The sequence below is a fragment of the Felis catus genome, chromosome D3, assembly GCF_018350175.1.
Source record: "Felis catus isolate Fca126 chromosome D3, F.catus_Fca126_mat1.0, whole genome shotgun sequence".
Lineage (NCBI taxonomy): Eukaryota > Metazoa > Chordata > Mammalia > Carnivora > Felidae > Felis > Felis catus.
Genome location: NC_058379.1, coordinates 34045686 through 34189864, shown reverse-complemented (window position 1 = coordinate 34189864; position 144179 = coordinate 34045686). Strand labels below are relative to the sequence as shown.

The window sequence follows — 144179 nt, the reverse complement described above, 5'->3', positions numbered from 1 at the left end:
CAGATTCTGTCTCTCCCTCTCTCTGACCTTCCCCCGTTCATGCTCTGTCTCTCTCTGTCTCAAAAATAAATAAACGTTAAAAAAAAAAAAAAAGAAATGCATTCTCAATAATGTTAAATTGGAACATAACTTGGCTAGGAAAGGAAGATGGTGATTAGAAATTTGGGGGGACAGAGATATCTAGAACTTTCATCTTAAGTTTCTTTCTTGGCCTTATGCATCAGCCACCACCCATCATAGCCTTAGAGAATCTCAGAGTGAACAAGAACACAGAGATAATTTATTCTCAAGTGAAACTAAAGTCACAAAGCTTCAGTTGTCTTCTGGATGGCAAATTCCAACAGACACGTTTTGGTCCTTACTTTTTAACAATCTTCTACAGTATTTGACACTCCTGGGCATCCTTAATTTGACAGTCCGATTTCCCTGGACGCCCAGGGAACTGCTCTTGCTTGAGTCCTGTCCGTCCCTGCTTGCAGCTCCCCAGCCCCCTTCCTATGTCCACATCATAAATGTTAGAATTCATTATGGCTTCCTCTGCCGCCTTATTTTCACATGCCACCCAATCCCCCTAGGTGATTCCGTTCAACTCCATGGCTTCCGCAACCACCTGAGAGCTGGTACTCTGTCTGACGTGCATTATCCAGTGTTTACTGGGTGCCTGTTCCTGGATGTCTCCAGAGCTCTTCAAACCAACATGTCAAAAATTGAACACACCCTCTTCCTCCACAAATGGCTTCCCATTCATTTTCCCTCCTATGGATACCATCACTGCAGTCCCCCATTTACCTAATCTTGACCTGGGAGTTTTCTCTCTCGTTTGCCCTCTTCATCGAACTGATCTGTAAGTGCCATCAACTGGTTTTCCCTAAGTGATCATAAAATCAACTCCCCCTTCTCCAGTTCCACTGTCTTGGTTTAAACAGTCATCTTTCTTCTGCTGGATTATTTAAGTAACTTTCTAACCGATCTTCCTGACTTGATCATTCCCCTCAAACCATCACTAGTCCACTGCCTGATTAATCTTTCTAAGATGCAAAGAAATTAACAACCCCGGGCATTAAGCCTACCAACAACCCATCATGACTTATTTTTTTTTTTAATGTTTATTTATTTTCTTAGAGAGAGAGAGACAGAGTGCAAGCAGGGGAGGGGCAGAGAGGGAGGGAGACACAGAATCCGAAGGAGGCTCCAGGCTCTGAGCTGTCAGCACACAGCCCGACGTGGGGCTCGAACCCACAAACCGTGAGATCACGACCTGAGCCAAAGTCTGGCGCTTTAACCAACTGAGCCACCCAGGCGCCCCAACCCTCCATGACTTTTAAGATCATTTCTGAGGGTAAGATTTTTCAGTATCTGATCACATCCCATTGGACCAGTCTTGACACCTTGACCAGCACGTTGAGAAGATTCCGTCGGTAATGCTTCTGTTTTGTATGGCTAGCACTGTGCTACAGGTGCTGTGTAGCATGCATAAACGTCATAGGGCAATAGTGTGGCTGCCAGAACCTAGAGAGAAAAAAAGATCCAATAGGAAAGATAAACATGGGGGTGCCTGGGTGGCTCAATCGGTTACGCGCCTAACCCTTGATCTCGGCTCAGGTCGTGATCTCGTGGTTTGCGGGCTCCAGCCCCGCATCGGACCTGGCTGCTGACAGCGCAGAGACTGCTTGGGGTTTCTGGTCTCTCTGCCCCTCCCCCGCTTGCCCTCTCTCTGTCTCTCTCAAAAATAAATAAGTAAACTTAAAAAAAAAGAGAAAAGGTAGACCCGCATGTCGTTGTTGCTTTATTGGTTGAGATGAAATCATACCTGTTTTATGATAAGGAAACATTTTTGAAAGACACGGAGCAAACGTGCATGGTTTCTTGCATCTCGTTTGTTGATTGCATTTTAAAACTCTCGTATTTTAAATCGTATTTTAAAACTCGTATTTTAAAACTCTCCCTGCTTTTTGCTTTCAGTAGGTTAGGAAGAGTCAGTAACGTAGAATCCGATTGTGAAGAGGTGGTGGCTGCAGATTTTAAAATGTCCGTGTATCAGCGTTGAAAGATTTGGATAACAAAATGATTGAGAGCAGCGGCGTGTCTGCAGGGGATGCTGGGACCCTAGCAGGGATGCTGCTGGGCTGGTGGACGTTCCTACCCCGGAACTGGAGAGCCAGCCCAGCGAGCTTTGTAACTTTCCTGCGATCAGATGCAGTAAATGCCTCCCTGACTGATGAGTGCTGTTGTAATCTGAGCTACTGACCCTCTGTGGGCAAAATGTAATTTTTGCTTATCTACCAGTGGGCCTTCAGAGTTTTTAAAATGTTCTCACAATAGTGATTACTAATACTCATGCTACGGAGAAGGGGGTCAAGTCTCAGAAATTGAAATGTCTTGTCCAAATTCACAAGGCCAACAAACCGATGCATGGGGAAATGGAGACCAGGGTTTGCAAATCCTACTTTATATAACACGTGCAGGGGTCCACTGTCACTGTGTAACATGGGAGAGAAGAATCTAGAAAATGAACAGTGCTTTATGCCTTGTTCATGGGAAGTCAAGGGCCAAGGGGAGGACAGTCACTGAGACTACCAGTCCAGGACTGGTGACGCGGGGATGGGCAGGACGGAGTGGCCCAGAGGAGAGGAGCACTCTCTCCAGGTGAAGCACCCCTGTGAACAAGCCAGGTGGGAGACACCAGGGCTTTTATTCTGAAGGGAAGGCAGCAGGTATGTCATCCAGAGTCAGGAAGGGCAGCTGGCTAGCCCCATGGGTGAAACTCTGGCGATGGGATGTGCCGGCACATGAAATAACAGCTCTCGACCTGCTTCTTTTACATCATCACTGATCGGGAATGACGTGAGACCCCACCATGCATCAGAACTTCACAAACCCGGCCCAGAGGCCCGCGGAAGGGACAGTCTTCTAACAGCGCTTTCCACTCGTGATTGTAAACAGTCCACGCGGGTCCTTTTAATCTTGTGACTATTTATTTTCCTGTTTGTTGTGGTGGGGGAGCCTAAGGCCGAGTGTGATCCAGAGGGAGCTGGTGGCAGGCAAGGGCTTCACGGGACAGCCAGGGCCAGAGGGGACTGTCTCTTCCCGGGAGAGTGAGGGGCTCAAGTCGGTGGCTAAGGCACTGATTCTGGAGCCGAGCCACATGGTGTTTGAATTTTGGCTCCCCTTATGGAATAAATTAGAACAAGTGGCTTATCCTCTCTGAGCCTCAGTTTCCCCATCTACAATGCAGAGGCAATAATAGTACCATGTACCTATGTTATATGTATATTACCTTTCATTGTGTGCCATTACTTCACTAAAAGTCTGTCTTTAGCACATATTCACATGCCAACGCACATGCACACGCACACAGGAATGCACACACATGAACTGCACACTCATGTGCACGAGAACATGCATACACATGCACACGCACATCCCGAGTCAATCTACTTGATCCTAAGACATACTGCGAATAAAGGGTCAGAAGTTTGGCATGCTTGTCTCATATATTCCAAAGTGAGTTGGCCATTTTCCTGATCTCTGTTTCAATATGAAATTTATTGTCACATTGGCTTCCATACAACACCCAGTGCTCATCCCAACAGGTGCCCTCCTCGATGCCCATCACCCGCTTTTCCCTCCCTCCCGCCCCCCATCAACCCTCAGTTTATTCTCAGTTTTTAAGAGTCTCCTACGGTTTGCCTCCTTCCCTCTCTGTAACCTTTTTTCCCCCTTCCCCTCCCCCATGGTCTTCTGTTAAGTGTCTCAGGATCCACATAAGAGTGAAAACATATGGTATCTGTCTTTCTCTGCCTGATTTATTTCACTTAGCATCACACTCCCCAGTTCCATCCACGTTGCTGCAAATGGCCAGATTTTATTCTTTCTCATCGCCAAGTAGTATTCCGCTGTATATATAAACCACATCTTCTTTATCCACCCATCAGTTGATGGACATGTAGGCTCTTTCCATAATTTGGTGATTGTTGAAAGCGCTGCTATAAACATTGGGGAACAAGTGCCCCTCTGCATCAGCACTCCTGTATCCCTTGGGTAAATTCCTAGCAGTGCGATTGCTGGGTCATAGGGTAGGTCTCTTTTTAATTTTTTGAGGAGCCTCCACACTGTTTGATACAGGAGGGTATTAAGTAATGGAGGCCACACGACCTAAGAAACATCCACATTCCTCCACAAAGACTTTCTGGCTTCCCAACCAGTTGCCGAATTTTATAGCTTTGCATCTCAACCCTGACATTTCCACCAGGGGTTGGTGAGCTCTGGCCCTATTTGGTGGCTGCCTATTTTTGTATAGCTCGTGAGCTAAGAAGAATATCGTTTGTGACGTGGGAAAATTGCATGGGCTTCAGTTTCACGTTCATAACCCCATGTATGCTGGTGCCCACTCATTCTTCTGTGGGTCGTCTTCCGACCGCTTTCACGCTGCGACCGCAGAGCTGAGTTGTGACAGAGGGTACCCTCGGCCCGCAAAATCTGGACTGTTCGCTGCCTGCCGACAGGTTACTTGAACTCTCTATGTCTCAGTCTTCTCATCTGTGGGGTGGGGAAGATGATTCCCAACTCACAGGACCGTGGAAGGATTGGATGCGGTAATGCGTAAGGTGCGGCACAGTCACTGACTCACGGTAGCCACGAAATGAACCTTGGTCCCTCCTTCCACCCCCTCTAATGAAGACAGGGCATCACAGACCCATATTTGGGGGAGAACATACCAGTCTTCCCCCACCGTGAAGGGCAGGCTGACTGTGGCGTTACGATCACGTTTATGTGTTCTGCTGTCTTCTGGTGGCCCAAAGGCAGAGGCAGGCCCCTGTGTTTGTAATTGTGAGAGATACAAACTTGGCTTTGGTACTTCTCAGTCTTCTCTATCCTGGGCCCTTTCTTCTCCAGCGTATCAGCTACCCATCATCACAACAACACCACACAACAAAAGACCCCAGCATGTGGATGGCACACAATATACATTTATTTAGTCTCTGAGCCTAAGGCCTTCCACTGATCTGGGTTGTTCCCTCACACAGGCCCCTTGGGACTTGACTGGCTTTTGGCTGCCCTAGGGTGACCTTGGCTGGTGCCCTGCGGCTTTGATGCCAGTGTCTTTGAACTTCCCCCAGGCTAACTCAGGCAGTTCTCAGGACAACACAAATGTTCAGGAGCCATCAAGCCCAATCACCCAAGCGCCTTCCAAGCCTTTCATCTATCCCATTGGCCAAGACGAGACCTGAGGCCAAGCTCAGAGTCCACTTTTACAAATACACTCTCCCTCGCTATGGGAGAAGCTCCAGAATCACATGGGAAGGAGCCGGCACGTGAAAAAGGCTGTTGCGTGACCATCACCCTTGAGAGCTCCTTAACCAGGGCATTTCTGCTCTCCTCCCTTTCCCCAGCCCGTCCCTGTTTTGAAAACAGGTGCTAAAGCCCATTCAGAAGCAGAAATCAATTTGAAAGGAGTAACAAAAGTGTAAGATCCCGCCTTTGTTGGTAGTATTTGTATTTTAACTGGCTGCAAACTGTGCGTTAGGGCGTGTCACTAGGCGGAATTTCAGGGAGCAAGAGACAGCGGTTGGTAGGCAACCTATGGAAGAGAACCTGCTTCCCCATTTCTTTGGGGGGCATGCAACCTAGGTGGTCCCCCACTTGGCCAGCTGGCAGCCAGAGTGGAAATGGGAGGTATTGACTCAGGGAACTCTGACCACACGACTATTAAAATCCCTTGGAAACCCTGACAGCGCTCCACTCGCTACCATTAAAATGGCTCGGGCTCCCTTGCCAGCTGGTGGGCCGGGGAGTGAACCTCTTTTCCTACCTCTTCCCACTGCAGAATTCTGCCAAAAAATACATTTGTTCTCCAATTGTCATAGACCTCACTGAACTTAGAAGACTCTCCAGACATTCAATTCACCCACTCTTTCAGAGCCAATCTCTTTGTGTGGCTGAACCGGCATGCAAGCTAAAACTTGTTTATCCGTAACGTCTCTTCCTCTGTGTATGTTCCGCATCCATTTGGGTAATAGTGCCACTTTTTTGCACATTCACGTCCAGTAGTGGGAATGGCAATCATTGGTTATAGGAACTCTGTGCATATGACCGGGAAATCATGTGCACATTGTTAAATAATTTTTCTTACTCGCGTGGCAGAGAATAGTTCCCCTGGAACTATTCGTGTGCGTTTTCGATCCCACCCTGAGCATTCACTCATTTGCTTTTTTGTTCATTAAAATTAAACACACTTGATTGTGCAACTAGCATGGCTGGCCTGTTCTGCGCTGTTGATCCAGGGGCAGAGCAAGGCACGGATTTGTTTTCTAGAACATTTAGCCCACTGAGCACAGCCAACAGAAGAGAAGTTTTTAGACCACCTTTTTCCCTACGTGGCCCATAGCTCTCCACCTTTCTGGTGTTGGGAGACGCTTACTCAAGCGAAACCATAGCCTTGGCTCAGTTAAGACCATAAGAAAACCAGCAAGGTGGTCCATTTCTTTTCCTCTCTTCCTGGGGAAAATGGAGGCTTTTGACTGTCACAGACCGCTCCCCCCTCCCCCTCCCCCACAAATCTCTCTCTCCTTGTCCATCTAGTTCTCTTCGCGGCTTCTTTGACAGCATTAAAAACCACTCCTGTGTCCAAACTCAGCCAGAGTGCAGCCTCCATCCGGCAAGTGAATGCTCACTGCACGAGGTGCTGGGTCCAGATGCACAAGACACGGCCTCCATTGTCACAAAGATCAGAATCCATGGGGGAGACCTGGTGTCCTTCAGTAAGTTCCGTGCTACATGTGTGCATAAAGTCCCGTGTAAGAACATAGATGCGGCAGGGATCGGCGCAGGTGAATTAAGAACTTTGCAAAGTTGCACAAAGCCTTTGGAGCCAGCTCTGATTGTTTCCTTTAGTGAAATGCCCTCAAACATGCAAGCATTTATATAAACATCAGTGTTTCTCTCTGCGATTCTGTGGGATTTCTGAAATGTGCATCTATTTAGTCTAAGATGAAATGCTCGTTATAAGATGAAAAAAATTAAACATGCATTCCTCAGTGCTTGGACCTCAACCGCAAACTGAACTCCCAAAAAGAGTCATTAAATCACAATGTGTGCTTAAAATAACAAATTTGAAAGAAAAATGTTCCAAGACATTAAACTTCAAAATGATCTCTGACTGCAATTCCTTCTGCTTGTGAGTCTGGACATTATTTAGGCCCGCTTAAAACATCAAGGGAGAGATGTTTTAAGGCAGGGGGTCCTGGGAGGGAACGCAGGATGGCCGTGCTGAGTGGGAGCATAAGTAGTTGGGTGCCTGGTGTTCCCATGGGGCGCAGCATTCCTAACAGTTTGTGAGTGGACATCGGGGTCCGGAATCAGCTTCAAAATCCACAGAAAACTTTTTTTTTCCCTGAAAATTCTGAGAAAGTGGTTCAGTGGATATAAGTGGGTTATTTAAGTGGGTCACTCGGCCAGTGAGAAGGATTCCTCCGTGGAACCCCCGAGGGACAAATCAGGTGCCTTTCTTCCAAGGGCGGAATAGTCCTTGGGTCAGGAGTCCTCAAAGCCGGAAAGGGACATGTGCATATTGAGGTCACTCGGCAGCCTCCTGTGAACGTCTTCTCGCCTCCATATCCCCCTGAAGAAATGGGCTTTCTGGCTTTCCTTCACCTCACGTCACTTCACCTCAGCCCTAGGTGAATGCCAGCTGAGCCCATCCACACTACCTTTGCAGGAGAAGGAGAAGCGATAGCAACTAAATCATGTAGGATTTCAGAACATACATCTCTACCAACTATTGATTGATCAGAGCCAGAAGATCAGATCAGATACATTTTCATAACCTGCTAGTGATAATATTAGGTTCAAAAGCAATTATTTCCTGACTCTAATCAGTGGCTAGGTACTTGCAACCTAGAAGGAATTCAAGGTGAAGGGGTGCCCTTGACTCTGGACCGGGCCAACCCCAAGGGCTTCCCCCGGATTGTGCAAGAACTAGGAAGCATGTCTTAGAAAAAAATACGTAAAGAACTAAATGTTTACTGGAGACAAAACACAAAGGGTCGATGGCAGAGCTTCCTTCGAATGTTTGAAGTACTATTGTCTGGAGGAGGAAAAAACTTTGTTTTGGTTGTGGCTCCAGATGATGGAATTGGAACAGATAGGAAGAGGTTATAAGGATCCAGGCTTTGCATCAATGTGAAAAGAACATTCTAGAAGAATTGTTTACAAAAGCAACGCTCTTCTCTGAGGAGGAAGGGATTCCGTCTTTGAACTTGTTCAGGAAGAGCTAGAGAAGCACCTGTCAAGGATGCTGGAAGAGACACCTCCGATTTGGGATGGCCAGGGCTCCTGGTAAGAGGCAAATTCAACGTTTACAAATTTCCCCCACAGAGCCACTTTCCATGCTAATACACAGGGGGAGGGTAAGAGAAGTTTGATTCATCTGTTTGTCTGCAGGGTAAGTCCTTTCTGAGTTGGCAAATGGGGATGCTGTAAACATTTTCCTATTCTGTTCCATGTTTGTACAAACAAATGTGTTTTTACTGAAACTAATGTAAGTATGTGCTTACTAATGAAGGCACTCGCCCCAAGCACTGACTAACCAAACAGACCTCTTTGTTCAACCCAAATATCTAGGCCCAGTTGTTTTAAACATTAACCAATTACAAAAACAGAGTCCAGATTTGTCTTAATTCTTTAGCTATGGAAATTGCTGTTAACAAATGCAAAGCCATAGAACCTTCCAGGTGCGCCGGAAGGTGGATATCGTCGGAAGAGTAAAGATGTCTCGTGAACATACAATAAAAACGAAGTCCAGCTTTAATGGAGAACTCCCACTGGCACAGTCCCACAGCATAAACTTGGATGGCTCAGCCCTCAAAGAAGCACAGAAATGCTCAAAGGTCTAGGTCATTGTTAATCCTCTAGGTACACCGGTCACCAGGGAGCCCAAAGTGTCATAAGGGTCATTTTTACCAAATGACACCTCCGTCCCCCGAAGAAAACAGAGACCATTTACTCAATAGCGTAAACACCAGAAACATCCACACGCCAGAACCATTCTATGAGAATTAAAAAAATGGACAGCTGTTAAAAATTTGCACTACCATTGGGGCACCTGGGTGGCTCAGTCAGCTGAGCGTTCAACTTAGGCTCGGGTTTTGATCTCACGGTTCATGGGTTCAAGCCCCACATCAGCCTTTGAGCGGACAGCACAGCTTTGGATTCTCTGTCTCCCTCTCTCTCTGCCCCTTTTCCATTCGTGCTCTCTCTCTCTCAAAAATAAATATGCATTTATAAAAAAAAAAAGATTTGCACTACCACAGTGATGGTAGTGTGCCAAGGTTTGTGACCCATGGTGACGGCATAATCCATATGTTGCAAATGACTGGTCACTGATGCCTGGATAAATCTGTCTAAGCACGGTAAGAGAGACCTGGTAAGGTGCCTCACAACGGACCAAAAGTGACCCCGTCAAAGACAGCTTCACGTGCTGAGAATTTCATGCACTGCACCCAGCAATGATCATTTCCTACGGAGCAGACAAGACTCTGAATTCATATAGCGAAATAGAAATTTGAAATGGGAAGTTGTAGCAAAGCAAGCAGATGAATCGGCAGGTCTTTTCTAAAAAGAACTTTGACCATTTCCCACAACCATTTCATAACAGCTCCCGCTGTTAAGTGATTTGCCAAATCCTTCCCTGCTCCTCACAAAGATAGCCCAGTAAATGATATTTCCGTGCCTCTTTTGTTATTGCGTGATGTTTTAGGGCCCCTTTTCAGGAAATAAGCGAGGGTTGCGAATTTTGATTTGCAGCATAGAAAGCCACAAATTAACCTTGTTTGTTGACTTGGCATGAGAGAGAAAGTGTGGACGCCAGTCCAGAAAGTACTCTGGACTGGAAGGTCATCAACGCGGGTTCAAGTTTAGGTTCCCCAATGTCGCCTCGTCAAATTCCTCACCCGTTAAGAGGAGAGTAACATCTCACCTGCCTACATCTGCAGAGTTGCATGAAACAGTACTGCGTGTTAACATGAAAGCACACATGAGAAATAGGGAGTATGAAATCAAAGTGCTGAGCAAAATGGAACCACAATGACCCAGGCTGGAATCCTGCCGCTCACCACTTACTCACTCCTGGTACTCTTTAATGAGCTCTGGGATTGCAGTTTGAAACACGAAGATTATAATCTCTAACTCTTTGGGTGGTTACGAGTGCATTAAATAAGGTAATTTTTAGCTGCTCCCAGCAGGGTGACTTGAAGATGGAGGGTCCGGAACACCAACGGTACGTTAGCTAACGTTGACTAAGTGCTTAATATATTCCAAGTACTATGCTAAGTGCTTTTCACATTCGGTCATTTAAGCTTCAACCTTGTGAGTAGGTAATATTAGTAACTCCACCTCATATACGAAGACATTGGGTATGAGAATAGCTTTACAGCTCATTAAATGTTATTTCCCATTTTAAGGAAACACACCGGGAGTTCTCCAGCTGAGGATAGCTACCTTAGGAGTCGGTGAAGGTATTTTAATAGGTTACCTCGGTTCTTCTTTGGGGAATATCATTAATGCTGGGATATTAACAACACGCCCACAGATCTGTCTTACAACTTTATACTTATTTCTTTTTTATTTTGTTTTTGTTTTTTGCCAAAAAATGTTATCACTCAGATATTCCCCTTACCTTTATCACCTAGACCCTGCTCAAAAGGATTTTATTTTGGGGGCGCCTGGGTGCCTCAGTTGGTTAAGTGTCTGACTCTTGATTTTGGCTCAGGCCATGATCCCAGGGTCATGGAATCGAGCCCCACCACAAGCTCTGTGCTGAGCGTGGAGCCTGCTTAAGATTCTCTCTCTCTCTCTCTCTCTCTCTCTCTCTCTCTCCCTTTGCCTCTCTCCCTCACTTTTGCACTCTCTCTCTCTAAAAAAAAGAAAAAAAAGATTTTATTTTATACCACAAATCTAGACACCAGAAAGAAAGGTTTGTCATCACTTTAGGTTTTCGGCAGAACCTACATCAGGGTCTAAAGATTTCTCGACAAAAGTTTTGAGCAATGGAAACATGACTAGAGTAAGGATTAGGGTGATTTTGGTTCCAAAAATCTGATTTACTTTCTTAATATCACACATTAAAATTTTCAGCATTAGGGCCTCCTGTTTTCTCTGCACGATGCTCTCAGTGACTCCTCCTTCCTCTGGGGACTGGGTGTCTTGTCTCCCCTTCCATTTGTGGCTCTTGGCAGGAATCATTTCAAACCCTGACGTGAAGCTTTCAACCCGAGCAGGATGGGCGTTCTTGAGTTAACTAGTGCACTTTCCCTAGTCTGTTCCACTGCTTGGTCACTTTCTCTTAGATTCCTATTGGATGGTGTTCATATTTCCCTTCGGGGTGTCTGTTCTCAGCCATCCTAAATTTCAGTATTGCTTCCACGTGCTTATACCCCCTTAGACACTCGCTCATTATTTTATTCACCTATTTCCACTGTCAATCTCTTATCATTTCAATTTTGAGTCACACAGGCCACCTCATCATAATTCCAAGGGAGAGCAAATATTTAGCTTCAAGGAAACTCACTCCTGAAGTTAGCTATAACTATCTTCATTTGTCCAGCTGGAGGCTTGAGTCTCAGACAGGTTAAGTGATCACCCCGGGGTCACACAGCTTCCAATTGCAGAATCAGAGTAAACCGCTTCCAAGGCCTGAGGAAGAGCCCTAGAAATCTGGTAGTCATCATTTTGTATTCTTCTCCGTTCGCAAGTCTCCCAGACTTGGAATGCGCCTTCAGCAGATGCTCGTCTGTTTTCCTTTATTTCTACCCGGAGCTGAGTACTTCCAGCCGCCCAGGACGTGTGCAAATTCATCACATGCTGGAGAGCTAGGATGCGTCCATACACCACAGTTGCACCTCCTCTTTGCACGGGGGTTTTGGTTCGCAAAACTCTTTTGGTAGCATTGCCTCATTTCGTCCTCTCACCAATTCTGCAAAGTAGATGTAACAGACATCAGAATCACAGGAGAGTTTTAGGGGAGATCAAGCGGTTCACTGTTGAAGAGCCAGGCTTGGAATTATTGAGACAACTGTGGGTGCCTCATCTTGCTTGACCTCCCTTCCATCTCTGAGCTTTACTATTTTTGTGAAGAAAATAGAGATGTCAGTGGCACTGAGTGCAGGGTTTGCGTGGATTCATCGAGATAGCCGTCCAGAGAGGCAGAGAGGCAGAGTAAATTTTGGGGGGCATCCAGCTGATGACTGGCAATTCTTTTTTTTTTCTTAATGTTTATTTATTTTGAGAGAGAGAGAGAGAGAGAGAGCAAGCAGGGGAGGGGCAGAGAGAGAGAGAGAAAGAGAAAGAGAATCTCAAGCAGGGTCCACGCCATCAGGGCAGATCCTGACATGGGGCTCGAACCCATGAACTGTGAGATCATGACCTGAGCCCAAATCAAGAGTTGGACACCTGACCAACTGAGCCACCCGGGCACCCCGACTGGCAATTCTTTTGGCTAAGAGCTGGTGCCCTGCCACAGCGTCCTGTTCTCTCTTCTGGCACGCCTACTTCTTTTAGGGATGAGGAAGTGAAGGAAGATACAGGCGGAGGAAGTAACTTGCACAGGTCAGAAGCAGGCATGGAGACATATGCCCCAACACCCACACACGAGAGGTGGCATTAAGTGGTGATGTCCTGCACAGCTTCCTCATATGGGTACAATAAAAAGACTCACCCCACAGGATTATTAGGAGCATTAAGTGAGTTATGGCTCGTTTAGGACAACTTTGAGAGGACAATTACAACAGTATCTGGCATAGAGCACCCGGTCCATGTTAGCTATTAGTGCTGATCACGGTTTCACCTACGCCTGGGGCCACTGTCTACTGACTCTATGGGATGGCTCTTACTACCCAAGGACCCAAGTTCTGCCCACAAGGAGCTTTTATCTGAATCTGCCTCCATGCCACCCCCCCTTTTTCTTTTAATGGCAACCACTTTAGGATCCTCCAGAATCTCGGGGACAGAAAGTCAGGAGACCCAACACCCAGTGTCTTTGGAAGAAAAGACTGATACACAGACCCACCTTCCCTGACTTGCCTGTCACGTTCTTGGACACTCTTTTCTAATAACTATATCTTTTTAGATTTGTTCCCCCTTTTCTCTCCAAGGAACCCTCCATCTATAATCATCACTTTCTGAAGTATCCAAATAATTAGCCTCCTGTGCAATTTCTTTGGTCTCTCTCCATTTCATCTGTGTTGTCTGAAGTACAACAATCTGAAACCCATATTGTAATCAGGCCATTCCTAGGAACTGTTCTACTCCTGAGTTACTCATCAGGGGTCAGGACCCTTGTCCTTTTTAAAACGTTTTCATTTAAATTCTGGTTAGTTAACATACAGTGCAATATTGGTTTCAGTAGAATGCAGTAATTCATCACTTACATACAACACCTAGTGCTCATCGTAACAACTGCCCTGCTTAATACCCATCACGCATCTAGCCCATCCCCCACCCACCTCCCTCTATCAGCCCTCAGTTCATTCTCCATTGTTAAGTGTCACTCTCTCTCTTTCTTCCCTCTTCCCATATGTCCATCTGTTTTGTTTCTTAAATTCCATATATGAGTGAAGTCATATGGTTTTGGGGGGCGTCTAGGTGGCCCCGTTGGTTGAGCATCCAACAGTTGATTTTGGCTCAGATCATGATCTCACGGTTTGTGAGTTTGAGCCCCGTCTTGGGCTCTGTGCTGACAGTGCAGAGCCTGCTTAGGATTCTCTCTCTCCCTCTCTCTCTGCCCCTCCCCTGCTCTCTCTCTCTCTCTTTTAAAAAGCTCTCTTTTGAAAGCTTAATAAATAAGCTTTCAAAATTATGTGGTATTTGTCTTTCTCTGATTTATTTCACTTAACATAATACACTCCAGCTCTATCCATGTTGTTACAAATGGCAAAATTTCATTCTTTCTGTCGGCTGAGTAATATTCCATCACACACACACACACACACACACACACACCACATCTTATCCATTCATTAGTTGATGGACATCTAGGCTCTTTCTATAGTTTGCCTATTGTTGATAATGTTGCTATAAACATCAGGGTGCACGTACCCCTTCAAATCTGTATTTTTTTATCCTTTGGGTAAATACTCAGTAGTATAACTGCTGGATCATAGGGTAGTTAGTTCTATTTTTAATTTCTTGGGGAACCTACATACTGTTTTCCACAGTGGCTGTACCAGTTTGCATTCCCATCAGCAGCGCAAGAGGGTTCCCCTTTCTCCACATCTTCGCCAACCCTTGTTGTTTCTTGTGTTGTTAATTTTAGCCATCCGACAGGTGTGAGGTGATAGCTCATTGCCGTTTTGATCTGTATTTCCCTGATGATGTGATGTTGAGCATCTTTTCATGTGTCTGTTAGCCATCTGAATGTTTTCTTTAGAAAAGTGTCTATTCACGTCTTCTGTCCATGTCTTCACTGGATTATTTGTTTCTGGGGGGTTGAGTTTGATATGTTCTTTATGGATTTTGGATACTAACCCTTTATCAGATATGTGATTTGCAAATATCTTCTCCCATTCTGTAGGCTGCCTTTTAGTTTTGTTGATTATTTCCTTTGCCGTGCAGAAGCCTTTTATCTTGATGAAGTCCCAATTTTTGCTTTTGTTTCCCTTGCCTCCAGCAACACGTCTAGTAAGAAGTTGCTCAGGCTGAGGTTAAAGAGGTTGCTGCCTATGTTCTCCTTTAGGATGTTGATGGTTTCCTATCTCTTCACCAAACTGTGTTGGGAAAACCGGACAGCTACATGCAGAAGAATGAAACTGGACCACTTTCTTATACCATACACAAAAATAAGTTGAAAATGGATGGAAGAGCTAAATGTGAGACAGAACCACTGTCTTTTGTAATGGCATGACCAAAAATTTCCAGCCAGCGGGTTTCAACCAATGAGCTCTTCCAAAGCAAATCATAATTGGCTCCTTGCTAAACATTCAAAGTCACACTATAATCCTTAACACCTGAATCATGGCATAAATACCCACCATGTAATATCCAATATCTGTAACTGTGGCTCTCCCCAGGTAATCTCCTATAAGGTGTAGCTGAGGTCCCTTCTGAAGCTGAGCCTGATGAGCTTTATACCAGGTGACCAGAGCTGATTGTCAAATATGAAGAAATTTTGCAAGTTGGTTGTTAATTGTTGGTAGTTTGAAATTGGCTGTGGTGGGAGTATTGATAGCTTGGGAGCCAGCAAATGCTATAAAAGTGGGCCTTTTTTCCCCTTTGTTTTGCCAGTATAGCACTGGAGTCATCTACTTAATCACTCTTTCTCCTGTGATCCATACTGCTACCTTATCATATAGTCCGTTCCCAGGTATAGAGGGATCTGAGTGCTCTATGCCATTTTATCAGCCTTTTATTTTTTCTTGACCAGAGCCACACTGATTTTAGTACTGTGTCTTTGAAGCATATGTTCATAGCTTGTAGAGCGAGATCCCACTTCTGTGCTCCTCTTTTTCGAAGTTGACTTAAGTCTTCATACACCATTAAATATTAGAATATTATGCCACGTATATTTTAGAATAAGTTTACCATATGCCTTAAATATATATATCTGGCATTTGACCGAGGTAGTTTTGATATTACAGAACACTGTTGGGAGAATTAATATCCTCAAAAAATTAGTCATTCCAAGAACATGATTAATTGTCCATATATTCAGATTATATTTCTTTCACAAAATTTAATTAAATTGTAACATTTTTCTAAACAGCTTTTTTTCATGATTTGTTATTTTCTGATGCTTTACCAATATTGTCACATGGTTGAATTTCTTTTTTTCTATTATTTTCTAGTTGATTGTCGATCAGCTTGAAAAATGGTTTTGATTTCTGAAATGTAACCTTACTGAACTCTCTTATTGTTTTTATTGGGTTCATTGCATTTTTTATGATCATAATGTCTGAAATAATGACAGGTTTATTTCTTCCTTTTCAATTATCAGGCTGTTTTTTCCCCTTTCCTTTCTTTTTAATTTTTTTTTTTTAACATTTATTTATTTTTGAGACAGAGAGAGACAGAGCATGAACAGGGGAGGGACAGAGAGAGAGGGAGACACAGAATCTGAAACAGGCTCCAGGCTCTGAGCGGTCAGCACAGAGCCCGACGCGGGACTCGAACTCACGGACTGCGAGATCGTGACCTGAGCCGAAGTCGGACGTTTAACCGACCGAGCCACCCAGGCGCCCCTCCCCTTTCCTTTCTTGATAATGATAACCAGCACCTACAGTACCAGATTAAGCAATAGCAAGGATAATAAGCAGTCAACAGAACTAGACCCAAAAATGTCTGAGATATGGGAATTATAGGGCAGATGTTAAATATTTAAATAAATATTTAGGGGCGCCTGGGTGGCTTAGTCGTTTGAGCACCGACTTCAGCTCAGGTCATGATCTCACAGTTTGTGAGTTCAAGTCCCGCAAGGGGTTCTGTGCTGACAACTCAGAGCCTGGATCCTGCTTCAGATTCTGTGTGTCTCTCTCTGTCCTTTCCCCTGCTCACATTCTGTCTCTCTTGCTCTCTCAAAAATACATAAACATTTAAAAATTGTAAATAAATAAATATTTAATTAAATAAATATTTAAATAAGGATTTTAAATATGTTGCTAAATCTAGTACAGTAGGTGAACAACATGCATGAACAGATGGGGATTTGGGCACAGAGATATAAACCAAAAACAGAGTCAAATGGAAATGTTAGTAATAAGACACATGATACCAGAGATGAAGAAATCCTTCAATGGGCTTATCAGAAAACTGGACATAGCAGGATTAAAAAAAGAAAAACCTTGAAAACATATAGGTAAATAGAAATTAAAGCAAAAACACACATACACACACACACACACAAACAAAAAATAAAAAGAATAAAACATATAAATTGTGTAGGACAATATCAAATACATAGCAGACAGAGAGTGAATGGGCAGAAGAAATATTTGAAGAGACGAAGGCTGAGAACTATTTAAATTTGTAAGTCAGTATATAAAAATCTCAGGAAACTGAAGCAAGATTTAAAAAAGAAAACAAAAACAGAACAGGAATGCCTGGGTGGCTCAGTCATGAACTTCTGACTCTTGATGTCAGCTCAGATCATGATCTCATAGTTTGTGGGTTGGAGCCCCGCATGGGGCTCTGCATTGACAGCATGGAGACTGCTTGGGATTCTCTCTCCTTCTCTCTCTGCCCCTCCCCTGGTTTTTTTTTTTTTAAACAAAAAACCTAAGTGCATCACAATCAAACTGTACAAATATAGATAAAAGAGAAAATCTTGAAGGCAGCCTGAGAATAAAGAAAACTTACACGGGGCGGGGGGGGGGGGGAGGACTAAAAGTTAGAGTGAATTTCTCATCAGAAATTTATCAAGCCTAAAGAAGATTGAGAGACATTTTAAAGTATTGAAAGAAAAATCAATCAACCCAGCGTTCTGTGTCCAGAGAAAATATCTTACAGAAATAAAGCAGAACAAACACTTTTTAGACAAACAAAAGCTGAAATAATTCACTGCCAACCAATACTGAAGAAAGTTTTTCAGGAAGAAAAAGTAGGATAGTAGATGAAAATTTGGATGTACACAAAGAAAAGAAGGGTGATGGATATAATAAAAATGATATTAAATGTAACAGACACATTTCTTTTAATATCTTTAAAAATAACTGAATATCTAATGCAAAAATATTAACAATGTGGGACTTACATGTATAAATAAACTGAATGACAACAATAACATCACACACAGACACGTGCACGCACACACACACACACACACACACACACACATGTTTGCTATAACAGAAGGCTTAAATAAGATCCAGAATCTTACAATACCCAAAATATCCAGGATATGGTTGAAAAGCACTCATCATACCATGAACACAGAAAATCTCAGTTTGTATAAGAAAAGATAATTAACAGAGGCCAACACTGAGGTGACACAGATGTTGAAATTATTTAAGGATTTTATAGCAGCCATCATAAAAATGCTTCATTGGGCAATTATGAACATATCTGAAACAAATAAAAAACACAGTTTCAGCAAAGAAATAGAAGAAATACCAAGAAGTAAAAAGGAAACAAACGGAAATTTTAGAACTTAAGTATATAATAACTGAAATTAAAAAGTCTATGGATAGGTTCAGCAGAAGAATAGAGAGGACAAATAAGGCAATCAATGACCTTAAAGATAGAACAATGCAAATTATCCTATTCTAACAAAAGACAAAAACCTTTTGTTTTGAAAAAACAAAATAAACAGGGCTTCAGGGATTTGTGGTACAGTGACAAAAAACCAAATACTTGTGTCATGAAAGTCTCAGAAGAAGAGAATAAAGAGAGGAGGACTGAAAGGCACTCAAAGAAATAATTGCTAGAATTTTCCAAATTTGGCAAAAGACACGAACCTAAAGATTCGAGAAGCAGAGTGAACTCCAAACAATAAAAATACAAAGAAATGCATGCAAGACACAATATAATCAAATTTCTAAAACACTAAAAACCAAGAGAATATTTTGAAATCAGTAAAAGAGAAATAACACGTTAGTTATAAGGAAAACAAATTGAATGACAATGGATTTCTTATCAGAAGCTGTGGAGGCCAGAAGGAAGGGTCACAAGATTTCTGAAGTGCTAAAAGAAAAGACTATCAACCCAGAATCCCATATTCAACAAAAATATCCTTTAGGAATGAAGGGGAAACCACCACATTTTCAAATAAAGGAAAACTAAGAGAATTTGTCACCATTAGACCTATCTGAAGTAATGGCTAATGAAAGTTCTTGAAACTGAGAGGAAATGATAAAAAAAAGGAATCTGAGGAATATTAGGAAAGATGAAAGATGAAAAGCAAATAAATTTAGATAATAGACTTTCCTTTTCCTTGAGTTTTCTAAATTATGTTTGATTTTGAAGCAGAAATTGTAACATTTTCTGTCATGGTTCTCAACATATGTAGAAGAAATATTTAAGTCAATTCTATTATAATAGAAGATGGTAAAAGAAGTTCAAGGGAGTAAGGTTTCTACATGTCACTCAAATTGATAAAATGTCAACATCAATAGACTGCAGTTAAGTTATACATGTATAATACTTAGAAGAACCACTAAAAATCTATACAAAGAGATACACTTAAAAACACTATAGACAAGTCAAAATGGAATTTTTTAAAAGTTCAAGTAACTGGGGCGCCTGGGTGGCGCAGTCGGTTAAGCATCCGACTTCAGCCAGGTCACGATCTCGCGGTCCGTGAGTTCGAGCCCCGCGTCAGGCTCTGGGCTGATGGCTCGGAGCCTGGAGCCTGTTTCCGATTCTGTGTCTCCCTCTCTCTCTGCCCCTACCCCGTTCATGCTCTGTCTCTCTCTGTCCCAAAAATAAAAAATTAAAAAAAAAAAAATTCAAGTAACAAACAGGTAGACAAGAAAAAGAAAAAAGGGGAAAAAAAACACCACAGGAAACAATGAAAAAACAAAATAGAAAATAGCAGACCTAAACCTTAACAAATCAATAATTACACTAAATTTAAATGGTTTAGACATGCCAATTACCATACAGAGATTGGCAAAGTAGATTAAAAAAAAAAAAAAAGAACCATGTCCCAACTATACATATATAAACACACACACACACACACACACACACACACACACATTATCTAAAAGAATTCTCTTCAAATACAGTAGAGGTAGGTTAAAAATAAAAGCATGGAACACCTATCTCAACAACTGCTAGAACACCTAGACAGAAAAATCAGAAAAGATATAGAATACTCAGCAATGCCATTAATCAACAGGATATAATCAACATTTATAGAATACTTCACCCAAAGACAGCAGAAGACATATTCTTTTCAAGTGTTCACAAAGCATTTACCAAGACAAATCGTATCCTGGCTTATAAAACAAACCTCAACAAATATTAAAGAGCTGAAACCACAGACAGTGTGTTCTCTGACCACAAAGGGATCAAGGTAGAAACCAATAATAGAAAAACAGGAAAATCTTGAAACACTTGGGAACTAGACCACATACTTCTAAATAACCCATGGGTCAAGAAAGAAGACTCAAGGAAAATACTTTTAAAAATACATTGAGCTGAATAAAAATAAAAATAAAACATACCAAAAGCGTGGGACACAGCTAAAGCAGTGCTGAGAGGGAAACTAACAGCACTAAATGTTTATATCAGAAAATAACAATCAATAAATAGTTCTAGAAAAATCTTCCAAAAATGAGCACATGTTGATATTTCAAGCTTGTGCAATTCTCATTCTTCCAAGCCCCACACACTCAAGATATATTATTGTATCAAATGATCCTGCTCAATAATTTCTTTGTTTAGAGAGTTTTTTCTCTTGGGATTTATCAAAGTTGACCAAGCAATAGGTTGGCCTTACCAGAATGATCTGGATCATAAGCAAACAAAGATAGAATGATTTGCTATGATTTGGTTTCTACTTGATGATTTGTTTAGACATTTAACGAGTAATCAGCTCAGAGTATCATCTCCACTATTGCACTGTGCCATTGATAAGAATGTGAAGTGATTAATTCAAGAAGAATTTATCACAGTAACAGGATGAGCATGAACTGAGAGTGAGACATCTTTATCATGGTGTCTCTATTCTCCGAGGGATGACAGTTTTAAGGGCATTCACAGTCTCATAGGCCAGAGATTCTCATTGTGGTCGTATATTTGTTTTTATTTTCCATCAAAACTGAGAAGGAAGAAATGAGAAATCTCACTTGAGATGACACACTCTTAGCCCAGCTGAGAAGGTTGACTGTCAGCCTGAGAATCTCTGACTTTTGCTCTATTTTGCAGTTGTTTCAGAAGCTGGTGTTTACCAAGGTACAGCAGTCTCAGAGCATCTGGGTGGCTCAGTCACTTGAGTGTCCAACTTTGGCTCAGGTCATGATCTCACAGTTCGTGGGTTCTAGCCCCTCGTTGGGCTCTGTGCTGACAGCTCAGAGACTGGAGCCTGCTAATGAAAGTTTCCTTCGTTACATCTCCTTCTCTCTCGGCCTTTCCCCCGCGCATGCTCTGTCTCTGTCTCTCAAAAATAAACATTAAAAAAAATTTTTTAGGGGCACCTGGGTGGCTCAGTTGGTTGAGCGTCTGACTCTCAGTTTTAGCTCAGGTCATGATCTTACGTTTTGTGAGTTCAAGCCCCACATCAGGGCTCTGAGCTGACACCACAGAGTCTGCTTGGATTTCTCTCTCCTTCTCTCTCTGCCCCTCCCCCACTTGGGCTGTCTCTGTCTCTCTCAAAATAAGTAAGTAAATTTTTTAAAATTTTGTAAAAATGTTTTAATATAGGAGTCTCTCAACAAATAACAGCTATTTTAATAATACTGCTATGATTAATGGTGTTATCAAAGATGATTGGGATGTGGGAAAAACGTCTGGCCATATAACTGCCAACTGGATGAGGAAAATAAGGGAGGGAGGGAGAAACTTGCCCAGGATCACACATGAGTTGGGGTTTCAAGATGATGGTAAAAATATGCCTAGAATAGTTGCTGCAAGGATGAAATGAAAATATGCATAGGGACGTGCTTTAAAAAATTTTTAAATTCCAGCATAGTTAACGTACCTGTGTTATATTAGTTTCAGTATAGTGACTCAACAATTCTACACATTACTTAGTGATCATCATAAGTGCGTTCTTAATCCCCATAACCTATTTCACCCAACCCCATCCAACTCCCCTCCAGTAACCATCAGTTTGTTCTCTATAATTAAGAGTCTGTTTTTTTGGTTTGTCTCTTTTTTCCTTTGTTCATTTGGTTTTTTTTTTCTTCTTAAGTTCCACAAATGAGTGAAATCATATGGTATTTGTCTTTCTCTGACTGACCTATTTCATTTAACATTATACCCTCTAGATCCATCCATGTTTGTTTCAAATGTCAAGATTTATTCTTGTTTATGGTTGAGTAACATTCCATTATATATTCTTTATCCATTCACTGTCTATGGCCCCTTGGGCTGCTTCCATAATTTAGCTATTGTCAATAATGTTGCTATAAACATAGGGGTACATATATCTTTTGAATTAGTGTTTTCATACTCTTTGGGTAAATGCTGAGTAGTGGAAATCCTGGGTCATATGGTAGTTCGATTAGCAATGTTGAGCATCTTTTCATGGGGTGCACTTTTAATTAATTTATGGCTTTAAACAAGTGTAATGAATAAAAGTTAGAACATATCTCAGCAAAAGCACGGTGAATGGAAAACATACATACAATTGCAGAAATAAGTACAAATGTACCCAGTAATCACAGAAACTATAACTTAATTTAACTCACATGTTAAAATACAGAGGATTGAATTTTAAAATTCAGCAACATGCTGATTACGTAAATGAAAATAGAGTTCAAAAACGTGATGTTGAGTTTAAATAATTAAATTGTTTTCTAAGATGATACCGCTTATGTATAATTTTAAAACACAGAGAAGAGTACTACATATTGTTTATGAGGCTATATGTAATTAAGATATAGACGATAGAGAGGCACACGGGTGGCTCAGTTAAACATCCTATGCTTGATCTCAGCTCAGGTCTTGATCTCAGGGTCATGAGTCCAAGCCCTGCATTGGACTCCATGCTGGGCGTGAAGCCTATTTAAGAAAAATCTAAGAGATAGAAACTAGGGGAACACTCACTCAGGTTCTCTGAGGAAGAGGTAAGCAGGTTTGTACCTGGGTGTCAAAGCCAGATGCAACTTTATCACTTTCTACACATTCCATTTTAATAAAATCCAGAGCAAAAAAAAAAAAAAAAAAAAAAAATGACTGTTAACATTTGTTGTCTTTTAAAGTGAGTAGTCGGCAAGTATGGATCCCTCTATTTCTCTGCCATGTTGGCCCCTCCAATAGCACTGCTAGGAATTTACCCCAGGGATACAGGTGTGTGGATGCAGAGGGGCACGTGTACCCCAACGTTTACAGCAGCACTTTCAACAATCACCAAATTATGGAAAAAGCCTAAATGTCCATCAACTGACGAATGGATAAAGAAGATGTGGTTTATATATACAATGGAATACTACTTGGCAATGAGAAAGAATGAAATCTGGCCCTTTGCAGCAACGTGGTTGGAACTGGAGGGTATTACGCTAAGTGAAATAAGTCAGTCAAAGAAAGACAGATACCGTATGTTTCCACTCATATGTGGATCTTGAGAAACTTAACAGAAGACCGTGGGGGAAGGGAAGGGGGAAAAAATTTACAGACAGGGAGGGATGCAAACCATAAGAGACTCTTAAATACAGAGAACAAACTGAGGGGTGATGGGGGGTGGGGGAGAGGGGAAAATGGGCGATGGGCACTGAGGAGGGCACTCGTTGGGATGAGCACTGGGTGTTGTACAGAAACCAATTTGACAATAAATTATATTTAAAAAAAAAACAAACACGACCAACAAAAATAAAAACAATTTTGTTGCAGAGAACAAATAAATGAATAAAGTGAGTATTTGGGTGTTTGCGTATTCTGCTTTAAAAAAAAATCAACAAGGGAGGAAGAAGACCTCAAGCAGGCAGGTCCTTGTGTACTGCCGGCAGACATGTGTCCCCTCCAATGGGACAGTGATCGCAGTAATGCTGAGAATTGGGAAGATGGCCTTCTAGAATCTCACCTACAAAGTGGGCATAAGTTTGGCCTTGTAGTGCTCCAGACATTGATACAACTGTGTACCGTGTACAAAAGAGCACTGTGCTCCCTAGGAATAAAATTTATGCCAGAGAAATGGACAGTCAGGGTCCTGTGTAGTTTAAAATTTCATATCAAGGTGTAACCCACACATTACAGTAAAGATCCTGTGATTCAGACAAAAGGCCCTCACCACTGTGGAACCTTGGGAAACTCAGGAACCATTCCAAGATAGTTTCACCATCTGAAAAACAGTCACCTCAATAGTTTGTAGGGTTACATGAGGATCGGGCGACATATCTGCGGGGTTTTCTTCATTTTATAAATTAACTTCTGTGTCAGTTGGCAGTCAGACGCTGATTACTAAGGGTTAAGGAGAACACGGTGATGGAATAGCCAATTCCCTGATTTCACTGATTTTACTCTGGGCTGATAATTTGAGATTATGACCTTGAAGAAAGTTATAAAGCGTAGGAAGACTGGTATTCGTTTGGTTGGTAAGGAGTGTCATTTATTAATAAGGGAATCGTTTTTAATTCAATTACTGAGCAGAGCAAGCCACTGGTATTTCTGTGTCCCTGAGAAAATTAGTTGGAAAACCATATGTAAATGAGAACTCAGGGAAAACTGCTTCTCACATCGGAGCCAACTTTTCCTGGTTGAACGACTTTTTAGAATCACATTAAAGCCTATTCATTATTTTGATATTGAAGGCCAACCTCTCACAGACTTCGTCCACCCTGGGAGTCCTCCCCATCAGCTGCGAGAGCTGGAAGGACCGGGAGGTATGAGAATTGCTGAGAGTTGGTATAATTATCTCTGGCAAAGCATGAGGGTGGACGCCATCTGTCTCTTTAGGGCACGAAATGTAACGAGGAATGCCAAGTGAGGATGTGTCCTGAGATGACAGAGCAACTGAGCGGCCAGCTTCTGCTCTGTGGCTCTCCAGACACACATGCGCGCACTCACACACACTCACGCCCACACCTGCTCACGCACTTCAGAATGTCCCAGTGTGAGGCAGAATCGTCCAGATTGTCTTGTGTGTCTGTGCTTGCACATTTGTTGTAATAATTGGGCTAAATAGCAGCAGCTTCTATGACCCTAGACTCTTAATAAATGCAACCCATTCATTTTCACAAACAGGTTTGAATGTCACAAAGCCTGTATTTTACACGAAAAAGTCAAGCTCCTAAGATATCTTCACACGCATCCTCGGAAACAGGGACCAGAGGTCTCTTCCCCTCTGTTGGAGGCACAATGAATGAATGTGTGGGCTTCAGAAGGGATTAAAGGACCTCCTCCCATCCCCCCTGCCCTGTGCAGGGGAGGAAGTCAGTGTGCCTTTCTCACCTCGGGCTGGTCATGCTAGTAAGGAACACACAACATAGAAATCACTCAGAGAAGGAGCCAAGTCAAAAACAATTTGCATTTAGGTATGACATAAAAGGATATTCATCCCATTTCTTAGTGACATGCTCTGTGTATCTATGGAAACAGGATATATCAATGGCTGCTCGACTTCAACTTTGTAAGAATGTTCAGGAAATGAAAATCTTGAGATCTGCAAAGGCCTCGCTTTTCTCGGCTTCACTTGACCTAATTTCTCTTTCTCCTCTCCTTATCCACTAACCTGGTGAATCTGTTCCAGGAAGAATGTGCCTTAGGGTCAACCTCTCCACCCTCTGACTGCTTCCACAGTGGGGTGGGGGCGGTTTCCATCTCCCCTTTCCAGTCTCAATTCCCAAAAGCGTTATCTCTGAGACTGTATTGGGAGTGGAGGTAGGATCTCTGACACAGGATCAAAGCCAATGCCTCGGAGGGCTGCTAAGATAACCAGCTACTGGACGACAACACTCTGAGCTACCGTAAATCGCCCACAATCTGTGACTCTCCAGGATTTTCTGCGACTTATGTTATTTTTAGTGACTGACTTTTTAATATGTTCTGCTTGATAATATAAATTCGTATGTTATATCCAGGACAAAGCAGTGAACACCGCATTAGCGGTTAGGGGCAACCAAGATACTGATTTTTGTTCAGTAACTTGCTGTTGTTACGCAAGCACCAAAACTCCTTGCCCTGGCATTCAAGGCCCTCCATAATCTGGCTCCATCCTGGCTGACTAGTACCATGTGACGCTTCACGGGACCTGTGGTCCTATCCTATGGACAGGACAGGCCATGGACCAGCAACGTTTTGTGTCTTTGCTTGGCCGTTCCTTCAGCTGAAAATGCCATTCCCTCCCTCTGTCTATGGGACTCATGCTCACTCGTGACCCACACTACTAAGTACTCCAGTCTTGGGAACAACAGGAGAGATGCATGTACCCCTCATGTCAATTTGGGACCCCCCAAAAATCCTACTTCTCTTGAGCAGTACATTACCCATCATTCTAATGAGTTAAAAAGGCAGCGGTAGGGCATAGCAAGGAATTAAAAATGCATCTTAAACATAGGAAGAAACACTCAATCTCACTCATAGAAAGAGAAATGTTAAACAAAACCCTATTAAGATGCCATTTCTAACCTCGCAGTTGGCAAAAATGAAGTTTGATAGAACAACTATGTTAAGGCTGTGGCATAAAGGGCATTTTCACGTAGAGTTGCGGGTATAAAAATATGCACGATGACCAGGAATGGCTATTTGAAAATATCTGGTAAATGACACATGCATCCATTCTCGACCCAGAAATTTCACTTCCAGGAATGTATCCTACATATATGCTGTTGGTACACGTGTGTGTGTGTGTGTGTGTGTGTGTGTATACATGCATATATTGTGTGTGTGTGTGTGTGTATAGTCTGTATACACACACACACACACACACACACACACACATGAAGTTATGTGATACATCATTGTAACTGCAAAAGAAACCAAATGTCCATTAGTAGGGGGTGGGTGCATTCACCAATTATATCAAATATATTACGGTACATACGTTCAATGCAAAGAATAAGGGAGCTCTATATGTGTTGGTAGGGAAAAGCCTGTGAGATATATTGTTATATTAGGTACAGATAATAGGGCACATTTCAAAAGGGGTGAAGAAAATCTCTAAGAGGATATACAAGAAGCCAATAATTATGGTTACTTGGTGCTTTGTTCTGATTTGGTAAAGGAGAAAACTGGGTAGATGCGGAATGTGCTGGGAAGAAGGTGTTGGCCATACTTTTTAATATTTTCTGATTGTAAAACATGTGAATGTGTTACCTAATCAAAAATTTAAAAAACAAATTTTCAATTATGAAAGTGGATTTGCCACTTTAGAGGCTAACTCCAAACACTGGAAAGAGCTGTCTGAAGGGAGGGGAGGAGAGGGCAGGGGAGGGAAGAGAGGGGAAAGTAGGGGAGGTGAAAGAAGGTAGGAGAGGCGAGGAAACAGGATGGGAGGGGAGGAGGGGAGGAGGGGAGGAGGGGAGGAGACATAGCATTTGCTTTCCTGATAAAGGCTTCTTATAGGCTGAAATGGCTCTTGGAATAATAAATTAGATAAATTTATTACCATCGGTTTTTCCTTTTATCTCAACAAAACTGACCCATTTCTTAGGATACAATGCTATTACTTAATCATACTGTTCTGTCATTTGAGAAACGAATACCCATCAATCGGTTTAATTCACAGTTGTAATAACAAAACCAATAAACCGAAGGAAGAATGCTGGATTCGAATTCTGGCACAGCTCGGGCAAGCGTCTGTCGTGTTGGAAGTCACTTAAACCATCTGAGTCTTCAGTCTTTTATGAAAAATGAAGTCAAGCCATGTCGATCTCATTCTTCCTCCCAGGATGTTGTCAGATTCCAGTGTAGAGCAGCCGGTCAAGAACACCGTAACCTTGGTCCCCCCCACCCCCCCGCAAACCAGAAATGCCTTCCATGCCCTGGCATGGACCTGCCCTCCTCCTTTCCTCGGGACCCCTCTGGTGTGGTACCCAGACCTGTGCGTGCCGCAGACAGACGCAGTCCTCCCAAGGGGCGCTGTTCCCAGCTTCATGTTCTTCCCGACCGTGGTCAGCTTTCAGTCTGTCTTCCTTAGGACAGCAGAACAATGGGCCGATGACTTTCAGAAGCACATCTACAGTCATTTGTAAGGCCAGGAGCTCAGAGCTTAGAAGGAAACTATTCCCCAAAGTCATCCCTGTAGACTTTGCACACAAAGACACATTGGCCCTGTCCTCTGGGTTTTAGGGGTGGCCCTTAGATCAGCCTTGGTCTTTCCAGCAGACATATGCTCATAAGTAGGAGCGGCCATTACACAGCCTTTAAAACCAAACTTCTAAACACCCATGATCTGACACATGAGTTTTGTACACCCTTGTTGTGTTACTTCACGGGGATGGTGGTCTTCGGGACTTCACGGGTGACAAAGCACAAACAAGAGGTGCGTCCTTGTATCCCGATCACTAAGAGGCATAGACATTAAAGCAAGGGATATCTCCCAAGAAGTTCAAGGCTCTCTGAACGCCTCCCTGTAGTAAACGCCATCGGTAGATTTAACATCTTCCTGACATTCAAAGCTGTGTTCTTATCTATATGAACAAAAGGGAGTAGTAGCAATCAAATCCTAGCCAACAAGTTAGCAAAAAAAATTTACACTTGGCTTTGTGTGTGTCTCATAGACACATTACATGTATTTTATTATTCCTCCTAGTTGTACTTTGACATGTTGGCCTTCCCAGAGGATAAGCCCTTGAGTTAAAAAAAAAAAAAAAAAACTGGCCAGGAGTGAACCGGTGAATAAAGTGAACCCCTTGCACATTCTTCAAAGGAACCAATGCATCTGGAGAGAATGGCCAGTCCCACCTGGCGCACCAGGCATCCTTTGTTCCTCTAAGACCAACAAACTCCCCCTTCCCTGTGGCATCCCCGGCGGAGGGCAGCAGTCCATGACTCCTCTCGTTGAGATCCAACGATCTGGCAGGATCCTGAGGGATGTCATCTTGCAGCCTGAGTTCTGAAGGGGCCAGTGCAATGTCAGAAGCTCTCCAGTGATATTTCCGTACTGAGAAAGTTGTGCCATCAAGAGAAAGGAAACGTCCCTTCGTTCCAGCATCACGCCCTCCTCTGGTGGTGAGGTCACTGGGTGCACAATTCGGATTTTCAGATTGAAAGGTCCTGATGCTTTTGTGACCGGCTGGATAATCCTTTGCCACACAGATGCATTGTCCCACTTGAACTCGCCACAAATGGAGAGTAAGCTGCTTCCATGAGCTCCTTAATTTCCGCAGAGGCTGAAAAAAACTCCCTGGCAACTCCCGGGCGCGAGCTTTGCATCCATGCAGGGGGATTTGCGCGGCCGGCCCCACCCCCACCCCATCCCCTGCGCACAAAAAGGCTTCTATTTTTTTCAGGGATTACATGGAGGGCAGAGAAAAGAGCAGCCGAAACACGTGACAAGGGGTGTAGTGTGAATAGCTGGGCCGAAGCTGGCACTTTGAGTCTGTGGCTAATTTACTGCATGGGTTTCCTTTCCTGAGGCTTTGAAGGGCTTGGATGCACTCCACCCATCAAAATCATAATAACGCTACGTATCCTTGAATGCTCAGAGTGCCTTTCACGCAAGGAACTCAAAAGCACTTTGACTTATTCGGAATAAAATGAAAGGGATCCTCAGAGGAACCCTTATCCCTAAAGCCCACTGTGTCAAGCTAAAGTTTCAGACACGTCCTTTAAAAATACCATCTTATTCTCGAGGTGCCTGGGCGGCTCAGTCAGTCAAGTGTCCGAGTTTGGTTCGGGGCATGATCTCACGGTTTGTGGGTTCGAGCCCCTGCTTCGGATTCTGTGTCTCCCTCCTCCTCTGCCCCTCCCCTGCTCATGCTCTGTCTCTCTCTCAAAAGTGAATAAACATAAAAAGATGTTTTTCAATTAAAAAATCATCTTATTCTAGCCCTTGGAGTGGCTTGCACACTCATGCTTTGGCCCTGCACTCAGCTACCCCGGGCTGGTCTGGCTCATCCATTGGAGGGACCGGCCTGATTCACTCATGCGGGGGGTGGGAAGTTGCAACCTGAATCTGTCTGCCCCCAGCATGTGCCCCAAAGTCCACTGGCACCACTCCATGCCTTTTTGCTGAGCATGGAGTCCCGAGCGGGATGATGGGTCCAATCTGGTCTTCCCAGCAGTTGATGCGATCAGAGCCAAATCCTTCCTATTCTCAGAGGTTCAGGGCAACTCAAGAGAATGGGAGCCTAAGAGGATTAAATGCCCACTGAGGAGAGACGCCGAAAACAAACGGCAGGAGGATGGAGAGAGGGCAACAGCTCGGGGGACTCACACATTTTAAAGGCTGTAAGTTCTTGTGATATGGTCTCACCTCCAATTCTAGTGGCAAATATGGAGGATAGAGGTGATGAGTTGTTAAGTAGTGCTGACGTCGTGCATGGGGACCGGAGTCCCTAACCCCTCCTTCTGCTCACAAACGTAATAACTAGGAAAAATGGCTCAAAAACGTGCCAGGCTTCCAGAGTACTTTGGGATATATTTCTTTGCAGGTGTCACCGATTTTCGTATTGACACATTTATGACATGAAGCAAAGTCAAACGAAATACTATTGCGTCAAGAGTTCCAATCAAGATTAGTTAGGACCAGTCAAACAAAGACGCCTGTACCTGAGATCTGTGGTCACTCCACGCTGTCCTCCAGCTCGGAAATGAGTTTCAAGTATTACACGATTTATCATTTATTAAAGAAATGTGAATTCGGAAGCTGAAGGTGACTGAATCTGATATTAACGGCCACGTAGTGATCATTGTGTGCTATTTCGTTCCATTCTTCACAGCTGCGAACAATCCAGCATCCGTCAGTTCCGGGATTATAATTCTGGTGAAAATGAAGCTTCCAGCAGCGTGATAGGAATGGGGCATGGTGTCTGTTCGTTTGTTTGTTTTTAACCAGGAGATAAAATCTGACAGCATGGTGGTAGAACTTCACCAACACTGGTGATCATTCACCTCATTTCTGCCTCATCCCAGGCTTCGACTGTGGATTCTGGAAAAGAAAGAGTGGCCTCAGAGTCCTGGTTATGTGAGTAATCGGGTTCCAGGGCCTCCAGCCTCACTCAGTTCTCCTGACAACTGCCTGCATCTGGAAAACATTAAATAGCCTCATCCTTTGCGCGGATCCATTATGTTCTATCAAATTCATCATCAATTATCAAACGGTGGTGAAGAATGTTTGAAATCAGAACGAAGAGGAAATACTTAAGGATGAAGAAAGGGATCTAAAATGAAAGCTGAGTTCTCCCAGTGGTAGGACAAGGAGATCAGTGCTGTATGTTCCCTTAAATGCAATGGCTTTTGATATACTTTTTAAACCAGAAGGTAAGAAAGTTGGCTTTACTTACGTGAGAAGAAGCAAAGCCAGGGTCTAAGTTGATATATACCTTAATGCTCAGAAGGCTTATGTCATGGCCACAAAGCCAGGTTTTGGGTATATTGGCATCTGCCATGGGAAAAGTTGAAATAAGAACCACCCCTCCCAAAACAGTGGGGGCTCTCAAGGAAAATCGTTCCCACAGCCACCGCCCATGGTACCCAACCTAGCCTTAGAGACTGAGTAATCTAAGGACTGAGAGTCCGTCAACCTGGGGTGGATACAGACCTTCACAAGATGGCTGTTCTTGTGCGAATCCACATCTGACTTCTGAAAACCTTAGCAATCGGCATTCAGGATGTGTAGTCCTACATTGGGCAGGGAGACCGGTTTCTGGGCTAGGGGGACTGCCACTCCCCCAACACTAGCCCAGCAACAAAACCGGAAGACCCATGCATTGAAAGGTGCTAGCCTGGAGATTTCAGACCCTCTACCCATGTTAACAGGTATGCATGTGATCAGATGTGGGCACCGGGGGTGGGCAAGGGGGACCAGCACGTTCCCCTTTTGAGCTGGTCAGGAAGGCAAAACTAAAGTGCTTGCCCCTTTCATAGCCCAGAATGCAAATTCTCAGAGAGAGAGAGAGAGAGAGAGATTTCAGAGAGAGAGAAAGAGGGGGAGGGAGACACTGCAGGGTGGGAGAGAGAGAGAGAGAGCGCGCTGAGCTCATTATCAAGTGGTCTTTCTTTTTCAGCCAGCTTCAGAGAACCATCTGTTGATGTGGCCAGGAAATGCTGGCTGGGAGCTCCACGAAGGAGCCGAGAGGTGCTGGCAGCCTGGCACCTGTGTAAATGTCTGTCGCAGCAAGAGTGACCCCATAATCACCTCGAGCTTCTTTGAGCAGAAGTTCCCCATCACCCTGAGCCTGATTTTAGCGCAGTCCTCCAGGCCCCCTCCCTGGGAGGAAGCCGGCCCCACAGCCCCTCCATGGAAGTTTCAGCTCCTCCCCGAGGTGGGGGAGGACACTCCACTCAGGCCTGACATCAAGGACATGACTGGAAATACCCCAGCTGGGGGCTTTCTTCTGATCCATCAGCACTTTCAGCCAGGATGCTCAAGAGATCCACTGTTTGTAAATTCAGAATCCAAGTTTACACAGCAGAGCGAAGCACCTCTGGACTCCAGGCGGTTCTCAAAACCTCCCATTTCAATACTCCCACCTGCCCTGCCTCCCCTTTCCTGTTTCGTCAATCCTCGGTGACATGATGTGTCATTTTCAACTTATATGAGAAAGAGTTGTTGTGCACCGAACTTAGGCTAGAAGCCACTTTCATTAAGTCAGTCGAGTATCAGGCATATATAAGTGTTCACAAACATCACATAATGCCAGGGTTACCTCTTGGGTTTTAGCTTTCCTGTAGCCCAAAGCCCAAAACTCTGTTTAGGCATAACATAACCTATACAGAGATAAGGGGCATACTGCCATACAGGGTCACATTTCTAGTTGAAAGTTCTGTAATGTTATTTACATAGGCACACAAAGAAAGGATTTCAAAAAGTAAAATCATCCCTCTACAAGTGCACACTAACCATATCACTAACCATCTAGGAAATGCCACCTTCAGCAACTCTAGGGTATCATTACCATCATTATAGACCTAACAAAAAAATCTGAGAAACGTAAAACCTAGCGTTGATAGGAGAGTGAGGAAACCATTCAGTGTTTTGTGACAATGCGAATTGCTCCAATATTTCGGCGTCGTATGTATGAAGTCCGCTCACTGTTCAGACTTAGCCCTTTTTATTCCAACTATCAGCACCCCCCACTTCCAGCAATCATCTAAGACAAAGCTTCCTCCACTTGCGAAAAAGTGGAGGAAAATGAAAATCAACCTAAATGCATTCCAGACCATTTTTGTACGAAATAGTTTGCATTCTCCAAACTGTTTGAACGAAGGTGGTGTCTTGGAGCTTTCAAAGTAACGAGCGTGGGCAGATTCAAGCTTGAGGACGTGGTTGAACAGTGGTGTGTCCGGATGACATAATGAGCCGAAGTGAGAAGCATCTCTTTGCAAAAGGAGCTGGGCCTTCCCCAGCCAGGCCCCTCAAGCTGTTGGAAGTAACGCCTAACCTGCCGTGCCCTGACGTGTGAGGGACTCATCCGCCGGCGAGAATCGACAAGACAGTAAGGGCAGGGGTTCAGGGCACACACTTGAATCTGGGCTGCACTTGCTGGCTGTGTGATTGCGGGCAGGGACCTACCTTCTTTGTGCCTCAGTGTTTCTCACCTGTAAAACAGATACTAATAGATTGCTAATAGATTATTAGCAATGATAATCCTGCCTACCTCGTAATATCTTGTGTGGATTAAATGAGTTAATAGCCGTGAAGCCCCTCAAAAATTTCCCAGCTTCTATTGTAAGCTTGTTAAAAAAAAGTTCACATAATAAATATGCACTATTTTTAGAGTTTTTTAATGTTTATTCATTTTTTTTAGAGAAAGAGAGAGACAGAGCAAGCGTGGGGAAGAGGCAGAGAGAGAGTGAGTGAGAGAGAGAGAGAGAGAGAGAGAGAGAGAGAGAGAGAAAGAGTGGCAGAGGAAGAGGGAGACAGAATCTGAAGCAGGCTTCAGGCTCTGAGCTGTCCGCAGAGAGCCTGTCGCGGGGCTTGAACCTACAAATGGCGAGATCATGACCTGAGCCAAAGTCAGGCGCTTAACTGACTGAGCCACCCTGGCGCCCCAAGAAATCAGCACTATTAAGAGACAAGCTGGACTTTTCCAAGTCTCCTGCAAAAGGCCAGGAACTGTGGGCAGCAGTTAGGAGCTGGGAGTAGTCTCCAATCAATAGCTAGTCACAAAATAGGCACCTCAGTCCTACAACAGTAGGAACTGGATTCCGCCATCAGTCTGCATGAGCTTGGACGATGACCCCTGAGCTCCAGACGAGAACTGTGTGGTTTCCTGGCACCCTGACTGCAGCCTTGTGAGATCCTGAGCAAAGCATCCAATCAAGGCAGGCCCTGACTACTGTGTATAGAAATGCAAGACAATAAATGGGATTTGCTTTAAGCAACCAAGTTAGTGGTAATTTGCTACACAGTTGTAGATGACTAATACGAAGAAGAAAAGAAGTCTCCATAAACAGATAGGATCTTTTGAGTTCCCTCAAGGGGTATTGATTTTTCTTTTCCGTACAGGGTAAAAGTAGGCAGCTTTAGTGACTGAATACGCTCCATGATAAGACACACACTTAACTATTTTCTTTCTTGGAAATGCAATTTACCAGTATGAAGATATAAGGACTTTGGCTGATTCGAGTTCCCCAATAATAGATGGATTTTGCAAATGGCACATCAATTCCTATTTCTTCTTCCCACAGAATATGAGGAAAAGAGAAAAACAAGAAAATCCAGGGAAGCTAATCAGTAAAGCAGAACCATTTTGTCAGCCAGGTCTGTAAGATAAAAGTTTCCATACAAACATTTATTTAAGATGGACGTACATCAACTCTAACAGGAACTAAGGGCTAATCATCATTGAATTCTATTTTCATCAATTCCATTTGCCTCTTAATTTTATCAATGCCCAATCATGTGTTATAGCTGACTGCAAATTGGCCACATACTGTATGTAAAGTTTGCCTCTCTGATTAATGTTAGTTCACATGCATACGCTATTCCATATCTCATTACAATCCATCGAGGTTTGACAAAAGAACATGGATTCTGGGTCATAAAACTTGGCTTCACGGATGCTTCTTAATGGTCGTGATCTTTTTAAGCGGATAACTTAACAGCTCCAAACTCCCTTTTCCTGAGAAATAAATGGGAGCCTCCGTAATACCCACTCAGAGGCGAGAACGCCAAGCCAAAAGTGGCCATAACGTATCTCCTGCTTTGTGAACTGGTAACAGGTCTTCAAAGTTCAATTCCAACTCCCCTTTCTCTCGCAGGCTTGCAAGTACACTCAAACAGGACCAGGATAAGCTCAGCCAACTACTGTGGCCTCCAGACAGCTTTGTATACGTTCTGCACAGTTTGAAGAGTGAAGAGAGTGACTGGCCCACCCCACTGAGAGCTGGGGACACTGAATTCCTGGGACAGGGCCATGGGGCTGTAGGGGGCATCCAGTGCTGAGGGCCAACTGGGTACAGCTGGTATGGCAGCCTCTGGAGATAGGGCAGGGAGCCCATGCTCTTCAGCAATGTAGGGACTGCCTTCCAATTCAGGACCAAGTCAACTCCACCATTCTGGCCAACAAAAAAGCTCCCAGTCCCTAGAGGAATTCCCCTTCTCCTCCCCAGAGGGTCCATAAGGTGAAGGAGAGAACGCCGATTCTGGTGAAGGAAATAGGCAGGGCTGCAAGTCTCAATCCTGCCCCTCTGTGACCGTGCCCTGACCTGCTCTGGTCCCTAACACCCATCAAATACTTTCCATGTGCCATGCACCCACTGGCTCCTGCCCCGCCCCTCCCCCTCAACCGAGTAAGGGAGGATACAGGGTCTAGGGGGTAACCATGACATCACTCTAACTGATTTTCAGAAATACATAACTTGTAAAGTTTCATGAAATCCAGCTTTGAGATCAGATTCCGAAGGTTCAGTTGCCAGCTTCCCGCCCCTGGTCACCTGTGTTGGGTAAATTGCTTACCCTTTTTACCGTCTCCATTTCCTCCACAGTAAGCAGGGAAAATGATGGTACTGGCCTCATAGCGTCCTTGTGAATGTTCATCAGAACATAGATATAAAGCGTTCACAGGTCTGGAGTAAAGTGAGTGCTTTGTAAGTATCACCCACCATTAGTAGCAAGAATAGTGTGAACAAGGGAGTTTCGACCCACTGCGTGTCTCTGAGCTCTGGTTCAGATGCTGTTCTGAAAAGCATCAGTGGAAGAGAACCTCTTTCCCAGTGGAATAGTCTAGTCTACCCTCATCCTACAGCGCTTGGACAATATCCTGTCTCAGCCACCCCTCTTCCTCAGATCCACGTGTAGGTCCAAGAACTGCACAGTCTCAGAGCTGAGGGATGGCTTAATGGCCGTGCCAGTCCTCAGGCCTCAAGATGCATATGACAAAGCCCAGGACAGAGGACAGGACTACCCCTTGTCTCAGCTCTCTGTCTGCTACTGAAGCTTACATTAAACAAGCAGCTGAAGGAGGCTGAGAAGGTTTCAGATGATGGTTTGCACCAGGAAAAAAGAGAAACCCGAACTCCTAGTCAGTGCACCCCTCCTAGCTAAGGGAAGCACCCCCCCCCCGCCCCGTGACTTAACAACAAATCTCTCCCATGACATTGATAATGGGCTAACCTTGACAGCATCACTAGCAAGGCTGAACGTCTGTCATCATCTTAGCTCTCGGATGGCTTGAAGGTCCACGCCCAGGCCATCGGTAGGATCAGCCCTTTGCCAGAGGAAGGCCATGCTACTGCTCAGGACTTTCTTTAGGGTGGCAGAGTAATGTTTTGTAGTGAGCCTCCTCTTGGCTGGTTGTGCCTTCTTATTCTTCCTGAGCATTTACTCTGCATTTCCAGTGCTCCACGACGGGGCAGCTGGTCGATGGAGCTAGTGAATGGACTGTTTGCTGGACATGGCCCCAAGCATCCCACACACCGGCTCATTTACCCCTAATATAACATTTTCAAAAAGAGTGAAGTAACTTGCCCATGGTCACACAGCAAGAGGCCGATCTATGGACCATCAAAGGGCCAGGGCATCGCTGGGCATCGCCAGCCTTTCCATCATTGGATAGGACAGGAAAGAGTCTAGTTTTTATTGTTTCTTATGTGTTGAGGACTTTAGATGCATGTATTTTCATTCAATCTTAAAACCACAGGAAGTAGAGTTTTTTTTTAAATTTAAATCCAAGTTAGTTAATATCTAATGTAGTAATGATTTCAGAAGTAGAACCCAGTGATTCATCACTTACACATAACACCCAGTGCTCATCCCAGTAAGTACCCTCCTTAATGCCCATCACCCATGTAGCCCATCCCCCCACCCAACTGTCCTCCAGCAACCCTCAGTTTGTTCTCTGTATTTAAGAGGTCTTTCATGGTTTGTCTGCCTCTCTGTTTGCATCTTATTTTTCCTTCCCTTCCCTTACGTTTATCTGTTTTGTTTCGTAAATTCCACATATGAGTGAAGTCATATGAAATTTGTCTTTTTCTGAATGATGTATTTCACTTAGCATAATACACTCTAGTTCCATCCATGTTCTCGTAAATGGCAAGATTTCATTCTTTGTGATCACCGAGTCATATTCCATTATATATATAGGAATTCCATTTTCCTCTTACTTTTATCAATGCCCAGTCATGTATTCTAGCTGACTGCAAATTGGCCACATACTGTATGTAAATTTTGGTGTATATATATATATACATATATATATATAGCACATCTTCTTTACCCATTCATCAGTCAATGGACATTTGGGTTCTCTTCTTAGTTTAGCTATTGTCAACAGTGTGGCTACAAACATTGGGGTACATGTGCCCCTTTGAATCAGCATTTTTTATCCTTTGGAAAATACCTAGTAGTGCAATTGCTACATTGTAGGGTACTTCTATTTGTAATTTTTTGAGAAACCTCCAAGCTCTTTTCCAGAGTGGCTGCACCAGTTTGCATTCCTATCAACAGTGCAAAAGTGTTCCCCTTTCTCCGCATCCTCACCAACATCCGTTGTTTCCTGAGATGTTCATCCTAAATTTTTTTTTTAACGTTTACTTATTTTTGAGACAGAGAGAGACAGAGCACGAACGGGGGAGGGTCAGAGAGAGGGAGACACAGAATCCGAAACAGGCTCCAGGCTCCGAGCTGTCAGCACAGAGCCCGACACGGGGGTCGGACTCACGGATCGCGAGATTATGACCTGAGCCGAAGTTCGGCCGCTTAACCGACTGAGCCACCCAGGCTCTCCTCCTGAGATGTTCATTTTAGCCACTCTGACCGGCGTGAGGTGGTATCTCAGTGTGATTTTGATTTGTATTTCCCTGATGGTGAGTGATATTGAGCATCTTTTCATGTGTCTGTTAGCCATCTGGATGTCTTCTTTGGGAAAGTGTCTGCTTAAGTCTTCTGTCCATTTCTCCACTGGATTATTTTGGGGGGGGGTGTTGAATTTGATAAGTTCTTTATAGATTTTGGACCCTAACCTTTTATCGATAGCAACCTCTTTGACCTTGGCTGTAGCCACTTGTTACTAGACATGTCTCCGGAGGCAAGGGAAACAGAAGCAAAAATGAACTATTGGGGCCTTGCATCAAGAGATTTTTACTGTGAACATACACATCCATATCCCCACCCGCTCTTTATGTTCAGTCTCTGATTTTGCGGTCGTTATACTTTTTGCTATGCAGCACATATTTCGCTTAGCTCCTTGCTTTTTCTTCCTAGGATGCAAACCACGGGGCTTTGTCACTTTATTTCCCACTCCTGGGTTTCCCATACCTACAACATGGCATAGAAGTGGTGTTCAAAAGAAACAGGGGAACAAATAACCCATTTCACCGATGAGAAAACAAACTCAAGGTTGTTGTCTAACTAACCCAGGGTGGCCGAGCTGGCTAATCACCGGCCTGGGGTTTGAACTCTGGGCGTTCTCACCTGGAACCCACACTCTTCGCGGTTCTCATCATCAGAAAGCGCATCTCTGGAGAGACACCTTTTCTCTGGTATTGCCACTTACCATCCCAGTTACTATTTCTGGATCAAAAAGTGAGTCTCATCTCCGTTCTCCCCAACAGTCCTCCATATTTGCGAACAGTTCTTGTCGCCGCTCATCCACACCCTGGGTCTTCATATAAAGTAGCTTTTCCACCTCTCTCCCCACTGGATATGTTTTCATCTGTCCTTCTAAAAGCGTGATGCAGATCTCGCCTCGGGATGCAGGGAAGTAGAAGAACAAGCCAGATGGAAGACCCAGACACTTGCACAAGGGTATTTGCTACCGCTCCCCTCACTACCCCCTGCCACCTGGGCCCCAACAAGTGGCCAAGCCAACTCTTCCTCATCTTGCCAACTGACATGGCGGATGCAAAGTCTCAAGCGTGTGTCCCTGTCCTCCGCAAAGGCACTACTACGTGGGCAGACAGAAGAGCCACCGGCAGCCAGGCAATCCCATCCGTGAGGCCGGGGAAGGCGGCCAACCTCCTCCAGCTCCTCTGTAGGCTGAGATCAAGACTGAGCAGGCCTGCGCCAACGTCCCATCCTGTGTGTTCAGACTTGGTGCTGTCACATTCCTCGCATAATTTCCCGTCCTTAGGCCTGCAAGGCACCACCGTGTGGGAAGGGCACCCTCGCCTAATGAGCTCGGCTAAATCCAGCATCTCATGGCCATGTGGGTGCCCCATTGCCCCGGGGCTCCCGTAAAGGGTGGCGGTTGAAACGGAGCAAACGCAAGTAGGAGGTGGGGAGCCTCTTGGTCAAGTCCCTACTCCAGGAAATCCCACGTCACGTTTTTCTGACTTATAAAAATTGCAGGCTGAGAAATCTTTCCTTCACCTCTGTCTCAGGATGGTACTGTCGATTCTGCTGGTGACAGGAGCTCTGCCTAAGTTCCCTGTGAAACCTGGAAGGCAAGGCTGCTTGTACACAGCTCATGAAAGCCCATGTATCCCTGAGTTCAGACCCTCCTATCAACCCTCTTATCACTACCGTTCTGGACAGAATCATGCCCATATGCTTACAGTGCTCTGCTGTCCTTCACCAAATCAAGAATTGATTAGTTTCTCCCGGGTCACCAGCGAGGAGTCTAGTTGGAGCAGAGCTCGGTGATGCTGCTGTTTATCTTTGAGGCTTGCCTCTCTCAGAGGTGGCCTATATGACTTCAGTAAGTTCCGGCCCTCAGAGATCTTTCATCTGGAAGCCTCCGGAACATTCTGTGCACCCTCATGCCTCATGGAATGGTGGGCTTACCGATATTAAAATATCCATTTTTCAAATGGAGGAAGTAGGATCTTCGAAGTTCACAGCATTCAGAAGCATCTCGGAAATGGCACCAAAGCAATTATTTTAAGCACAAATGGCTGTTTTGATCTGTGCAGGCCCTGAAGGCAGCTCCACTGACTGCCTGGCAGCTGGGCACAGACGAGTATTGACTGCAGGCCTGTCTGCCACAGGCTCGCCCGTGGCCACGGCAGCTATGTGCCCCAACCCAGATGGCCGCTGGTGTGGGAACGTAGCCTGTCTCTTTGCTCAGCAGCTGGTGCACTGGACATTCTCACTTTCCTTCAGAGGTGTTGTTCCTCCAGGTCAAGGTAGTTTGAATTATCCCAAGGCAACAGGCTTTGGTTTTCCCTTCCAAAATAAAATACTACGGAAGCAGTGGGGAAGAATCCCCAGTGATATCCACAGGAGGCAAGCATAACTTCCACCGCTTGGCCAAGAAAGGAGGCTTTGGCTACAGACAGCCTGGAGTGGGGAGCAGGGGCCTTCCCAGAGGCTGCCTGAACTTCTTTCCCTGCTGTTTGGGCTGGCCTCCCTCAACATGGCTTTTCTCTAATCTCGTCTGCACCCAGCAGCCAGAGTCATTTTCTTGACACTTAATTTTCTCATGTCCCTTTTTGCTTTAGCTTGTAAAGGCTTCGTGTCCCTTTCGGAACACAATTCAAACTCTCCACCCTGATGCACAGAGTCCTATAGGTGGTGATCCTCCCATACCTGCTGCCACCCCGGTCTTGGGGCTCTTCCTCTTGCACCCTACGCCCCAGCACACAGACCTACTTTCTTTTTTTCTTGAACTTGCCAAGCACATGCTCGCCTTAGAGCTTTAACTCGCTTCCTTCCTTCTTATTGTCTATCTCTCACACTGAGATGTAAGCTGCATGAGGACAGGCCACTTGTGTCCCTAGCATCTAGGACTGTCCTGGGGGTGTATACTCAATCACTGCTTTTTGAAGAATGAGTGAATATATAGAACGCTATGAGAATTTCCATCCCACCCCCCCAATTCCAGTGCCTAGAAGACTCTCGCTATAGACACAATTATTTATTCACAAATGTGTAGGACTATGATGCTCTTTGGGTCACACGTGGGAACTAACCTTTCAAGTTCCGTTGCATAATGCAAATGACTGCTTGAACCCAGAAAGGAAAAAATATGTTTCCAAGGACACAATCATAAGGACAATGTTCTTGCCTTCCATGTTTGCTTAATGCCATTGCTCTATTCCTTGGGGTCTCCTCCTGGATACCCAATTCCTCTGACATTTAAAAAACAAAATATGCTTCTATGACAAAAATATATCTTATTTCCCATATCATTCATCTTTGAGGATCCAAAAGGTATCCTTTTCTTATGTATATTGATAGCAGAGGAAAAAGTAATTTTTAGGTCTTAAATTATCATTGAACACATAACCAGAACTGGAAGGAAACTTGGGATTGTCTATTTAGTTCAGAGGCTTTTTAATCCCTTTTTCCTTAACCAAGACCCAGAGAATGAATTCCACTTTATATGATAACCTGGTACTCATACACATATATAGCTGAAATGGACGATTCACAGAACAATCTGTACCCTAACTACGTATAATGTTCTCCTATATTTCTATTCTATTCTATTCTATTCTATTCTATTCTATTCTATTCTATTCTATTCTATCCTATCCTACTCTACTCTATTCCATTCCATTCCATTCCATTCCATCCCATTCTTCAAAAGGCTGGCTCTAACTCACTAAATTGATTTCACAACCCACTAAGTTTATAACTTAAAGTTTGAAAATGTTGATTCTAATCCTAATCCCACCCTTTTTTTTTTTTTTTTGCACAGAAGAGGGCACAGCCCAGAAGGTTGTGAACTGCCCAGGGCCCAATAGAACCAGGATACAGAACCGGGATAGAGCCCAGCATCTTATTTATGGTTCCTATCTGATCAATTGCTTGAAGTCTCCAGTGTGAACCTATGATCATCTGGAAAGAAATTCCATTGGTTAAAGCATTGTATTTTGTAGTCTTTGAAATTTAAACAATACTCAGCAATTAGCAGTTCATAGACAAGGTCCAGTTGTTGTCATGACATCACATACATGAATGATTTCTTCTCCAATGTGATCAGTCTATCTGCTGACCCACCCAGTAGACCACACCTGCCCCCACCCCCTCCAGAGTTAATGACACTCCCCAAAAAACAGACCCTCAGTCTGGCAAAGTATGTATATGTGTATAGACCATTGTGCCCCAGAGGGCTATTTACTTTGCAAGACAATGTTTTCTTACATTTTTCTCAAAGAGAAATGACCTGCTGATCTAAGATCTTATACACAGAGGAAAGGCATTTCAGGAGATAGTAATTCCAAAGGAGAATTCCAAGCTCAAAGTTAAATGGCTAGATACACACTAGAATTAATATATTCATTCATTCATTCATTCATTCATTCATTTAAAAAATATTTTTCTAATGTTTATTTGAGAGAGAGAGAGAGAGAGGCAGAGTGTGAGCAGGGGAGGGGCAGAGGGAGACAGAGACACAGAATCCAAAGCAGGCTCCAGGCTCTGAGCTGTCAGCACAGACCCTGACATGGGGCTCTAACTCATGAGCCATAAGACCATGACCTGAACTGAAGTCGGACACTTAACCAACTGAGCCACCCAGGTGCCCAATTCATTCATTCATTCTTAATATGAGGTAAGCCTTAGAACAAAAGAGAAGGTTTTAGACATGCCAAGAAGGAATCTGGCCCAATATGTATGATTTTTTTTCTAGGTTTAAGGAAATGAATGAGAAATACCAGGCTCTACATGGACACTCTTGGTGGGTGGTTTGAGAAAGAGTGTCCAGGCGCTCAGAGAGACAGAGGTTTTCCCTGATTTATCAGTAAGTACGCACTGAGCTATGTAAGAGCTACACCTACACCTGTGACACCTTTGCACACACTATATAAACAGTAAATTGAAAAGTACAAGCGGCTGGAAATTGAAACGCTCCCAAAGGAAAAGTCAACCGGGACAGACAGGCAGCATGAAAATCCTAAACCAATGAATGGAATGAATTTGGCCCAGACAATGTTGGCCAATTCACCTGGTCATTCAGTTGTGTCTTTGTGCCTTTATTTTTGGCTACTGTGCCCTTCCAGGGTCCTAGACAATGAGCCATTGTGCTCATAGTCACAAAGCTTGCTTTCCCTGACTCAGGAAGCATGGACTAGACTCCCAGTTTGTTCAGCTCGTAAGTTCTGTCACTCACTGTCTGAGCCTTCCTCCCACACAGCAGAACCTGGGGCGCTGCACCTGAGTTGGGGTGGGTGGGGTCCTCATGCCAAGACTGGGTGTGGCATTTCAGGTAGAACTTGCCCCTGGGCTTTGATGCTTAGAGACAAGGGAACCAGGCAAGAGAAAACACTTCATGTAGAAACCAAAATCAAGAGCACGGCAGTCCTTCCAAATGAGGATCAGACTGAAGAAGGGGAATCAGGTTTGGGGCAACAGGACAGAAGGGTGGTGAGTGGTAAAACTTGGAGAAATTCCTTGAGCTTTTTGAAGGATAAGATAGGATAGAATAAGATAGTGTGGAAGAATATTTTATGTAGTAAGGGTACGGTTATCCTGTGAAACATCATTTTGGTTAAGTTAATGGGTACTGAGTTATGATGGCAAATACAACTCCTCCTGGGGCTCTTGGTTAAAGAAATGGACTTTGGTTACCCACTGCTACATGCTTGGAAAGTTGCTTGGGTATGCAGCTCCACTAACAGCATGTCCCCTGGAAGTGACCCAAGATTGCCCAACACAATACTCCACACAACCCCATGGCCTTTGTTCGGTGTCAGCTGCATCACCTTCTGTACCTTGACAGGCACTTTTTTTATAGGTTGGCCTGGCCTGAACAAAATATGCTCAGCCCCCTTGACCTCAGCATGCACCCGCCACCCTACCCCAACCCCACAGGGTTACTTTTTCTCAAAATAGGAGCTATGCCATTAGCCAGGAATGGCGACTTAACCATAAAGAACACAGAGAAAGGGTGCCTGGAGAATACAAAGTGCCTTCATTGACGGTCAATACACCAGCAAATACGTCTCTCCCTCCGTTATTCTAAATCTTTATTGATAAATCACTATACGTGTCACGGACTTTTGAATTTTGAAATGCATATGTCAAGCAAGTTGTACAGACAGGGAGCTCTCAAAAACTATTGGCCCAGAGTCCTTCAAACCCTGAAGCCAGCTCTAGCGAAGAGGATGGTTGCCTGACCTTGGCCTTAATCTTATACTTAATCTTTCTCCTTGGTGGTTGCCTTCGAATTGTGTCCATAGTGGCAGCATGGTGATCGACCTATAGCTAGTCCTCAATAAATATGTTCTGGAAGAAAGAGAGAGTTGTTAACACTGGTAAGGACCCTAATGTTTCACTTTTCACCTTCTCAAAAGCAGTGTGTGATAGATAAGGGAATTATCCTAAACAGTGAACTAATAAAAGCACTTCTAGAAGATGAGTGTAAAGGTCAGATTTTAGGCTCCAAAATGAAGTTCAGTTTCAGATAAAAGTAAGGGTCTCAGCATGGAGCCACTCAGAGACAACACAATGAGACAGAGGGTGTGGGGCAGGCTATGGGCAGTGGGCAGTTTTCTCTTTGACCTCCACGGGTGGCCAACTCTACTATAGATTAGCAAACACGCAGAAAACCCCCGGGACAGCCACTTCGACTAAAAAGGGACATGCTCTCAAATGGTAAACCCACAAATGAACATACCAGTTCAGAAATCATAAATGTTCCAGAAAAGACAGCACAGTTTAAAAGCAGTATGCGTTTCATTATAAAGCAAATTTACTGATTTGTTTCAGTTTTATGTCACTGGAAGGATATATTTTGGCAGGATTTCCATGTTCGGATCACTCTGTGCTGCTGCTTTTGATTTTTTCCTTCCTTAGTTGTGACCTCTACCAGAACTCTTGACATTGAGCTATGATGTTCTTGAACATGCTGCAATGCCAAACCAAGGCACTTAATCAAAAAATTATAGTTGAAATTTCTGATCTCTTTTGTTTCTGAAACTTGGATTGAAAATGAGGTTTGAGGGCAAAGCACTCTTTATAAGCAGAGACGTAACCAGCACTAGTATAAATTGCTGAAAGGGCTATTCTGCCTAAAGATCTACATTTATAAACATGTGTGGTAACAAAGGCATGACTACAGCTACTGTCACATTCCTCCTAACAGCCTGACTGTATTTCTGATGACCCCACCCGTCTTGATGTCCCCTCCTCCCAAATCCTGGGAAACGCTCAGCTTCTCAGAATTAAAGGATTGAGTATCTCCAATTAGACACAATTTCTTCCCAACTGAGGAAGAAATTGCCTTTGCCAGATTGGGGAATGGCAGCGAAAGCATCCCCCCAACCCCCACAACCCCCACTGAGCCCTGCTCCTTGAGGCCACGAATATACACGGTGCCTGACCTCGTGGCAGGCACCATTCTGGGCGTCTTTGCTCCCCGTGACAGTTGTGGTTGACATTCCTGCATCGCTGAGGGTTTTCCTCTGCAGTGACCAAGAAGAAGAGCACGTGTGTTTTGTTGGATGAACTGACACATGCGTGCAGGCTGCAGTAGACAGTTCTCTGCCCTCCGGGGACAGACTGTATGAACTACTGTTGTATGACTCTATGGGTACGCCCAGAGGTGGAGTGGGTGAGGAAGCTCCATTCATAAGGAAGAGCAAACTGCAGCAGCCTTTACTTTCAGAGATTCCTGGGGGGAAAAGCTTATCCCTCTGACCCTGTCCTTCCTCCTCCATGTGAGGCCAATGGGATACCGGTTGCCCAGTTCTCTCTTGTGGCTTTCGTAAGAGGCAGCAAATTGATCTCTGAAGTCAGGGGTGTCAGAGGATTATTTTCTCCCCAAAAGAGTCACCCGCTGGTGTAGAAGAGTCACAGTGATAGCTAGTGAGGCAGCCACAGAAACACAAGTATCACAAATGAGAGGGGAAAAAAGGGGGGGGGGTCATTCTGGGGCCCAATACCATGTCAGTTCTGCCTGGAAACTGTGGTTTTGTATGAGCCCAAGAATCCTGGAATCTTAGGGCTGGAAGAGATGTTTAGATCATCTAGCCCAACATTCAGTCAATCCGGGAATTTTCTCTAAAATATCCCTGGCAGGATGTACAAAACCTTTGCAAGGATGAGGGACTTTCCAGCTGAAGAGGTGTCCGTGGCATGATCATAAAGAGCCTTTACAAAACTAGTCGCATCCATCTGTTGAAGGCACACTAGGTGTCACACATCATGCTAAGCCTTACTTGCATATTCTCAGCCTTCAAAACAATAAGGAAACTGGGGATTAGACTTGCTCATTAACTTGCCCTTGGGCACACAACCAGTAACTGGCACAGTCAGGATTCAAACACAGGTCTGGTTGACATCAGAGCTAAACAGGTAACATAAACCGTCCTTTCTCTGTGGCTTCCTATGTCGTATAACAAAATGTCAACTTCCTTGTGAGGTCAAGAGGAAGCTTGAAAGGCTTGGAGAGCAAGGATATACCTCCTTCCCAAAGATGCTTCAGAATGCCAAGAAACTCGCCAGAATGGGCTACTCAGAACTGCCCCCCATTCCACATTCATGGCACACCATGGAACTGTTACTTCCTTTGTTTAAGAAATACTCATAACGTCACTCCTAAATAACTTGCTGTAGGGTTTCGCCATCAACCTTTCCCCCTTCTTCTGAAAGTTGGGGCCGTTTTCACATCTCTAACCTTTCGGTGCTTCTCATGTTTTCGTAGGATATTGCCAGTAATATTACCGGCGACGATGTCAAAATCCTATCTTTAATTCTTACATATTATAAATAGTGTTATTAGAATCATGAGGGAAACAAGCTCCAAAGATGGTCTCCCTGTGAGACATTTAAGACATTTCTAGTAGATTTTAACAAACTTCCCCTCATGCCAATAAATAAGGGCAGATAAATTGCACTCATGAGGGAACCATTTCTTTCAAGTATTTTATTTTTTTTAATTTTTTTATTTTTTTTTCAACGTTTATTTATTTTTGGGACAGAGAGAGACAGAGCATAAACGGGGGAGGGGCAGAGAGAGAGGGAGACACAGAATCGGAAACAGGCTCCAGGCTCTGAGCCATCAGCCTAGAGCCCGACGCGGGGCTCGAACTCACAGACCGCGAGATCGTGACCTGGCTGAAGTCGGACGCTTAACCGACTGCGCCACCCAGGCGCCCCTCTTTCAAGTATTTTAAAACATATTTTACTGAAAATTTTATTCAGGAAATACTTTGTAGACCAGCTTCATTTTTGCCAGCTTGGTTTTACCAGGACTCAAGTGGGTCATTTCCATTTAAGTGGGGACCATAGTCATGGAACCCACAATTTCCATCCTGGAAAGGAACAATCCCTCTATCTACCAATTGGCGTCCCTCTCACCTACAGCCCAGAGCAGAATGCTTGATACTTTGAAGATTACTATTAGTCCTCAGGAATCAGAACTGCTTTACAATTTGTGGTATAGATAGAACTTCAGTGAACCTTAGGGACCATCAATGGGGCCACCAAAACTAGCTCAGGTGATAAAAGCTTCCTCTGGTGAAGACGGGGAGCACAGGGAATTTTTAGGGCAATGAAACTATTCTGTATGATAGTGTAATTGTGGATACATTTGTCAAAATCCATAGAGTGTACACGATAAAGAGTGAACACTAAGGCAACCCAGGGACTTTAGTTACTAAAAGTGTATTCATATTGGCTCATCGAAAGTAACAAATGTACCACACACCAGTGAAAGACATTGATAATGGAAAATTGGGGCACAGAGTGAGGGGGGGTATGTGGGAACTCTTGTGCTTGTCCTTAATTCTTTCCGTAAACTTAAAACCGATTTTTTTTTAGAAGTGTTTCAATGAAGAAAGAAAAGGGGCGCCTGGGTGGCGCAGTCGGTTAAGCGTCCGACTTCAGCCAGGTCACGATCTCGCGGTCCGGGAGTTCCAGCCCCGAGTCGGGCTCTGGGCTGATGGCTCGCGGAGCCTGGAGCCTGTTTCCGATTCCGTGTCTCCCTCTCTCTCTGCCCCTCCCCCGTTCATGCTCTGTCTCTCTCTGTCCCAAAAATAAATAAACGTTGAAAAAAAAATTAAAAAAAAAATAAAAATAAAAAATAAATAAAAAAAGAAAAAAAAAAAAAAAGAAAAAAAAGAAAAAAAAAAAAGAAAAGCCTCCTCTTAGTGTACAAATCTGTTGCAACAAAATAAGAGAAGAGAGAAAGGGGGGGTGAAAGAAAGAAAGAAAGAAAGAAAGAAAGAAAGAAAGAAAGAAAAAGAAAGAAAAAAAAGCAAAGAGAGAGAGAGAAAGAGTGTGTGTGGTGGGAAGGGAAGAAAAAAGCATTACATGACAAAGGACCCAATCAGGAAAAACACATAACTTAAGAAATGGAAGAAATTTAAATATAACTTAAAGGAAAAGAAGAAATTCCTCAAGTGCATCGCACTATGGAATTCTGAAAACACATGTTAATAAATGACTGCAGAATGGCAGTGATCTTGCCAAAATAAATAAATAAATAAATAATGCCGAATCCAATAAGGCAGTAGCGAGGTTAATTGAATCTATGATGTCACAAAATAAATTGGCAGTAACATGAGCACAGTGCCGAATTCCATCTGTCCAAGTCAGAGATTAACACTTAACAGAAGAGCCGAACTGGACACGGGAAGAGTGAGCACGGGATGGGCTGGTTGGAAAAGTAAATTCCACCTAAAAGTGAGGGTTTGGGGTCCTCTACTGACCTAACTGCCATCAGACCGGTGGAGTATATTCATCTGTGGCTTGGTATCATCACTAGCACTCGACCGTGTAAGGTGCCTTTGTACAAATTAGAAAAAAGGCACAGGCAACAGGAGAATAAGTTGATGAATTAAAAATCAGTGCCTCTCTGGCTACACCGGTTAGAAAAAGGCAAGGGGCGCCTGGGTGGCTCAGTCGGTTAAGCATCCGCCTTCGGCTCAGGTCATGATCTCGCGGTCTGTGGGTTCGAGCCCAGGGTCGGGCTCTGTGCTGACAGTTCAGAGCCTGGAGCCTGCTTCAGATTCTGTGTCTCCCTCTCTCTCTGACCCTCCCCTGTTCATGCTCTCTCTCTCTCTGTCTCAAAAATAAATAAATGTTAAAAAAAAAAAAAAAAAGAAAAAGGCAAGGGGTGCCTGGCTGGCTCAGTAGGTAGAGCATGCGACTCTTGATCTCAGGGTTTGTGAGTTCAAGCCCCACGTTGGGGGTAGAGATTACTTAAAGTGAAACAAAACAAAACAAACAAACAAAAACCAGAAAAAAGAAAGCGTTCTGGGCAGAGCAATTGGCGAAAGGGCCCTTCTTCCAGGCTGATGCACGGCCTTGCCGGGGCCACGGCTTAGCAGAGTGCGGGCTGGATTTCAGCTTCCATAATCCTCCCGTGAAGATACCCCGGTGCAAAACACCACCTACACAACGATGCCTGACGTCTTTACTTGGATAAATTCATCCTGCAAGCGTCGCCCCCAGTTCCTGCATGCTCGCTTGGATCCCTGATTAACAAGCAACTCCACCCAGGCCTAGAAGTTTGGTCCTGGAAACCCTAGTCACGTGGGAAGGCAAAAACGATTCCTCTTTGCTAAGTATAGAAACGTATCAACCCATGGGACTTTGAACAATAAGTATAGAGATAAAGTAACTCAAACTTACAGGATTAATTTTGGGCTTTGGTTTATATTTATACATAGAACTGTTCGATTTGTGGGTTAAACTTGAAGTCGAAATTATATTTTAACATTGGTGATTTTTGTCCGTCAATTTTCCTTTTAAGCCGATATCTCATGAGTAATCCATTCTGTACCTAAGGTCACCGCTTTAACATTATAAAGAACTCCAGAAAACAATAGCTAAAATAGGATTTCAGAAAAACACAGGGTAAGGATTATGGAATCACACAACTGAAGAAATAATTTGAGCATGGAAAGAACACCATTACAGAGCCAGTACATAGATTAGAAATAACAAGCAACAAAATAGTTAAAGCCAGAAGTCAATTGCTGACATAAAATGATGGACTCCAATAATCAGAGCAAATGGAGAGGAAAAAGGCAGATTACAACAAAGAGAACGTAATTCATAAAAGTTAGTGTCCTTAAAGAAACATGTCAGCAAATGAGTGGGTGATGGGCATTGAGGAGGGCACCTGTTGGGATGAGCACTGGGTGCTGTATGGAAACCAATTTGACAATAAATTTCATATTAAAAAAATAAAAAAAACGAGGGAGTGATTCATAATAAATTAATTAATTAATTAATTTAAAAAAGTATTCAAACTAAGAAATGAATTTTTCTGAGATGCAGGGAAAAGGGAACCTCCGAACCACAGGGACACGTTTTCCAGAAAGTTGATGCAAACATTATGACCGCTGAGACTTTTCCTGATTGTTATTAACCTTCCACGCAAAGATCAAGAATTCTTCAGTCATCCAAATAGAGAAGCTTCTAGAGACTATCTGGCTGGCCTCAGACTTGTCCACAACAACATTCATAGCCAAAATACGTTGGAGCAATGTTATTAGGGAAGGTAAGCACAATCCAGGAATGTTACACCCAACCAAGATATCACTCAAATACAAAAAGCCCCAAACATGAAAGAGCTCCGGAAATACGGTATCCTTGAGTCCTTCTTGAAAAACTATGTATTGATACAACCAATGGACCAATGAATAAATGGAGAAACCAAGGACTGATATTTAATGCCAGAAAATACTGAAGCAATGTTTACAAGATTCTAAAGAAAAGTGATCCGGGAATATGCTATCTGGCCAAGTTTTCCTTTCAAGCATTTAAGAATGAAATCCAGCCAATTAAGTGATAAATCAAAGTAAAGAAGTAAGAACTGGAATAACCACAGTAAAAGAACAGACGGTGAGTAAGGAATCATTGACAAAGAGAACTAGGGTTAGAAAATGGAATATCAATGTTATAAATCTTAAAATCATACAGGACCTAAGAGAGGAGGCAGGAAGAATAAATGTACGCAAATATCCCACTTGTCACATCTAAATGTGAAATGTACCTCAAAACAACAAATGCCTCCTGCCGTTTAATGTTGTCTTGATCTTTTCCATCAATCATAGAAGAATATCTTCAGGAAAGGCTCTTTCACGGAGAAACAAATTGATCTGAATTCCTGAAATCCCATTATTTTAACATGCATTTGTGCTTACTTGAAGAAAAATTGTTTTTCATTCTTTTTTAAAAAATAGAATGCACAGCACGATCTCACGTTTATAAGACAATGTTTCGTCTGGTTTTGGTTTGTATATATGCCCAGAAAGATTGCCGGAAATTTGTTCACAGAGTGCTAATCACACTTAATTCTTTGCGATGAGGTGTAGGATGATTTTTTTCCCCTTTCTTTATATTTTTCTGCATTGCTTAGACTTTTATATCAACTATGAGCCATTTTTACAAAAAGGATACAGTAGTCATTCCTGAAGAAAAATAAGTTAGCCTTGGGGCGCCTGGGTGGCTTAGTCGGTTGAGCGTCCGACTTCAGCTCAGGTCATGATCTCACAGCTTGTGAGTTCGAGCCCCGCATCGGGCTCTGTGCTGACAGCTCAGAGCCTGGAGTCTGCTTCGGATTCTGTGTCTGCCTCTCTCTCTGCCCCTAACCCACTCATATTCTGTCTCTGTCTCTCTCAAAAGTAAATCAACATTAAAAAAAATGAAAAAAATAAATTAGCCTCAGGGGGTAAAAAAATTAGCAGACCTGAAGGAGAGGGTTGTATACACCACTAATCACTTCTGGGCACAGAACTAACTTTAAAGACAAGTAGAGAAGACACCTGCCTATATTGTGTAATTTGAAGGACATAAAATGACACCAACCCTTCAAAAATTATCATCCTTTTGACTTATCAGTTATGGTTACATCCACATGAAGTCATTTATCAAATCTTTTATCAACCTGCTGGCAGTGAAAAACAAAGATCCGAAGGGATGACAGATGTTTTCTGGAAGCCTGAACGGAGCTAGGAAAAACCATACCCAAGATCAGCAGGTGCGTGGGAGAACGAGGATGGAAGAAAGCAGAGCTGATGGGCAGAACTGACCAAGGAACAAGGTGTCTGCAAAGCAGAGACTCCAAAGACTGAATATGTCACCAAAGGAGGTCAGTTTGAGAACTGAAGTCAAGGAAGAACTAAGGGACAGATAGGATGGAAGAATAAATTCAAGATGGGGAAACTGGAGTAATTTCCTTTGGGCAAGAGTCGTTTGCCAGACTCTTCTTTGGGAGGCCACTGGCTCACATTACAGGTTCAAGTTGCCGATGTGGGACCCCCAGAAGTGTAGTCATAAGGCTTAAATATTAGGTCTGGTCTCAATGGGGCTCACTTGGGCAGGATCCCACAATAGCCTGGGAGTGGCAGAAGACATCTGAGGCTCCACAGAAGCGGGGCAAAGCGTAACCTTGAAAGGAGGGGTGTCTGTAGAGAAGGGCAATGTGTAATCAAGCCCCAAAGATCAACCTCGTAGCCTTCACCCTTTGTCCTATCTCCAGCTAGCCTTGCCCCTGTTGGAACTGTAGGGCACACTCCTTAAAATAAGCCAAGGCAAAGATGCCTAAGAGCTACTAGAAAAAGTCTGTTTAGGTAGCAAGTGCTGGTCTCCTTGTGATCAGGGGTGGGGATATATCCGTGCTGGTCACTCTGTACACACGGCCATTTCCGAGACCCTCACCTGTGTCTAAATTTTAAACTGGTTAACCCTAGCCGAAGGCAAAAAGCCTGCGTGGCCTCTGTTTGCGCAGCCGTGGTATAGAGGCGACACTGAGCTCCTATTAAGCTAGCTGACTCACGCTGAAACTCGGGATTTATTTCCAATTAGCAGTGATGTTAAGTAGAAGGTGCTCCTCGAGCAGTCTTGAAACACTCCCACTGTGTCAACATGGTTCACAAAGATAATGTTTGGAAGCGCTATTGCCCAGTGAGTCGAAAATGGAGAAGGGATTAATTCTGTGCAATAGAAATTCACTTAAAAACCAGTATTAGTCACTTTAGTGTACTCCCAAAGACGGACAAAGCCCGAGTCCGCACACTCCCTCACTGATGCGAAACTTGGGACAAAGATTAGAACAAACCAGCATGCACGGGGTCAGAGCAGGAGTCAAAGAGCCACAAATGAGGTGTAATAAATGGCGTTCCCCGAAGGGGCAAAATGGCTCCCTGAAAGGAAGTCCACGAGTAGAGAGTGTTCTGGGTACAGCTGCTGAAGCAGCTTCTCACCTCTACTCCTATCCTTGGGCTCCTTAAAGACCACGACGAACGCTATACCCACCCCACTAGGAGGATGTCAGAGTCACCGTAAACACTTTGTGGACAAAGAAGCAGTGTGGCTCCTCCCGTAGTGGATATTGTAGGCTTGGCCAATCGTTTAAACGTTCACAGTCTCCTATACCTATCTGTTTATCAGCACCATCCACTCAACCCCCAACCACAAACCCGGGAGCCACCCTCCGGACTTCAATGCCCAGAAGCCAGGGCAGCAGGTCCAGTGTTTCTGTCTGGTAGCATATTTAGCATTTTTGTCCCTTACCCGTCACACCTCAAGCACCTTGCCTCAGGTCATGTCGGTTCTCACTGGATTCCCTGAACTCATTACAGCAGCTTCCTCCCTGCCTGCCCTCCGTTCCTCCCTCTTTTAATCGAGAACATCCATGAGCCTTTTGAAGTGATTTTTCTAAAACACAAAGTTTATTATGATTCTCCTCTGCTGAAGGCCCTTTTTATGGGTGTCATGGCTTCCCGGTTGGAGTTAAAGCCCTATGACCTGGCTCCAAGGAAGACCAGCGTGTGAATTATGCCCACCTTTCTGGCTTTATCCCTTGCTGTTCCCAAGAGACCAACCATCTAGGTTCACCCAGGTTTGTCCTGGTTTTAGTCCTGCATCCTGGGGAACCTCCCAGTCACTCAACAACTGGTAAGATTGCTATCCCTACTGAGGCCCTTCTCTACAGCCCTAAGGGCTATTATAGCTCCCTAGAGGATTCCCTATCTGGGCCTTCACCCTTGGTATTGTGTAAGCCTAGAATGATCCTCTCTTTCTTCTTTTACAAAACCCAGCCAAGAGCCTCATCCTCCAGTACCGTGGTTCCCAAAGGGTGGGCCCCCAGTAGGGGTTCAGCATCATCTATGAACATGTCAGAAATGTGCATCCTTGGGCCTCCACCCCAGACCTACTGAATCAGAAACTATGGGGTAAAGCCTGGCAGTCTATGTTATAACAAGCCCTTCAAGGGATTTTGATGCTTCTTAAAGTATGGGAACCACTGCTCCAGAAACCTTTCCTGAGCAAGGGCCCCAGCCCAAGCAGCCTTGCCAAATCCCTGCTCTACATGACCAGGAGGCCAGTTCTAGGTGATATTAGTCCATGTTGATAAGTTTTTGGCAGTTTTATTAACTCTTTTATTAAGGGAACAGACGTACTAAATTGTATTTAGTTCCCTAAGTCAAACCATGCTGTAGAGAAGTGGGAGAAAGAAGATCAGAGAATGACAAAGAAGCAGGTGTTCACCTGTATGAGTAAATTTCACCTTAATTCTCATTAAAAGACACAATTCTTGGCTACTCTTATTTCATCTTAATGATAGACACTCTTTTCCTGCTCAAAGGATTATCACTACTTCTCAAAATATCCCTTGAGCTCTAAGGCTGCACACTGAATTTTTAGGCATTAAAACAAAAACCCCTCTGGGGGACTAAAAATTGATCTTGAATATTTCACTGCCTCTGAGTTCTCACTGTCTTTGTACTGTGAAGAACCCACACTTTTGGTCTCAATTAAAAACACTGCCACATGTCTGCTATTAATAATGACAGCAATTTACTTCTGTTGAAATTAAAAGCCTTCAATTCTCTTTGAAAAACCTAAATGCAATTCACATGGTTTACAGACATGTTTCAAAGCTTTCTTCCCCTTTATAGTTTTTTTTTTTCTTTTTGTTTTTTAAACTAGGCCTAATCTTCAAAGTTTACGATTGCCATTTAGGGTCTGAAGATACAGATCTAAACACCCACACAAGCATATGAGTGTGTGCATATACATTGATATTGATATTTGTATGTTGTGGTTAAACAAATAGTTCTGCCTTTTGAGGCAACATGTTATTTGTTCATCGGAATATAATGTAATTGATTTTTTTTCCCCCTAGCATTTTTACTTGACATTTTAAGATTCAGTGAAACTATGGGGGGAAAAAAAAGAAGAAAGAAAAAAACCTTTCAGTGAAGAAACATAATTGTTTTCAGCAAACCACATGTGGCATTTGAGATGTATGTTTTATATAGCATTGTCTTGAAAGAGTATATGTTAGGGAAGATTTTTTTTCAGTAAATCATTAGAAGAAAACCTAAAACAACTAATTAACATTCATCAAATGCACAAGAAGAGATGCAATTTGGACCACATCAAATGTCCAAGTTTTAATGGTCCAGTTTCATACGGTGAACATTGGAAAAACAGATTCTGATTCAAAAGGATTATTCCCTCCCCCAAACAAGTGCATATGGTCCAGAGTTGCTGGTATGGGTGAGGGAGAGACATCTGGAAGCAATTGGGGCAAGACTTCCCCAATACTCAATAGGAAGCAAATCCTATGCCAGGGCCCTGGATTTCTGAAGGACTAGGAAAACTTAGGGTCAATATCAAGTGGAAAGTTTTTAAGGCAATAATATGAAAACTTCATTTAAAAATTATCTTAAAGCCATTAGTAGCAATGTTGGAGATTTTGTTTGAAATGTGTTCAGCTTGACCCATGTTCGTTGATAGTTGTTGAAAGAGCTTATCTGTGCCATTTTGTTGAATAGATAGACATAAAACAAAACCATGTGCAATAACGTAATTACCTACAATGGAGTGCATACAGAGAACGCCCTAGATTTATGATGACTCAAATGAGGTTTTTGACTCGTTGGTTTATTTGTTCACTGCTGAAAGAGTGGTTGGCTCATTATAGACGTTTGATAGATTGGCTATTTTAGTAATTGTTCAATAGCTATTGTAAATTCCTAACAGATATTATCTTGTACTATATTGCCTTTGTAACTTAGTTTTGTGTGTAGGAGCTGAACAGACCACATGTTTCAGGGTCACGCAGTTTGGCTATAGTCACAAACGTGATGTGAAAAGAGCATACAGATATATTACATGTGGGTGGTGATGAATGAGAAACTGGTTGGAAGTGACATGCAAACAGGTAAACACACCAAAAACCCAGATGCTGCTGCATTACCAGCTCCACGGGAGTCTGTAATCAAAATCAAGTAAAATGCTAATCATGAAGAGCTAAATTAACATAAGTAGATTTCACTGGACCTGGAGAATAGATCAATATTTTTGATAAGGTAAATGTGGCATAAATATTCCCCAAACTTCCACCTGAGAGCACAGTATTTATAAGACTCTTTTTGTAAAACGACTCTGATATTTAGTAAACCATTATCTAAAATGTGCCAAGACTAGAAGCTGGAAATACATTTTAAGATAAATAGAAATTAAACAGGCTAAAATTCCTTTCACTATATTCACTCGGTCAATCACGTCTGTGTTACTGTCATTGTTATTCTGCCACGGCCAGCTACTTTTGACACTTACTTAGGGCACGTTTTAACACATTGAATAGTCGATGTATTTACAAACAGTTAAACGTGGAAAATTATACACATTTTCTCAAGTTCATACCCTCAACTCCGCCCTTAACTTTTTCTTTGAGACACAAAATGAGCACAGCTCAGTAAACCCACTGAGGTTTCAGTTTACCTTACATGGTACATGCCTCTAACCAATGGAGAGAAGACCATGTTCCATTTGCCTCGTCTATAGGAAGGGATTCTGTTCTGCCAGTTTTATGCAACATCTAGAGCTGCGGCCCCTTAACATTTTTGATCTTATGCACCTGTCGGTTTGAAAACAGGCATCACTGCTACATCCGTAATAAAACATACGTAGTGAGTATGATTTTCAAAAGGATGAACTAAGGGCAGACTAAACAGTATCTTAAACAGTATTAATGCTATTAAACACTTTCTCTTTGCTTTGTGATTGACTATGCTCCCTTGAAAAATCTTTGAAAATCTTTCTTTGATACTTTGTGATAAAGAAAGTTAAATGGTTATCTTCTTTCTTCACTGTAATAGTTCTGATGGCTGAAGTAGGCAATGCTCAAAGTTACATCCCTCCAAATGGAGAAAACGTTGTATTCGTTGGGTGTTTTAAATCATGACACTCATTTTTCAATCCTGTCTACCAATTTTATCAAGGTTTCCAGTGAAACTGGCTGAACAACTTCCATTTTCTTATGTCAGTCATGACTTTGAACTGTTCTGTTTCATTGCAAACTAATCAGAAAGTTTTGCACTTGAATGTTTGGGCATTAAATTGGACAGTTTAGAAAATGCCCAAGCGTTTTAGCCATAGAGATATGAGGGTGTTGATACAATTTTAGCAACAAATCATATAATGATTGAAACAATTGCAAAGATATATTTTGGATATTTGAGGGTAGCAATAGTCTGTTTCGAAAACCAGTTTATTCCTCATTTATTTATTTTTTTTTTATAAATTTTTTTAGCGCTTTATTTTTGAGACAGAGACAGAGCATGAGTGGGGGAGGGGCAGAGAGAGAGGGAGACACGGAATCGGAAACAGGCTCCAGGCTCCGAGCCATCAGCCCAGAGCCCGACGCGGGGCTCGAACTCCCGGACCGCGAGATCGTGACCTGGCTGAAGTCGGACGCTTAACTGACTGCGCCACCCAGGCGCCCCACTCATTTATTATTTTTTAAAGGCACCTTTGCTTTGAGGATAATAAATAACCGCTGATTACTTATTTTTGAGTCTTGCCTTTTCAACAGATTTCTTCCCTCATCTTCCTCCCATCTGCCCCCTCCCCCAAACTCTGCCAGGTAGCTTTCCACTGGCAGGGACTTATTGTCAGAGAAAAGGTCAGAGTTTCCGAAGCATGCTGTCCCTTATTAACAAGAAAAAAGATACTACCTATTTTATAATAGATGACTGTCCTAAAAACGTTCCCATATGACTAACAGTAAGCCTCAGGATGGTACAAAAGGTATATTAACTCACAGCCTCATTACAAAGTTTCATGAACATTCCCCATCTAAAGTTCTCAGTTTGGGGGGGACCTGGGCGGCTCAGTCGGCTACGCGTCTGACTCTTGATTTTGGCTCAAGTCGTGATCTTGAGGTTCGTTGAGTTCGAGCCCTGCATCGGGCCCTGCAATGAAAGTGTGGGGCCTGCTTGGGATTCTCTCGCTCTCTTCCTCTCTCTGTCCCCCTCCCCTGCTCTCACTCTCCCAGAATAATAAATAAATAAATAAATAAATAAACAAACAAACAAACAAACAGATTTCTTAGTTCGTGAAAACAGCAAACTGAAGACCCCTAGGACACAAACTGCCAATGCTGCAGTGGGCCCCAGCCAGCACCCGTGAAGGTCCTGCTAGGGCTGCACATTTGAGACCTGAGACCCCCTGACACACAGACCAACTGAAGGTGACGGTCAGCCTCTGTATGAAAAGTGAGGAAAACTGCATCTTTTTCTTATTTTTAACACAGGAATAAAAGTAAGCACAAATGCTGCGATCTTCTTCCTGTCCCCTCATGAGGCAGGAAGTGCATAGGGACCACTTTGGAAATCACCGTCCGTGGCTTTCCCAATCATGTCTGTGCAGCCCGACCTCCTGCCTCCAATCTCAAGTCTGGGGATAGGCAAAAGTATAACTATGTCATATAATGTCAGATCAACCCCTGCCAGTCATATCCAGAGAAAGTGGAGGTGGGTAACTCCTCTTTCCCCTCCATGTCACGGACCCGGGAGCAGGGAAAGAATTGGTGATCTCCCATGGGTTTTCCTGGCTCTGCTTAAGGAGGAGTAAAAGTTCCATGAGCACCCGGTAGGGGCACGAGGAGCTTCTTCAAACCTCATCGGTACACAGGGTAGGGACTCAACCCGTGCTGGAGCCATGCGACAAGGCAGAGGCCGGACTGACCTCCCTGCAACCCAGGTGCTCCCCCCACCCCCCAGCCCCGTGTGGAAGTGTAGCTGGTGATATGCTCAGGATTTTCAGCCTGTTCCCTCGGCTGACCTCCCTTCTCAAAATTCAGTGATGTCTTCTTCCACATTCATGTTCCAATACAAAGCAAACTTGCCAATTAACTTGTCAATTAACCCCATAGATGCCTTTTGCAAGGAGACTCACCAGTTCCCACCTTCTGGGCTTTAGGGAAGGCTGAGACCATTACAGACGGGTGGGCTGAAATATCCAGAGCCCCGCCACTGTCCAGTCCTCAAGCATCTCTTCTTGAGTCATGGGTCCCAGGTGCTGGAACGGACTGGATCCCCGCCACAGAATTGGGCAGCCCCTAGGGGGCAGTAGTGCAGAAAGTCTGAACAAGAAGAGCCCATCTTTCCCCAAAGAGTGACTTCAAGGGGTGCCAAAGGTGCCAGTCCAACTCACCCGCTCCAGGTTTATAGCTGGAGCTCATGGTGACAAAAAGGGTTCCCGAGGAATCCGTTCTGCTGTGGGTGGGGCCGGCGGGGGGAAGTTAGTCACCACTTTAGTTCTAGTGGCCATCCCGGGGTCCAGTGTCAAAGGTGCCCACAGAGCAATCTACACAGTGTGGTCCAGTGATGGCAGTGACCAGCTGTATGCCTCTCTGTTTAAATTAACTAAAGTTGGTCTGTATTGCTTCACAGCCAAGAACCCTAGCTTGCACAATTAGTGACTCAAACAGATTTCAAGGAAAACGTCAAGAGTTGCAGGGGGCTCTCAGACTGGCTGCTGGCACGGGCTGGCACCATTAGGAGCTCATCTGCTCAGCTTATCTCAAAGGCTGCTCAGCTTTCACCACTAAACACACATTTATTGACTTCCACCAGGTGCCAGGCACGGTGCACAGAGCTTTTTTGTGTCACTCAGCTAATCCGCGCACAACGCCAGGAGATCCCCACTGTGTCATTACCATTTTACTAACGCGCAAACAAGGTTTTCGAGAGATTGGATAATGCGCTACAGCCCCGCAGCTATAGTAAAGATACGAAACGAGGCCCACGGCACACGAAAGTCCACGCCCTTACCTCCAGTCTCACGCAATCGCTTTCCCCCAGGCACACAATCATTTACCACCACGCAGACCAGCAACATGTTCTTGACCCTGACAGGACCTCCCTCCACAATCTGATCCGGTATGAACCGATCTGAAACCTGGGAGCAGCTTTGAGCTGCTCATTCAGACTGTCGCCGCTGTATACAAGGCGGGTTTGAGAAACAGCCGTCAACACGGCCAGTCTGGGTCACTATGGATGTGGCCGTGACTTTCGGTGTCACTGAAAAAAAGAAAAAAACTGCCTGAACCACTGTTGGCTTCATCGCCCTAAGCCGCAGAAGAAAAATCTGTCTTCCACCAGGCAATGGTCTGTGGTCTCCCTTTGACGGTATTGTCTCAGGGCTAGACACCCCCATCAATGAGTAAGTGGTGTTATCTTACTCAACACCGACCAGGAGACGTTATCAGAATTTTTCCTAAACATCTGATCAACAGCCTTCCTGCCTTGTCTGAGCCAGTCTCCACCACGTGGGTGCTACGTAACTGAACATCCCTCTTGCTAGCCGTCTTGAGGGCGAGCGATGCCATCACTGAAGTTGGGACAATGGAAAATCAGCGCTCTGAATGCTCCTTCAATGCACATACAAGTCCCCGTCACGCCTCCCTGCGCACTGGTCTTGCCCAGCAGATGGTTTGGTTTACTTTTACAAAGCCATGTTGTCTCATCTAGTGACACCATCCACACTTCCTACACTTCATAAAGGGAGTTGGTTCTCTATGCTACGGTTTTAATATTTTCCCTCTTTGTATGAATGTTAGTGCTAAAATGCTCACGGGAGACTGTCAACCGGCTGACATGTGAACTTCATCCAGCTCGGTTTTGTTTTCCTCCAGTTTATCCGTATTATCATGCGTATTCTGTGAATGTATGGAGCGGGCACCCCCCCGGCCTCACACCCACACAAAGCTCGATTGTTCAGCAGCTGCCTGAAGACAGCTTCATTGTGTAGTGAGATACAACGTCGTTTAATGTTATTATTATTTTTCTTTGTGTGCGTAATTTCAGGCTAGCTTTTAGCCGCGCTGTGTATTTTATGGATTGTAAGTAAAACCGAACCCCGAAAAGCAAATGAGTTAAAGCTAAACTACTCCATTTCTCCTTTGTAACACCTTCTGCGTCTGCCTGAAATTACCTGAATAAACTGAAGATGCGACACCTTCAGATTACTAGAAATTGTTCTGCTTTAAAAGCAGCAAATAAAGGGGACATTTTAAATAAATATGGACAGCCCACCTCTTAGTAGGACAAAAAAAAACCCCACAAAAATACTTTTCTTTGTGTTTCCCATCTCATAAAGAATCACCAGGCTTACTGCAATCCAGAGAAATATGTTTCATTTTACTGTGTTTTCTGGGTTTTTTAATTTCTATTTATTGTAATTTCAAAGAGATCTGCATCCAAAAGGACTAGAAACTGAAAAAAAAATCATTTTGGAACTCTGATAAGAAAATGTCTGCTTTCATCTGCAAAAGGGCAAATGTCTTTCCAAATGAAAGAAGTGATAGGAAGCTGTTTTCAGAGTCTGTCCTAGTTATTTATTTATTTGAGCCAGGTATACTAATGTTCATAATGGGTTACAAATAAGTTTGTTATAGCTGACAGTTATCATACCAAGTCCCACAAGTAAAAATAGATTTATATATTCCTTAGTTAATACTGAAACAGCAGAGTAATTTTCGTAGGTCTCAGGCTAGGCAAACCCCAGTCCCAGGCCACCATCACCACGTTTGGGGTTTTTGACCCATCTTGAGGTCCATCTAGAGCTTGTAAAGTCCTTTGCGTCACTGAAAAAAAAGACCCACGCAAAGTGCTTCTTCCAGGGGTCATCTGCATTTTCCCATTTCGTAAAGTGCTCTTGGACAACACAGAGCACCATTGGCATATTCAGTGATAGGATCATTGTCCAGCTCTTGAAATGCACCAACTTCCCATCTATTACAGGAGACCTCTTCCATAATGCCACTGGCTAGTAGAGAACTTGAGTCAGAAATCTTGATCTCGGCTTGCTGATGATGAAGAAATCACCACTGGGAACCCAAGCTACAGCAATCTGAGCAAACCATGGAATGAAAGCCAGGTAGAGCTTTTGGTTATTCCACGTATGTCAAGCCTTTCCCCAGTAATACTTTGCAGAAGATATAGTGACTGGCCAAAGTCACTAGTAAAAGCAGGGGAGAGAATAGAACCTTCTTACACATGAGAAGCAAAAGATCCTCTAAATCTAACTAAATATGTATGGTGACTATCTACAGCCATGTCTCCTCTTCCTCTCTGCTTTCACATGGCAAAGGGAAAGGTTTTGCAACCCAATTCATGGTTCAGGTAATCTAGCTGCTGAAGGTATATTACATAAAGTGGAAAACAGAATAGAACTAGATAACTTCTACAAGTTCGAACAGAACCAGAAGACGATACCCCAGTGGTGTCACCAAATTTTCCACTCCCAGATAGAAATCATACACAAAACAACCAGAGCCATAATGAGAAATCTGGCTTCCCCAGAGTTCAAAATAAACAAGTCTCCACCACTCCCTCACTCACACCCCCACAAGGGAGCGAGCAGCCTCTTAAATACAAGCACAGAGGCTCACAGGCAATACGAGTGTTTCGCAAAGTTGAGATGCTCTGGGGTCAGGGTAGTTACTCAAGACGGTTCTTGGATGTCCCTCTGTACTTCCAACTGAGATGCTCTGGGGTCGTCGAGTGGTTACTCAAAACGGTTCTTGGATAGCCCTCTGTACTTCTAACTGATGCCTGAAACTCCACCTCTCCAGCTTCATTCTGGGTCAGGGTTTCGTCTGCAGTTTAAATGCTGACACTACAGACTTATTCTTTGCATTTTCATATGAATGAGTGTATGAGATCAATTCTTGTTTTGTTAGGGAATAAGGGCAGAGGACACAAGGACACTCTGGTATCTTTGGGGAGGATGGGACAAAGGAAGGCAGGGAGGAAGCCAAGTCAGATGAGCGCCGAGCATGACCTCGAGCAGCACCAGGGAGATAAGGGTGGGAAATTCATCTTTTTGAGACCCTTCCTCTAATCCCGATGCTCTTCTGTGTTTTCCTGGTGAAAATAGCGATGCACTTACATAAACAGAGTCTGAAATACAGTGGATGCTAAGTCAATGCTTATTGAACAAAAGCATGGTTTAAAGTAGACACAGAAGGCTCTTGGGCTGTTTAAGCAATAGTTATAATAGGAGGCCCAGCACAAGGGATGGCATACAAGGAGGAAGCCCAAGATGCAGCCCCTTGGACCCACCCCTTTTGGTTCCTAGAGGAACCTCAGTGAGGCTCCTCTGAAGATCAGGGACTGTGCTTTACGTAATTCACATCCCTAATACACCCACCAGCACCAAGAGGTAACTATTTTACTATTAACGACCATCTTGCAGACGAGAAGCCTGAGATTTGGTTTGCACGAGGGCTCACAGACGGTAGAGTCAGAACTTAATCTGGTCTGCCAGGATCCAAAGCCCGCACCTCTGACCGCTACGCTGCCTCCATTGTCATAGAAAAAGGGAAAATACGCCAGCCTGTGTATCAGTGTGCTTCTCGCCACTCTTATCACATGTGTTTGGAAAGGGCGTAGATATCACGTAGCCGACCTTCGTGGGAAATTTTTGGAAGCCGGTGGTTTTCAAGTCAGGAGTGTATCTGCCCGTGCTAATTCCCACACGTGTGTGACTATCCTTGTAACCTCAGAGATTTTCATTTTCAAACATGCCCTCAAAGCCACACGTATTTGCAAATGTGCAGGTGCACGTGCGTGGGGGGGGGGCACACGTGTGTGGCTGTACGCGTGTGAAAAGAGGGAGGCGGGACAGAGACAGAAAAGGCTTGTGTATGCGGATGCCTGGGGCATCTCACCTTTGTCCTCTCCTCTTGTACGGTGACTGTTGACAGACACATCAGAGAATCGTGGGGCACGAGCATGGACTGGTGGAGACTGTGCACGGACCTTCTCCTGGGGCCATCTTTGCCTCCGCTCTGTCCTGTCCTGCAGCAGCCTTTGTTTCTATGCACAGTTTCTGCCGGGTCCTCCTGGTTCTCACTGCTCTGCTTACAGGAGGGGTCTTACCCCGTCTCCCAGGGAAAAGCGCACACCTCTTCAACTCCCCCTCACCCTTCAAGGCCCAGCTCCACCCACACCTCTTTGATGAGCCCCCCCACCCACCCCACCCCCCAGCCCCCTTATCCTCTACATCTCTAGTTTTGACTGCTGGCCTTGTTGAGCCCAGTACAGTGCTGCAGTTAGGAGCAGAGAATCTCTCAGAAATGCCTGGGTCTGAATCTGGTTCAGTCTCTTTCTAGCCTTGGAATCTGCGGTACTCGGTTGCTTTGTGGGTAAAATGGGGATAATAACAGCTCATGGCGGGGCGCCTGGGTGGCGCAGTCGGTTAAGCATCCGACTTCAGCCAGGTCACGATCTCGCGGTCTGTGAGTTCGAGCCCCGCGTCGGGCTCTGGGCTGATGGCTCGGAGCCTGGAGCCTGCTTCCAATTCTGTGTCTCCCTCTCTCTCTGCCCCTCCCCCGTTCATGTTCTGTCTCTCTCTGTCCCAAAAAATAAACATTTGAAAAAAAAAATTAAAAAAAAAAAAAAAAAAAAAAAGAAGGGATAGGGGCACCTGGGTGGCGCAGTCGGTTAAGCGTCCGACTTCAGCCAGGTCACGATCTCGCGGTCTGTGAGTTCGAGCCCCGCGTCGGGCTCTGGGCTGATGGCTCGGAGCCTGGAGCCTGTTTCTGATTCTGTGTCTCCCTCTCTCTCTGCCCCTCCCCCGTTCACGCTCTGTCTCTCTCTGTCCCAAAAATAAATAAACGTTGAAAAAAAAAAATAATAGCTCATGGCTCACCAGGGAGAACAAGCGGATGAGTTAATTCAAGGGGTAGCTGGAGCTCAGCATGGAAAGGAAACGTGAGGTGCAAGGGATGGAGGGAGTTTCCTCGATCTTAACCTGATGTAAATTTTAGCTCACGGCCGCTCTGTCAGGAACACTGAGAAATGCAGGATTTCAGCGGGCCACATTTCCACCCCAAACACAAGGATGCTGATACTAAATCAAAGGGCTAGGATAGGTGTTAGACAAGCAATCGGCCACTGTCACACTGGGTTATGTCTTTTCCATCTCTCACAGACATGCCCTCGCCAGGTATATCCTTGATTGCAAACTTAAAGATGCGGAATAAAAACATCATTGCTTCATGCCAAAATGAATATCCTTTGGAGAACATAGTTCTCAGGATCAGGTTCATAAGCTAGGCCTTCAATGGCTTCTGAAAGGTACATAGCATAGTGCTGGTGATACAACCAATAAGTTTAGGGTGACCGCCCTCTGGCTCCATTTTCTCCTCCCAGCAAAAGACCAGTGGATATAAAAATTCTTCCTCTCCTTCCTCAGGACAGGACTCAGTACTGGGAGGGGCCTAAGGAAACCCTGATCTGGCAAATGGGGAAACTGAGAGCATTAACTGTTAGGAGCAGAGTTGAAAACAATACCCCCACCCCACCTACCCCTTCATGGTCTCCCAGATTCCCCGTGGTCTCATGTTGCCCTGACTCAGGTTATCAACAGAATGTGTCCAGCAGAAACTATGATTCTCAACACACACCTCACATTGGCTGTGAGCTCCCAGAGCCCAGCCAGACACCTAGAACATGTATCCGTTCTTTTAATTGTGCAACAGGCACTTATTTCATTTATAGTTGTGCCACGCCTGTCCCGGATACTGGCTTGAGCCCTGCCTTCCCACAGCCATCGAGTCAAGTGAAGTGTCATCACTCCGCGAAATGCCGTGTGGGCCACGGCCTGAGGTCCAGGAAGGCTTCCAGGAAGAAGTGACATCTGAATTAAGATCTGGGTGATGGGCATTGAGAAGCACACTTGTTGGGATGAGCACTGGGTGCCGCATGTAAGCTGTGAACCATGGGAATCCACCCCGAAAACCAAGAGCACACTTTACATCCCGTATGTCGTGTGTCAGCATATGTTGTATGCTGTATGTTGTACGTATTGCCAAGCCAACTTGACAACAAATTATATTAAAAAAAATGCTTCCAAAAAAAAAATAAAGATCTGATGGATGTGTAAGAGGGGAAATAAGGCTCAATTCTCAGTAAATATTTGTTGGACAAAGGAGAAAGGTTTTTAATGTTTTCCTTTCTTTGTGTTTGGCTCTCTGTGTGTACCAACTTTATTCCAAGATGGTTCAGTCATGTTTGTTTTCCTTATTCTTCTGCGCTCTTAGATTGTTCCTGTTCTTTGACTTATTGGAGATAGGTGCTATTTGTTTTCAAATTATTTTGTGACAATAGGATTTCAGGGATTGCTTGTGCAAAAGTGTCTGGTCAGAGACATGCCTAACCACCAACTTCTCACTTTGAGTTCACCTGACCAGCAATGGAATGCGACATCAGCATCACTTAGTATCTAAGATGAGGATTTGGAGAGGGGAGGGGTGTTTGCTTTTTTAATTTGTTGTTTTTTTTTTAATTTTTATTCCAGTAGAGTCAAAATACAGTGCTATATTAGTTTCCAGTGTACAATATAGTGATTCAACAAGTATACATTACTCAGTGCTCATCATACTAAGTGTACTCTTTATTTTTTTAATGTTTTACTTATTTTTAATTTTATTTTTTAAATTTACATCTCTAAGTGTGCTCTTTAATCTCCATCCCCTACATAACCCATCCCCCTCTCCCCTCCCCTCCAGTAACCCTCAGTTTGTTCTCTAGAGTTACGAGTCTGTGTTTGGGTCTGTCTCTTCCGCCTCCCCTTTTATGCATTTGCCTTGTTTCTTAGATTCCATATATGAGTGAAATCGTGTGGGATTTGTCTTTTGCTGGATGACTTATTTTGCTTGGCGTTATTCTCTCTGGTTCTATCCATGTCATCGCAAATGGCAAGACTCCATTCTTTTTTGTGCCCAAATAATATTCCATTGTGTATACACCACATCTTCTTTATCTGTTTTATCTATCAATGGACACTTGACGATGAGGATTCAACAAGCGTTGGAGCCAGACAACTGCACGTGGGGACCTGTCCTCCGGTGGTCGTCATAACGACTATGGCTGTCTATATAGTGCTTTACGCCTCTTCCGTGGCAGCACCCACCTCCTGCAGCCAGACTCAGCCCTGCACAAATGCTTGGGCTCCACGGCCAGGTCATTTCTCTGTGACAGAGGAGCGGATGTGTGCTTGGCAGTGGGGAATGGAGGGTCTTCTGTGCACAACTTTGTTCAGGGGACTGGATTAAGATTTTAAACCTGAGTTATTGAATTCAACTATAATATGTGGGGTCAGCCCTCTTCAAATGGGCTTCTAGCAAGCTGCCCCACCTCTAAAAAGCATCCAGGCTCAGGGGGCCTATCTGCCACAGTGGCTTCCATGGAATTGATGGCAACATGGCACCATGTTAAATTCAGCGTGGGCTGGGAATGCCTTACCTTCCCGTCTGTGAAGCATGGAATTAAGCACTGGCCCTTTCTCTACCTGCCGTGTTCTTGGAGAGCTACCTAGTCTGGGCATACTTTCCAGTTATGCAATGGCAAGGAAAACGTCTCTGCATTTCATTTTGCATTAAAATATTAGAAAGATGAGTCAGAGGATCTAGGAAGGTATGGCACAATACGTATCAAAATGTAGCTTCAAATTTCTCTCCTTTGTCCATCTCTCCCCAGGCCTGATCTGCAACATGAGTGAATTCTTCAGGAAGAGTTTTCCCCAGCAGCACAGCTCACCTCACAGCATCACAATGGCCATCCTGCACAGAGGGGCTCAAAGTCAACAGCTACCGTGATGGGCACAAAAAAGAAAAAAAAAAAATCACAGGTACCACAGGTAAAGTCCAATTACTTAGTTTTCAATGTGAACTTACATGCTTATAAACTAGGAGTTTTTCGTGAGGTAGAAAATATTTGGGTCCAGGACAGAAGAATCTAAGGTACTTCCAGAAGCACCAAGGACAGAATTGATGCCGTGAAGGAAAGAATTAATTATGCAGAATATACCTTTACAAGGAAATCCCAAATATAATGAATTTAACAAACAATGCCTTGTAAGGTCCGGCTTTCCAAGTTTTTGATCATTACGAGAGAGAAAATACAGATTTGAGGTACCAGGTGGGAGTGAAAGACCTCTGAGATGAGATGGGGATGCGGGGTCTGGTCCCGGTCCCCAGCTTGTGGACTTCTGGAAAGTCCGGGTTCAAGGGCCCTCAGTCTACTCGTGGCTGTGAACCCTCTGGCTAACCCCAGGGCTCCTCCCACCCATCGCAGGTAGACTCCATCTCTCCACGTGTGGGAGTGTTCATTCCGCATTTCAGTTGTTTCGCCTCCGACTGTTTTGGAGTCACTCAACCCTTCTCCCATTCCAGCGTGAAAGAAACGAGTTCCAGCCTAAAGGACAACAGCCCCACTGTTTGGCTCGACCACCTGCTCGACTCCACCTGCCGACACCATGTGTGATGGTGACTGTGCAGCCGTCCTCAGTGGTGCCATTCCGCCCCGCAGCGGGGTGTGGGGTCAACCAACTGATCAGCGTTAGACTTCTACAACCGGAGAACCCTTCCTAAGCGTGATGTTTTGTTCTGGATGAACTTACTGGCTGTTGACATCTTATTCTATGAGCGTGGTTGGTGTAGACGACTCAGTTTCTTACCTCCTTATCCAGTTTCCAGCATGATTTGCTAGCATATTTGCTGCTTTTCATTTGACTCAATGGTTCCATTACAGTAAAACACTAGGTTCCATCTAACTAATGGAGAATCTGTCAATAGCTGCTAATTTAGGCTAAAGCCGATGGAAAATCTAGAGATGAAATGTGAGAAAATAAACTGTCTATGCACTTGCAGTTTTCCTAGATTAATAGGATTAATTTATTTTTTATTTTTTTAATGTTTATTTTTGAGAGGGAGAGAGAGAGCGTGAGGGAGGGAGGGGCAGAGAGATGGAGAAACAGAACTTGAAGCAGGCTCTAGGCTCTGAGCCGTGACAGAGCCTGATGTGGGGCCTGAACTCATGAACTATGAGATCACAACCTGAGCTGGATGCTTAACTGACTGAGCCACCCAGGCGCCCCATGATTAATTTATTTTTAACCAAACTCTGGTGCTTTTTGAGTGCTGTGTCTGTCTTTAAAAAAAAGATTTCCCCTGCTGCCTCCATAAGGATGAGGGCAGCAAAGACACCACGTTCTGTATAAGGAAATAAAAAGCTTCTAAGTTAGCACCTGCTCTGCCCTGATAGAACTAAAGTAATATTGTCGGTGTGTGGAGATGCAAAATTGAGAAGTGTTCTGTGTCGTGAGGGGATCTTAGCACAGACATCGTAATCCTCTCTGAAACTGGAGTTGGCATCTCTAAATCGAAAGGCCTTGGGGCGCCTGGGTGGCGCAGTCGGTTAAGCGTCCGACTTCAGCCAGGTCACCATCTCGCGGTCCATGAGTTCGAGCCCCGCGTCAGGCTCTGGGCTGATGGCTCAGAGCCTGGAGCCTGTTTCCGGTTCTGTGTGTCTCCCTCTCTCTCTGCCCCTCCCCCGTTCATGCTCTGTCTCTCTCTGTCCCAAAAATAAATAAACGTTGAAAAAAAAAATTTTAAAAAAAAAAGAAAGGCCTGACTGTCCTTTGGCCTACACAAAATTGCATGAAGATCAAACGAGACCATGCACTTGGGAGCCTTTTGAGAACTGGGATGTGTTACTCCAACGTGGAGGTTAGGCATCGCTACGGACCTGGTGATGTCGCAGTCGGTGGCCCGGCGGACCGTTTTGCTTAAGCTCAACACTGCTTTAGAGACCTGTGCTTCGGGGAGATGAAATGCGTTTGCGCACCGCCGCGCCCACACAGCCCATCCATCACTCGGCCTGTGCACAACCGAAAACACAGTAACACGGATGCGAATGTTCTGAAAGGGCTGGGCACGTCCTAATGCTGAGTTCGGAGACTCACAGCAGCGGGCAGCACGTGACCATCTGCTCACCCCCTCCTAGTTTACAGATTGCAATCATCTGTTCTAGAGATTAGACTGTTTGGGTGCTTTACATGTAAAACAGAGAACTGTAGCACCAACCATCCAGACGGCAGTTGAAATCAGTGTCCTGATAGCCTATAGGGCAATGCGTTTTTTAGCTTGAATGTGTCAGAACCCACCTAACCCAAAAAACCTTTTCCTTCTGAGAGGTAAGAGGCATTTATTTTTGGCGGTATAGCATTAGAGTTGAAAATAGCCCCTTCTTAGGGAGCCTACCCTCTAAAGTTGCGTGACCTTTAGGCAAACCACTTAATCTCCTTGGCCTTAGTGTTCCCATCTGTGAAGTGGCTTGTAACAGTTAAAGTATCTAAATCACAGACCAATAATATTGAATGTGATATGATGAGGGTGTAATCAGACGGTAGAATGCCACACCAGATGGCCAGTGGAAGTAAAACACATTTGGGTTCACGTAATCAAAACATACCAGGCGGATTAAAGAAATAACGTTATGGTAAATGTTTGACACACGATTAACTATAATAGGACTGACCTGAAACTTTATTCCTCCAGTATCGTTTCTCAGACTTTTTTTCATTATTGGTCCCCAACGAGCCTTTTAGACATTTATTGCTAATTGCTCCCACCCCCATCAAATTGTAGGGAATGTGGATATACATTACACCTGTTTAAGCACTGTGCCCCTTTGGAGACCCACAAACCACTGTGTTCGTCGTCGTCGTCGTCGTCGTCCCCTCTCCGCACCGAAACTCAATTTGCACCCTCTTGGGGGCAAATTCACCATCACTGACAACGTATGGTCTAGTATGAAGTCATCATTGTCAGTGAGTTATTTTTTAGGGTACGCATACATAGTGCTTGGCTACGTGCAGGTATTCGTTACCGTTACGCCCATCTCACGGCCACGTTAAATATCTTGCCAAAGGTCCTGGAGCTGAGAGGTTTGGGCCTAGCGAATCTGGCTCCTTAACAACTGTGCCACACTGCCTCATTTGACAAACATGTTTGAGCGTTGCCATGTGCTCCATAACAACACAGGGCGTGCTCGGATTGAATACCAGTGTTTTTGTGTCTTCCTGTTTCTGTAGTTGTGTGCTGCGGTGGCTTAGGGTAGTGTTGGCCTCATAAAGACTCTTTCTTGATGGTCTGATCTTATCCTGCCTCATCTACCAGCCCAACAAATGCCCATTATGGAAAGACTTGCGGAGGGACTGGGGGAGGAGATACAAACATAATACCCAATTTTCTTCCCGCCCTCCAAGAGCCAAGTAATCTCGTTAAGCAGATAAAGCAGTTAGACAACCAGGGCGACCAGCACTATAAGGAAGAATATTACGAGAGGCACATGAAAGTAAAGACCAAAATGTTACCAAGGTCCTTTATTGCCTCCTGTCCCTGTTGATCTCATATTTTCCTTCGGTGATAAGGGTCCTCAGTCTTGTTATCAGCCCCCCAAATAGACGTGTGACATGGGATGAATGGGTGGTTAAACTGGGCCATCCGCATGCATACCTATCCCTATTTTTGGATCGTTGTACGCATACATCTGTATTTGGCAGTGGTCCATACGTGTTGGGACGGATGAACGAATGAATGCTAAGCTCACAGACATTTTAGTGGTTTCCCTTGATAACCGCCATGAGTATAAAATGGAAGGTAACCTTTAGTTTCTGAAGCTCAGAAAACAATGTCACTCAGAAATATACCTGAACTACACTTTATTTTCAAAATAGTTTGTTCAAACTAATGTGTTGTAAAAATGTAACTCAGACGCACGTCCCCTTCTAAGGACTCCTCAGGATAATTTTGTTAACTCTGTCTCTGAGGAAACTATAAAAGATTTTTTAAATTTAATATCGCTATCAACTGCCAAAGTCCTGCTGGGGCAAAACACTGAAAACACTGGCCTAGGTGCTAAAAGGGTTAAGTCATGACTAGACATCATTCCTATCCTCCAGACTCTGACACTCAGAGGCATTTCCACGGTGTCACAGACTGGGCATTGACGTCTAACAAGTTTCGAGAAAAGCCTATTCCCAGGGACATTTCCCATCCTCTGAGGACGCGGCCGTAGTAAAATGCTTTCAACCTTATTCATAGTTGAACATATTTCAAGATTAATGTTTTCATTCCTCTGACCCTTCGTAAAACTATCATTTTCTTCGAGAACCAAAAGACATGGAATCCCCCAAGTTGCAAATGGCTTGCACGATCGTCCACCCTTAATCAATTTCCCCAAGGACTGATTAGGAAACCAAATTGTAGCACAGGTTTTAAAGGACATTGGTCCTGGCACCTCCCCGGGCAACAATGCTGTTGAGCTGTCCCCTACTGTGCGCTCACTAAAACCCAAGACACAAGCTTTGGGGCCAGCACAGTCCATTCCAGAGAATGTGCTCATGATTCGGAGTTACCGGGAAGAGCGAAGGGCTGGTTCTGACTCAAAGACGGGGCCAACTGTAGAGCCTCTGAGTGAGGATCAGCAGTGTTCGTGGGAAAATACCACTTGCTGAGCATGTGAGACACCTCGTGAGCCGGTGATGGAACACTCCTAGGAGTTCCAAGTGTGCCTCTGATTTACCGCGTGGCTGAGAACTCAGGCCCTTTGAGTTTGCTCTTCTCCATCGACCCGGCAAAAGTGAATTATGAGTAGCTCTGAATATTCTAACACATTTGTTGATGCTGCTGAGGGTACCCATCCCCCTACCCCTGCCAGGGACTCTCCCGTTATCACCAGGACCTGGCCACACACGCTCCTGCTCGAGGCTCGATCCTCACAAGTGGCCTGGGGAAATTTCTCGTGCAGGTGGCAGGGGCCCGCCTCTGAGCTGGAGCTCACAGCCACCTTAGTACCTCCTAGAAAAGGCCCTCATCCCAATCGTATTACTTTAAGCAGATAGCCACACACTGTGTAATCACTCTAAGACAAATGTCTAACATCGTTTTCATTATTCTCTTCCAGAAGAGAGTACACTCAGGGTAAAACTAAACTTTAACACAGAGAGTGCACCCTACTCCTACGACAAGGCGGAAGGCTATGAGGGAGCAGAGACTCTGGCTGGATGTTATGCTGAGAGTTGAGGGTCGGACATTTAAACCTATGACACTACATGTGGAAAATAAACTGGCAAAAACACATTTTCAAATGATGACATCATCCTGGCTGTGTTTATACGACACCAGTAAAACCAGTTGGAAAACAAAAATTGAATCAATTTGACTGTCAAGATGACACCAAATTATTGGCTGGCCGGCTGGTTTTCTCCTTGTCTTCCTCCTCCTCCCCCTCCTCCTCCTCCTCCTCCTTCTTCTTCCTTTTAAGTAACAGAATCAAGTAATTATTTAACTAAATATATTACCTAATTTTTCTGCTAACATGTGACGAATGACCTTAACATTTTTCAATTACTGTCCAGCCAGTGCTTATTCATAAACACACCAACCCTAACAATCTGTCCTGTTGCTTGCTTGTTTCAAATATTCGCGGATAGGCTAGAAAAGCATCAAATGACCAGGAGGCATAGAAAAGCGAAACACTGCCTAGTATGTGTTCTTGGTGACAAGGCTAATGTTCTCCTTAAGCAGCCAAGTATGCTGTTTACATCATTTCCAACCGCCCAACATTCGTGAGGAAATCAAGTTCCTGCTTTAAACACGACTGACCTTTGGGCAACATTCAAATCCAACCAGTCATAGTCTGCTACCCAAACGTCGTAACAGGGACAAGCCAGAGACCGGGGGACAAAGTGAGCCCAGAGAGATTCAAGCCCAACACAAAATCATGCTGCTGCTCTGCCTTCCCTTCTCTCGCACACAGCTAGTCTTTCATCTTTGAGATTTGCAAACACTGGCACGTAACCCTCACAACATCCTTGTGAGCCAGGCAGGTGGTGCATGTTATGATCCCTCGTATTAAAGATGGAAAGATGATAATGATGGTGATAAAAATTGAAGCACATCAAACAGTGTCAGCACTATCACATCAAAAGACTCATGGCTTTCTCAAAAAAAAAAAAAGAAGAAGAAGAAGAAGAAGAAGAAGAAGAAGAAGAAGAAGAAAGAAAGAAGGAAGGAAGGAAAGAAAAGAAGGGAAAAGTAGAAACTGTCAAATGTCTTCTTATCTATTTTAGTAAATTGTACGCCCATGCTAAGGTCCCACTAGTTTTGAAAGTCTAGAGCACAAGGAGTTGAATTGTTACATTGTTCAAAGGGGCAGAGAACTCTCTTGGGAAGTCAGGCATTCTTTTTAAGTGTTTTATTTATGAAAAACAGCAGCAGAGTCAAGAAACGGTCTCTTGATTCATCTGGTCCCGTGGTTGCTCCCTTATCCCAGTGTGAGGAGGAGGTGACATTTAGCCTAGGAGCCTGGTTAAACCTCCTGGGAGCTGCTGAATGGCCCGTGGAGGAGCTCCGCAGAGGAGGGACCTCCAGATAAATCAGGGAGCCCTGGCACATCAGCCCAGGGGAGCTGCCCTGTAGGCAAACAGCTTGTACCAGGGCTCTGGGGAATGAAGAAAGTGGAAGCCGTTCCTGCCTTTGGGTCTGTAAAATTGACCATACCCCCCAAAGGCCCACAGAACATAAATAAAATCAAGATTTGGGCTGGGAGAGAGGAGGAACCAGAAAACGGGCCTCCGTGTACTTTCTTGGAGATCGACAGCGAGTGTTTCTCAGAGATTTCTCCCGTGTTTCAACAAGTCATTTGCCTCCTGGAAGGCTGGCGGGGGGCGGGGGAAGCAAGGGCTCCTGCTGCCTACACCATTCGCTTCACAGGTTGGGGCTGTGACCGGGCTCCTTGCTCACCCGGTAGGACGGCCGGTTAAAGCGCACACTGCACCCCCCCCCCCCCCCCAGGGAGTAGGCACTGCAGCGTCGCCACCCTGAGCAATTTTCCAGAACTCACAACTCCTCTTTTTGCAGTAACCTCTTGTCTCTCCTCGTCTCCCTTTCTCTCCTGCGCGCGGACACACACGCGTCCACACACACACACACACACACACACACACACACACACACCCAATCGTTGCAAGTGGACTTTTCTCAGACCCCCACCCCCTCGCCATGAGCCCCCTAGCTCTACAGCGCCCTCCCCGCCCCTTTTCGGAACAACTTTCAAAAGTGGTGCCTCCACCTCTGGGGAGGGAAGAGAAAGAGTCCAGAGTGCCCGGGGGGGAGACGGAGAACGGGGGGAGGCCGGGACGGCGAAGGGCACCTCTTTCCTGGCCTGCGGGTGCGCGGAGGCCGAAGAGGAGGAGATGGAGGGGGAAAGGGGCGCTGAGCCCAGGGCGAGGAGAGGGGGCGCCGGCGGGAGGGAGGAGGATAAGAAACGGGAGGGGAAAGGAAGGTGGAGGGGAGCGGGAGGGGAGGAGGCGGGAGGAGGCGAAGGGGCTGGAGAGGAGGACAAGGAGGAGGCTGGAAGGGGAAGCTGGAGAGGCGGTGCCCCACCCGCCCTTTCAAGTCTCCGCGCCCCCGGCCCCCGGCGGCGGCCCGGGAGGCGGTGGCGCGGCGTCGCCGCCCCGACTCCTCCCCCGGCCCCTCCCCCGGCCCGCGGCACGGCCGCCCCGCCGGCGGCGCTCGGGAAATATGAAGAGACGCTGCAGCTGCGGCGGCGGTGGCGGCCACTGCAGCTCCGAGCGGCGCGCGGCGGCAGAGGCGGCGGCGGCGGCCGGGACGGGACGCGGACGGCACGGGAGCCTGAAGGCCGGGAGCGCGGACAGGGCCGGGCCGGGCGCGCGGGGCCCGACGGCGCCCAGGGAGCGCGCGCCCCGCAGCCCCCGCGCCGCGCCCCTGGGGCATGGGGCGCGCCGCGGCCGCCTGACGCGCGGGGCCTGGGCCGGCCGCCCGTGTCCCCGCGCCGCCGCGCTCGCCTCGCCGGGCGCCGCCGCCTCGTCGCGTCCTCCGGGCTGGAGGCGGGGGGACAGAGCGCGCGCGGCGCCGCGGCCGTTCCCGGGGAGCGGCGTCCCTGGCCGGCGGGCGGCTCGCGCGGTCCCGGAGGAGGACTGGAGATGTCCGGTCTGTGCCGCCTCCTGCTCGCGTACCTGTTCCCGGCCCTCCTGCTTCACGGTGAGTTCCTCCGCCGGCGCCGCGGAACCCGGGCGCAGCCGCTGCTCCCACCCCCACCCCCTGCCCGCCCCCCTCCCACCCCGGGAGGGGGGCTCGCGGGTTCCCCGGCGGCGCCCGGAGCTGGTTTGCGGCTGGAGCTTGCTTTCTGGAAGGGTGCAGAGCTCACACACAGACACCTTTTAGCTCCTGAATGGATTGCTTCAAGTTCGAGGGAAAACTTTTACGCAGCCTGTTGGATTTTCAGAGTCCAGACTGTCATGAAATCGCAGGCTTGGCGATCCCGTCTCCAAAGTGTCACGGCGCCTGCCGGAGGGGCTCTTGATGTGGTCCAGGCTTTTGTGGGTCTGTAAAGCGAAACTGTGGTCGTTTAAGGGGGAAAAGCAGCCCGCGCGGGTTTCTCTGTGGCCTCAGAGAGGACTGGTGCCTCCCGAGGTGTGGCGATGGGGCTCTCTCCCATGTGGACTGGGTGCAGTTCAAGGAGCAGGGGACACTTTCATGGCCACGGTGTAGTCATTAAAACCAGTCTGCTAAGGTTCTCCGGGACGGGACGCCTCATTTCCCGCATACTCTCGCTGGATGGTTTTGTTTCTGCGCTTCGTGTGCCGCATTTTCTCAGGGGCTCCGGTAACCCCTTAGCCGGAGAACTCATCAGCGCTTTCAAAGAGTTCCAGGAGTTGCCCTGAGAAAAATAAGGCAGATTTTGTGGTAGGTTGCTGTTGATGCTCGCTGCAGGCGGTGGGCAGAACGCACTGTGCTGATTCAGAAATCCAGAGTGAACTTTCCCTAATGGTGGACACCTGACATTTCGGCAGAGCGTCAACGCCGTGGCCTCCACAACCCCTGCAGGGCAGATGAGCACCCTCGATGACACTCTGGGTTTCTGAGGATCTGCAGCAGGATGGAGCTTCAGAATGCATTGATGCATTGTTGCCAGCACTGAAGACCAAGCTGTGCCCCTCCATCCCCCCCCCCCGGCCCCCCCAAGATCTAGGAAGGGAAGAGGGGGGGAATCCAGGGGCTAGAAGTGGCCCTTTTCTTTGTAGTAGGGCTTCAGGGCAGACAGCTCCAGCCCCGCAGCCCTGCTAAGGTGTCTGGTGGGGCCAGACCTGCCTGATTGCCAAGGTGTGTACCCCGAGCCCCAGTGATCCCAGACTTTAAAAGTCAGGATGGAAGGCTTGCAGTTCGAGGGCTGGGGAGAGAAGGTATAATTATAGGGTTGCACTCCTAGGCCCATCTGCTTAGAATTACAGAGCAGTTTTAATCTTTGGCTGAAACATGAAACAAATCAGAGCCAATGAACAGATCAAACAGCAGCTGCCACACACACCAGGGGGGAAAAAGAGGGTGAGAGAGATGAAACAGACAAAATTGTCCCCTTAAAAAAATCTGTTGTAATATCTGTGAGCAAAAATGGCAGTGTGGTCAAATGACTTTTGAAATGAGAAATTACTTGAGAGTTTGGCATAAACAGAATTTTTTCGCATAAGCTCATTGCCTTTTGCACTACAAAAGTGGTCCTCAGATGTGCAGTGTGGACCGTCTCATTCCCAACTTTCTCTCTCTCTTTTCAGAGGTGGGGGTTGTAATTACGGCCCCGCCAGTCCAAGCTGGGATAGTAACTAATAGTTCGTAATAAGAGCCCAAGTATATCCTTAGTGAGTGTAGCCCCTAATCTCCAAACTTGAGTCCGTGTTGGCCTGAACCTCTTGGAATGAGCGATTTACCCAGACCCGGTGGTGCTGGGGAGAGAACCTTGTGGTGGGAGGGAGGAAGGAAGGGGCCAGTCTGCACTGTAACCCGAGGAAGGGGGAGGGGGGCAGACCCCGTGCTTGTGTGCACGTGTGTGCCTGTGTGACGAAGAGGATGTAAGATAAAAAAGGAGTTTGCGAAGTTTAATTGGATGACATTGATACCCTGCAAAAAGCTATCCAATTTCAAAGTGAATCTGCAATGGCAAAATTATTAACACTGAAGTTGCTCAAAGATCAACTTAGATCCTGCAGGGAGTGTTGGACCCTAGCACAAAAAATAAACAGATGGAATAGTTGTGCAATGCATGAATCCTTGGGATTGAAGAAGGGCTTGTCATAATTCGTTAGGATAGTGTAAAGCACCAAGAAAAGAATGGAGTATGCTCCCTCTCCCCTTTTTCTTCCTGATTCTACCCGATGGAAGTAATTTTAACAGAAAATGGGTGTTAATCAACTTAATCCAGGAGAATGCCTTGATGCATGTGTCCTATTCTATAGGGAGGGGTTTTACAAGCATTTACAAATTTGGTAGTGACAGATGACCTTGATCATATATTTTAATAGTGATGAGTCTGGAGATTACCTGAGATCTTTTTAGAATGGCTTAATGATTTTTTTCCCTCGATACCTAGGCATTTTATTTTGCTAACCATAGGACATTATTTGTCTATTCATGGTAACTATTAGTAGGTAAAAACACATTTTCTAGAGTTATGAGTGTATTTGTGACCAACTTTAATAAATGTAGTTTCAGACATTTATAGATTGTTACACCTGCAAGTCACATTAATGAGATTTAAAAGGGCACAGGGCCTTCATGAAGATTCTGCGTGAGGATGCTGTAGAAACTGTGATGTTTGGCCGCCAGTCTTTGTTCAGTTTGTTGGTTACTTTTATTTCAACTCATTGCAAGTCATAAATCACCCCCGGCTCCTATTGGTGAGTAAGTTAGGCTCCAGCTAGACTCGAGCCTGTGGTTTGTTTTTGCTGTTTTGTAAAGCTGTAAATGTAGTGCAAAACTCAAGTTCAAAATTTGATGGAATAAAAGTATACATGTCAGTTTTACTTTCTTCTCCTTCAGCTTCTGAAAACAATTGCATTTCTTAATCCAAAAAAAACCTATTGAATGTCACGGAAGAATGCAGCTGGAAGATGTCCATTATCACTGTTTTCTTTGCTTAGATGAAAAGCCACAAAAATCATTCGGCTCCAGAAACACAGATTAGCATGAGGTATTCCAGAATAAGTGGGGCTTTAATGCGCAGCAAAGTGCTGACTCTCTTTGCTAATGGAAACCTTTGATTTTAAGTTTTGGAACTGATGCTGGGGGACATGTTCTATTCCCCAGAGCTGTTTACTTGTTCAGAATTCATTGACTTTTTTGAAAGGTGAAGACACTTTTGAGCCATTCCCTTTCATTCAAGCATATTCTAGCAAAACTTGAAACACACACACACACACACACACACACACACACACACAACCTGTAGATTTCCAAATGATACCTTCACCAACAAAATCTAAGGAAACCCTTAACTAGGGTAAGATAGGAATCTTTGAAATACCATTTTTCTGAAGACCGGTTTTGTAACCAAGAAAACATTGTGTTTCCTGCGCCCTTTCCCTGTTGGTCATAAAATGAAATCTTGAAAAGAAATATGACTCATTAGTACATAACAGGGAGCAAGGGTCTTAGATGTTAAATATTCTCTTGTGAAATAAATGGACTTGCTTCAAACATGTGGCCAGGCAGATCTATAATAGCCACATTTATTCTTTTTTCTCCCCAAATGAGAAGAGAATCGACCATTAAGTGGATGATATGACTGTGTAATTATATACTGCTTAGGGACAGACTGATGACAACTTGATGTAATCAATTAAAGTGGAGCATTAGAATGTTTAAGACTAGAAACATGAAAAGAGATGTTAGTGATTGTATACATCTGCTGACAGCTAACACAGGAGGACATGTCTTCTATAGAGTCTCGTGTATGTAGTTGAAGCACAGAACCTGCCACCGTCATCCACGCACAACTTCTTGCCGTGTTAAGATTTTGTGTGTATAGATCCTTGTTTCCTTCTCTCTAATGCGGGAATAGAATTTTTCAGGAAAGTCACATGATAGGTATCTAGGTCAGAGAAATGATACAGTGTCGCCCTAAAATCATTAAGAGTATTCTGTTCTGTGGGAGTTGTCCCGTTTCGTTCGGCTAACCACTCGTTCAGGAGGTACGTTTATGAGGTCCTACTCTGGGCCAAGAGGCCCTGCATGCTAGGGACAGGAGGTGTGAGGAGATGCACACTGCCTTTCCTGCACAGCCCCAAAGAATATCGAAGGGCGAGGAAACAAAAGCAGAGCTGGGAGCGTGGCAGGCTCTAGATGACTGCAGTATTTTCCCTGCTGAGAATCGCCACAAACCACGCCAAACATACACGTACCACGTGCACACCACGCACACACTCCATGCGCACGCACCACACATGCACGCACATGCACACGACCGAGCTGAAGAGGACGGGTGTGGCAGGCAGCAGCAGTCAGTTTCAGAGGCAACATGCAAATTTCACAGTCTGTGGCTCCAGTTCAACCCCAGTGTCTAGCCTGGGGACTGTGGCATTAGAAGAAAAGGACATCGAAAATTACCTCCTTTGCAACGACAGCTGAATGGAGCCAGGAATTTGAAATCTTGACTTTATTATAATAGAATATCCTTTAGATAAAAAGGCTTAAAGATTGGCAAAGCAGCTCTTTTAGCTTTTGTCTCAAAAAACAATTTGGGATAAGAGTTTGGTAGGCACAGCTACCCACACGGTCGTAAAATCCAGTTTGTCTGCAATGCGTGCGTGCTTTTATTCCAGCACATGGAAAACTGTGCTGGGGCTTATCTTGCAGAATCCAGGGTAAAGCATACATTTACAGTAATGACTGCTTATATAATTGGGCTGGGCAATTTCATGGCCAAGTAATTACCTTCATTTAATCTAATCAGTCACATTTTATCTGCTTTGGGTTTTTACATATCACACCAGTTCTGACTTGAGAATACTTTCTCATTCTGGTTATCCAAGTAATATATGTCACGTTATTGAAAACAGGAGCATTCAACCACATATGCTAAAGACTGACCTGGTCAAAGATTAGTTCAGTCCCGGTGTGCTGGGAAATTGTTTCCTTCCCCACTAATTTTGCATTTTACGACACGTAAAGCAGTTTGGAGCTTTTGGTTCTCAATCTAGATAGGTGAAAAACTCTGGAATATATCTAGAAAATTCAGAAATGTTAATATGTTACTGAAAAGTTGGCGATTTGGACTTGGGGTATACCTACCTTTCCTTTCGTTTATAAACAATGTCCCATGCTTGAGAGAGAACCTCACAGGTAGTAGGCACTCAGCTACTTGGTGAATGAATGAATATTGACTTTCAAAACGCAAGTAGCCCCTGCTTCCTCCCCAAACCCCCACCCTTCACTCTTCTGTTTGGTCCCTGTCCCTGGATTGGCTTGCTTCCTGACAACACCGTGGGTTTAGGAACAAGCTTTGCCATGGATGACTGTAGGAGAGGTACTATATTCATTCCCTCTGAAAACTATGCCAAGAACTGCTTTCTGAATGCATAATCTGGTGAATTCGGTGGTATAAACAGTCACCTGGTCCAATATGCTTTGTATTTAGGGTGTAAATCTTTGCATAGGTGGTCAACCCTATGCTTCGTTTTGGGAAATCTATGGGTTTTTTTATTGATATCATTGAGAGTTATCAGCCTCTGAACAGTAGACTGTTACAATTATGATAGTGGTTAAGGTCATTCTACAGTCATTTTGGATTACTAGTATAGAATGATTTATTCCCTGGGAGTAAATCATTTGTGTGTGTGCATGTGTGCGCACACACACACACACAGGCACACACGTGAATAAACCCTCCAGAGCTCCAGGGTCTCATTTAGTTCTCTAGAAATGGTAATCTGTAGAATTACATCCTAAAACCTTCAGGAATTAATTTTTTTTCAATAGATGAATAATTTCCTTCCAGAATCTACTTTTTTCCCCCACACTCACTTGAAAGAAGTACGCATTTGTCATCATAATTTTGTCTGAGCCCAGGCCAGGGGACCCCCCCCCCCCCCCGCCAGTGCTGGAGACCATTTTATGGTGAAGTCATTTTCCTGATTTGGACGTCTGCCGGACAGGGCACGATGCTGTGGAGAGCTTCCAGTTTAGTTGGTGTCGCAGACTGGCAATCTACATAACCCATCGACTTTAGTTATTATTACCATTACCATAATTTTTACTTTTAAACAGATAAAAGGCACATATTACATGACCCACCCAAAGCTGCCTTTGGGACTGAATTCACAGTCACTTTCTTATTGTAGGGGTGTTGGTTTTTAATCCTTTCAGATGCTCTTTCCCTTGGATTCATTTGCAGCAAAAATCTTAATAAATGAGAACCCAATGAGCTAGTCTTCTCAATTAGCCAAAATGTCTAGAATCCTCAGTGAACCAAATTGTTGATGTTACTTGCACCCGCATTCCCACACACAGACTTTGTCACTCTTGTCTTATTAAAAAAAATGAGGAAAAAAAAACTTTCATGGCTTAAACAGAGTTATTACCTGTTCACCCCAGTATCTCTGTATCCTAAGTACCATCCTACAAGGACTGATGTTCCTAGTAATGACCTTGAGCCACTTTGAGGACCTAAATCATCAAAGAAAGACCGTAAATGTCAACTGCGTTCGACACACAATGGCAGAATTTTCAACAACTAGATATTGTGATTAGTCAACACTTCCAGTTACATAGGTAATCCAATTAAGTGGAGGTTTTAAAACGTTATTATATGGGGCGCCTGGGTGGCGCAGTCGGTTAAGCGTCCGACTTCAGCCAGGTCACGATCTTGCGGTCCGTGAGTTCGAGCCCCGCGTCAGGCTCTGGGCTGATGGCTCGGAGCCTGCAACCTGCTTCCGATTCTGTGTCTCCCTCTCTCTCTGCCCCTCCCCCGTTCATGCTCTGTCTCTCTCTGTCCCAAAAATAAATAAACGTTGAAAAAAAAATTAAAAAAAAAAGTTATTATATATAACAAGCGCGTTTAGTATAAATAATAGGAATACTCAGGAACCATTATGATAGTCACCATCCTTGATTACTACACTGCTAAGTACCAGGATGACGGATTTACACAATTTAAAATTAAAGTAGGACATAGAAATATTTTGCACAAGTTTTATTTCAGATGTAGTGCTAAATTAGTATAGGCTCCTATTTTCCTTCCTCCCTTCCTCCATTCCTCCCCCCCTCTTTCCTTTCTTTGACTATAACTTCTCATATACCTTCTCTACAACACGCAAGAGATGGCCAGTACAAAAAACTCCCAAGACTACAAAAGAGATTTACTGCTATTTGTCCAGAGTGGTTCCCTTCTCATTTATTCAGGCAAAAATGATACACTGAACCAGACGATACACTGACCCATAGTAGAAGCTTCATAATGGATCTTCCTCTTTCCTATCTGTTTCCCATCCCTCCGAAAATGGGAAAAGTGATCTTCCCCAATTGGAATTCTCATTGTGCTGTGACATAGCTTAAAGTGTTTTGATGGTTTCTCTTCACCTTTCCAGTGAAATGCACACTCAATATGACCGTGACACTCTTGATCACAGCCCTGCCTCTCTGCTCTTCTGTCATGGGCCACCCTGTGGTCCCCCCTCCCTGAGTCTATCCCCAGTTCCTCCTATGTGATCCCCTCCTGTCCGCCTCTTTATGTTTGGATAGGCTGCACATTCTGCCTAGACCACTTTGGTTCAGTGTTCGAGACATGGCTGCCCCTCCATGAACCCTCCAAGGATGAATTTAGAGCCTGCTCTCTCTGTCCTTATGAGGCCCTCTACAAGCCCACTCGGGGTCTGGTTTCTGGCCCAACTGAGACTCTCTCACGGCATAATGTGTGTAGCTTCGGTGCCTAGAACAGAGCCTGGCCCTTCAGAACCATTCTGATGGTTTCTCATTCTGACAAATGAGTTACTAGTTTCAGTCCCAAATTGGAATTGACATACTCTGAGCGATACAATGAACAAAGGGGTCTCCGGGTTAGTAAGGCTGGTCTCCTTGGAGGGCACACCGTGGCTGAAACAGAGGAAGTCTTGGGGGATAAGGAGAGCTATTATACCTGACCTCTATTGCAGCTAGACTTGGTGCTCCAAATGGCCTTTTAATTCTAAGCCAATTAATAGAAGTAGCACTCATGAGAAGGCCTCCCAGAGTTTCCACACCAGACAAAACGAGTAAACGTTGGAGACCACTGTTGGCAGTTGACTGCAGACCAAAGACAGTTTCTCCTACCATACAGCAGGTCCTACTTTCACGTGACCCATTTATTTTTTTTTATTTTTTTAATGTTTATTTATTTTTGAGACCGAGAGAGAGCATGAACGAGGGAGGGGCAGAGAGAGAGGGAGACACAGAATCTGAAGCAGGCTCCAGGCTCTGAGCCGTCAGCCCAGAGCCCGACGCGGGGCTCGAACTCACGGACTGTGAGATCATGACCTGAGCCAAAGTCGGACGCTTAACCGACTGAGCCACCCAGGCGACCCTCACGTGACCCATTTAATTTTGCTCCTTCATGGTACCCAAGGTGGTAGGTACTTCAAAGGGCAAAGATAGAAAGGGAACAAATCCCATTTTTTCTACGCTGAAAATATAGCATCAGCCACAAGTGCAAACCCTAACTCACTGTGTGCTGAGGAGCTGTGCTAACTGGAGAGTTCTTCTCCATCTGGCTGCTGACTCTACCACTCTCCTCCCCTGACAGCCTTGCTGGGTCTGTGAGCTTTACTCGTTGTCTGATGAGAGCGATGGCCAAGTGGAGATATGTCTCTAGAAACCCAAGTGATGTAATGATCTTTTGCCTGCTTTCCAATGGTTTGTGTGTTGGCGGTTCTGGGGTTTTATTTCTTCCACCCTCGGTTAGAAAGCATCACTGTAGGCTCCCTTCCTGTGTGACTGGCCTTATGAACGATCCATGCAAATCCTGACCACCACCCCTCTTCCTCTGCCTTTGAACTCCCAGCTTCCTTCCCAGAGCCCTCCTTCACCATCTCCACCCTTGTTCTTTGACATCCAGGCCAATGAGTCCTTAAGAGCCTCAAGGTCAGAAAAACTTATCTTCATTCTTGGTCATGCTTCCAGCTCCTGAAATATACAAAGTAAGAGTGAATAGGTATTTGTTAAACTGAGTAGAACTCGTCAACAACCACAGAGCCCGGTGCTTTGGGTCCCACCTTCTTCTGCATCAGGGTCACCAGTTAACTTTGCCGGGGAGCCCCGTGTCATTCTCAGAGCCCAGAGGGGCCTGGCTCTGGATGACTTTTCCCATTATTTTAGCTGTTCTATTAGTTAGAATGGACTTTTTGAGGGCAGTCTAAGAGCCTAATCGTTATTTAAAATAATAACGCATTTAATGAGAACTATGTGCCTGTGCTAAGGAAGACAGTCTCCGATAATCCTGAGACCAGCCCTAAGAGATGGGTAGTGTTATCCCCTTTTTACAGATGAGTACACAGAAGCTTGGTGAGGTTAAGTCATTTGTTTAAGGTCACAGTGCTAATGGTGTGTCTCATCGATTGTGAGAAACACATTTTCTTCCCATTTTAAGATGTCTGCAGTGGATATGCATCTTATGGTCGATGGGGGTTCCAGTCCCTGTTAGCCTGCCAGGAGCAGTCAGGGGGTGATACGGCTTTTGCCTCTGTGAACCTGGACATAGTGGCACACGCTGTCATCCCATCACTTCCCTTGTGTGTGTCCTTGTGACTCCATGTCTATGGATTAGTTGCAGACAGGTTGGTTTTGAAAGTAGAGTAAACGTTTGAGCCCCGCATGCTTGGTTGCTTTCTCCGTAACTTACTGATAAATTACACTCTTTGCGCTGAAAAGAAAAACCACTGTGAAAATTGGAGTGGCCTCATAATAGAGCAGCAGAGCGTTAGTGTGACATCAATGAGGCAAATACTTATCACTGGAAGAATAACTGCAATTCTATATTTTCTCATGTTAGCAGTGATCAATTACCTGGAAAGGAAGATACCCACAAAACGGTGTGGCTGTGTTTGTTGTTTTGCTGTTGAGATCCTTGCAAAGCAAACATATTGCCTGTCACGTGTGAAGCATTGCAGCCGGAGGCAAGAGACATTGTCAAATCTCTTGGAACAGATAAAAGCGATGTCAGAATAGCAAATGCTACTCTGATTCGGGGTATCTCGGGACTGTAGTTCAGGCATTGTGTCCTCATTTAAATGCAAGTGTTTTGTCACTAGTACTAAAATAATGATGCATCTTAACAATCCTTGAAGTCTTAGATTCAGAGAAATCCTTTAAGTGGTAGATCCAGTTTCAAACTCACGCAGCCTAGCTCCAGATATTTCGCCCATACCCACTATCCTCCCAGCTTTCATCATCTTTACAGGAAAACAGTTGCGGGGTATAAAGGGGCTTACAAATCGAATTTTAGAACATAGCTTGGTTGATAGCGAGCTGATGGTTCTTTACTAAATGTTTAGTGTCGCATTTAAAGCAGAGCCTTCCCCAACTCCCACTGCTTTGTAACTTGAATTAACATTGTAATTGATCACACAGTCCATTGACCTACCAGAGACAGCAAGCTGTACTGTCTCTCATTTCTTGATTGCCTAACAGGGAATTCAGGAAATGCTTCCCATCATCAGGATAATTACAACTCTTGGGATTGGTGGGAGGTATAGTCCATAGTATCCCCTCTCCCTCCTCTAGTTCAAAGCCAACTGACAGATCAACAGAGGTCTCAGACAGATGAAGACATGAAAACATGAGGATTGAGATAAAAATCAAAAGATACCGTATAGATGATGGCCAGGATAGGATTGCTAACAGTTCACCCCTGAAGTTTTCAGACTTTCCACCTGGCCTAGTGCCACAGTCAAACATCGGAAGGGGTGGGGTCCTTACTACGTGGCGAGTGTGGGAGCTGATCAAGATACACGAGCAGTTGACTCTTGAACAACACAGGTTTGAACTGAGTGGGTCCACTTACATGTGGACTATTTTTTTTTTCAATAAAGACACTACAGTGCTATAAATTTATTTTCTCTTACGATTTTCTTGAGAACATTTTCTTTTCTCTAGATTACCTTATTGTAAGAATACAGTACATAAAACATATAACATGTTGTTCAAGGGTGAACTATACTTTGAAAACAGGCCAGTTTGGCAAAGAAAGAGAAAAGGGCGTGGTCACACACACTTGTTTCCTTCTCCATCCTGCACCAGGCTTCACTGGGGAAGGGTGAATGAGGGAGGCAGAAAGGGTACCGAGAAATGCCACTCTTCCTTCCTCCCTGGAAGCAGGGGCCACGGGAAAGAAGGTCCTCATGGAACAGCCACGAGCATCGACACCACCCAACGTGGATTTCGGATTTGAGTGTTTCTCTCATTCTGGCTGGGGTCCCAGTCACCTGGCTGGGCGACACGGGGTTGGTGGTGAGGTTGCATGCCATTTGAACACAGCACCATCATCTCGTTTTAGAATCTTTTTTCACACTTGTCATTTAGTTGAATTGTACCCATAGGTGTCTCTGCCTCGTTCCCTGTTCGCTTCATTTAAGATACATAAGAATAATCCCTGCTCTAGCCCACGGCCAGCATGTTGCTCAGAGGAAAGCCCCAGACTTCCCACGTGGAGACTGCTGTCTTCTCAGTACCAAGGACTTTCCACAAAGGATTCGTTCAGCCCTCTGAATCATGGCAAATATCTGAAAATCTGAATATTTTACAAATATCTGAATGTTATCAACCTGTGGGTCTGGGTTTCCCCAGTAGATTTTATCATGTTGCTGTAAGTCACCATATTCTGGGTCTAACGTTTCATTTTTAAATTAAATTAAATCTTCTCTTGTAAGCCATGGTTTCTCTATGAAGTTATTAAGGTGTTGATTAAAAAATATATGATTGCCCCCTCATAGGTAGCATTCTAACAGATGCATTTTATTTATTTCGTGTATATTTCTATTTTTTTTTTTATACATTTGTCTAACTGGTGTTTTGCGGGGGGGGGGGTTGCTAACAAGGTGCTGAGTACTTAGTAGGTCCACGATGAAGTCGTATTAATGTGTTAATTACTTCAGGAGTGAATCTCAAAACAATGGGTTTTCAGAGTATAACTTCATTTGCCAGCATGGCTTTATTCTGAACGTGGGGCTGGTGGCTATTTTGCATGGTTAAGTGTCCGGCAACATAAACCACTTATACTGAAGACAAACTTAGTCCTAATATCCCTTTACCCATGGGAAATAAAAATGTACAGTCTTCTTGTAGTTATTCCTATTAGAACCCTGTATTGTCACCGACTTTGTGGGTGTGAAGAGTTGGAGTGGGAATGTAACTGGGGGAAAGTGTCCCACACTTCCCCACTGTAGGGCGGGTAATATGACTTATACCCGACTGATGGGCAGCCCCGTGGAGGGTGTCCATCCAGAGACAGAACCAGAGGATGGAAGGCCTGGTGGGAACAGCTGGGAGCCAAGCCAGGGAGCCCCACATGTCGGATGGGAGTCTATCCGAGTTGTTCCTGGGCCTTTCTCCCCTCCATCACAATTCCCTTTCCCTTTCCACTGAGGCTGATTTCCACACTCTTCCCCCTCCTCCCCTAAATGGGTCCCTGCACGACCCCTTTCTTACTCCTCCCTTGGGACATGTTCCTTTCTCTCTTCAGTCCCTGTTACATTCATTTGCCTGCACTGTAAGCTGCTCGTTTGGATGCACGACCTTATTTGCTGCTTCACAGATGCACGGATTTGAGCTCCGGCTTTGCCAGGAACTAGCCAAGAGACCTCCCGCGAGTCCGTGTTGTCTCCATGGGCCTCGGCTTTCCCACCTGGGAAACGGTCTCCGGGGACACCTCTGCCTTTGAGATGTGAACTCCACGAGAACAGAGACAGTGATAAGCGTGGCGGGGTAGGAGTGCGTTTCCCACTTGCAGTGATTTCCGGCCAAGGAGCAGTTCCTCAGCCTGACTCCTTCCTGTCTGCTGCAAGCTCTCCTTTCAGCGAACTTCCACTTTTCTCTTTCAGGGCTGGGAGAGGGTTCTGCCCTCCTTCATCCTGACAGCAGATCCCATCCCAGATCCTTAGAGAAAAGTGCCTGGAGGGCTTTCAAGGAATCACAGTGCCATCACATGCTCAAACATCTCCACAATGGCGCCAGGATCACTGTGCAGATGCCACCAGCGATCGAGGGCCACTGGGTGTCCACTGGGTAAGAGGGCCAGGGCTGGACCGGGCCAGGGAGGGACCAGAGAGCACAACGTCTATGGAAGGCCTTTCTTAGGGTTTCTCAGATGCACAGAGACTCTCTCCTATCTGCAATGGTGTAGGTGTTATCTAAGTTCTAACTAAAAGCCAAGCAACACTTTGAAACTCTGGTTGGTAAAGAAACAGAGCTAAGTACTGTAGAAATCTTAGCTAAAGCAGAGATGTACCACTGTTAACCAAGGGGTGTGAGTGAATGGGTCCTTGTTTACCGAAGTCTGTGGGACCACTCGTGTATGAAAAGAAACCATTAGCAAGTGAAATTAGGAGTCTGTGTTTCACCAACCCTGAAACATGACTTGCAAGGTTCTGACGGTCTAAATATTCTAGCCATATTCTGGTAATTTAATATACGGCTTCAGGGTTCTAAGAGTACGTGAAAAAGTACTCAGGCTACCTCTACTAGCCAGGGCGTAGATCTTGGACTCTTTTCCAGGTTGCAGAGCTGAGATTTATCCCAGTTTGAGCTCTGGCTTATCTTCCATTAGAGCTTTTAAAAATAGCCTAGAGGCAGACCTGCAGTTTTTCCCCTACCCATTAAATTGTTGAGAATTAACAAGGCTCACTCTGGGATCTAATCACTTCTCCCTTGCAGCCTCCAGGTACCTTGGGGAGGGATCAAATGCACACAGAGAAGACAAAAAAGGAATTTTATAAGATGATGAAGACCCAGAGGTTTTATTTTTTTCCAAAGATGGGGTTTCTTAAAATAAGGAGATGGTAAATATTTGCACAGCCTGAACGCGATGTGCTTTTAATAATTTATCATTGTATTCAAAAGAAAATATGTATCGATTGCACAACTATTTACTGTGTGCCAAGTACTGTTCTAGATTTTGTGTACATAGCAGTGAACAAAACAAGACAGGGTCCCTGTCTTCAGGAATTTTTCAAATAAACATACAAAGAAGTGCTATGAAGAGGGAAAAAAACAACAGGTGCTAAAGGGGAATACCAGGGACCTTATTTTAGGATGGGGGTGGGGTCAGGAAAGGCTACCGAAGGAGAGGACACTTGAGCTGGGATGTTGTTAGCTGTGCAAAGACCCAGGGAAGAGCTTCCCATCTGGAAGAACTGGCAAAGGCTGGGTTGGAGAAACAACTGACCCAGAATCCTTGTAGCTGAGGTGCAGTGAACCTGGGTGTCTGATCTGGGGAGAACAGCTCCAGAGGAGGCTCCTGAGGCGGGCAAGGCCAGCCAGAGCACGGCTGTCCGAACTGGAACTGGAGTTACCATCCAAGAGGAGAACTGGAAGGTCTTTGACGAGTTTGCAGCAAAGACCATGCTTTCATACGAGGCACCCTGGCTGAGTGGTAGAAAAGTGATGTGAGGTTGACCAAGTAAAAGACGCAGCAGGTGCATCTAGCGGCGAGGAGGCCTAGGTGAGGGAGGTGGTGGGTCCGTGGAGTGTGGAGGACTTGAGATGCTCAGAGCGCCGAGCTCTGGAGCCCCCCTCGGCACACCACCACCAGTGCCCAGATGAGCAGTTAAACTGCATTTACCACTCACACCAAAGGGAGCCTCCTTCCTAGGGGGGAGGAGCCTTACGTCTGTCTCCTTCCAAGCCTTCTCTGCAGACTCTGCCGAGTTCCTCTGAGTACCTTCTGTGCGTGCACCCTCATCGGACGTTCACTGACTGCCCTCCCCAGAGGGACTTGCCCGCTTGGAGTAATGTTTACCTCTCTCCAGTGTGTGAGCTGAAAAAAAGGAAATGTTAGCAATTTTGAGAAGCATGGGCCTTTGAGATTTCAGCCCCACTGCTTGATTTAGCGATGCTGGATCTGCTCAAACCAAAATTATTATAAATAACATATAGTAAATACTATAGATATAACATGATATATGATATATTGTGTATCACATTGAGTTCTGATATTACATTGTGGGTATATATATATATATGAAAATATATATATGTGTGTGTGTATACGTATATATATATATGTATATATATACACATATCACAGATTGGAGCAGATTTATAAGGTCAAAACTGATGACATGTAAGTCATGATATAACTGAGAGTGGGATCTAGCAGAGGGTTACAGAGGACAGAGTCTTTGGCTCTTTGGCCGGTGTATTGAAGAAACTCTCCAGCATGTCTCCGGTGCGGGCTGTGCTGCAGAGACAGGAACTGGCCACAGGTACAGCGGTGATCAGTTCCTGTGAGCCATTTGTGCCCTGTAGACCTCATCCAAGTATTTCTGGCCTAGGAATCCAGCATTTATCTAAAGCCACAGCATAAAACCATTTTGTCATTGTCATTTTGTCAGCACAGACGGAAGGGACCCTTATATCTGTTGTTATGTTAGCTTTGCTTTTTCACTAATGGACCCTTTGTTTTTCCAGGAGAGGGAAAATTAATTTTCACTAGATGGGAGGGTGAATGTGCAAGTGCCTCTAAGTGACTTCTCCCCAGACTGGATTCCACTTCAGGATGACAGACATCCAGCACCTGCCTGCTCTAGACAAGGTCCATAAAAGGGAATTGTTCAGGAAATCAACTATTTTTGCACTAGCATAAGGATACTTCCTTCATAGGCCAGCACTGTACTCTTCCCTCGTCCCACCAGAAAGGAAGACACTTCTCTGCAGTCAGGCCCCCAGGTGGAAGTGAGGCTGGCAGGATTGGGCTCTCCTGGCTTGTTCATAAAATGAATGAAAGAATGTGGTGTAGAGAGATTAGGAACACAGACCTGCAGCCAGACCGCCTGGATTCCTGGTCTGCTCCTGCTACTGGCTGGTTTTGGAGCCTGGGGCACATTCCCTAATCTCTTGTGCCTTGGTTTCTCCAGCTGTAAGATGGAAACAATACTACTTTACTCAGAGGTTGTTGTGAGAATTCAATGAATTGGTGTCCCTGAAGGCAGAGAGTAATGTCCGGCCGAGTACACGTTTGTTATCATGACCATGATTTCTTGACAGGGTAACGAATCTGTTCCGCATGCCTTTGGGTTTTCAAATGCCTTCCTTCCCCTTTTCTCCTCCAGCTGTGAAGTGAGGTCGGGCCCAGAGTTCATCACAAGGTCCTACAGATTCTACCACAACAACACCTTCAAGGCCTACCAGTTCTATTATGGCGGCAACAGGTGCACGAGCCCCACCTACACCCTCGTCATCCGGGGCAAGGTCCGCCTGCGCCAGGCCTCCTGGATCATCCGCGGGGGCACTGAGGCTGACTACCAGCTGCACAATGTGCAGGTCGTCTGCCACACGGAGGCCGTCGCCGAGAGGCTCAGCCAGCTGGTGAACCGCACGTGCCCCGGCTTCGTGCCCGCCGGGGGCCCCTGGGTGCAGGACGTGCCCTACGACCTGTGGCGAGAAGAGAATGGCTGCGAGTGCACCAAGGCCGTGAACTTCGCCATGCACGAGCTGCAGCTCATCCGCGTGGAGAAGCAGTACCTCCAGCACAACCTGGACCGCCTGGTGGAGGAGCTCTTCCTCGGGGACATCCACACCGACGCCTCGCAGAGGATGTTCTATCGGCCGTCCAGTTACCAGCCCCCGCTGCAGAATGCCAAGGTACCCTGCAGCTGACCGCCCTCCCGGCCTGCGGGCTGTTTGTTCTTTATTAAGTAAGATGAGTGGCCCGCAGGGAGACGTGTCAGTGGGGCCCAAAGCGCCCCACGAGAGGAAGCACCCGGCGTCATGGGGGAGACGTGGAGGGCTGCACGGGGAGGCACGCGCAGCAGAAGCAGGAGACCTGGCTGGGCCACCACCTTGCTCTGTGGCCAGGGGCTGTGGTTTTCCTGTTGACATGGGTGGTGGTAGTGGGGTTGTTGGTGTGCTAGGGGTTCCTGGGGTGGTTATTCTAGAAGATTCGTAAGGCTCTGTTTAGCTCTGACCCTCCAGGAATATCTTCTTTGATTCTAAGAGGAAAGCATAAAGGGAATTCGGAGATGTTATAACCACACTTGGGAGAGACAACGACAGCAATGATCCCAGCCCTGGAGGAGGCGGAGGGGTGCCTGAGGGAAAGCGACAGGGCTCTTGTAAGGCTGTGGTCTTACACCCACCCACGTTACTGCTGTCAGTCTTCACAACGACCCCTTGAGGCAGATGTCGCCACCCTATTGGGCTGAAGGGAGAGGCAGCAGAGATTCAAGGGGTTGTCTTTTGCCCCAGGTCACCCAGTTAGGGAGGTTCTGCACTGGAACTTGAACCCAGCCCTCTTTCTCCAGACCCCACATTCTTTCCATTCGACTAAGTGAAATGTAAAGTCACTGTAATCACCAGGGAGGACGGAGGGGGGCAGGAAACAATTAAAACCTTATAATGTTCTTTTCTTGAATGATAGTCCAGTAATTATATTTGGAATTCACAAAGCATTTCCTTCCCATGGGCTCAGAATCCGTGTCAGCCTGTAACATGATCGTTTCCACCGCAGAAGTTGGGGAAGCTCTAGACAGGGAGGGGGTGCAGAGAGGGTGCCAGGGGAGATTTCTCCAGTGCTCCCCTGCATCAGATTGGCTTCTGTGGAATCTTCTCTAGAACAATGATTTTCTAAATGAGGGGCCCCATTGGACTTCTGTTTGACAGTTTACTCATTATTTTTCATCTTTTTTTTTTTCTTAGTCCTTTGAGTTCATTTATGACTGCTAGAGATATCCCAGAGTACTTTCCCTGCCAAAGACCACTTGGTGTTATCTTCTATTTATCTGTGTTATCGTGAGCTCCTGTGATGAAAGTCGCCTTTATTATAATTGTGGGAAATCTGCTGAGGAAGCCCACTTGGCGGAGGCTGCTTCCTCTAGATGCGTCTCACCAGGGACTGTCCCCACGTGTGAGGTGAAGCCAGACGGAGGGCCCAGGGCCCCAGACGCTCCCTGGGCTCACGGCTTGATTGTGTCCTGCCGTAAGGTGCCAGACGCACTGAGGAGGAAGAAGTGAGTTAGGGCAGTGAGGGAGAGGGTGGCCTTTCCTGCCTGCCTTCGTCCCAGTATCTGCCTGGGATCCCCCAGCACCCCTCAGGGTGGGGGAGGAGCTGAGAAGCTGAAGCTCCACCCAAATGCACATCACACAAAGGCACCCAGAGGACAGTGGCACCTGGGCACGGGTGCGGTTTCTGGGGAGATTTTTGGGAGTCACGGGCTCCCAGTACCATCGTGGGACCCTTCCAGGCGGAAGTGTCATCCAGAGGCGGCGCTGAATGCTGCTGCTAAACAGCACTTCCCTCCTTTTTATTTTTAATGTTTGTTTAGTTTGAGAGAGCATGTGAGTGGGGTGGCCAGAGAGAGAGAGGGGAAGAGAGAGTCCCAAGCAGGCTCCATGCTGGCAGCACAGAGCCCAGTGTGGGGCTCGAACTCTCACACCGTGAGATCATTACCTGAGGTGAAGTCAAGAGTCGGACGTTTAACCAACTGAGCCACCTGCTGCCCTATGAATAGATCTGCTCTTGATATCTCTGGTGTGAGAGGGCAGCAGGGAAAGGAGCTTTCCTCCAAACATTTGGCTTTCTTTGAGTACAATCTAGCCAGCTCTTCAACTCTCTATGGTAATGAGAGGTAAGAATGTCATGAATCAAAATGGCCCACAGATAATCCAGAAACGTTATGCGAGCCAAGAGCGCCAACCGGGTCCCACTCTGAAGCTTTATGAAGATCTGCTGTGCACAGAGAGTCCTTTTCGTGGCGTGCTCACCCACCAGCAGAGACGCTGCTCGACAACAGACAGCCAAGAGGCAGGAGCATTGAGGCAGGGAACTGAATATGGAGGAGGGAGTCCGAGGGAGGAGGCTGAATTGCTGCGGGAAGAGGCGGGTGCAGCCCTGGAGCTGCCCGAGCTGGAGTCTGGTTGCTCTGCTGTCTGCACCTGACCTTGGGCTGATAGCTTGCACACATTCAGGTGCAGATTCCTTTCCCTCAGCTTCAGATGCCTATGGGGGCTCTTTTTAGGACTGAAAAGAAAAACAGATTTAACCATAACACCTTTCTCTTCTTACCTCTACCCCCTCACTCTGAATTTACTGTGGTACTTGTGGCATGCCTCATCAGGAGGCCTGGCAGGTAAAATCAGTATTCCTAAGACTTGCAGCTCTGGAAGATTCTCTCCCACTCCTTCCCAGACCTGTAGGAGGGATTTCTCATGCTGTCAGTCGACTCACTGAACAGAGCCTGTCTGTTGGGAGGGCAAAGGCACACACTTGTGGTTCCTGGAGGAAAAATGTCTTGACTGTGAGTTATTACCATTGGCACAGGGACTAAGGATGACAGTTGTAAGGCTGACCTTAGGATTTTTGTCAACAAAAAAGTGGGAGACATGCTTTTTTTTTTTTTTTTTTTTTTTTTAACACTGTCTGGATAAATTGATGAGAATATGGACTTTGGAGGTGGTAGCCAATCCTGGAATCCTCTTCTGTGTCCATCAGCTGCGGGGTGTTGGTTGTGTCATCTGACCTTCTGAAGCCTTAATTTTTCTTCTATAAAGTGGTAAGACTATAAGAATCGATTGGATTGGTGTGCAGAATGCTGCCTGCCATCTGGAAAGGGCCCTCCACCAATGCTCCTTTCTCCCCACTCCTGCAGTAGGTAGCCCTTCTGGGCAGGTGTCTCCTAGAGGGATGACATTGACCACGGGCCTCCAGGTGTTTGACGATGACTCACAATGAAGCATCTCCTTCCATTTTCTGCTCCCTCCCCTGCTAAGGCAACTGTGAGGACATTTACCCAGATTCTTAAGACATAGATCCTTTAAGCCCCGATCCTAATGCCCTGATTTAAGAAATTTTAAAGGTAGAAGGAACCTTGGGCGTACTGTTAAGAAGAAGGAGGAGGGGGAGGGTGAAAGGGGACGGGCAAGGGGTGGAGGAAGAAGAAGTATAGAAGAGTATGAACAGTATGATACCACTGTGTAAAACTAATAATGAAGGGAGAACAAGATAAGCTTACAGAGGGGGCAGTATTTCTGGAAGGGGACGTGAGAAACAAAATGATTGTCTCCAGGGAAGGGAACAGTTGGAGGACAGTTGGACGGAGCCTCCACACTGTATACCTTTTTGTACCTTTTGCAGTTTGTGCCATGAACCCGTATTATCTAAACAGAATCACCATGCAGACTTACAATGAATTAGGAAAGTTAGGACCCTGAGGCTCAGAGGAGCGCAGTGGCCACAGCTAAAGATGGCGGCAGGGCTGGGAGGAGGACCCAGGCAGGCGTCCAGGGCCGATGCGCCCTGTCCACCGCCTCGACTGCCAGCCCGCGTGGCCAGGGGCGTCCTTCGAAGGCCAGTGAGGTCTGTGTGGCTCTGGGAGCTGAAAGGGCCCATTCTTCTCTTGTTGTCCCTGGCGTTGAACGTCTTGGCCTGCAGCGTGCCGCCAGGTCCTCAGGAAGTTTTTAGATCCTTCCCCAGGACAGCTACGAGAAGAATAAACGGACTTGGCCATTGGTGCCTTTCCAGACTCGGTGCAGGCAAAGCCCCAGGTGCTCCCTGCCTGCTGGCCAGTGGCGGGTCGCCTCACCCGCTGGGAACGGGAAGGAGGAGGGCTGGGAGCACATCCGGAGAGACCGCACTCCCCCCGCCACCCGCCTCTTTGAACTCTTTGCCTCCCCCTAATTGCCGGTCCGTAGAGACCTGGCTGAAAATTAGTTTAAATGCTAAATTGAGTTTGAAACCACTAGTCTCAGCCCCTCTGGAAACGGGACACCGTGTAAAAATAGAAACTTTAAATCAACTTGTTTTTCTAAGCTTTATACAGCTTTGCTGTGAGGTTCAGAATCCTTTGGCGAATACGTTGCCTTTGAAGAGAATCAGGTGTGCCGGGAGGATTCTTTCAGGATGAAATTGGCTACCCTTCGCTACGAAAAATCAGGACTGCATAAAATAACCCCGAAAGAAGAGGCTTTGCCTGAACGGAGCTTAACATCAGGGCAGCTGTCACCCTCTGCCTAGATTTTTTGTGCAGTTGAAGGGTTAGCCAGCCGAATTCTTTCAGTGGTAGAATCAAATAGTAATTAAAAGCAAATGATTGCCCGGGAAACGCCAGAGCCTCAGGATCAGACTTGTAAGCAAATGGAATTGGTCTTTCGCCAAAATCCTGCACTGATTTAGCCACAGGGTCGTAAATCAAAGGGGTTGTCTGAAACCAGACAACTTTCCGCAAGCCGTGTATCTCAAGTATTCTGCCCCAGCACATGCATAGCACATCGGAGGAGGACAAGCACCGAAGTGTTTTAAAGAGTAGCTGAGGACTGAAAAGGAAGAAGGAAATACTCATGGGCTTTCTGTCCTGAATTCTGTAGAAACTTCTAGACTGTGAACGAGCATTCGGTTTTGAGGGAGCTTGCTTTTCCAAGCCTTTTCAGAGTATGTGAGAAATACAGAGACTTTCTGCTATCTGTGACATCAGAGAGACGGTGGACCAGGGCCGTGGGCAGCACACTTCTCGGGCCAGCTCCGGGAGATGGCTGTGCCGTGGGAAGTGGCTCCTCCTTAGGCATGTGCTTGGCGGGGACCCCGGACGGGTGGGTAAGTGGGTGTCACGGAACTAACAGTAGAGGGAGCCGTGCATGGTGTTTGTGGAAGATCTCGCGTTCCTTCTCTTCCCGCCAGCGTAGGGAAAGGAGACGGGCTTCGTGGAGGCGACAGGGAATGGAAGAGGTGATAGAGGACCGGAGAGCTCAAGGAGTCATGACCTAGGAAAGCCCGTCTCGCATTAAGGATGAATCCTAAAGAGAAGCGTGGCCCAGCTCGCCGGGGCTGGGTGTTGCAAATGTTGCACATCATAAGGGAAGACAGAGCTGATGACTGGGGTTGAGTGATGGGGTCTTGACTGTGAAAGGGTTGCCTGTGTGGACCTTTTATTTGGGCCAAAGTATGAAATGCCATACAGTTGCTCTGCCTCACAGCTCCTGGCATACACTTTTACTGCAGAAACAGTTCATTACATTTCTTGACTCCAGAGTGTTTCAGCAGATAAACAGACATGCAAGGTTGCTTTATTTAAGGAGTTAGCAGACCAGGAAATACTTGTTGTCAGGGACGGAACAAGTGGTAAACATTTCAGCCCTTCAAAGGCAAGAGAGGAGCGCCTGGGTGGTGAAGCGTCCGACTTCGGCTCGGGTCGTGATCTCGCGGTTCATGAGTTCCAGCCCCGCGTCGGGCTCTGTGCTGACAGCTCAGAGCCTGGAGCCTGCTTCAGATTCTGTGTCTCCCTCTCTCTCTCTCTGCCCCTCCCCTGCTCACAGTCTGTCTCTCTCTGTCTCTCAATAATAAATAAATGTTAAAAAATTTTAAAAGAAAAAAAAAAAAAACCAAGAGAGCCCAGCAGACGGAGTGAGAGCCTGGGCGTGCCAGAAATCAACCATCCACAAAGTCTGTAGGAAGCCCATTCTGTGGGAAGAGTGGAAGGGGGGCGGACCCTTGGATGGGCCAGACCTTGGGGTCTGCTGGATTTACAGCAGATTTAATTTAATTATTACAATGAATCTACTTCAACTATTTAAATGAATTTAAATTGATAAGAGTATAAGAAACAAGCAAAAACATCTATGAGAAATTTTCTTCTGAAACGTTTTTGAAGTCATTTGTTTTAAAGAACCAGCCTCTTAGGGCCCTTTACATCTGGCTGTTGAGTCTGTACATAATGTGTACGTGTAGGCAAGGTGGAGGCAAAATTGTCTTTTGTGTGATTTGCTGATGTTTTGCAAACTGGAAAGGCCTTTGTGGGCTAACCTCAGATTCTAGACTTCTTAGAGAACGCCGTTCTAGGAAATGAAGGGTTGCTCCCAGAGACACCGCCCCCCACCGCCCCCAAACATGTGCCCCTTCTAAATTCCAGGATGCAGACAGTGTGGAGTTGACTTCTGCCTCGGGAGACAGATGTGATCCGTGAGAGTCAGCAACCCACCTGGCCTGTGTTCTTCCATCCGCCTTCCATCCCCCGTCCTTTTGTGGGCACCATCAGCCACCGCTTGTGGCCCCAAAAGCTGCTGTTTTAAGACACAACAGGTGTGACCGTGGCTGTTCCCCTTGCTTCCTCCTGAAAGCAGAATCATCATGACTCATTGAGGTGGTCAGAATGAGCCCAAGTTCAGGAACTCCTGGGATCCCAGATCTGAAAAGCACCCAGTGAGGCCCCTTCCACAAGGTGGTCAGCTCTCATTTGTGATGAATGCTGGCCTAATCTATTCATATTGTTAAATAGCCGGTGACCGCATTCAAGCAATCAGGCTGTCACTCTCGAACCTTTATCATACCCTCCGTGCTCCCCCCAGATGTCACGGGAAGTCGGAGAAAGGGAGAGTACTTTGGTCTTAGTTTCAAAAGGCTTGATGAAGTTGTTCTCCAGTGAAATGGAGAGGCCCTGGGAAGTCTGTATGTGTAGGAATACCTACAGTAGAAATTGAATCAAATGTGTGGAGATTCGGAGTTGTAAAAAAAAAAAAAAATGCTTTCAGCTTCAGTCATTGGCAGGTTTCTTCCTGAGAAACATGAATGTTTTTTATCCCATGGAAGAAAACTCTGTGAAAGGAACTTTCCATCATCTGTGCCCATTTCTCCTCCTCTTTGAGCAAAACTTTTAGACCAAGAAATGTTTTATTCATCCTGCTTTTCTAGTTGATCTGTTCACAGCAAGATGATATCAAGTAATTTCTTCCATTCTGGGAAGACGCTGGAAACAAGTGAATACTGTCAGCAAATGTTGTCGACGCACCAGATCTCTCCAGAAATAAATATTGGCAAGGAACGAGAGAAAGCCTAGAGAATCCCTATCAGTCATCGGCCAGAGAAGACCTTTACCCAGGGACCCGAGTCCTTGACAGGGAGACATCTGTTCTTTGCAGGACCTCAGCCTAAGAGACAGCCTGGGGCCAGGGTGTAGCGCTCAGCAAAGCCCAAGACCAAATTATGCTCCAGATTCTACTTTTGGCTTGTAAAGTCATCTGGGCCATGTTATTCTATCTCTCTGTGCCTTGGTGGCCTCATCTATGAAGTGTCCCCATGGTGTCTTTGAGAGGTTGTAAAGCTAAGGGGATGGTGTACTTGAACCTTCTCAGAATCAAATGTCCTGTGTGTGCAAAGCTGCCCTTAGCTGACGTGTTGCCAGGGCGCTGGGCAGGAGAACAGAGTGGGCAAAACCCCACTCTTTGCCTAGAACATTGCTCGCTTATGATGTTGAAGGTTTGTCTTTCATTTTTCGAGTAAGTTTGGTGGTTTTCTTTTACGATGTTAATTACATAGGGATCTTTTTTTCTCCCCTCCTCCTTCAGAATTAAAGCTTGTTTTGGTTGGTGGAAAGAGAGGTGACAAGGAGACATATTCTGGTCCCTTTGCTTTAACCTTCAGATCTTTTGTGTTCAGAAACCCAGACTTCAAAGCAGCCCTTTCTAAGAATCAGGGAGGGGAGTGATGTAGAAAGAAGCCCAGTGGGAGAGCCTACAATCCGACAGCTTCTCAGAGGAGAATCATGTATCCGAGTGTGGACCAAAAAAGAGAGCAATCCCATAAAGCAAGTGATATTCCATACTACACGTGACCCTTCATGTCGAAAAACTCTTCTCATTTAGTAGTGTTGAAGAGCTGCGATTTAAGGAAAGCATCCTGAAAAAGAGAAACGTTCGAGCCAGTACAGTGTATAGGTCTTAATTTCTGCTTCCCCATCATTGTTCCTAGAGGCCTTTTGGGTTTTATTCAAGCCGAGGATGGTGGGAATGAAGAGCACAAAAATCTAAAAATCTGTCCATAAAACAGAGTGGTTAAAACTGGTCTCTTGGTGATAATATCCACAGAGAGGTCAAAAATCCCACCCCCGTTTGCTACGTCTTTGGTTTTTTAATGCCTTCTCAAAAGTTGTTATCAAAAGTTACTAGTCGGCAATGACCAGAAAAGCAACCCTGTTAAAAAATGGGCAAAGGACTTGAATAGACACGTCTCCGAAGAAGATACACAAATAGCCCATAAGCACACGAAAAGATGCTCAACATCACTCCTCATTAGGGGAACACAAATCAAAGTACAGCACACCATACCCGTTCGATGGCTGTTATCAAAAAGAGAAAAAAAAATACCAGTTGGCAGGGATGTGGAGAAGTTGGGACCCTTGTGTACCGTGCGTGGGGGTGTAAAATGGCGCAGCTGCTGTGGAAAACAGTATGGTGGTTCCTCCGAAAGTTAAACACAGAATTACAGTGTGATCCAGAAATTTCACTTCTGAGCACATGCCCAGAGTTCCTGCAAGTGGAGTCTTAAATAGCTTGTACACCTGTGCTCATAGCATCGTTACGCACAGTGGCCAAAAAATGGAGTGTCCGTCAACAGATGAATGGATAAACAAAGTGTGGTCCATACATACGTTGAGATACTATTCGGCCTTAAAAAGGAAGGGAATTCTGCAACATACTGCACCATGGATGAACCGTGAGGGCATTATGCTAAGCGAGATAAGCCAGTCCCAAAAAACCAGCAAGTTCTGTATGCTTTCACTTGCGTGAGGGACCTAGCGTCGACGGAAAGTACAAGGGTGATTGTCGAGGGCTGGGATTGAGAGAATGGGGAGTTGTTGTTTCTTGGGTACCGAGTTTCAATTCGGGAGGACGGAAAAAGTTCTGGAAGTAGACGGCGGTGATGGTTGCACAACCGAGTGAATGTACTTAGTACCACGGAGCCGTGCGCTAAAAATGGTTCAGATGGCAAGTTGTGTGTTATGTATATTTTACCACAATTAAAATAGTTTAAGAATTTGGCAAGATCAATACCTAAGGGCCAGGTTCTTCCCATTGTGTCCCTCAATTCTCACCGACCCAACTCCTGGACGGCGAGCTTCCTTTGCTTGTGGCCCGCTTTTCTCTGTCGCCAAACAGGAATTCTTCCTCCAGGTCCCCATCTCAAAGGTCAGGACCCTGCCCCATTATTCTTAAAAATTCCAAGTGGACTCCAGGTGCTACCATGGCACCTTTCTGGAACAGCCTGGGCCAGGCTGGACAGTCCTCTTTCTTTCCAGAGCCGTCTTCTGCACAGCTCAGCATCCTTGTTGTAATAGGCCCGGGCACCAGAACGCTGCTGTCCTGTCTGTGAAATCTCAGGGATTTGGATCTGAGTACTGGGCTGGTTTTACTCAGACTGTGTGGGGCAGGGGCAGGGGACCAGGGACAGCAGGTATGGTTTGGTAAAGGTGCTGGTCATGATGACACTTGTTAGCAGTTAAGAGGCTGCTTCCTCTTCATATGTGTTATAGACATTATGTTCACTTTGCATCCCAGACTTTGAGTATCAGAACCCCATTCCAGGGTAAGAAGTTTGGATTCTTCCCCTCCTGATAGTTGACTAAGAAAATACATAATGACAAAACTACTGAGTTTGGTGGTGCTTTGTTTTATTTATTTATGTTTATTTTATTTATTTTTTATTTAAATTTTAGTTAGCCTACAGCATGATACTGGTTTCAGGAGTAGAATTCAGTGACTCATCACTTATATGCAGCACCCAGTACTCATCCCAACAAGTGCCTTCCTTAACACCCATCACCCATCTAGCCCATCCCTCACCCACCTCCCTCTATCAACCCTCAGTTAAGAGTCTCTTGTGATTTATTTCCCTCTCTCCTCCTTTTTTCCTCTTCCCGTATATTCATCTGTTTTGTTTCTTAAATTCCACATGTATTTGTCTTTCTCCGATTGACTTATTTTGCTCAGTATAATACATTCTGGCTCCATCCACATCGTTGCAAATGACAAGATCTCATCCTTTTTGATGGCTGAGTAATATTCCATTGCATAGATATACCCCATCCTCTTTACCCAGTCATCAGTCAATGGACATTTGGGCTCTCTCCATAGTTTGGCTATTGTTGATAGTGCTGCTGTAAACATGAGGATGCCTGAGTCCCTTTGAAGTTGTATTTTTCTACCCTTTGGATAAATACCTAGTAGTACAATTGCTAGGTCGTAGGGTAGTTCTGTTTTTTTGAGGAACCTCCATACTGTTCTCCAGAGTGGCTGCACCAGTTTGCATTCGGTGGTGCTCTAACTACATTTTTATCTTATCCACCCTAACCTGTGTTTGCACCTGTAGTGAGAGACATGCCTCTATTTAGTCTTCCTGTCAAATGCCGTGCATGCCTGCGATCCAGCTCCCTGGGCCTCATCTGAGAAGTTTCTCCCCAAAGTGATTCTGGGTGCACTGAGTGGGAGCCATCTTAATCTACTGCTAATTTCTTGCAGCAGTTATGCAAGCAGAATGACCCCCATTTTACACATTAGGACATTGGAATAGAGATTAGTGACTTGCCCAAGGTCACCAGCCGCAGGGCCGGCAGTCACCGCTGAAAGCATGGGGCTGGCCCGTGGCTCCCAGGACCTGGCCAGAACTTCTCCTTCTGTGCACAGAATGCGTAACAGATGCATCGGGACCCCAACACAGTGAGGACTTGGCCTTCGTCTCACTCTCTGGCGGCCCACTTGATCTTACCATCTACAAGCCATAATCGGTGTTAGCAAAGGAAGCCTTCTCTCCCCTCAGTGACAATCTAGGCTCATCTAACGAGCACGGTGACAAGTTAGTGAGCCTTGAGTTCTCCCTGGAGGAGAATGTGGAGGGAGGGCAGCTCCCTCGCTCTCGGAGACATCCGAGCACTTAAGCAAACAAGCGCAGGAACATCACGCTGAGTCAGTGCTGAAAATGAAAAGGCCTTGGGAAGTTGGATTCCTGACTTCGGGAAACACGTGTGTGCCCTCCTGGGAGTGCCTGCCAGTCGCTTTACTCGGGCCTGGGGCCACACCAGTGAGCAGCTGCACACCCTGGGCCCCGTGGCTGGGGGAGCCCCAGGCCGGTGTCCGGGAGCTGTCCCCCTGAGAGCGGGCCATAACTGTCACCCTCCTGCAACGGCACTGATTAGATTTGCCTCGTGCTTCCGTCCGCTTTGCCACAGCCAGTGTGGGAGGGAGAATTCCGGAGAGACGCTGCCCATGGCCAGGGGCAGGCAGCCCCTGGCACACAGGCGTCCTCTGACTGAGGTCAGATAGCCAGGCAATGGGCAAGTGCTCAAGAACCCAGCTCTGCTGTCTTCTAGACCGTGGCATTTTGAGGGGAGCCCTGAGCCGTCTAGGCAAACAGCATTTATGTGGCTGGCAGTCTCTGGCCACCTCTACTCACTGGAGGTTTTCTAAGCCACAACCCTAAACAGATGGCCCTTGTCCCCGAGGCTCTGTTAGCGTTCTGAAGCAAATGCAACAGGGAGGCACTCCCGGAAGAGCCGCAGCTATCTTGCACTAATTAAGTGGCTCAAGCTATAAAGCAGGAAGCAAATGAAGAGCCCATAAACCTTGAAACCTCGGGGCCAGCAGACACAAATGGATGTGCGTGCTGACTTCTCAGAGGCCGCTGCTCTCGCCCTCTTTCCGGCCTCCTCCTTTATGCCCTCCTTTGAAAGGACCCCTGCCTTACTACGCAGCTCCCCTTGTCATCCCAGCAATTAGAACGTTATCCTTTTTGTGTGTGTTACTTTGTGTGTCTCATCATTGTTTTTAGTGGGAAAAAAAATCTAACTGTCAAATACACACACAGAATTTCCATCTTAACCATGTTAGGGTATCTGGTTCGGTGGCATGGAGTACGCTCACACCGTTGTGTAGCCGTCTCCCCCATCCATCCGCAGAGTTTTTTCATCTTCCTGAACTGAAGCTCTGTCCAGGTCAAACACTAACTCCCCGTTCGCCCCTCCTCCCCCCCCCCCCCCCCCCCCCCCAGCCCTTGGCAACCACTGTTCTCCTTTGTCTCTGGCTTTGATCACTCTGGGTCCCTCCTAGAAGTGGAATTGTACAGTTATTCGTGCTTTTGTGTCTGGCCTATTTTTTATTTACATTTACTTAATTTTTGAGAGAGAGAGAGGCACACACACAGAGCACGAGTGGGGGAGGGGCAGAGAGAGAAGGAGACACAGAATCGGAAGCAGGCTCCAGGCTCCGAGCTGGCAGCGCAGAGCCCCGACCCGGGGCTCGAACTCACAAACCGCGAGATCGTGACCTGAGCCAAAGTGTGTCTGGCTTATTTCATTTAGCATCATGTCGTCAGGGCTCATCTGTGTCGTAGCGTGGGTCAGAATTCCCTTCCCTTTTCAAGATTGAATAATATTTTGTTGTATGCGTGGACCACATCTTGTTTTTCCATTCACTCGTCAGTGCACATCAGGTTGTTTTCATCATTTGGCCATGTGAATAACGCCGCTGTGAACACGGGTGAACAGCCGTCTCCTCAAGACCCTGGTTTCAGTTCTTCGGACTATAAACCGGAGGTGGGGTTGCTGGATTCTACGGTAGTTCTTTTCCGCAGCAACTGCCCCGTTTTCCATTCCCACCAGCAGTGCACGAAGGTTCCAGTTTCTCCACATCCTTGTCAACACTGTTAGGCTCAGATGTTTCCGTCTGTCAACACTGTTAGGCTCAGAGTAGCCGTCCCAACGGGTATGAGATGAGGCTCGCCTTTCTGAAGTCAAATGTCCAGGACGTGTGATAGGATTCTAAAGAGAGTACACATCACGGCTGAAATAGACAAGTCCCTGATGTCGGTGCTCACAGGTGCACTCTTGAGCCCACACCAGCGCGCACACACACCCACCGCGACCCTCCTGTGTGTGCCCAAGGGCGTAGCTCCAGGTGTCTCTTGGGTTCCCAGGCGGCTAGTAGTGGTGCCTTGCCCGGCCCCACTGGTGAGCCTCACTTGAAGGAAGCGTGTGTGCGCTGCTCTGTCGTGAAGACAAACGTCTCTCCGTGTGTTTGTTTCTTGGCTCCAGAACCACGACCACGCCTGCATAGCCTGCCGCATCATCCACCGGTCAGATGAGCACCGCCCGCCGCTCCTGCCCCCCAAGGCTGACCTGACTGTCGGGCTGCACGGCGAGTGGGTGAGCCAGCGCTGCGAGGTGCGGCCCGAGGTCCTCTTCCTCACGCGCCACTTCATCTTCCATGACAACAATAACACCTGGGAAGGGCATTACTACCACTACTCCGACCCCGTCTGCAAGCACCCCACCTTCACCATCTACGCCAAGGGCCGCTACAGCCGGGGCGTGCACTCCTCCAGGGTCATGGGAGGAACTGAGTTTGTGTTCAAAGGTAGGGCTCCCACCTCGACTCCCAAGGGAGCAGCCCCACGGGTGAGAAAGTGGGCAGTTTGGGGACATTTTTGTCCAGGCAGAGGCTGAGGGAAAGGGTTTTTCTTACGGTAGAGATGTTGGGGGAGAGATTAGGGAGGACTTTCTGCTTCAAGCTCATCATTCGCCACAGCCTCTGAGGTCCTCTCTGCTCAGAATGGGGCCAACAGGGGTGGCTCAGCCCATGGGCCACAGTGCTGGAGCCGCCCATCCCGCTGTGCACGGTGTCAGATGTGGTCAAGGAGCATGTTCTCCTAGTAATGAAACCTCAAGTCTGCATGTTCCCTTTCTTGTGCACAGCTCATGGCGACTCTGAGCTGCCCCTGTGATAACATCACACTTACTTGCTGCATTCCGTGTGCTTTCTTGAGTGGGCAGTAAAGAGCAGGTGTTAGTCACACCGCAGGTGCTCCCACAGTTGTCCTTTCCAGCGCTGAGTTTGTCACGCGCTTAAGAGTTGTCATGTGCTTGGGTTGAGGAGGTTTGAGATTTGCAAAGATTACCTAAGCGAGGAAGGTAAGGTGAGGGGTGAAATTCACCAGGCTGTTATCAGCAAGGGAGGCCTTGTGGCCTCTATTTCTAGAATCTTTTAAGCTTGTACACCTTTTTAAGACGGAGTCAGTCATGTGATTGACAAATAAAAGAGAGGTGGCCCAGAAACTGGGTGTGACCCCTTCTAGGATGGCATTCCGTGGTTCAGTCTTTTTAATGTGAAGTATTTCTGCTGACCCAGATAAGTCCCAGGGCATCTTAACCCTCCGCTTAGAGAGAAAGATTTTCTCCAGGAAATATGGACCTTTGCTAGATTTGGCCAAGAGAACAACCATTTCTGTCTGATTCCACCCCGAAGCTGCCTTGGTATACATAAAATATAATCCCCTGGGGTCTTTCAAAAACAGCCCTCTCCAAGCGCTGGGATTTTTTATTTAATGCGTTTACTCACATTTTCCTTGCTCGCAGCCTAATTTATTTTAGTCGCCTGATCTATGGGCCAGTATTAATTTCCAAGACTGCTAATTAGTATAGGTGTGTGACATGACAGCAAAACTAAAAACCTCCAAACCTTTCATAAAAATAAAATTCCAGTTTGCGTCGAATATTTGGTCAATCCCGAAGAGTCGGTGGGCTCCGCATTTATACACCAAATACAGTCTACCTGCATTGTATTCAATGTGATGGCCATTCGGACCAACACGTTGAACTCTTTCCACTGGGGAATGCTTTTAGGGAGGCCGCGACAGGTGGGTGGCTGCGCGGGGTCGGGTTTAGAGCAGGTGGCCTGTGCAGACAGAGTGCTTTCTTCACCGCACGCCACCCCCTTAGAGTCACCACCCTGTCGTCTCTCCTTCTCAGTGAACCACATGAAGGTCACCCCCATGGATGCGGCCACAGCCTCGCTCCTCAACGTCTTCAATGGGAACGAGTGTGGGGCCGAGGGCTCCTGGCAGGTGGGCGTCCAGCAGGACGTGACCCACACCAACGGCTGTGTGGCGCTGGGGATCAAGCTACCTCACACCGAATACGAGATCTTCAAAATGGAGCAGGATGCCCGCGGCCGCTATCTGCTGTTCAACGGCCAGAGGCCCAGCGACGGGTCCAGTCCGGACAGGCCTGAGAAGAGGGCCACCTCCTATCAGATGCCCTTAGTCCAGTGTGCGTCTTCTGCGCCCAGAGCCGAGGACTTCTCCGAGGACCACCGGGGTCACCAGTATGGGAGCCGGGCGCCAGGGAGGAGCGCTCGTCCCCTGCTCCTGGCCACGCTTGCTGGCCTTTTGACTCTCCTGCAGTGGCACGTCCTCAGATAGAAGTTGTTAAAAAGCTATATGTTTTTCCACACCAGGATTCCTTACAACTTACAGGTTTTCTTTACAAAAAGGAAGGACACTTCTTGTGATGCACTTGAATGGCCGAGAACTGTGGCTCCTTTTCTGCTGTCCGGCCCCCTCCCTCCCGGCCTGAGTCCTGAGCAGCGCTGTTTGAAGTTCCTGCTTTGAACTCCGTCCATGGGATCCCAGGCCTGAGTGCCTTCTCAAGAGTAATTGCACTTTAAGACCGCAGAGAGTGTCGAGCTAGTGTGTGTGGTAGAGGGGGCAGGGTGACAGCTAAGTCCTCTTCTTTTCTTCCCTGTAATTATTATTAAATTTCCGAGTTAAACTTAAATGGATATCAAGCTATGGCGTATTTTTGCCACTATACCGCAGTCGCTTCCTGTCCTCCCTCAAAACTGCTTTATGACCTGGGAATCCAGTGTGGAGTTGGTTTGGAACTGCAATCAAGACACCTTTCATTAATAAAGAAGAGACTTGGGTGTAGATATGTACATAGGGAAAGACACAGGGTTTAGCTTAACCACCTCGACAGCCTTTATGCAAAACAAAAGGAGGGAATCCACGCTGTCAGATGTTGAGTGCAAAAGTATCTGTAATTAAAGTTTCAACATAATTTAAAGTATCATTGTTTTAACTGGTGGGGAAAGGAGACTCGGTCTCTGGGTGGCTGCAGGACGCACACTGCTTTATTCCTGCTCCGTTGACGAGGGCGGTTGAGCAAATATCAAAAGCAGTACAGACAGGAGCAGTGACCTCCGGGATGGTCACAGTGTGTTAAATGCCACCTTACTGATAGAAAGTGCCTGTTCCTTCCACAGTTGCCTCTTCGTGGGACCGTCGTCCTGGCTCATGGTGTTTCTGGTGAGGGGCGACCAGACGTCTTCACTCTGCCGTCTCTGCTAACTTCAAAGATGACTGTTCAGAGACCACGCTTTGCTGTTAAGGGGCCTGGCCGTTCAGAGAGTGCAGTGAAGGCACCCTCACGGGGGCGCTGCACTAGACCCTCGACTCGTGTGAAACCCAGGCTCTGGGTAAAGCCGCTTTCTCATCGGACATGCCAGCTTGACTCGATTTCTGTCCTGCTGTTGCCTTGGCCGTGTGGCAGAGAGTCTCAGGGTCACCTTCTACAGAATCTGTGAGCGTCTTCCTCACAGGCACTGGGAGGGCGCCTGAGTCACGTCTGCCCATTACTTTGGATTATTACAAACGGTGCTGTCTGCACACCAAGTGCTATGATGGAGGGAAATAGCAAGTCACTGAAAGCCTGGATGCAACCGGAAGTGAGCATCAAACCATGCTCAAGGTCAAGAGTCGTACTTGTATTTAAAAATTAACTTTGTGAAATGCTGTAGCATTCAGGATGGTGATAAGCTAAATGGATAGCATGGAGCACCAAAGTGCTTTATCTTTAGAATATATTTTAAGTTGTGGTGCATACTGAGGGGGTTTATTCAAATGAAAATACTAACTTAAATGTCTGCCAAGTTTCATAAACAAAGATGTCAACGATACTCCCACAGAATACATTTTGCCTGTGGATCTATTTAATACTAATGCTATCTTTAAAGGATATAATAAAATTATGTGGAAAACTATGTTCACCGCTAAAGAATACCTCAGTGATTTGCCATAAAAGTGATAGATTTATAGCCATTTAATTCACAGCCACTCACCTAGACTTAGCTGCTCACACTCTTAAAAAGTACATACACACACACACACACACACACACTTATATCCAAATACATAGGTATTAACATGCATATAATGTATGTGTATGTATATGTGTCTTAGGGACAGGGTGGCATTCATGTGGTCATATCACTTTCTGATACTCTATACAGAGAATGGCCAGTATAATTTATTCACAAGTTATCAACCCAGTTAGGTGTATGCCTGTCACTTGCTGTATCCCCCACATTTATCACATCTTGTCTTGGTTATGACATGCTAAGACACATAAGGGTTAGGAAGTTAGTAGCAGGCAGGTCCACGTGTAAATTCTAGGTTTGGTGAAAGAAGTAAGTAAATAAAGGACAGCTCTTCCAGACTTCCCTGGCCTGCTACAACTAGACTTGCTCCCTTCCTGGGTAGTAGCTGATGATGGTCAGGATCAGGAAGTTGCTCCTTGGGCAAGCATTGTAAACTCCAAGTTGACCTTGGACTCAGAAGCCTCCTGGAGCCTCCAGTCCCCCACCTGTGCGGACATGACAGATCTGGTCATCTGCTGAGAGTAGTAGCTGACACCGGGCCCAGTGTCTGTGATGTCCATCCCGCCATCCTGAACAGTCCGTGATGATGCCACAGTGCCGTGGCAGCCCACGGGGGTGACTCTCAGCAGTGCCCAGCACCAAGGACGCCTGCAAGAGAGGCTGGGGGTCAGGGCATCCTCCATGGGGCTTTACACACACCTTGTAAACATGACTGGATTAATGGAAGTCCTGTGATTCCTGGTTGAAGGGACGGCTTTCACAATCATAAAAAAGCCATTCTGTATTCCACCAGCTCTTTAAATATATCTTGAAAACAAAGATGGCGTTCAAAACAGTCCACACACACGTTGCCATGTTTTATTGTAACGTGGTAATCCCCCTTCCCCCGTCCCTACAAGACTTACTAGGCACGTGGCAATGGAGTGCAGAAACCGACAGATGGGACCTCACTGGGCATTTCGGGATGCTGTCCTCGAAGGAAAATGCAGACCATCCCAAAGTGGTGATATTGGAGCAAGGATGTGGGGTGGAAATACAAGCGAGAGTGGGTCCACTCTCACACACAGACTTTCTCTGCCCGGCACAGAACTTTCCGGCCATTTCGAGACATTGAAGCTTTCATGAATCCAAACATTTTTCGTAAGGATACCTCTGCATCAAGCATAAATAAAGGTAGCTGGGGCAGATGTTTCTCACTGATTTCTGGATTCATGAGAAAATGTGTAAGCACTCTTTCCTGAATCACGTGTCCTAAAGTACTAATTCTTTAAATCCCTCTGATGGTCCAAGAGTGTTTCCGGCTTGCAGGGTAAACAGTCTCTGAAGGTACGTGGGACTCCTATTTTATGATTGTCCCATTTCCCCGGTGTTCCAGCAGGCAGAAATAAGTGACACTATCATGAGAAAAAAATACTGGGGGGGGGGGGCGGTTATGACCTCCAGGTTCTCCATTGACTGAGACGTGATGACGTTATGTCACATCGGTCACGTGACATAACCACATTACTCCAGGGGAGACCCGACACCAAGTTGTGCTCCACAAAGGGTGCCACACTGAGCAAACACAGCTCTTTTACTCCAATGCACGGCACGCTGGGCAGCAGGTTGCAGGATCCGACCGGTGGGCACCCCCATGGTTTCCGTGGATTCCTTTTGGTCTCTTGGTGTCTCACATCTGCCACACAGTCACCTCTGAGAGCCCTACGCCCTCTGGAACACCACCTGAGAAATTCCACACCCCCTTCACTTCATCAATCTTGTGTAGCTCTTACCTTAGAATTTAGAGGTTAGAGGGTTTGCGGGCACAGAGAGCAGCACTTTGCAGCCCCAGGCCTCCACGCCGCCGCGGCATCCGGTGGGTAAATCTTCATCCTCCTGAGCTGGAGGGGCTCCTGGCAGCTTGGTCAGCCGCTCAGGGACTGCTCCGGCCTTCTTATTCCTCCTGAAGTGCCTCCCTCTCAAGCGATATGAAAGGCTGGGAAAGATCCTCAGAAGGCTGGGAATTGTATTTCGTGAGGACTTTAGGCACTTGAGGCTCGGGCTTTTTCTGCAGCAGATAAGGCAGCATAGGTAGGACAATTGAGAGGACGTATGTAACCTTCAGAAGATCAAGGTTATAACAAACAGGTGAGGGACACTGTGTATTAAGAAAGCTCATTTATGGGGCGCCTGGGTGGCTCCGTCGGTTCAGTGTCTGATTCTCGACTTGGGCTCAGGTTATGATCTCACAGTCAGTGGGATCAAGCCCCGTGTCAGGCTCTGCACTGACAGCTCAGAGCCTGCTTGGGATTCTCTCTCTCTCTCCCTCTCTCTCTGCCCCTCCCCCATTCTCGTGCGCGTGCTCCCTCTCTGTCAAAATGGATGGATAAACATTTCACAAATTTTTTAAAAATAAATAAAGCTCATTTACAGAATATCTTCCTGTTCCCTAACTAAAATAGGCTGTGTTCTCATATGCTAGGCCCAGGGTAATGCATCTGCCCTGGAATCAGTTTGAAGTCTTGAAATATCTCATTGAAACTGAGATATCTCATAGATGGAAAAATTAGGACATCAGTTGCATGTTTCGGTCTTACCCTCTCAGTCCCAGCATCACTTACGTAAAAGAAAATAGTTAACCAGCCTCGCAGTATTCTCAAACTCATAGTGCCTAAGTAGAGCATTAAAAAAAAAAAAATTCCCTGAAAAGAGTGTGCAGTCTCGAAGCAAAAGAGAGTATATTGCATTGTATTAGAAGCAAGCAGCTTGTCCTGGGAAACTCGTATTTGCAAGAAAACACCTCTTCCGCTATTGCTGCCTTGCTCTCCCTGGAAACAAAAGACACCTTCGGAACACATAGGGCTGCTTTGTCTTAAAAATCCCTTTGCACAAATTAAGCTTTTGAAATGAATTCTCTTCCTAATATCGGATGGAGAGCACAGCAATACATGCACCGTGGGCCATTAAAAAGAAAGAACCTCGTTTATAGAGTTCTCTGCCACCTATGTAGAAAGAGAGGCAATCATTATCCAATTCCGGTGGACATCTTTATGCATTTTCAATGCTTTTTCGGCCCTTTATCAATGGGAAGATCTTTCTGTTTTTTTTAACCGTGTGTGTATTTTGTCAATGTACAAATCAGTTCTTCCCCATTACGTGTTCCAGATTCTATTGCCCATGAAATTTGACCAGGTGTTAAATGTTTGTTAAAATAAGGCTAGCGAATAGCCTTAAACAAGCATTAAACTGCCTGGAAACTTCGATCAGCTCTAGAGCAGACCAAAAAGGCGTTATTAATTTCATGTTATAGATGATGAAGGTGAAGCTCCCTGAGGTCAAGGATTAGGGAATCAAAGAGCTTTTAGTGAGCTGTTTTTTTGTTTTTTTTTTTTTTTTTATGCCCCAGCAGTTCAGCCTGGTTTTCTCAAGCACGGCAGCTGTTTCTTGAATGCTCACCGAATATATTGCATCATAATTGGTTGTCTACATATATTGCTTTGTTTAATCTTCAACCTAGTACCACGCTTTGCAGTCTGGAGTTCTTGCTGAAAAGTCTGGTCATGGTTTGCTTGTCCTAATTCCCTACAAACAAACCAGTTTTTCTTTAGGGACTTTATCACCCACCCTTCCAGAACATGTGGAGACGCAGCGAGCAAAGCTTACGAAGCATATGTTAGTCCCCGATCTCAGGATAAGATCTTATCTTATCCTTACCTTATCCTTATCTCAGGATAAGATAGAGAGAGAAGAGTCTCTCTCTATCCTGAGATCGGGGACTAACATATGCTTCGAGACTCGGGGCGGGGGGGGGCATTAGTCTCTGCTTTTAAGTTTGAGAGTGAAACTCCCAGTCATTCTTCCCAGGATCAGGCTTGGGAAAGCCGAGGGAGCCTCTTTCCTCCCAGAAGGCTTCGGGAACCATCTGGACAGAACAACCGATGCCCTCTTTGCAACAAGTGGGCCTTTTCAACTTCCAAACCTCGTCAGGCTTGAGTGACGACCCTCAGTTCCTCAGCCAACCCAAGATGATTCCGTCCTGATCTTTCCTGGTTGGTCCAAGGTCTACTAGACCAATGGGTAAAGGTGCCTTCAGGATGGGCTCCTCACACACCAGCACACACTTGATATTTAAGGTTCGAGGGACAGGTATTTGAGCCCCTCGGGTCAAGCCGGAGAGATATTTAATGCACTCAGTGGAAGTCCTTAGAAACAGCATGTTGTGCATGGGAGGGATCCTCTGGGTAGAAGTACATGAACTAGCGTCCGTGCTCTCTGGGGCCAAAGTATATTTGAGGCCAACTTTCATCTTGGCCCTGGCTTATCACACAGTCCAGGTAAAGCCACATCTGCCAGGGTGGCTAAATAGCCATTGTTCAGTCCATCACTCACTTCAGCTCTCCATTGTGCCTTTCAGTTCTTTCACCCAAGTCAAATATTCAGCCATTGCTCCCCTTTGTGGGGTGGTGTTATCAGCCAGGCCATAGCCTAGACATTTCAGGTATACAGGCTCACCTACGTCTTGAGGATGAAGTTCTCAGAAGCCATGCTCAGCAGGAGAGGCCCAGAGGAAACTCCAGGGGAAGGACTCCATGGTAAGCTGAGCAGGGTAGTATCTGCTGGTTTCTCCAGGTCCGGATCTGGGCTCCACTCTTCCCCGCCTGGGTCCCCACACAGACGGCAGCCATGCACTCCCTGGGCATCCAACCGACTTCAGCCAATGGGGCTATAGGCGGGAGGAGAGGGGTGGGAGAGAGTGTGGAGAGGGTGTGGAGAGGACTGGCTGGTAGGAGCCCTGGCTCTCTCCCCATTGGCTCACTTTGGTCAGCTGCCAGAGCCACGGCTCTTACCAGACAGTCCTCTCCACACAGCTGTCTTCTCTGCTCTCTCTGGAAGCCCTTCCTCCCACACCTTGCATGGCTCCCCACCAGGCTTGGCCCTCGTTGCTTGCCCTTCATTTTTGGTGCATTCCTTCATAAATAACCTTCATTTCCCCCACTTTTGGTGACCAGCTTTGTTTTTCTATCTTTGTGGCACATCTGATCTCATTAGAGGGAACACATAAATATGCATTTGAATCTTTTTTTTTTTTTTTTTTTTTTTTTTCAGACGATGCCTTAGCGCTTCTAGGACATCTGGGCGAATCTGATGGCAGCCTTTCCAAGGAGCTGCCTCCTTTCATAAGCAGTAAAGTCCTTCCTTACCTGACCCAATCTTCCGGGGCCCATGCCCACACATGTGGTGGCCCCTCACACTGCAGATCGCATTTCCATGGAGACAGGTTAACTGCTGGACAGGGGGAGGGGGCAAACAAGAAGAGGAGAGACATGGACGAGAAGCTGAACTGCTCAGGTTCCATGAGGGCATGCTGAGTGAAAAATATTTTCCATATTACACAAACTTCACTCTCCACTTGGGGGAAGGGAGTAAATGATCATTTAATTCAGGTCAGATTTCACGTTTTCACCCCAAGCTCTTTTCTATTTGCCTGCGTGCCCTATTAATCTTCCCGTAGGTGACTTACGTAGTCACTATGACTTTGAATTAGTTGACGCTTTTATTTTCAATATGAAGAGTTCAATGCCAAAACGTGGTGTGTGTTACATGTATTATTTTTTTATTATAGTAAGAAGATTGAGAATGTCTAGGCTTTTAACAGAATTTGAAATGTACAGGAAAGTATTGTGAACTATAGGCACGATGTTGTACAGCAGATCTTTAGAACTTACGTGTTTCACATAACTGAAACTTTATGCCTATTGAAGAACAAGAACCATTTCCCTCGCCCCACAGCCTCTGACAACCACTATTCCACTCTCTGATTCTGTGAGTTTGACTATGTTGCATACCACATATAAATGCAATAATACAGCATTTGTCCTTCTGAGTGGCTTCTTACACTTAGCATAATGTACTTCTAGCTCATTCGTGTTGTCACATTTTGCAGGATTTCCTTCTTTTTTAATGCCGAGCAAAATTTCATGGTGTGCATATACCCCATGTATCCATTTGTCTGTTGATGGACATTCAGGTTGTTTCTACATCTTGGTTATTATAAACAATGCCGCAGCGAACATGGTACAGATATCTTTGTGAGACAGTGATTTCATTTCTCTTGAACAAATAGGCAGAAGTGGAATTGCTGGGTCAGATGGCAATTCTATTTTTAAGTATCTGAGGAACCACCATGTTAGTTTCCATGGTGGCCGCACCATTTTACATTCTCATCAGCAGTTACAAGGGTTCCAATCTCTCCACGTCTTCTCCAATACTTGTTAATCAGTTTATTGTGGTGGTGGTGGTGGTGAAGTGGTTTTATAAGGGCCGTCTTAGCAGGTAGAAGGTAATATTTCATTGTGGTCTTTATTTGCAGGTCCCTAATGATTTTAGTGTACCCATTGGCAATTTGTATGTAATTTCAGAGAAATGCCTACTTAAGTCCTTTGCTCTTTTTTTTTTAAATAAAACTTTATGTTTTTAGAGCAGTTTAAGGTTCACAGCATAATTGGGGGGTAGGTACAGAGATTTCTCAGATGCTTCCTGCTCCCAGACATTCACAGCCTCCACCATTATCAACATCCTGGCACCCGAGTGGTACATTTGTTAGGATAGATGAACTTATGTTGATCCACCATTATCACCCAAAGTCCACGGTTTTACATTACAGTTCACTCTTGGTGCTGTGCCTTCTATGGGTTTGGCCAAATGTACAGTAACATGTATCCATCATTCTGGTATCATACAGAGCATTTTCATTGCCCTAAAAATCTTCTGTGTTCCGCCTATTCATCCCTCCCCCATTCCACCCCACTAACCCCTGGCAACTATTGACCATTTTACCGTCTCCATAGTTTTGCATTGTCTAGAATGTCATGTCATTGGATCATACAATATGTAGTTCTTTTCAGGTTGGCTTCTTCACTTAGTGATATGCATTTAAGGTTCCTCCGTGTTTTTACATGGCTTGATAGATCATTTCTTTTTTGCTACTGAATAACATTTCATTTTCTAGATGTACCGCAGTTGATTGATTCACACGTTGAAAAGCATCTTGGCTGCTTCTAAGTTTTGGCAATTATGAATCAAATTGTTATAAATATCCATGTGCAGGTTTTTGGGTAGGCATGAGTTTTCAACTCCTTTGGCTATATACCAAGGAGCATTCTTGTTGGAGCATACGGTAAGAGTATGTTTAGTTTTGTAAGAAACCATCAAATTGTCTTGCAAGTGGCTGTACCATTTTGCATTCCCTCCAGCAATGGGTGAGAGTTCCTGATGTTCCACATCCTCACCAGCATTTGGTGGTGTTCATTTTAATAGCTGTGTGGTGGTATCTCATTGTTTTAATCTACATTTCCCTGATGACATATGATATGGAGCATCTTTTCATATGCTTCTTTTCCATCTGTATATCTTCTTTGATGAGGTGTCCATTAAGGTCTTGAGCCCATTTTCTAAATTGGACTTTTTGTTTTCTTATTCTTTGGTTTAAATAGGTTTGGTTTTTTTTTTTTTTTTTTTTTTTTTTTTTTTTGTATATTTTGGATAACAGTTCTTTATCAGGTGTTTATTTTGTAAATATTTTCTCCTAGTCTGAAGCTTGTCTTCTCATTCTGTTGACATTGTATTTCACAGGGCAGAAGTTTTTAATTTTAATGAAGTCCAGCTTATCAATTATTACTTTTTTTTGTTGTGGATCATGCCTTTGGTATTGTATCTAAAAAGTCATTGCCCTACCTAAGTTCATCTGGTTTTTTTTCCTATGTTATCTTCTAGGAGTTTTATGTTTTACCATTAGGTCTATGATTCATTTTGAGTATTTTTGTAAAGCTGAAATGTCTGTGTCTAGGTTCATTTCTTTTTTTTTGCATATGGATGTCCAGTTGTTCTAGAACCATTTGTTGATACATTGTATTGCCTTTGTTCTTTTGTCAAAGATCAGCTGAGTGCATTAATGTGAGTCTATTTCTGGGCTCTCTGTTCTGTTCCATTGATCTATTTGCTTATTCTTTCCCCAGTACTACACTGTTTTGGTTACTGTAGTTTTAAAGTAAATCTTGAAGTCCAGTAGTGTCAGCCCTCCAACTTAGTTCTTCAATATTGTGTCAATTATTCTGGGTCTTTTGCCTTTCTACATAAATTGTAGAACCCATTTGTCGGTATCCACAAAATAACTTGCTGAAATTTTGATTGGGTGTGCACTGAATCTATAGATCAATTTGGGAAGAACTGACATCTTGAAACTATTGAGTCTTCCTATCCATGAATATGGAATGTTTCTTCATTTATTTAGCTATTTTATTTTATTCCTCAGAGGTTTGTAGTTTTCCTCATATAGATCTTGTACATATTTTATTTGATTTATACCTAAGTATTAATTTTTTTAGAGTGCTAATATAAAGGACGTTGTATTTTTAATTTTAAATTCCGCTTGTTGGGGCACCTGGGTGGCTCGGTCGGTTGGGCGTCTGACTTCGGCTCAGGTCATGATCTCGCGGTCCGTGAGTTTGAGCCCCGCGTCGGGCTCTGTGCTGACAGCTCAGAGCCTGAAGCCTGTTTCAGATTCTGTGTCTCCCCGTCTCTCTGACCCTCCCCCATTCATGCTCTGTCTCTCTCTGTCTCAAAAACAAACAAACGTTAAAAAAAAAATTCCACTTGTTGCTACTATGTAGGAAAGTGATTGACTTTTGTATATTACTCCTATGTCCCAACAACCTTTCTATAATCACCTATTAGTCCCAGAAAGTTTTTTGTTGATTCTTTCAGATTTTCTACACAGATGACCATGTCAACCGTGAACCCAGTTTTATTTCTTCTTCCCCAATCCGCATGTATTTTATTTCCTTTTCTTGCCTTTTTGCATTAGCTACAACTTCTAATATGCTATTGAAAAGTGATGGTGAGAGGGGATGTCCTTGCCTTGTACTTGGTTTCAGTGGGAAAGTTTCCAGTTTGTCACCATTGGAGATGATGTTTGTTGTAGGTTTTCGTAGGTAGTCTTTATCAAGTTGGAGACTTAAGTCCTCTATTCCTAGTTTAGTGAGGATTTTTATCATGAGTGGATGTTGGATATTGTCAAATACTTTTACTGTATCTATTGATGTCATCATGTGATTTTCCTTTTTTTTTTTTTTTTTTTTTGCTCTATTGGTGCGATGGATTACATTTTTGATTTTCAAATGTTGAACCAGACTTGCATGCCTGAAATAAATTCCACTTAATTATTGTGCATAATTCTTTTCATAATCAGGATATTTATTTCTTTTGCTCTTGGATTGTAAGAGTTATATTTTTAAAATATTAACCTCTTGTCAGATTCATAGTTTGCAAATATATCCTCTAATTTCATAGCTTGTTTTTTTCATATTAGAATGAACTTAACTAAGAAAGCAAAAGATTTACACACTGAAAACTATAAAACATCGATGAAAGAAATTAAAGACACAATAAATGGAAAGACATCCAGCTCATGGAGTGGACAGATTCATGTTGTTAAAATGTCCATACTAGCCAGAGAGATCTACAGATTCGATGTAATTCCTTCAAAATCTCAATGGCATTTTTTGCAGAAATAGAAAAAATAATACTAAAATATATATGGAACCACAAAGGACCCTGAAGAGCCCAAGCTATCCTGAGGCAGAACAAAGCTAGAGGCATCATACTCCCTGATTTCAAAATATATACAAAGCTACAGTAATTAAAACAGTGTGGTATTGGCATAAAGACATAGACCAATAGAACAGAATAGAGAGCCCAGAAATAAAGTCAGACTTATACAGGAAGTCATCTTTGACACGGGCACTAGGAAAACATGGGAACAGCGTCTTCAACAAATGATTCTGGGAAAACTGGATATCCACACCCAAAAACATGAAATTGGACCCTTCACCGTATACAAAGTTCAAATAAAAATGGATTAAAAGCTTAAACATGTCACCTGAAACTGTAAAATTCCTAAGAAGAAAACATAGGAGAGTATCTTCATGATTTTGGTCTCGGCAATTATTTCTTGAATGTGACTCCAAAAGCAAGGGCAACAAAAGGAAAAATAAATCAGTAGCCTGCATCAAACTCAAAAGCTTCTGCAGAGCAAGGGAAACAATTAATAGAATAAAAAGGCAGCCTATGGAATAGGAAAAAAAATTACAAATCATATATCTAATTAGGGGTTCATATTCCAAGAAATATAAGGTATAAGGAATTACTACAACTCAGTAGCCAAACACAAAGGAAGTAACTTAATTTTCAAAATAGGCGCAAGACTGGAATAGACATTTCTCCAAAAACAATATTACGTTTTATATTGTCTTTTCCTTGACTTTTTCTAAACTTTTTAAAAATTACTTTCTTTGCCATGGAAACGGCTGAATGATGTCACAGACAGATTCCATAAACGTGGAAGTTCAGACTTCACAAAAGAGTTGGTCAAAGATGAGAAATGGCTCTGATTTCCAAATACAAATCATTTCAATGGCCAAAAAAACAAAGTCCCTGGTGCGATAAAATGCATTCTCTAAAGAAACTTCTTTGAGTGTGTTCCAGTACAAATGTCTATCTACAGTATTCATAGCAAACTCTAGCCAACCTCTGCATTTCCTTATTAGCTTGAAACTAAATGGCAGGAAACACCCAGGGGCACCAATAACGCTTCAGAATCTTGTGCCAATTCCAAACTGGGTAGACGGGACTATGAAGCTGGTTTCTGGATACTTTGAAAAATTCCATTGAAATGGGAGATAACAAACTTGAAAGGCAGGTCCCTTTTTTGCATCAATAAATAAAACATCAAAGTGATGATTGAGCCAAAGAGCCAAAGAAGTCATGTGCAATTTTCAGCATAATAAAGCGGTGAATATGAATTCAAATGAGCAGTCTGATTCAAAACAAAACAAAACAAAACAATACTTTCTATTTCTGGAGCAACCTTTCTTCTAAGGAATGAGGTAGGCAATAACATCACTGCACTATGCCCAATTGTTCATTTGTGCCTAGTTTCTGATCATTTTTCCAGACCACAGAGAGCCAAGAAGTTAACTTTCCAGTCGCAATTCACTCAAAAAGCACCAGGATGTTGGAGAAAATGGTGATGATAAAAATAATTACAAGCTAATAGGAACTCTGCAAGCCCCAAGTGTTTGTGGTAATACACAAATTTAAGGAAGAGAGTGTCTAGCCTCTTACCTTTAGCTGACCCTTCTAATGATTTGTAAGCGATCCCGAAAGTCACCGATCTTGCCCTGGAAACTATTTTCTCCTTTTTGCTGTTTCCTCTGGGCGCGTTGGCCAGAACTGCCATCATTTCCTGTAGCCCTTCCCTGAGCATCTGTGCAAGACATCCAGTGGGAAGACCACAGGCTTCGGAGCCAAGCAGACCCGCATCTGAATGCCTGCTCACCCACTGCCCACTTGCCCTCTTTGAGTAAGTCCTTCAGCTTTTCTGTGTTCAGCTTCTGCATTCATATGATGAGAAGCCTAACCCGGTGGGATAGAAATGTTTATAGCAGACCTGCACTTATCAGTGTCCTGGATTCGTGGACTGTCCGGTTCCCTCCAGAAAATATCCTGGAGGCCTGGCTGGTGCTCAGGGCTTGCTTCCGCATCTTGCTTCTCCGAGTGTGGACCATGAACCAGCAGCGTGGCGTCCCCTGGGAGTGTGTTAGCAATCACATTCCCAGGCCCCATTCCAGACCTCCTGAATCAGAATCTTCATTTCAGTAAGATCTCTCTCTAGGTGATTCTTGTGCACAATGCAAGCTCGAGAGGTGTGACTAACTTACTCTCTAGTACACGCAGCACGTCTGCTGCTACCAACTGGCTTGTGTGCTCATTGACGAGTTGTTTTAATCCCCACACTTATTTGCACACGCTCTTCTTTTTGTTGTCATTATATAAATAACTTCATGGGGCGCCTGGGTGGCTCGCTCGTTGGGGCGTCCAACTTCGGCTCAGGTCATGATCTCCCGGTTCGTGAGTTCGAACCCCACGTCAGGCTCTGTGCTGCCAGCTCGGAGCCTGGAGCCTGCTTCGGATTCTGTGTGTGTGTGTGTGTGTGTGTGTCTCTCTCTCTCTCTCTCTGTTCCTCCCCTGCTCATGCTCTGTCTCAAAAATAAATAAAAACACTAAAAAAAATTTTTTTAAATAACTTCAAAGCTGAATTTTAAAAGGATAGAAAAGAAAGAAATTCATAAACACAACTTATTTTTAAAAACTTCAAAAGAGAACTGTCGTGGCCATGAAATCCACATTGAATGTGTTGGGAAGACAGTATAAAAAGGGAATGCAAATGTGCTGCTGAGTAAGGCATGAATAAGGCAACTGTACGTTTCCGGGTGGGATGGTGGGATGGCAGGACTGTGAAAACTTCAGAGATGAGTACATGGACCCTGGCTTCTAAGTGTTTGCAACTGAATATTGACAAGGCAACAGAAATGACTTCCATCTGAGGCAAGATGTTATCGGTGCATTTGCAGAGTTGTTCACTTTCAGAAAACTATGACACTGAATGAAGTTTAGATGATATCTATAATTTACCATTTGAACAGTAATGATTTTTTAAAAATTGTTTAACATTATTTACTTTTGATAAAGAGACAGAGCAGGAGCAGGGGAGGGGCAGAGAGAGAGGGAGACACGGAACGCGAAGCAGGCTCCAGGCTCCGAGCTGTCAACACAGAGCCCGACGTGGGGCTCGAACCCACGAGCTGTGAGATCATGACCTGAGCCGAAGTTGGAGGCTTAACCGACTGAGCCACCCAGGCGCCTCTGAATTAATAATGATTTGATTTGTGTTTAAAGTCATGTAACTTAAATTTTATCATTTTAACCACTTTATAAAGTACACTGGTCAGTGGCATTCAGTATATTCACAATGTTAGGCAACCATCACCGCCATTTAGTTCCTGAGCATTTTCATCACCTCCAAAGGACACCAATACCCTTTAAGTAGTAGTTCCTGTTACCTGCTTCCCCCAGCCCCAGGCAATCACTCATCTGCCTTCTGTCTCTATGGATTTGCCTATTCTAGAGATTTCATCTGAATGGAATCCTCCAATATGTTGCTTTTTCTGCCTGGCTTCTTCATCCAGCATGTTCTCTAGATTCATCCATGTTGTGACATTTATCAGTACTTCATTCCTTTTTGTGGCTGAATAATATTCCATCGCATACCGCATTTTGTTTACTCATTCATTATTCATTCATTTGGGTTGTTTCCAACTTTGGTCTATTGACAATGGTGCTATTATGAGCATTTGTGTGCCAATTTTTATCTGAACACCTGTTTTAAATTCTTTTGGGCTTTTTCCCAGGAGTAGAATTTGCCAGGTCATAATGTCTAACTTGTTGAGGGACAGCTGTGTCATTTTATGTTCTAACCAGCATCGTGTGAAGATTTCAATTTCTCTGTACCCTCGCCAACACTTGTTGTTTCCCTTTTTCTGTTATTGTTGTTATAGCCATCCTAGTGATTGTGAATTGGTATCTCACTGTAGTTTTAACACTGCATTTCCCTAATGACTATCGATGTTGAGCATCTTTTCATGCGCTCAGTGGCCATTTGTACGTCTCCTCTGGAGAAGTGTCTATTCCAGTCTTTGGAACATTTCGAATTGGGTTGCTTGTATTTTAGTTGTTGGGTTTTAAGAGTTCTTTACATATTTTGGATCCTAGACCTTGACTGAGTACATGATTTAACAAATATTTTCTCTGATTCTGTGGCTTTTCCTTTTTTTGTTGATTGTGTTCTTTGATTCACAAAAATTTTTCATTTTGATGAAGTTCAATTTATGTTTTCTTTTCTTTTCTTACATATACTTTTGATATTATATGTAAGAAATCATTGCCAAATCTAAGGGTCATAAAGACTTAGTCCTACCTTATCTTCTAGGATTTTCATAGTTTTATTTTTTTATTTTTTATTTTTTTTTTACGTTTATTTAGTTTTGAGACAGAGAGAGCATGAACAGGGGAGGGTCAGAGAGAGAGGGAGACACAGAATCTGAAACAGGCTCCAGGCTCTGAACTGTCAGCACAGAGCCTGACGCGGGGCTCGAACTCACGGACTGCGAGATCATGACCTGAGCTGAAGTCAGTTGCCCAACCGACTGAGCCACCCAGGCGCCCTGGATTTTCATAGTTTTAAATACCATTTTGCATTAATTCTTGTATATGGGGTGAGATAGAGTTCCAACTTCCTTCTTCAGCACAATTTGTTGAAGAGATTATTCTTTCCCCATTGAATGATCTCAACAGACATGTTGAAAAATAGATGTATAGGTCATTTATAAAGCCTCAATTCTATTCCATGATCTAGAGGAATATGATCTCACATATACCTTTATTTATGGTATATCCTTATGCCAATACCACATTATTTTGATTACTGTAGCTTTGTAGTGAGTTTCAAAATTAAGAAATATGAGTACTGCGGCCTTACCCTTTGTTTTGACTGTTTAGGGTGCCCTGCAATTTTGTATAAACTTCAGGATTGGCTTTCCCATTGCTGCAAAAAAAGCCTCTTGGAGTTTTGATAGGAATTGCAGCAGATCTGTAAATTGCTTTGGGAAATACTGCCATCTTAACAGTATTACGTCTTCCAACCCATGGACACAGAAGACTTTCCACTTACCTAGGTCTTCTAGAATTTCTTTCAACAATATTTTGTGGTTTTCAGTGTACAAGTGTTGTACCTTTTCAGTTAAGTTTATTCCGAACTGTTTTATTCCTTTTAATGTTCCTGTGAAAATGCAATTGCTTCCTTAATTTCCCTTTAGATTGTTTATTGCTAATAGATTGCTAATAGATTTAGATTGTTTATTGCTAATATATTGCTAATGTATAGAAATTCAATTGGTTTTTGTGTGTTGATCTTGTGTCCTGCAACTTGCTGAATTCATTTATGAGCTCTAATCATTTTCATAAGGATACTGTAGGATTTTACATAGGATTATGTCATCTGTGAATATGGATAGTTTTCTTTCTTTCTTTATGATTTGAATGTCTTTTATTCCTTTTTTTTTTTTTTTTTTTTTTTTGCTTAATTGTTCTGGATATAACAATCAGTAAAATTTTTTTTTTAATTTTTTTTCAATGTTTTTATTTATTTTTGGGACAGAGAGAGACAGAGCATGAACGGGGGAGGGGCAGAGAGAGAGGGAGACACAGAATCGGAAACAGGCTCCAGGCTCTGAACCATCAGCCCAGAGCCCGACGCGGGGCTCGAACTCACGGACCGCGAGATCGTGACCTGGCTGAAGTCGGACGCTTAACCGACTGCGCCACCCAGGCGCCCCATCAATCAGTAAAATTTTGAAGATAAGGGTCCAAAGTAGGCATCCTTGTCTTGTTCCTGATACTAGCAGGAAAGATTTCAGTTTTTCATCATTGAGTGTGATATTAGCTGTGGAGTTTTTCATAAATGCCTACTGCCATTTTGAGGATGCTCCCTTCTATTTCTAGTTTGTTGAGTGTTTTTATGATGAAAAGGTAGTGGATTTTGTCAAATGCTTTTACTCCATCAATTGTGGTGATTGTGGGGCTTTTTTTCCTTCTTTGTTCTACTAATGTAGTGCATTCAATTGATCAATTTTCTTATATTGAACCACCCACCCTTGCATTTCTGAGATAAATCCCACTTGATCATGATGTTTATGTGCAGTATGCTGCTGGGTTCAGTTTGTTAGTGTTTTATTGAGGATTTTTTCGTCTGTAGTCATTGGGGATGTTGGTCTATCATTTTCTCTTCTTGTAATATCTTTGTCTGGCTTCGGTATCAGGGTAATTTTGGCCTCATAGAATGAGTTAAGAAGTATTCCTTTCTCTTCTGTTTTTTAAAGCACTTGAGAAAGTTTGCTTTAATTTTTTTTAATATTTGGTAGAATTCACCAGTGAAATCATCTGGTCCTGGGATTCTCTTTGTTGGCAGGGTTTTTTTTTGTTTTTTTTTTTTTTTTTTTTTTTCTGATTTAATCTCTTGTTATATAGGTCATTGAGATTTTCTATTTTTTCTTCAGTTAGTTTTGGTAGTGTGCTGTTTCTAGGTATTTGTTCATTTCATCTAGGTAATCTCATTTGTCATGTACAAGTTTTCATAGTATTGGCTTTTATTTTATTTTTTTTTTAATTTTTTCTTAACATTTATTTATTTTTGAGACAGAGAGAGACAGAGCATGAACGGGGGAGGGTCAGAGAGAGGGAGACACAGAATCTGAAACAGGCTCCAGGCTCTGAGCTGTCAGCACAGAGCCCGACGCGGGGCTCGAACTTACGGACCGCGAGATCATGACCTGAGCCGAAGCCGGCCGCTCAACCGACTGAGCCATCCAGGCGCCCCCATAGTATTGTTTTTTAATCCTTTTTATTTCTGCAAGGCTGGTACTTTCTGATTTCAGTAATTTGAATCTTCTTTTTCCTTAGTTTTTCAATTTTGTTGATCTTTTCAAAGAACTAATTTTTAATCTACTTGTTTGAACACTCTATTTCATTTATCTCTCTACTAATCTTGATTATTTCCTCCCTTCTGCTAGCTTGTTAGTTTTTTGTTTTGTTTTGTTTTGTTTTTTGTTTTTTGGTTTTTTTTAGTTTTTAGTTTTCTAGTTTTTTTTCTTTTTTAGTTTCCTCTTCCTTTTCTAGTTCCTAAAGGTGGACACTTAAGTTATTGATTTGAGATCTACTTTCCTTTTTAATGTCAACATCCTTAGTTACAATTTATCTCTGAGCACACGTTTCACCGGATCCCATAAGTTTTGGTATGTTGTGTTTTTGTTTTCATTTGTCACTTTAAGACAAATTTTGCTTATTTTCTTATTCTCTCTTACAATTTCTTCTTTGATCCATTGGTGTTTAAGGATGTGTTGTTTAATGTTCACAAATTTGTGCATTTTCCAGTTATATTTTCCTTATTGATTTCTACTTGCATTCCATTGTAGGCGGAGAAGATAATTTGTAAAATTTCAGTCTTTTTCATTTTAATGATAGTTGTTTGTGGCCTAACGTATGGCCACCCTGGAGAATGTTCCATGAGTACTTGAGAAGAATGTGTATTCTATTTTTGCATAGTGTGTTCTATAGATGTCTATCAGTTTTATCTGCCTGCCATCTATATGTTTACTCACTTTTTTAAATAACTGATATCTTGGGGCGCCTGGGTGGCTCAGTCGGTTGGGCATCTGACTTCAGCCTCAGGTCACGATCTCGCGGTCCCTGAGTTCCAGCCCTGCGTTGGGCTCTGGGCTGATGGCTCTGAGCCTGGAGCCTGCTTCCGGTTCTGTGTCTCCCTCTCTCTCTGCCCCTCCCCCATTCATGCTCTGTCTCTCTCTGTCTCAAAAATAAATAAACACTAAAAAGTTTAAAAATAAATAAATAAATAAATAAATAAATAGATATCTTTTTAAAATCATGATATGTTTCACATATGTAGAAGTATTTAAAATGCAGAAAAGAAATAAAAATGAAAATATTCAGTTACACAACAACCCAGAATTATAATCTTAATATTTTGAAAAAAAAAATTCTTTTGGTCCAGGTGGGTGGAGTGTCCCAAGAAGCCAACAGGGCTCAGTTAGAGCCCTGCAGGATATGCTATGTGACCGCATGTGTATAGGGGAAGTAAGTGTGGGTCCTGATGGAGGGGCAGGGAGAAGATGGGCTGAGATGAGCTTAGTGTAGGGGCAGCTCAGAGAATGGTGAAATCAGGCCTGGGATGCTACAGCCATGACCACTCTTCCCAGAGGAAGTCCAATCTCATGGGATCTTGGAAGTTCTATGGGGCTGGCAGGGGGCTCCTGGGATGAGGAACTCCTGGGTGTTCTGAGTGCCCAAGGTTCCTTGTCCCAGATTCATCTGTAAGGAGTCTGACTCAGACTACCTATCAGGCAAATCCAATTTTTATTCTCAGCACTTTAAATGTGTCATCCAATTGCTTTCTGGCCTTCACAGTCTCTGACAAGGAATAGATGGTTAATCTATTGAAGATCCCTTGAGTGTGACAAGCCTCTTGTCTCTTGCTGCTTTCAAGATTGTTGCTTCGTCTCTGGCTTTACACAGTTTGATTACAATGTGTCTCTGTGCATCTCTGAGTTAATTCTACTTGGAGTTCATTGAGTTTGTTGGATATGGAGATTGATGTCTTTCATCATATTTGGGGAATTTGGGGCCATTATTTCTTCAAATATGTTTGCAGTCTCTTTCCCTTTCTTCTCTCCTTCTAGGACCCTCTTTATGCATGTATGGGTATACTTCATGGTGTTCTATATGTCTCTTCTGCTCTGTTCATTTTTATTCATTCTTTTTTTTTCTACTTCTCAGACTTTCAACTGGATAATTTCAACTGACATATCTTCACATTCACGGATTCTTTTTTCTGCCTTTTCAAATCTGTTGCTGAACTCCATGAGTGAACTTTTCATTTTAGTTCTATTTTTAAGCTCCAGAATATTTTTTGGCTTCTTTTTATAATTTTTGCTTTTTTATTTATAGTCTCTATCCGGTGGGACATAATTCTCCCGGTTTCTTTTAGTTCTTTGTTCTTGGTTTCCTGAGCATATTTGAGACAATGGCTTCAAAATCTTTGTCTAGTAAGTACAATGCCTGGGTTTAATAATGGACAGTTCCTCTTAATTTCTTTTTTTCCTTGTGATTAGATTCTATTTTCTTTTTTCTTTACATGCCTCATACATTTTTATTGCAAATTGGGTATTTTGAATTCTATAACGAGACAGCTTGAGATCAGATTTGCTGCTTTGTCTAGGGCTTGCTGCTGCTGTGTGTTATGCGTTAAGAGTTGCTTGCTTAGTGACTTTTCTAAGTTGGTTTTATAAAGAATGTATTCTTTGTTACCCAAGGTCACTGATTGTTCCATTAGTTGTGTCACTAGACAGTCTTCCTTAAATGCCTGGAAAAAAAAAAAAATCCTGGGTTTGCAGATTGCCTTTTGCTGGGACACTCTTTCCACATTTAGCCAGGCCATTGACAAATTTGTCTTAACCCTCATTTCCTGCTTATCCAGAGCCTAATGGTCAGCCCGAGGGTGGCCAAAGTTCAGGGTCTTCTCAGGTCTTTCCTGAACACATATCTAGTCCTGGGCATGGCTTTCTAAATTCCTTGGTACACGCAGGAGCTTTTTAAAGCCCTTGTTTCCCCACGGTGTCTCTTTCCGAGACTTTACCTTCTTTGGCTTTTTGGTCTGTCTGCTGCTTGCCCGTTGGTGGGTGGCTTCTGCTCATGTGTTTTCCTTTAAATGCATTTGACAAATGCTACCTAGGCATCCCTGAGGCAGCTCTAAGTAAAGGTCATTCACCACCCTCCACCACCCCCACCCTGGCACCGATGCTCAGGGAGCCAGCAGACAGATCAGTACCTGCAAACACACTTCTCTGATAACAAGGCCCACACTGCTCCCGCTGGTTGGCGCAAGCTGCATCAGGGACTGACGGCTGCTACCATGCTGGGGCATGGATGGTCATGGGCAGGTAAGTAAAAATACCCCCATTATTTCTTATTGAATTTCAGTGGCTTCCTTCTTCTTTAATCATTCCCCAGTTGTTGCAAGTTTTTAAATTATATTCCAGAGATCCAAAAAGTTAATTCTGACAGGTTTGGCTAGCTTAATTGTTGCTTTAGTGAGGGAAGGTAGTTTTAGACTTCTTTACACTACCATTTTTCAGTCATTCAAGAATGGTTTAACCTAAACTTTTCGACAACGGTTACTTCTGTTTCATATTTAACAGCACAATTTATGCCGATCCCAGAAGGACTTTGCCAAAAGTCCAAAATCTTGCCACACCTCTGAATCAAATTTTCTTTACGTATTTTCTTGACGGGCATTGACTTAGGATCGATTCCATATTTTTTAATATCCCTGATTGCCTCAAGGTAAAATCTATCTATTTATGGACCATGTCTTAAAAACTCAAGCCTTCCTTTCTTCTAAGACATTTTAGGATCTGGTTCATTGAAATAATATATTGTTTGAAAACAACAAGCTGGAGACGAATACTGCTTTATTATGGTCTATCTCTCAGAAAAGACTCAAGAATAACCGTTGGCAAGGGGAACTTGGCTCTTTATAGTTTTCGTATTATTTTTGGCACATTTTGTGTGACTTGTGACTTCACAGCCTTGCCCCACAATCTGTGATTCTATCTATAGTCTTATTGCCAGGCACTCTGGCAAAATGAAAATCGCTCTCACGCAAAATTCTACCGCGCATACGAATATCTATTAACAAGTATAAATATGGTTATTCAACCTGTTCTTGTAAGGTCTGTGAAGTCCCGGCATCTTCCTCCATGCAAATGACATATCCTAACTGCTTTATTACTAGCAGCTGTTTCACAACACAGTGGTGCATGCAGCTTAGCTAATCTTAGATGGCATGACTTAAATCAATTATCCTAGAGTTCACTTATTTTTATATGGCCACCATTATGTAAGCCAATCTCCAGGCTCTGCCCTTACACCATTTAAGCAACAGCAAATATATTGCAACAAATAGAGAATGTCATACACAACGAAACTTTGAATCTATCTAGTCCCACCACATATCCCATGCAGTGAGCCCCTCGGTCCTATAACTGCTCGGGACATCCAGTGTTAGCTCAAACACTTTCAGAAACATCGCTCAAATCTCCCAAGGCTTCCCATTCCATTCTAACCACTTGAAATTCTTTTTTTTTTTTTAATATTGATTCATTTATGAGAGACAGAGAGCACAAGCAGGGTAGGGGCAGAGACAGGGAGACACAGAATTGAAGCAGGCTCCAGGCTCTGAGCTGTCAGCACACAGCCCGACGCGGGGCTCGAACTCACAAGCTGTGAGATCATGACCTGAGCCAGAGTCGGACGCTTAACCGACTGAGCCACCCAGGCGCCCCTAAACACTTGAAATTCTTAAAAACTTTCTCATATTGAGTTAAAACAAATTTGCTCCTACCCATGGCCTTAGTTTTGTCAGAATAAACTATACTCTTCCTTCACTTGATACGCTTCCAAATAACTATTCTTTCCAATTCTGTTCTCTGGTAGTTTCTTCACACTTTCCTAATAGACTTGGATACAGTGCTAAAAATCACTTCTTTATTCTTTCTCTTTCAGTTGGCTTCAGTCTCACAAATTAACATTTCTCTTAAAATACTGAAAAGACTGTCATAGATTTTTAGATGAATAGACCGATGAAACTAATATGAGTACCCATGCTTCCCCTGTTCTAAGCCAGTTCTGGTGGTTATCAGTAAGTTACAATTTTAAATATAAGACTTGCATTCATTTCTGGCATTGGTGTCCTTCAAGATTTAGAAGCTAGAGTTGTCTCTTTCGAGTTGTAGAGTGTAGAAATGTAAGGACTCGATTGCTCTGGGAATTTGAGAAGATTCCAAGTTGTTTCATACAGAAATGATGGATGTCTACATTTGTTCTGTCTCTCTAGAAGCTCTGCCAGTGCAACTCCAGCATCACCTCCTCTGGTCTGGCATCTGACATATGCACTATATGTCATATTTCATGAAGACAATGGCTAAAATGTTTTACCTTTGACAGACTCCATGCTTATCAAAGCTCACAAACAACACTTAACTATGGTGGAAGAACGAGATGAGTGTGTGGGCCAAGACACTATCCCCGGAAGGCAGGACCCCTGAGTTTCGTTTCCATAAAGAATCAAGAAGTTTTAATGGGTCAAGAATTTGATGTATTTTCAGGGGAAGACAAAACAGGGAACATCACCTTGGCCTGATAGCGACTGGTTGTATTTGAAGCAGGGGAGGGGTTATAAAGTTATATTTTGCCTGTCTTAGTGCTTTATTATTTGTGCTTTTGAAGCTTTGATCTTACTGCATTACTTTAGTATGGTTAAATTGTTGGAGTTCCTTAATGTGCAATCAATGTTTCTTCATTTACTTATTCATATCCCACTATATTCCCAAAATGATTCAAGGCAGCTTACAGAAATACCTACAATTCAACAAGACCAAATGAAATATAAAAATAGCTGAGTGCATCTGAGCAAACAGAATGTAGGGCTACAAAAACAAGAACAATCCGGACGTGACAGGGTATTCTCAGGAGGTGCTGGCAAACCTCAGCTCCTCACTTAGAGGGGAGCCATATTGAATGCCAGGCTTTCTAGACGCCCAAGAGGCAACATGACTTAAAATCTCAAGCGACTTAAACAAGTTAATTGCTGAGGAAAAAAAGAACAACTATTTCTGAAAGCAGCGATGCTTCTTTGGAAAACTTACTCAATAAAGAAGAATCCGCTTGTTTATTCCTCAGTCTAGTCATTTCCATCAAGGAATTTGAAAGCTAGACCACCTTGGTACCTAGTGAGCTGGCTACCTTTTTGTGTATTTTTTAGAAGGTGAAGTAAGGATGTCTGTGTTGCATACCGCAGGTCTACACACCATTTAGTCCCAGTATGGAAGCTTTCGCTTAAATTTGAAGCCCTGCGTCCGTCTGAAATTAGCCTTCTCTGGTGCAGGGATCTTTAGGAAACATACTTCTCTTGTTTGTGTGTACCTTTGATGTATGTGGCTTTCATGTTCAATTACTGTGTTAAACACAGTGGTCTTCCTTTTCAGGGCTTTGTGTAGCAAACGTTGACTTTCATCCTTCGGTTAAATCTAATTAAGAAAATCAACTGAAGGAACTTCCCATAAAAGTGAGATGTTATTGTGTGCTAATGAAAGGCAGATTGTCCTCTTTTTACCCCAGTCATAAACACGAGGCTGCATTCCCATCAAAGGGTCATAATTATCTGTCCCCAGAGCGGTCCCATAATGATGGCATTCTATTGTCAGGTGTCAATGAAGGCCCGAACACGCAGTCTGCCTGCAGAGTACCTTCTGCTGAATAGTTGACATGACAGTCTTGGTTAAGCTTATCCAACTTTAAAACCCTAAATGGCTCTACTTCTTTATAGCAAAACCATTTATTGTGTGGCCTCCACGTGGAAGGGTCCTTGCGTTTTTATACATCCAAGGGTGTTCTTGGAAAAACTTCGGGAGGGTAGAGTGGGAGTAAGTGGCAACACAGAGTTCTGCTTACTGTCCCCACAGCTGGAGGGGCTCAATGAGGCCAGCCAGTGGGTCTTCTCTCTCCACCAGCCCTAATCGCATCAACCTTGCCCTCCTTCACCCGTTTTCTCACCAAACGATTGGCAGTACGGAGTCCTTTTGTCCATCCCTCCTGCCTAGATAGTCTACCCCAGACCAATTGCATCAGACCTTGGTGGTGTCTCTTTGCGAAGAGTCAGCTGGATCTCAGAGCCATGGCATGGCATCCAAAACACCAAGGATGGAATTTTTCTTTCACTTGATCACAAACCATTCTCTTGTCTTACCCGTAGGTGATGGGCCTTCCAGAGCTGAGTTCCTCAGATGCCCACTGTCCACCCTCTCTTATCTTGCTTTCTTCAATTCTCCTTTATCTTCTTACAGAGGGTTATTTTTTAAGTCCTCAATCCAGGCCAATCTCTTCTCAAAGAAAACCCTGCTATCGCTAAGACAGGGATATGTGTGTGTGTGTGTGTGTGTGTGTGTGTGTGTCTATATGTGTGTGTTTCTGTGTTTCTCTCTCTCCCTCTCTTTCTCTCTCTGTGTATGCATCTATGGGTGTGTGAATCTGTATGTGTGTGTCTGTGTGTCTGTGTTTTGCATCACAAAGCTTTTCCTTTGTCTTATAAAACAGTGTCCTAGGCTTTAATCAGAGATGCTTTCTTGGCTGGGTCACAGCTGCCCCCAAACAGCAGGAGAAGGAGTGATCTCTAAGTGAGTTCCAAACCAGTTAAAAAGAGCCTCCTTCATATCCTCCTCACCGTCTTCACTGGCATGAACCGGGGCAGGTTTCATCAGCAGAAGCAAACATTGCACCACAAGATACGCTTTTATTTTGAGAGAGAGAGAAAGAGAGTGTGTGTATGTGTGTGAGTGAGGGAGAGGCAGAGAGAGAGGGAGAGAGAGAGAGAGAATCCCAACACGGGATCCTGACACCGGGCTCAAATGCACAAACCATGAGATCATAACCTGAGCCGAAATCAAGAGTCAGACACTTAACCAGCTGAGCCGCCCGGGCGCCCCTGAGCACTATTTTTTTTTTTTTAACTGTAGCGTCCAACCCTTCCCTGGAATTTCTTCCGATCTAAGAGTAACCCAAATTAGACTCTTTCCTTCTTCCATTCCCTTCTACCCGTAAGAGCATTTCCTCTGCTGGGGGGCACCTGGGTGGCTCAGTCAGTTAAACGTCTGACTTCTGCTCGGGTCATGATTTCACAGTTCATGAGTTCAAGCCCCACATTGGGCTCTCTGCCGCCAGCCTGTCAGCGCAGAGCCCGCTTCGAATCCTCTGTCCCCCTCTCTCTGCCCCTCCCCCACTTGTGCTCTCCCAAAAATAAATACTAAAAAAAAAAAAAAGGAGTTTCCTCTGTTCATCTTCATATAATTGTAATATCCACATATAAGTAATTGATTTAAAAGCCAGTCATTCTAAAGAATAACCTTCAAATGGGAAAAATACCAGAGTTAACCGAAATGTGTCTTTCCCTTGAATTCTTATATTATTACTTCTCAACCTTTTCTGCCAACTTTGCAGTATTTGAGAAGTAACCTGTGACATGCCGATGAAGCATCATGTATTCGGCCAACCTGGGTGGCACAGTTGGTTAAGCGTCCGACTTCGGCTCAGGTCATGATCTCGCGGTCCGCAAGTTCGAGCCCCACGTTGGGCTCTGGGCTGTCAGCTCAGAGCCTGGAACTTGCTTCGGATTCTGTGTCTCCCTCTCTCTCTGCCCCTCCCCCCCTCAGACTCTGTCTCTGTCTCTCAAAAATAAATAAACATTTTTTAAAAATGTTAAATGTTATTTAGTATCTGACACTTTTGCTACAGAGTGAGTTCCTCCAGGGTAGGGACGGTGCCTGACTGGCCCATGCTGTTTCTGTATCAGCGGACCTTAGTACTTTGCAAACATGTTCTAGATGAATAAGTGAACATTGAATGTACCGTCTGGTTTCCCCACCAACCATAAAGCCTCGCTTTATTAAAAACTTCCCCAGAAAGAATTCGAGGTCACAGAATGCTACAAAATTTGAAAATAAACAAACTTCATCATAGCTCTGGCAATACAATTAGCAGACCTCTAGCTTCAGAAACGATCTTTTGATTCAATTCAGTATGTTTAGTTCTGTATGAAACATACCGACTTTTTCCCCCAAGATGAATGTTATTCTAATTATCTGTCTAAAACTATGGTCAAGAGCAAACTTAATTATAAGTGCTCCTCTATGCAAAGACATCCAATGCTTGCCTAAGACAGAAAGAGAACCTTTATTCCAGAGGCAGAGAAAAGAATCTTGTCTGGGAAAATTACACACAGATAGTCCCAGCAACAATTGTGAAGATCTATGTCTTTTCCGTTCAATGCCTGGCAAGCAAGGCAGCTGAAGCTGGTCTCTGGGAGTCAAGAGCACCAAGTTGGCTGACCTTGACCGGGACCCAGTCCAAGGCAGGGCACTGCCTGTAATGTAAGGGCTTCCAATGACAACCGATAAGTCTTGAGACATTCAACAAGGAAAACTTACTAAATTTGTCCCTTTTTACAAATTTGTATTTTTAATAAATAAGGTATAGAAGATGATAATTCAGGAGCAGCTGGGTGGCTCAGTCGGTGGAGTGTCCGACCCATGACTTGGCTTGGGTCATGATCTCACAGTTCGTGGGTTCGAGTCCTGCATCGATCGGGCTCTGTGCTGATGATGCCGAGCCTGCTTGGGATTCTCTCTCTCCCTCTTTCTGCTCCTCCCCCACTAGTACTCTCTTTGTAAAAATAAATACACATTTAAAAAAAGAGTATAGGGGTGCCTGGGTGGTTCAGTTGGTTGAGAGTTCGACTTCAGCCTAGGTCATGATCTCATTCTTCCTGAGTTTCAGCCCCGTGTCGGGCTCTGTGCTGACAGCTCAGAGCCTGGAGCCTGTTTCAGATTCTGTGTCTCCCTCTCTCTCTCTGCCCATCCCCCACCCATGCTCTGTTTCTCTCTCTCTCTTTCTCAAAAATAAATAAAACATTAAAAAAATTTAAAAAAAGATTATAATTCAGTTAGAAGGTTGATTTGAGAGCTGATTTTGAATATCAAAGACTTACTCTGTAGTTTAAACCATAAGTTGCCTGCTGGTCGATGCTTACGCAAAAGTGAAACCCATAAAATCAAAGTTCTACAATGATAAATGAGACAGCTTCTAAACGGTGGCTCTGAAAATGAAGCTTTAGCAGGGCTACAAGATCTATTTGTCAAGTGGATTGCTGCTATCTCTTCCCCCTGCTCCGAAGGGGATCTTCTCTGTTCCTCTGCAGGACCGGCACTGGCCCCTAGAAATGGAGAGACTTAGAGCAAATCACAGCTAATGTAAAAATGCTTCCTAGAACCACTCACAACCACCCTGCATTCTTATAACGGTCTGTCCGGGTGTGCAGACTCCCAGGGTTAAACCCGGAACCCACTAGGTGGAAACCACCAGCCCCCTTGTCTTTCTGTCCCCACTCTGATACTTGGTGGGTGGCAGAAAGCCAAACAAAGGCAAAGAGAAGCCACACAGGGAGTGTCCTTCAAAGGTAATGAGGCCAGTGGGGAGAACAGAAGTGAGCCGGGGCTGTGTGCCAGGTCAACAGAAGAAATCGGGGTCAAGCCTGTGGGAATACTGGAGATGTGTGCTACGGCTCCAAAGGAAGAACTGAAAACATGAGCTCGTGTGACAAGAGAGACCGGAAACATGAGAAATAGAAGCTGGGTTTCTAAATGGGGACAGGGGAGGTCACAGCGGCTGCGTGAGGGCCCTAAGGCAGAGTTGCATTCCTTGGGGAACAGAGGCGTTTGGAAGCATCAGTACGAGAAGTGAGGTGCCCGGTCCTAGTCTGCTGGGGAACACGAGCGCCTTCGCTGAAAGTCTCAGTTTTTGCTTTTTGACTTTTCGATTTTAGCGAATCCTGCCTTTTTCCAAGCGGTTCCAAAGCACCGATGGGGACAGCACCTCGCTCAGTTATTTGTTCCAATCCCGGCGATTGGAACCAACCTTGAGATTCCCAGGTTGAGGATCCAGGGGCGGATTGTGAGAAGTACAAAGTCCTCAAGCAAAAGATCCTCACCTCACCTCCCACCGAGTCATCTGCTTCTGCTACCTTTGGGCTGTGACATCCCCACCTTCAGCCCCCAGTCCTCCCCACGTCCCCTCCTGTCTGGGGATGGGCAAAGCACTGGCCTGAGCCATCAGTCAGAGCAGGTGGGGCAAACGCAGGGCCTGCACCAAGAAAGCTGGGCTCCCAGCCCTGGAGTTGCTACATTTTCTTCTGTGTGAAGAGGAACTACTGAAGTCGTTGAAACAGGGAGTGGTATTGTCACACCGTGACACTGGGGCTTCGAGAAGGCTGCCGGGAGGATGATGGCTTCTACAGAAGTCAGAGCGATGGCAGGATGACTGGCCGGTGAGAACAGGTTGGCCAGTCGTCCAGGCCAGAGAAAGGGCCAGTGGCAGCAGGGATGGGAATGTAGGCTCATGTGGGACAGATTAGGAATCAGCACACGCCCTTCTCTGGGATTCTGAGTTCTAGAAGTTCACTGCACTAAGAATACTTTATAGGGGGGCCTGGGTGGCTCAGTGAGTTAAGTGTCAGGCTTTCGCTCAGGTCATGATCTCACGGCTCGTGGGTTTGAGCCCTGCATCTGGCTGTGTGCCGACAGCTCAGAGCCCGGAGGCTGCTTCGGATTCTGTGTCTCCCTCTCTCTGTGCCCCTCCCCTGCTCACGCTCTGCCTTTCTCTCTCTCTCAAAAATGAATAAATATGAAAAAAAAAATTTTTTTAATTAAAAAAAAAAGAATACTTTCTATCCTAACATTACTACCGCCTTGATCATCCCAGGAGGTCTAGTTTCATCACAGGGAGGATCCCCTAAATACCTGTGACCAAAAGATAAGGTCACTTGGAGGCCATGGGGAGGGCGAGTGCTTGAGAGACTCTCAGCCTGGCTGGCAAGCTCTCAACTCCTCCACGGACCTGGGCATGAGCAGCTGCATTTCAAGACAATCTCTTAGGCCACCGTACCTTCTTTAAGCCCAGTTGTGTTCGGTTGCCTACCGAAGTTAGGTGGTCAAAGAGATTTACAGGGGAAAAAGCACAAGGCAGGCACAGAGCTGCTCTTGCATATGCCCTAGTGTCCCTGGAATGTGGGGACAGCGTGTCCTGCTCCCGGACGGAGCTCATGTTTACCAGAGGTGCCAGCAAAGGCTGGACTCAGTGGCTCTCCTTGCGCCTGACTTGCTTAGACCGCGGAGGATTTGCAGTCCCGAAGCCCGTGGACTTCCAGACGAGTCAGCTGCGAGGGCTCTCAATGTCCTCTGTGAGCTCAGAGAGGATTTTCTGCCCACAGTCTTAAAAACTGTCCTTTGGAAAGAAAATACAACCAGCAGTAATGATGAGGGCACTGTCTACCAAGCGCTCAGCCTGTGTCCGTTCTGGGCTAGGTGGCTTGGAGGTATTTTTGGTAAACTGACAACAGCTCCGCAAGATAAGCCCTCAGTGTGCTTATCTGCCGCTGCTTAGCAAACGATCCCGGAGCTCGGTGGCTTCAAGCAACGATTGTTATTTATGTGTCTCATGATAGTGTAAAAAGGCATTTAGATAGGTACGGTCGGAGGACCTCACCTCTGCCTCGCGACGTGGGGGACCCCGGCTGGGGTGGCCCACCGGGCTGGGAGCCGCCGGCAGAGCTGGGGGCTGGCTGGGCATCTCCCCCTCCACGCGCACACAGACCATCTCCTGGTAAACTCAGGGGTCTACCCATCATGGTGGCCTTGGGGTGGTTGTGTTCAGGGCTCCAAGAATGGCAGGAAGTAGTTGCTGCCTGGAACAACACTGCCGCCTCCGCGTCCTACGGGCCAAAGCGGCCGAAGCACACCTCCCCACCCTGGGTTCAAGGGAGGAGGGGACACAGACTCCACCTCCCAGTGGGAGGAGCGCCAGAGATTTGACTGCCATTTTGAATCCAACACGCTATTATTATGCTTATCTCATAGAAGAGGAGACTGAGGGTCAAAGAAGTGAAATAATTTACATCCTACGAGGAACACAGCTGAGACTGGCAGTGGGACTGCCTCGAAGCCTTTTCTTTTTCCAGTACCAGCCCTGTTCTCTCAACATGTGAACATTTGGTGAGCAGCAAAGAACTCTTCCGACCGAATCTAGAAGAAAGCCTAAGAACTCCCTTCGCCACCGCCACCTTTCACCCTCTGTCACTAGCTGTAGGCTCCCGGTCCCAACATACAGCTGTAGAATCTAAAGTTTCCTTCAGTTTGAGAGGTTGTTCGAGGTAAAAGACGAGGAAAAATTACCAATGAGCAAAATCACCAATTGAAATGAGAACTACCTGGCGCGGAATAGGTTTCTCTCCACAGAGGATAGAAATATATTTACATTATGAAATACACTGCAATCCAATGGGAACCCCTTGTTATTATTAGATTTCCTCTTGAGAAGGATTCATAAGTGAAAACATAACTTGCTATTTTAGTATTTTGTTTTTCGGGGAAGAAAAAACCCTTTGCAAAAACAAATTTAAAAGGAAAACCTTATCCATTTCAAGCACTTGTTTATTTTTCTTATTTGCCATGCTAAAACCGTCTTCTTTCAACCTCTGATTTTGTTGGGAGCTGGGAGATGAGGTTTTGTTTTGTTTTGTTTTTTATCTTCTTCTTCTTCTTCTTTTTTTCTTCCCCCCCAAATCTGGAAGGTCTCCTTTCTAATGTGGGCATGACTAAAAAGCCTTACCAGAGTCTATTTCTGAGCCCACGCCTTCCTCTGGCAATGGCCGTGGCCCTAGAGCTCCCCCCAGCGGGAAGAACGGGAACCGCGAGCAGAGGGGAGCTTGGTGCGGGCTGTGTAGGTTCACCGGGATTGCAGGGGCCCTACTGATCCCTGTGAACGTGATTCCTCTCTGCAACTTTTATGTCTCTTTACTAGAATGTGTCCCACCGTAGTGTTATTCTATCTTCACAGCGACACGAGAATCTCGAGAAAAAGGCTGCTTTTGCAACTCTAGTGCACTTTGTGGGCTTGGAATTTTCACGTTTGAGTAAGCTTTCCATCATAGACTATAGGCACTTTTTTTTTTTTTGCCTTCTTTATTACTGTTTGTTCATTTCTAATCACACAAGCAGAAGGAAGCTGCCTGTAGGTGATCAAGAGGCATATTCCTGAAGATTTTCAACCAAATCCAAACTTTGCCTGGCTTTAGATGGGACTCGACGGAGGAGGGGTGTGTTGGCTCATTCACTCAGCAGTTGGTCTTCTGCACTCCGATGGGGCCTTGGCATTGCGGGTCCCTTGTGTTCCCTGGAATAGGCCAGGAACACACCCTGCCACACCAACGTGCTGCTTTGCTTTATCTCTCTATTAGCCACGCTCCTTGACCGGAGAGCCCACTGGCTCAAGCCATCGTGCCTGCGTGTCTTCATTCAGCTGTCACCTGCCCAGTCAGGTAACCGCTCCCACCCTTGTGCGTGCACTGCTCCAGCTCTCTTCCTGCTTTATTTTCCAAGAAGCACAGATCCCACCTAGCATTCCAGCTGGTCGCCCAGGCCCCCACCCGCACCCTTCCCTCCCCAGCATATAAACTCTGAGAGCACCAGGCAAGTCTGCCGTCTGTTGTGTCCACAGCTGTACCCCCAGGGCCTGGAACAGTGCCTGGCACACAGAAGCCAGTCCACAAATATCTCTTGAATGAATGCCTAACGAGTAAACAGCATAGGGGCGCCTGGGTGGCTCAGTCTGTTAAGCGTCCAACTCTTGACTTCAGCTCAGGTCACGATCTCAGGATTTGTGAGGTGGACCCCTGTGCCCGGCTCTGCACTGAGTGTGGCACCTGCTTGGGATGCTCTCTCTCTCCCTCGCTCTCTGTCCCTCCCCCACTCAAGCATGTGCTTTCTCTCTCTCTCAAAAATAAACTTTGAAAAATGTTTTAATGTTTGTTTATTTTTGAGGGACCGTAAGAGACAGAGCGTGAACGGGGGAGGGGCAGAGAGCTATGGAGACATAGAATCTGAAGCAGGCTCCAGGCTCTGAGCTGTCAGCGCAGAGACGAATGCGGGCTTAAACCGTGAGATCGTGACCTGAGCCAAAGTGTGACGCTTAACCAACTGAGCCACTCAGGCACCCCTCAAAAATAAATTTAAACAAAAGAGTCAATAGGATGAACTCAGTCTACAACTCTTTGTTCCTGACAGGTTCAAATTGTGCAATTCTTGAGGAATTTTTAATGTGGAAGATGCATGCTATTTGTAAGATTTCATTGATAAAGTCAATGTTGTGTTACTTCAAATTTGTCTAATTTATATTTGCACAAAATGTAGCCACACGAATGTATTCTTTTGCAACAGTATTAAATCATTACAATTGAAGGCTAAAGTCATCTTTACAGGTATATCTTTGGGATGTAGTTTTAAAAAGAACATTTTCAGGATGAAATTAGGTTGTCTGCAAGCAGGCTAATAAAATATACAGTAGGACTCTACTAAGCCGATTTGGTAAATTGGTTTCAACTTTCATTCAAAGATAACTATCAGAGTAAGTTCTACATCTTTTCTCTTCTTACAAGTATTATTTATCAAAACAATTGTGTTGGTTGAAGGGGATTTTAAAAATCTGTTACTAAGCCCATTAATGCTGCAGATGTTTCTAGCTTTACTGTGCTCTGAACTCTTGGGAAACGCTGCCTAACTTTGTGTACAAAATAGTGAGCGGTATCACTTTTACGTGGAAAGTTCAGTTATGAAGGCAGCGTGTTGCCGGAGTCTGGCTCTGTACCAAAAGTAGCAAATCACTGCTGTTTGGATGGCCCGCGGCTCTAAACGCCTGTGCGAGTGGCGCCACCGTGTGTCTACTAGGGAGAAGTACAAGACCACCTCAAGGAGGCAATGAACTGGGAAAGTCTCTGTAAGGTCCGCTTACCGCATCTGGCAGGGATGTTTCCTTCTCAGCCATTTGGCAACTTCTGTCAGTCGTATCTAATAAACTCCCCAATTTTTCAATGATTAGTGAAATTTCCAAACACTAACAGATATGTAGTAAAACGTGCTTCGATTTTTTTTCTTCAGAAATATTTGAACGTCTATAATTGATCCATGCGCCTAAGTGGGTGTATTGTGTGAGTTGTTATTAAACGACTACAAAACAGGTTCCATTTTTTTTTAATTTTTTTTTTCACCGTTATTTATTTTTGAGACAGAGAAAGACAGAGCATGAACGGGGGAGGGGCAGAGAGAGAGGGAGACACAGAATCGGAAGCAGGCTCCAGGTTCTGAGCCATCAGCCCAGAGCCTGACGCGGGGCTCGAACTCACGGACCGCGAGATCGTGACCCGGGCTGAAGTCGGACACCCAACCGACTGAGCCACCCAGGCGCCCCGACAGTTTCCATTTTTAAGTCCACTAGAGTGGCTCGGGTATAGATTTTGGAGTCTCATGGTTCTGGGTTCAAGTTCTGCCTTCCCATTTACTGATTGTGTGATCTTAGGCAAGTTACTTAGCTTCTCTGACCCTCAGTTTCCTCATATGTGAAATGGGATCGTTATCGTGCTTCTGAGGTGGTGCACATGAAATGCTTTGCAGGGTTTCGGGCAGATTTTAGTTGTCCTATTGAGCCGTTTGTCTCTCAGCTGCCAGGGACTGCCAGGGTGGGGGTCTTAGCGGCTGGCCTCCATCCGGAGCCTGCAGGGTCAGGCAATCCGGACAGAATCCACTGTCAGCACCGCCAACACCCACCTCCTCCCCACTGAGGCAGGGGCGACTGTGGCATCGTGGCTACATGGGAAGCTATGCTCCGGCTGAGGCCACACTGGTCTGCCGTCTTGTGCCGAGGTAAGAGGAACAGCACACAGGGTGTGTCTTTTTCCCTTCTCACACCCTTGCCCTCTTGTTCTGTTTCTGGAATTCTTCTGAAGATATTAAGGCATTAACAATGATGCTTGCAACACTTTCCTATCTATAAATCCATCTAGAAATCACCCCGGGGAGGAGCCACACCAAGGCTCTGGAGGAAGCAGCGTCTAAACGTCCTAACTCGTCTTTCTCTTCTTCCGCAGGAACGAGAGAATTGCAGAAGAGCGCTGAGTGAGCTCTGTTCTCCGTGCAGCCCTGTACTGGGTCCTGCAGAAGTCAGGGGCCCTGTCCCCCAAAGCTCACAGGTGAACGGCAAAGGCAGATACTGCAAACCCTCAGACAATGCCAGATGGAGGCCCTGCGGCCACAGGGACAGGGAACAATTCACCAGTTAACCCCAGGTGTGCACATTGTGTGCCTCTTAAGGGTCAGGCATTGTTCTAAACACCAGCAAACAGACAGTACAAAGAAAGCCAGCCACACAAGGCTTAACTTCCACCAGGAGAGATGAACAATAAACAAAAATCTTCATAAAACAAGAAAATGACATCAGGTAGGGAGATAACAGATGGTCTGGGGGGAACGTGGGGCAATGCTGAGGATTAAAAGTGTGGGTTTCTTATTTTTCTTTTTTTAATTTTTTTTTTAATGTTTATTTATTTCCGAGGCAGAGAGACACAGATCATGAGTGGGGGAGGGGCAGAGAGAGAGCGAGACACAGAACCCGAAGCAGGCTCCAGGCTCTGAGCTGTCAGCACAGAGCCCGATGCGGGGCTTGAACTCACAAACCGTGAGATCATGACCTGAGCCGAAGTTGGCCGCTTAACCGACTGAGCCACCCAGGCGCCACCAAGGGACATTGAGCATCTGAAGGAGTTCAGGAGAGGAGGTGAGAGATGCCCCGGAAGGAGGCGAGGCAGCAGGTGAGTCGAAGGCAAAAGCTACGATGGCAACCTTTGCTTGGGTGCTGGAAGCAGCTGCTGTGATATCAAGAATTATTTTCATGGGGTATACCACCAGATTTAGCTTGAGAGACTACACTCTTTCGCCTTTCCTCAGTTGGTCCAATCTTTTCATTTTTTGGCTCACCCAAGCTGGCTTCCCTAATATCCCTCCCTCAAGCCCTATTTCAACCCTAATGTAGGAAAGGATTGGTGGAGGCGGGGGGGGGGGGGGGAAGAAGAAGGTAGAATATTTGTGTACCCCCATTTACTGTCCCTGTTCTCCCTCCTCTTGCTCCCTTTCCTGTGAAGGAGAGTTAGCATGTACTTACACACCTTCCCTAGTCAAAGGTCTTTGGGAACATAGAACCCTCAGATGCCACGGGGATGTCCTAGCCTTCTTTCTTTTTTCCATTCTTTGTCGCTACTTAACAAAAGTA

General features: G+C 45.0%; 1 protein-coding gene and 1 non-coding gene across 2 annotated transcripts; one reads left to right on the top strand and one right to left on the bottom strand.

Moving 5' to 3' along the window:
- Positions 1–1215: 1215 nt before the first annotated feature.
- TRNAQ-UUG lies at positions 1216–1301 on the bottom strand. Its single transcript has one exon. It is a non-coding gene; the product is annotated as a tRNA-Gln (tRNA).
- Positions 1302–75326: 74025 nt separating this feature from the next.
- Positions 75327–109796, top strand: APCDD1 (APC down-regulated 1). The gene is made up of 5 exons (XM_023241742.2): positions 75327–76193; positions 89051–89234; positions 92279–92810; positions 106013–106334; positions 107726–109796. The coding sequence occupies exons 1-5, from the start codon at positions 75386–75388 to the stop codon at positions 108175–108177; spliced, it is 2298 nt and encodes a 765-aa protein (XP_023097510.2). The 5' UTR covers positions 75327–75385; the 3' UTR covers positions 108178–109796.
- Positions 109797–144179: the final 34383 nt, after the last annotated feature.

Excerpts from the sequence above, each read along its gene's own strand:
- APCDD1 (XM_023241742.2), top strand. The coding sequence starts at position 75,386 with ATGGAGGGGGAAAGGGGCGCTGAGCCCAGGGCGAGGAGAGGGGGCGCC. Across the intron at positions 89,235-92,278 it reads GGCCACTGGGTGTCCACTGG|CTGTGAAGTGAGGTCGGGCC; the intron begins GTAAGAGGGCCA and ends TTTCTCCTCCAG. Across the intron at positions 92,811-106,012 it reads CCCCGCTGCAGAATGCCAAG|AACCACGACCACGCCTGCAT; the intron begins GTACCCTGCAGC and ends TCTTGGCTCCAG.